This window comes from Muscardinus avellanarius (genome assembly GCF_963383645.1).
Source record: "Muscardinus avellanarius genome assembly, chromosome: 4".
Taxonomy (NCBI): Eukaryota; Metazoa; Chordata; class Mammalia; order Rodentia; family Gliridae; genus Muscardinus; species Muscardinus avellanarius.
This window is the reverse complement of record NC_137789.1, coordinates 49,564,495-49,708,673: the sequence shown is the minus strand read 5'-3', so window position 1 is coordinate 49,708,673 and position 144,179 is coordinate 49,564,495. Positions and strand designations below refer to the sequence as shown.

The 144,179-nt window shown below is 38.3% G+C and overlaps 1 protein-coding gene and 1 pseudogene across 2 annotated transcripts; both read left to right on the top strand.

Moving 5' to 3' along the window:
• Positions 1 to 23,589: 23,589 nt before the first annotated feature.
• Positions 23,590 to 24,988, top strand: LOC308262297 (WD repeat-containing protein 46-like; annotated as a pseudogene). Its single transcript has one exon. The product of its transcript is annotated as a WD repeat-containing protein 46-like (transcript).
• A 63,736-nt stretch (positions 24,989 to 88,724) lies between these two features.
• RIPK2 (receptor interacting serine/threonine kinase 2) lies at positions 88,725 to 118,265 on the top strand (the record flags this gene model as incomplete). The annotated part of the gene is made up of 11 exons (XM_080695130.1): positions 88,725 to 88,897; positions 95,062 to 95,215; positions 98,465 to 98,620; positions 103,131 to 103,288; positions 106,547 to 106,596; positions 107,421 to 107,582; positions 109,638 to 109,723; positions 113,891 to 113,977; positions 114,818 to 114,908; positions 117,211 to 117,372; positions 117,928 to 118,265. The coding sequence occupies 11 exons, from the start codon at positions 88,725 to 88,727 to the stop codon at positions 118,263 to 118,265; spliced, it is 1,617 nt and encodes a 538-aa protein (XP_080551256.1).
• Between the last annotated feature and the right edge of the window lie 25,914 nt (positions 118,266 to 144,179).

Here is a 144,179-nt window from a genome sequence, read left to right as displayed (position 1 = left end):
CCCTCGGCAGGCTCTTGTCCTGGCCTCGGAGGCCCCAGTACCGGCCTTGCCTCACGGCAGGCTCCGATGCCGGCCTCGCTGGCCCCAGCACCGGCCTAAGCCCTCGGCAGGCTCCGATCCTGGCCTCGGAGCCACAGCACTGGTCATGTCTCACGGCAGGCTCCGATGCCGGCCTTGCTGGCCCCAGCACCGGCCTAACCCCTCGGCAGGCTCTTATCCTGGCCTCGAGGCCCCAGTACCGGCCTTGCCTCAAGGCAGGCTCCGATGCAGGCCTCGCTGGCCCAAGCACCGGCCTAACCCCTCGGCAGGCTCTTATCCTGGCCTCGGAGGCCCCAGTACCGGCCTTGCCTCACGGCAGGCTCCGATGCCGGCCTCGCTGGCCCCAGCACTGGCCTAACCCCTCGGCAGGCTCTTTTCCTGGCCTCGGAGGCCCCAGTACCGGCCTTGCCTCACGGCAGGCTCCGATGCCGGCCTCGCTGGCCCCAGCACCGGCCTAACCCCTCGGCATGCTCCAATCCCGGCCTCGGAGGCCCCAGCACTGGTCATGCCTCAAGGCAGGCTCCGATGCCGGCCTCGTTGGCCCCAGCACCGGCCTAACCCCTCGGCAGGCTCTTATCCTGGCCTCGGAGGCCCCAGTAACGGCCTTGCCTCAGGGCAGGCTCCGATGCCGGCCTCGCTGGCCCCAGCACCGGCCTAACCCCTCGGCAGGCTCTTATCCTGGCCTCGAGGCCCCAGTACCGGCCTTGCCTCACGGCAGGCTCCGATGCCGGCCTCGCTGGCCCCAGCACCGGCCTAAGCCCTCGGCAGGCTCCGATCCTGGCCTCGGAGGCCGCAGCACTGGTCATGCCTCACGGCAGGCTCCGATGCCGGCCTTGCTGGCCCCAGCACCGGCCTAACCCCTCGGCAGGCTCTTATCCTGGCCTCGAGGCCCCAGTACCGGCCTTGCCTCAAGGCAGGCTCCGATGCAGGCCTCACTGGCCCCTAGCACCGGCCTAACCCCTCGTCAGGCTCTTATCCTGGCCTCGGAGGCCCCAGTACCGGCCTTGCCTCAAGGCAGGCTCCGATGCCGGCCTCGCTGGCCCCAGCACCAGCCTAACCCCTCGGCAGGCTCTTGTCCTGGCCTCGGAGGCCCCAGTACCGGCCTTGCCTCACCGCAGGCTCCGATGCCGGCCTCGCTGGCCCCAGCACCGGCCTAACCCCTCAGCAGGCTCCAATCCCGGACTCGGAGGCCCCAGCACTGGTCATGCCTCAAGGCAGGCTCCGATGCTGGCCTCGTTGGCCCCAGCACCGGCCTAACCCCTTGGCAGGCTCTTATTCTGGCCTCGGAGGCCCCAGTACCGGCCTTGCCTCACGGCAGGCTCCGATGCCGGCCTCACTGGCCCCAACACAGGCCTAACCCCTCGGCAGGCTCCGATCCCGGCCTCCGAGGCCCCAGCACTGGTCATGCCTCAAGGCAGGCTCCGATGCCGGCCTCGCTGGCCCCAGCACCGGCCTAACCCCTCGGCAGGCTCTTATCCTGGCCTCGGAGGCCCCAGTACCGGCCTTGCCTCACGGCAGGCTCCGATGCCGGCCTCACTGGCCCCAGCACTAGCCTAAGCCCTCGGCAGGCTCCGATCCCGGCCTCGGAGGCCCCAGCACTGGTCATGACTCAAGGCAGGCTCCGATGCCGGCCTCACCAGCCCCAGCACCGGCCTAACCCCTCGGCAGGCTCTTATCCTGGCCTCGGAGGCCCAAGTACCGGCCTTGCCTCATGGCAGGCTCTGATGCCGGCCTCGCTGGCCCCAGCACCGGCCTAACCCCTCAGCAGGCTCCGGTCTCGTCCTCGGGGGCCCCAACACTGGCCTTGCCTCACGGCAGGCTCCAATGCCAGCCTCGCTGACCCCAGCACCGGCCTAACCCCTCAGCAAGTTCCGGACCCGTCCTCGGAGGCCCTAGCACAAGCCTTGTATCATGGCAGGCTCCAATGCCGGCCTCGCTGGCCCCAGCATCGGTCTAACCCCTCTGCAGGTTCCAATCCTGGCCACGGAGGCCTCAGTAGTGGCCTTGCCTCACAGCAAGCTCCGATGTCGGCCACTGGCCCCGGTGCCCGCCTGACCCCTCAGCAGGTTCCGATCACTGTCTCTGTGGTTATTATTTCAAAGGTTCCAGTTGTAATGTATCAGATCTCTGCCTCCCCCGAATATTGACCACTGGCATTGCCACTGCCTCCACCGTTTCAAATCCTTCCCAGGCTCTTTTTCCACTCTGAATGTTGTCCAGTGTTCCTAAGCATGCGTGATGGTAGCATTCGACATTTGGTGTAATTTCTCCAAAAAAATAAAGTTGGTAAGATCCGGTTTCTGCTTCTCCTGAATACAAGTCTCCACCACCATCGCAGAGAACTCTTTCAACACCGCATTTCTCCTTGGTCTCCGCTAAACTCTCTCCTTATATGTGATGTCTGAGATTCTTACCAATATAGAGAAATAGCAGTCCTCTTTCACGGCGAATTTTTCCATAAGTTCCAGTGCATTTAGATAAGTTTTGTCTGCATCTCCAGTGTCCTGGCATCCATAACGGCTTTCTTACCACCTCTCCGACATTTTTCTTTATCTTTTTCTGTTCTGGGCCCGGTTTCTCCAGGGGTCTGGCGTGCTACTCGCAGTTCGGCCCGGGGCACAGAGTCCCGCGACCCGGGCCCCAGCTGGCGTGCCCCACGCGCGACCCCTGCCCAGAACCCAGCATCTTACTGGGCCTGGTTTCTCCAGGGGTCTGGCGTGCTACTCGCAGTTCGGCCTGGGGCCCAGAGTCCCGCGACCGGGGCCCCATCTGGCGTGCCCAGCCCGCGACCCCCGCCCAGATCCCAGCGTCTTACTGGGCCTGGTTTCTCCAGGGGTCTGGCGTGCTACGCGCAGTTCGGCCGGGACCCAGAGTCCCGCGACCCGGGCCCCTGCTGGCGTGCCCTGTGCTCGGCCCCCGCCCAGAACCCAGCGTCTTACTGGGACTGGTTTCTCCAGGGGTCTGGCGTGCTACGCGCAGTTCGGCCTGGGGCCCAGAGTCCCGCGACCCGGACCCCATCTGGCGTGCCCAGCCCGCGACCCCCGCCCAGGTCCCAGCGTCTTACTGGGTCCGGTTTCTCCAGGGGTCTGGTGTCTGGACGTATTTTTTTAAAAATCAACCATGGAGTACTTTTGAAACGTTCTTTCCTAAGTGGAAATACTATGACTAGTAGAAATAAATCAGATATAAAAACCAAAGACAGAAGAATTATTTCAAGAAAGAAAAAATTAGAAAAGAATATTAGTAGGATTCAAAATAAGTGCTATGTTTTAATTAGTAGAAAAATCAAAATTATTAAAGAATAAAATTGAGAATAAAAGTTGACTGAAAATAATATTATAATAACAACTACAACAATATCAGCAGATCAGAATATTCCCAATAAACAGAACAAATAAAAGTTTTCAAAGGGTAGGAAGAGGAAAAGGAGTTTGCTGAGAAAGCAAATGAGATGTGTTAATTGTGTAATTGCCTGCTCTATACTATGCTTTGTAATAAGGGGTTTCATCTATTCTAATAATAACAATAAAATGATGAAATAATTATATCAATGATTCTAAGACCCCAAAGAGAAAAAAGCAAAATAATTATTAAAAAATTAGAAATACATATAATAATATCTAATAATAAAAATAATATCTAATAATAACTAATAATAAAATATCATTAGTTAACTCACTTCCTATAACATCAGAGCAAATAACTAAAAGAAAAGTCAGAAAACTTCCAAGAGAATTTTGTTTTTTTACAAAATATCTACATTATCACATTGCTACCATGATAGTCCAAAGGTACTCCATAAACAGCAGTAACATGTAGTTTATAAAATTTATCAATAGCTTCTCTTTTAAAACCGAACTACTCCCATTTTACAAAATAGTAGCTAAGAGTAGACCTGACTTGCATCGTTATTGTACATGATCTCTACATAAATGAAATTATTTTTTCCCATAATAGTTAAAATCAACAGAGGCCCTGGCACATTTCCTGAGATTAACAGCAATTGGCATCAAAACTGTGAAAAGCAAACTAGGTTTGAGAATTTGCCAAACTAAAGAAAATTGTGGGAAGCCTCTTGATACTCACCACAACAAAGAGTGCTAAGTACCCAAAACAGACTGGGTGGGGTGGAGGGTGTAACCAGAGTCACTGAGAAAAACATTAGCTTTCTCTGGGCCCCCAAAGAAAAATAAACTAAGTATAAAAGAGAATATTATTATAGTGAAACAGATCTATAAGAAATAGTCTTCAAGGAGAAACTCTCTCTTATAATTATTGGATGTTACTTATGTTGGGGCTAAGAAATCCATCTATCAAAGCATGTGACTTGTGTGTGCTGAGCATGAACTAGAGGAAACCAAAGGGATTCAGAAGTTGCCTCAAAACCAAAATCTTTCTGGAACATTCTCCAGGCTTCATGTCTTTCACCCTCTCCCCCAAATTCTTCTCTCTCTCTCTCTCAAGGTGGGTCATTAGAAATTGAAATCTCTCTCTCCCAAAGCAAGCCACAAAAATTAGAAAGATCACTCTCTCCTTCACCCTTCTCCCTTGAAGATCTCCATTCCAGGGGATTCCTACCCCACACCACATATTAGGGAAGAAGGAATGCTCCACAGAGCGCCCAAGGGGAACTGGACAGGCAGGCCTTGCTGAATTTCCACCCTCAGTCTGTTCCCACAGGATAATGTCCTTTTGTCCAATCATATTTCTTTCCGTTCTTCATCAAATCTAAGCAAAAAATAAACAGTTTTCCCTGGGTCTTTGGAACTCTGTTTCTGAAAGCTCCTGTCATGTACAATTTTGCTTAAAAAATTTTGTTGTTTTTCTCTTCTTAATATTTTGTTTAAGAATATCAGCTGTGACCTTTATAATAGATGAGAAAAAGTATTACACCTTTCTACTCTTGTATTTGATAACAATAACAACACACATAAAAAGATTTTATACCAAATCATAATCCAATAGAGAACTGAATTTGATTTTTAAAAATTGTTTCCATCAATATTTTTACTTGATCATGTAACTCAAATCGATGCTATAAGCTTGATGGCCAATCAATTAGAAACTTGAGGCTAGCTGGCAATGGCCAAAGTTCTAAAAAGCAAATGTGAAGCAGGGCATGGTGGCACACACTTGTAATTCCAGCATTTGGGAGGCTAAGACAGGAGGATTGTGATTCGAGGACAGCCCCAGCTACTTAGGCCCTTTGCAACTCAGTGAAACCCTGTTTCAAAATAAAGAATAAAACTAAGGCTGGGAGTGTAGCCCGGAGGTAGAATGCCCCTGGGATCCATCACCAGTACTGCAAAAAAAAAAAAAAAAAAAAAAAGAGTATGATTCCCCAAAATATCAAAGATTGATGAGCTGAAGGAAGACAGTTAAGAGAAGGTGCAGAAGAGCTCTCTGGTATACCCTATTTTCCAAAATGCCAAATATGGATTTACAAAGGTGAAAGGTATTCTGACCCTAACCTTCAGGGAGAAGGAAGATGAATATTGGAAGAAAACATCAGACCATTCTCTTCTGCAGATGGAACCAGAGAATGTACATGAACAAGCTTTCCTTGCTAGCCTTTCTCTGTCATTTGTGTTTACTAAAATTGCCACCTCTAGAGGATCATATTCCTTTGTCTTATCACTTTCCAGAAAAAAAAATCCCTTTTGTTGAAGATGCTATATAAACTAGAACTCAAAGTCATCTCCTTAAGAACTATTCATTCTTTGAGTGTGTCTCATATACATGTGAAATATACATGTTAATAAACTTCTACTTTTTTCTTGTTAATCTGACATTGGTTAGAGGAGTTGATTCGAAGTAAGGACTTAAGAGTGTTGATTTTAAAAAATGATAATCATTCCCCTACAAAAACATCCCTACAAAAAACAAGGCCTTCAGTTTCCTGAAGAGAAATAATGTATTTGATTTTCAAAGGAAATCAAACAAACTCAATCTTTAATCTCAACTATACGGCTTAACCCTCTGAGTTCCAGGTTCCTCTTTTAATAAAATGGGAATGGTGACAGTTGTCTTGCACAGTCATGTAAACTAAATGTTTTCTAACAAAACACCCTGTTTCAGTCCCTGGTTTAGAATAAGCAGCTAGCAATGAATGCATGCATTTACTCAGGCCATGTTCTTGAGATCCACCAGAGACCAGATCTTATTCTGTGTCAAGAATAGAGCAGAGAACAATTCAGAAAAATATGCTACCTTCATAGAATTTACATCCTATGTAAATGGAGAAAGACAATAAATAAGTAGATGCATACTATAAATTAAAATAATAAAAAGCAATTTAAAAAAATAAGTCAAGAGAAGACAAAAAAGACAAGGGAAGGACTGGAAAGCAAGATTCTTTCAGATGATGAAAGGTTTCTTCCAGGAGGTGACATTTGATCTGGTCCTGCATAATGAAAGAGACAGTCCTGGAAGAGCTGAGGATGGAGCATTCCAGAGAGGAGAGTAAATGTTAAGTCCCAGAATAAACTTGGCAAAAATGAAAAGAAAGCCTGTGTAGACAGAGCACAAAAAATGGGGGTAGTGGAAGGAGATGAGGTTGCTGCTGCAGCCCCGGCCAGGATATGAATGGCCATGTTAAAGCTCTTGGGGAATCTTCTAAGGATGATGTGAAGACTATTACAGGGTTATAAACAGAGGAATGACAGTTTGGGGGCAATGCTTCTTGAAATAAATCACTAAACCCAACTGTCTTGTTTATGTTTCTGCAATCTGGGAGAGATAGAATAAGTTTGAAAGTGGCATCCACTTACTGACATTGTTGTTTATTAAATAAAACACTCGTCAGTGTTGTACTTACATATACTATGTTATAGTTCTTAAGAAGATGACTTTGAGTTCTAGTTTATATAGCATCTTCAACAAAAGGGATTTTTTTTCTGGAAAGTGATAAGACAAAGGAATATGATCCTCTAGAGGTGGCAATTTTAGTAAACACAAATGGCAGAGAAAGGCTAGCAAGGAAAGCTTGTTCATGTACATTCTCTGGTTCCATCTGCAGAAGAGAACGGTCTGATGTTTTCTTCCAATATTCATCTTCCTTCTCCCTGAAGGTTAGGGTCAGAAATCTTCAACACTAGCAAACTCATGTACAATAGAGTTATATAGTTTTTTTAAAAGTGTGTTTGTCCCTTCAGAAATATATCTTTACTACCTGAGGAGAAGAAAAATGAAAGGCAAATGAAAGAAAAGTGTCATGCTGCATAATTTTGAATTCTTACATATTTAGAAGAAATTTATAAATCTTGATACACTTTTATTCATTTAACTAGAGAAAGAAAACCATAAGACCTTAATAACATGCACCAATGAATAGGAAACCAAATGCAAATTACCTAATTTGTTGGGTTTGAAAGTATGGAAATAAGCATAGTCTTAAGTCAAAACTACTATATTAATAGCACATCATCATACAATAAAAATGTTTAAAGGCTGCTTCTATTCCCGCTCTAGAATGTACCAGAAGCCATTGTCCAAAACAACACAGTCTGAAGTGTGAGCCTGAAATGTGCCTTTACCATTGCCCATTGGCAAAATGTCCTTAAATTATCTTCTTGGAAAGCTTCAGCACAGTTGGAAGCCCATAACTGCTAAGGCAGCCTGACACCTGCGAGGTGGATAAAAGTTAAGAAACTGATAGGGCCAGATCTGTGGCTGCACATTCACATGAAGAATCAAGATTTTGGGGCCCAGAGACAGGGCTACTTTTTAGCAGCATTAAAAATAGACCACAGTGGGATACTCTTGCCCACACATATCTTGGTAAATCCTTTATGGCTCTCCAATTTATAAAATAGGCTCTTATCTAATAATCTCACTAATCCTGGAATTTACTTATCTTCAGGTAAAGTTTTGGAAAAACTGTACTCTTAAAAACTGATGACAGAGCCAGGCATGATGGTACCCGCTTGTAATCCCAGCTCTTGAGAGGCTGAGACAGGAGAATCGCACAGGTTCAAAGCCACCTCAGCTACTTAGTGAGGCTCTCAACAACTTAGTGAGACCCTGTTTCCAAATAAAGTATAAAATAGGTCTGAGAGTATAGCCCAGAGGTAGAAAAGCCCCTACGTTCCACCCCGAGTACCACCAAAAAAAAAAAAAAAACCCTGATTACAGCTAGGTATGGTGGTGAACACTTATAATCCCAGTACTTGGGAGGCTGAGACAGAAGAATTGCAGGCTTGTGGCCAGCTTCAACTACTTAGTGAGACCCTCTGCAACTTAGTGAAACCCTGTTTCAAAATAAAAATAAAATAGCTCTGAGGGTGTAGTTTGGAGGTAGAAGGCCACTGGGCTCAGTCTCCAGTACAAAAAAAAAAAATGATGACAAACTGCAATTAACTATATTCCAATCATTTTAGAATATTAAGTATAAAGACTCTTTCAGTCAAAAAACTGAAGATCTACTGTAGCATTCTAGTCTTATAAGGAGATCAACTCCCTTCATAGTATGTAGTAAGTTTGAAACTACTGGTTCAATAATAAAAAACCACAATAATATTAGCTAATTTTATTGAACAGTTCATCCCATTCTCTGTTCTAAACATTCACATATGCTATCTCATTTGATTTTTAGCCTCTCCAGAATAGCACTGTGTAAAATCACATGGTAGGGTGGCTGTATTTTAGTGAAAAGGGCATCATCTAGACATTGTTTACAATTCTGGTAAAATACTGAAAATTATTAGCTCATCTCCACATTGCCTGAAATTAGGTACAACACTTCATACCATATATAAGAAAAATAGTTGTTATATATATTTATCATTTACCTATTCCTATTGGGAATTTAGTTGGAGTTTTTAGAAAATGACATTTATATCATTATGAATGAAGAATTTCATGCATGATCCATTAATGCATAGTTATACTCACAGTGATTACCACCATTAATCTCAGTGAGTTCAGAGCAGAAAAGGACAGAGATGCCACACCAAAGCACATTCTACTGGCCACTCATCCACTCACTCACTCACTCAGCCACTATGACTGGAGCTGTAAATTAAAAATAAGAGGAGAATATGTGTACTACCTTGTTGTTATGATAAGCTTAGTAGGAAAACACAATTGTACACTGGTCAATCATAACACTTTGAATTACCTTGAAAGGGCTGTGGGGGAAGTAATTTCCCTATTAGACAATCTGGCAGTATGATACATGGTGAAACTTAACATTTTGTTGGTTAATGTGTGATAGTGAAGTAGCATTTTCTTGGCCATCTCTGAGTAGGTGGTATAAAAAGGACAAATTAATGTGCTCTTTTTCCATTTTGTACTTGAACATATGTGATATATACTAGCCATTTAAGAACACTTTTTCAAGAATGTCTTTTTAATTCATTTAAAGATAAAAAATCTAAGAATTAATGATGTTATATGAGACTCAACTGAAAATATTCATTCAGTACCACATCCTGGTTCTAAAAGGAGGAACAAAAAATATTTTATGGGTGAGCATGGTAGTTACCCTACATGATATCAGCCTCAAAAGGCCCATTTATTGTCTCTGCCTGAATGACTTCTATAACTATACATTGTAAAAAGTAGCACTTGCTATTATTTATCCTAAAGTGAATCTCTTTCAAGTTTTAAGCTGTGTATACATCAGTATCTAAACTGTGGTGTGCTCATTTGCATGCAAATTACATATATTTGCTGTGCCGGTTTATATCCATTGTGGAGCGCATCAAGTGAGTATAGAGACTGCAATCATATTTCCTCCAAGTCATCATTTTTTTATTGTCCACTTGTAAAAATCATTCTAACCTTGATTGATTTGGTTCTTCTCTGAGCATTTCTTATATCAGTGTGTCTTTTAAAAGTGGTATCCACACTACACAAGTCCTTCCAAAGTCACATAGCTCTGAGGTTTTTTTGTTTCTTAAAGTAATCTTCAAATAACTTTAAAAGCCATACAGACAAGGGCCTAAGTAAGTAATTAAGATTGTTTACTACCACAGCAATAACTGTTCACATTCTCTTATTCTCAAATACTCAAACACAGACCTTCTTTGTGAGAAGCTAACTCTCCCCTCTATTATAAGTTCCTGGTATGATAAAAGAAGCTATGCATTCCTTTTTTGCCTACAGTGCATATCACAGGGCCTCAATAAATTTGTATCAAGTTGAATTTGTTTTAATTATACTATTTTAAAATAGAAAAGAATATACTCTACGAATAATCCAAAAGGGTATTTTTGCCTAAAATGTCAATGCAAAAGCTAACTATTTGAAATGTAATCCATTTCAAATGGATTTAAAAAATGGGACATGAATAAAATATCCAACAGTTAAAGAACAAAAAAGAAAGTCAATGAACTCTGTTTTCCAGTTAGTGTAGTCCCTGTCTTTTCCCATCTCCTCCCTTGTTCTTAGCTGGCTATGAAATTGTCCAACTATGGCCCATAAAAACAGCAATGTAACTGAAAATATGTAAATAGGCCTAACTTTGGTAAAGAAAATACTCCTTACAACATGGAATCCAGACTCACTTGATGAAATAATTAAGTAAAAACTAATGGAATTTTGTATTTAAATGAAAGCCAAGAGATTCTAAAAGTAACAATGGGATTAATGGAAAATAGTGTGACCTTCTCAAAGTCTACACTTAAGAGAAGCAATTAAAAGAGCTCACAAAATGTACACTACATAGCTCATACCACAGACTGCAAGCCTGAGGAACTTAGTGTAATTATAAAAAAAAGTTTCTAGTAAGTTGCTGTAATCAAAAAGGCAAAAAGACAATCAATGAGGTTAACTAGACTGCAGAGCATAAAATATTTGCTAAAATAAAGCCGATTAAGCCAATAAAGCTTTGAGAAAGGCAAGTCTGATTGGGATTAACCAAATATATAGGACCTCATATAGAATTTAAATTCTGTCAGGCCCACTTCTCTTCCATAGGAAAGGAGGGTACCCATCACAACAGATATCAGGGAAGGAAGAAGAACAGGAATATTTTCAAAAAAGACTTGTAAACTCTGCTTTCACTTCTTCTCCCTATATGGATCTGATGGGCATGTGCCCTGTCCCTTTTGCACCAGTATGGTTACAAGGAAAATTATCTGCTGTTTTGCTACTGAGTGATGAGGGACATGGTACTCTACCCCACAATTGCCATTGACAGAGATTAGAATGATAAAATCACATCTTTGTTTGCTACTGGACAATCCACGCATCAGGCAAATTAAAGAAGCTGGCACAGAAGCTCAGTTGTTGGACTGATCACTGTGCCAGATAAATCTGCACAAAACATCCTACTGCTAAGTTTTGCTGGGGGTAAGAAAAGATGTTTGCCCTCTGTTGTAGATTTGAGTGATGAATATTTCCACATGACTGTGACTTTTCTCATATGAAGGATTGTGGTCTAAATGGAATGAAGCAAAGGGGAAAAAGTACTGAGCTTGGAGACTCCAGTTCTTGATGGGCATCTTCCTTAGCATGCAGCAAAAGCCGCACAACTCTGCTAAAAGTAGGGAGATATATAGGGATGCGGTAAAGTTTGAGGCCCGGAAGGTACAAAAAAAAAATTTTTAAAAGCACAGAAAAAGCTTTTTCTTCTCTCAGGAATTCAAACTTCTCAGTATTGAGGAAAATTTGGAGGAGATATAATAATGTAACTAAAATGTAAAAATGAAATTGAAACAAGGCTATTTCAGTTAAGGAAAGCATTCTTCTGAAAAATGTAATATGGTTTTATTGCCAGGTAATATGCATTCTCTCTAGAAAATATGGCTTAGCAAAAGAAAAATGCAAAAACCATGACATATACTCAGGTGGATTTAAGCAGATATTCTTATATAAACTTTTAAACAAAAAAATTTTAACAAGATAGGAACAGACCAGGAATACTATTTTATAACTCTTTTTTTCTCCACAACAAACACCTTTGCTACCAAGCAATATACAGGTAACTTACTTTTCAAAGGTTACCTAGAACATAAATTTATGTTTAGATCTTAATTTGCATATTTCAGTATTCTTCAAAGTACCTTATGTGGAACACATGTTCTTCAGGATATAACCTAAGTGCATCAAGAGGTTTATGGCATGCTACATGTGTTATTCAGCTTTTCATCAGCGTAAAAAATACCTGAGATTAACAACTTAAAAGGGGAAAGATTTATTTTGCTCACAGTTTCAGAGGTTTCTGTCTATGGTCATTTAGCCGTGTAGCTTTTGGGCCTGTGTCAAGGCAAGACATTCAGGCAAAGCCTAAGGATGGAGCAAAGTTGCTTACCTCATGGAGGCTAGGAAGCAAAGAGAGAAGGTGTCCCAATATCCCCTTCAGGAGGACACCCCCAATGATCTTTCTTTCACTAGATCCTACCTCCCAGATATTTTGCCGCCTCCCAATAGCACCATCCTCTGAAACTAAGCCTCCAATACATGAGCCTTAGGGGTCATTTAAGATCAAATCATAATTCCGTATCTCCTAAACATGACAGTGTACAACCTGCTTATAGGGATAACTCTGAAATAGTGTTCTTCAGATCATATTTTGTAAAACAACCTCTAGGGTGAATTTAAGCACTGATCTGATTCAATATTAGAAAGATTGTGCCATGCAATTCGGAAAGAATTACCAATAGAAGGAATAATAAAGTCCAAAAGTCCCTGTCTCAATGTAGAAGAGTTCTATCAGGATCTACCACTAACTTGGCAAAACAATCCCTACAGCTCACAGTTGTCCAAAAAAGGTAATAGGTAAGAATTTGAGGCAAAGATTTTATAAGTAAGAAAGGTCACTTTGTCTCATCTTTCTTATACTTAAAACTTAAATAATCCTAAGAAATTCAATGGATATGTCTTCAGGCATAGTACAATGCCAACTTAGGAAATTAAAGCTCTAGCTAACCTCTTCCTCAGGTCCCTGTACTACAGAAGGCAGGACAGAATCTGTGATTCAGAGATTCAAGAACCCAACTGTCCTCTCCTCTTTGGAGATGACTAGCATCAAGTGTGTAACAAAAGAATATGGTGAGAATGTGTGCTAGGAAATATAGGCTAATGATGGGACCTTCAAACACAAACTGCCCTTTCTATGAGCAAAACCCAAACATGCATGGAAAAGCTCCTGCATTGGAGAGGGTTTTTATATCTGCCTATGGTCATCATCCAGAATTAAAAGGAAAGAAGATCCATCCTGAAAGTCAGAGCAGGTTCACCAGGGACACTAAACTAAGAGTGAAGATGGAGATCTTGATGGAAACACTTCATGTGCAGTAAGCAGAAATTGGTCCTAGCAATAAAGTGGACCTATTACTTTTAGGGCCATAGAAAGCTGGCCTTGGAGCAAGAAGAGTTAGTATGCAAAATTTTTTTGATTCGTTAGATAGTTTTCAGATTGAAATATTTCTTGCCTGACCCTTCTTTTTCTTTTCTGTTTGTTCTCTACTACAAAGCTGAGACACTAGCATATGAATTTTAGAGAAAAAAAAGAATCTTAGACAAAGTTTCTGGGGAAAGATATAGACATCAAAGTAGGAGGGATTACTCAAGACGCACGGAAAGCAGAAACTTTGAAAAGGCAAGATTTCAGAGGAGTGTCTGTGACAGAAACAATTTCTGTAAATTCATGAGCACCACTCACAGCAAAGCAATAAGTAAACTCTGAGGTCCTCAGAGAACTTAAAAATTACAGACAAAATTCAAGACAGTTATAATCACGCCATGTTGATCAAACAAAAGCTATAAACTTTAATAATTCATCATCCAGTTGAGAATCGAGGTATCATTAATGTGTAGGCAAAGGACAAATGAAAAGCAAAATCAAGTCACTCTACCTACATGATTTAGGCAGGAAAAATAATGAATACCAACAGCTTATATATATTGAGTACTTACAATGCATCAGGCACTATTCTAATTGCTTCACAGATAGAAGCTATTACTACCCCCATCTGCAGGTGAGGAGACTGACGCTGGAGTCATTAAGTAAATCGTTCCCCATTGTATCATTTCCACATGGCAGTACAGAGATTCCAGTTCTAGCTGCCTGGCTCCACCTGCTGAAGAGCAATAGAAAAGGCCTAAGAACTGGTGGTATTATCTCTGTGTATTTCTGTTTTGCAAGAAGATAGAAGAGTTTCAACTACCTGTGTAAGAGAAGAGATAGTTAACACAGGTGGCACAGGATTTCCTCACCCTTCCACCATACCCATGTGAGTGAGCTCTGTAAAAGCCACCTGTAAGCCAGGTGCTAGGAGGCGGCCACTTCTAAGGCATAGTGGAAACACCAGAAGCTCTCATGTCTGCATGTCATACAGGCTCTGCCTCCCTCATTGGATCATTTTTCATGGTGGTTACACTTAATGTGACCAACTCGTTCGAGCTTGTCTGGGATAAGTCTGGGACTTTTAGCAATAAAACTCCTGGGAAAACCAGATGGTTAGTCATACTAAATCTTATAAAATCATTATGGCAAAAGACACCTAAGTTTGTCTCTCCCTTGAGAATAGGGCTCAAGGGAATGTAAACACATCTTGTAAAGGGATTTCTTTTGTGATTCATCTCAACTCATAAGACAGGATATCAGACCCTTCTCATACAAAGGGGAGCAAGTGGGGAGTAGTCAGTATATGCTGACTGGGGACATGGATTTTTAGTTACTCTGTGGCTTGAGCATTTCAGAACCAAGCAGGATATATTGTAGTTCTTATGATAAAAAGGTAATGCAACATAAATGTTTTCTAAACAATGACAACAGGAGCCAAGCTTGGTGGCTCACACCTGTAACCACAGTACTTGGGAGGCTGAGAAAGGAGGCTAGCAGGTTCCAGGACAGGCTCAGCAACTTAGGGAGACTTTCAACAACCTAGTGAGATACTGTTCCAAAAACAAATTTTAAAAGGGCTGGGGATATAGCTCAGAAATAGAATGCCCCCTGGGCTAAGTCCTCAAAAAAGAATGAGATAGAGATAGAGATAGAGATAGAAGAATTAGGAGGTCCATAAACTTGTCTTTCTGATGTTTACCTGGCAAGGGTATTTCTCCAGTTACACAAATGAACAGAGGGTCCATTGGTAGCATTGTTATTGGTAGAAAAAGATACATCTAGTTCCAAGCTGCCTGTGGGACCCCGAGTAGAGCTTTACACATGCATCAACTTTCTGGTGGGCAAAATGGAGATATTCTCCAGGCTTTGCAGGCATGTCTTGTCCAAGAAGGACAAACTTCAAGACAAGAGGAAGAAACTGCAGCAATACTGGGAGGAAGAGGACTCTCTCAATGCTACCAGCACCTCTCCTGGCCCCATAGAAACTGCCAAGATCCTCAACTGAGAGCCAACAGAATGGGAAAAGATTTTTGCCACCTATTCCTCAGATAGAGGAATAATATCTAGAATATACAGAGAGCTCAAGAAACTCAACACCAAAAAAATAATAATACAATTAAAAAATGGGCAAGTAAACTTAATAGACACTTCACAAAAGAAGAAATTCAAATAGCTAATAAATGCATGAAAAAATGTTCAACATCATTGGCAATCAGAGAGATGTAAATCAAAACCACTTTGAGATTTTACCTAATTCCAACTAGAATGGTAATCATTCAAAACACAAACAACAACAAATGCTGGTGAGGATGTGGAGAAGTGGGAACACTAAAACATTGTTGGTGGGATTGCAACTTATTGCAACCACTTTGGAAATCTGTATGGAGGATCCTCAGAAGAATGGGAACAAATTTACCATTTGACCCAGTAATACCACTTCTGGGTATCAATCCAAAAGAAAGCAAACCAAATTATCAAAATAATCCATGCATATCTATGTTCACAGGTGTGCAATTCACCATTGCCAAACTATGGAACCCACCAAGATGTCCATCAATGGATGAATGGATTACAAAACTATGGGATATGTACACAATGGAATTTTACTCAGCCATAAAAAATATATACAATTACATCATTTTCAGGGAAATGGATGGAACTGGAGGACATTATGCTAAGAAAGATTAGTCAGTCGCAAAAAGTAAGAAATCGGAGAGGATGGAAGATGGCGACTGAGAGTAGCAGCACGTAAGAATCTGCTGACTTGATCCCCATTGTCCCCAAAACTGAATGCTACAATGTAAGATAAAATAAGCAGCAGAGAGGTAAGAATATTAAACACAGGTGACAAAGAGGAAAAGACTGGAAGACCGTCCAGAGAAGGGGGGAAAAAAGCCCCACCCGCAGTGGTGGGCAGGACTCAGGTGCAGGCTTCCCTCACAGTACTGTGGACAAATGATGAAAGGAAAACAAAGGATCTGAAGGGAGAAGCAGCAGACCCACGGTGTGTAAGTCAGCCGGCCTGAAGACCTGCTACAGCAAACGGGAGCTAATCATGCCACACCAGAATAGAAACTTGCCCCGCTCACAGGTACCTCTGTGACATCTTCAATGCAACATCTCAGAGAGTCCCAGCAAGCCATGGAAGTGTGAATAAAGCTGCAGCCTAAAGGGGTGACATGCCCTTGGAGACTGGTGTAGCCAGGATAAACTCCCTGGGCCTGACATCTAGTGGTCAAACTCAGTAAAGGTGGAGTACAGACACAGAGTACCACACTCTCTAGAGGCTCAGAGCTGGCCTCAATAATACTACCTCCCATTTGTGGAGAACATAGGGAAATCAGACCTAATGATCCCTAACTGTGAAGAATAGAGGCTACCACATTAACGGTGGCAGAGAGAGATCAAGATTCCATACCGGCAGAAAACGGGAGGGTAGCCTGTGTAATACCTAACACAACCAGACCAGTAGTGGCCACTTATAGACTGAGAAAATCTTAGAGATCCAAACTCACAGCAGAAAGGGTACCGGTGGGAATCAGTATATGCACAGAAAAAGACTGCTGCAGACCTATAGGCTGGATCGTCATCTAGTTGCAGAATTGCATTAACTCATGGTTGAGGTTGTGTTTGGTTTTATGTGTTCCCTTTTCTGTGTGTGAGTGTATATACCTAGTTGGTATCTTGTTGTTGTCATTTTTTGTTTTGTTTCTTACTTTTAATCTGTCCCCAATGCTGCTCCCAAGCCTCTTCCTCTGGACATAACAACTCTCTTGTTACTATCCCTTTACTTTCTTTCTTCTGCTTTTTTAGCTTTCTCTTTTGTCTTGTATCAAACCTACTTCATATAATTATACCACAAATTCTACATTGTTTACTAGAACACTATTTTTTTCTTACTCTCTCTAACCTCTAGTATATACTAAAAATACCAAACTCATACTTTCTCTCCATTCGACTCTACTTGAGATTTTACCCTATTCTTCCATTTACTCCTGCACTTCCCTCTTCCCTCAACCTTCACTATTTAATACAATAAAAACTGTCCTTAGATTTACCAGCTGACACCTAGAAACTGAGAGAAGTACATCAAAAGCAACAGAGACAAACATCTGAAGCCATGAAAAGGAGGAATAACAAAGGAGCAATGAGCACCCACAACCCCACAACTACAGAATCTGATAACACAGAACTGCAGAGGTCTCCAGAAAGTCAAGTCAGAAATGTAATTGTAGAATTAATACAGGAATTCCAAAAAGAATTTAGAGAGAGTATGAAAGAAATAAAGGATGCAATCATTGAAGTAAAGGCATCTATTCAAACTATAAACAATCGCATATGGAGAGTAGAATCTCACTCCTAGAAGATGATCACTCCAAAAATGAACACATAGTTTATAATGTATAAAAAACAATTCAATAGCAGGAACTAGACATTGAGGAAATATGGGCCCATCTCAAAAGAGCTAATTTAAGAATAATAGGTATAGAGGAGGGAAAAGAAGGTAAAACCAAGGGGCTAAAAATCTCTTCAAAGAAGTAATAGCAGAAAACTTTCCAAGCATAGAGCAAGAGATTGATACACAGGTACAGGAAACTTATAGAATCCCCTTTAGACGGGATCAGAGAAAAGTTTCCCCATGCCACATAATAGTCAAAATGAGCAATGTGGAAGCCAAAGAGAGAATCTTAAAGGCAGCAAAAACAAAACACAAAGTGATATTCAGAGGGAAACCAATTAGAATCACTCCAGACTTCCCAAACCAGGTCATGAAAGCCAGAAGGGCTTAGAGTAATATATTCCAAACTCTGAAAGAAAAAAACTTGCAGCCAAAATTTGTTACCCAGAAAAACTATCTCTCAAATTAGATGGGGAAATAAAATTCTTCCATGACAAACAGAAGCTGAAGGAATTTATGTCTTCAAAACCAGCACTAGAGAAAATACTCAAAAAGATCAACTACAAAGAGGAAACAAGAAATTCATTCCAGAACCAAAGAAACAAGAATTTCCATCCAGCAGACAACTAAGAAGAGAAGAACAAACAATATTTCATACAGAAGTAAAAATCTCAACATGTTGGGAATTTAAAATCATCTTACAGTAATCACACTGAATGTAAATGGACTCAACTCCCTACTTAAAAGACATAAAGTGGCAAAATAGATTAAACACCAGAATCCATCTATATGCTGCTTGCAAGAAACACACCTTACAAGTAAAGGTAGCAACAAACTCAAGGTAAAGGGTTGGAGCAAGGTAATCCATGCTAATGGAACACAAAGATAGGCAGGAGTAGTAACTATGATTTCAGATAAGTTAGACTTCTAACCCAAGCTTATTAGAAGGAACAAAGATTGTCATTTTTTACTGGTGAAAGAAAAAATCTACCATAAGGAAATAATGATAATCAACTTTTATGCTCCATACTTAGGTGCAGCTACTTTCATAAAACAAACTCTGGGTGATATTAAGTCACATATAAATCCCAATACAATAATACTGGGAGACTTCAATGCACCTCTTACACCATCAGATAGGTCTTCTGGACAAAAGGTCAGTAAAGACACCTCAGACTTAAAGAATACTATTAATCAAATGGACCTGTTAGACATATATAGAATCTTCCAGTATGTACAGCAGAGTTCACATTTTTCTCAGCAGCTCATGGAACCTTCTCCAAGATAGATCACATCCTGGGCCACAAAATGAGCACTAGCAAATTCAAAAATTGTGACATAATTCCCTGTCTCTTTTCAGACCATAATGCTATAAAACTAGAAATCAACTATAAGAAGACTAAGAGAAACCACATAAACATGTGGAAACTGAACACCACACTTCTAAATGAAGAATGGGTCATAGAAGAAATAAAGGGTAAAATCAAGAAATTTATAAAAACAAACAAAAATAGAGATACAACATATCAAAACCTCTGGGACAATTTGAAGGCAGTATTAAGAGGAAAATTTATAGCACTGAGTGCCCACATAAGAAAAACAGAAAATCATCAAATAAACAACTTAATGACACACCTCAAAGCCCTTAAAAAACAGGAACAATCTGAACACAAAGCCAGTAGAAGACATGAAATTGTCAAAATCAGAGTGGAAATAAATGAAGTAGAGAACAAAAAAACAATACAGAAAATTAACAAAACCAAAAGCTGGTTCCTCAAAAAAATTAATAAGATAGATAAACCACAAGCCAATTTAACTTAAAAAAAAAAAGAGAGAACCCAAATCTTGAAGATAAAGATGAAAAATGGGATATCACAACTGAAAGTGCAGAAATCCAGAGGATTATCAGAAATTACTTTGATAAACTATACTCCAACAAAATGGAAAATCGGGAGGAAATGGACAACTTTGTAGATTAATACAACCTTCTTAAACTAAGTCAAAAAGACATAGAAAAATTAAACCTACCAATAGCAACCAAAGATTGAAACAGCAATAAAGACATTACCATCAAAGAAAAGCCCAGGACCAGATGGCTTCCCAGGTGAATTTTATAAAACTTTCATAGAAGACCTGATCCTGATACTCATCAATCTATTTTGCAAAACAGAGAGAAATGGGACTCTCCCAAATACATTCTATGAAGCCAACATCACATTTATACCAAAACAAAATAAAGACAGTTGAAGGAAGGAAAACTGCAGGCTTATATCTTTGATGAACTTGGATGCAAAATGGCTAAACAAAATACTAGCAATACACATTCAAAACCACATCAAGAAAATCATATACCATGACCACGTAGGCTTCATACCAGGGCTGCAAGGCTGGCTCAACATACAAAAATCAATCCATGTAAAACATCACATAAACAGATACAAAGACAAAAATAACATGATCCTTTCAATAGATGCTGAAAAAGCCTTTGATAAACTCCAACATCCATTTATGATAAAAGCACTGCAGAGAATTGGAATTGAACTTCAACATCATAAAGGCAACCTACAATAAGCCCACAGCCAACCTCATATTAAATGGGGAAAAACTTTGAGAATTCCCCCTAAAAACAGGAACAAAACAAGGATGTCCATTATCACTTCTCTTCAATATTGTACTTGAGACTCTAGCCAGAGCAGTAAGACAAGAAAAAGAAATCAAAGGAGTACAAATAGGAAAAGAAGAACTCAAACTTTCACTATTTGCAGATGACATGTTACTATACCTAGAAGACCCAACAAACTCAACCAAAAGACTTATAGACCTGATCAACAATTTCAGCAAAGTATCTGGATACAAAATCAATCTCAGCAAATCAGAAGCTTTTCTGTACACCAACCATAAATCCACTGGAAAAAAATCAGGAAAACATTTCCACTCAGGATTTCCCACAAAAAAATAAAATACTTGGGAATAAACTTAACCAAGGAGGTGAAAGATGTCTACAAAGAAAATTATAAAACATTGAAAAAGAAATCAAGGAAGACCTTAGAAGATGTAAAGATATTCCCTGTTCATGGATAGGCAGAATAAATATTATCAAAATGGCCATACTCCCAAAAGTGATCTACAGATTCAATGCAAAACCCATTAAGTTACCAAGATCATTCCTTACAGATATAGAAAAATCAGTTCTTAAGTCAGGCGTGGTGGCGCACACTTGTAATCCCCGCGCTTTGGAGGCAGAGACAGGAGGATTGCGCAGGTTCGAAGCCAGCCACGCATGTTAGCTTAGGAGACCCTGTTTCCAAATTTTAAAAAAAGCATAAAATATGTCTGGGAGTATAGTCCAGAGGTAGAAGGGCTTCCAGGAACTCCAGTACCACCAAAAAAAAAAAAAAAAAGAAAAAGAAAAAGAAAGAAAGAAAAAGAAAAATCAGTCCTTAAATTCATTTGGAACAACAAAAAACCCAGAATAGCCAAGGTAGTTCTCAGCAACAACAACAACAAAAATGCAGGAGGAATCACAATACCTGACTTTAAACTATACTACAAAGCCACTGTAATAAAAAAAAAAACAACTGCATGGTATTGCCACAAAAACAGACATATAGACCAATGGAGCAGGATAGAAGACTCAAACAAATCCACACACTTTCAGTCACTTGATATTTGACAAAGGGGCCAAAAACATACACAGAAAGAAAGATAGTCTGTTCAACAAATTGTGTTGGCAAAACTGTTTAACCATATGCAGAAAAATGGAAATTAATCCCACTTTCTCACCCTGCATTCAATTCAATTCAATTCAATTCAATTCAATTCAATTCAAGATGGATCAAAGACTTGGAAATTAGACCAGAGACCTTGAGGCTCCTTGAAGAGGGCATAGTTTTAACACTGTACACAGACACTGATAAAAACTTTCTCAAGAAGACCACAAAGGCACAACAAACTAAAAGGCATATCAATACATGGGACTGCATGAAACTGAAGAGCTTCTGTTCAGCAAGAGAAGCTGTCAGGATCCTCAACCGAGAGCCAACAGAATGGGAGATTTTTACCACCTATGCCTCAGATAGAGGACTAATATCTAGAATATACAAAGAGCTTAAGAAACTCAACACTTAAAAAACACATAATGCAATCAAAAAATGGGCAAATGAACTAAATAGACACTTCACAAAAGAAGAAATTCAAATGGCCAATAGATGCATGAAAAAATGTGCAACATCATTGGCAATCAGAGAGATGCAAATCAAAACTACTCTGAGATTTCACCTAACTCCAACTAGAATGGCAATCATTCAAAACACAAACAACAACAAATGCTGGCGAGGATGTGGAGAAGTGGGAACCCTAAAGCATTGTTGGTGGGATTGCAAACTATTGCAACCACTTTGGAGAACAGTATGGAGAATCCTCAGAATAGGAACAAATCTACCATTTGACCCAGCAATACCACTTCTGGGTATCTACCCAAAAGATAGGAAACCAAACTACCAAACTAATGCGTGTGTATCTATGTTCATAGCTGCACAATTCACCATAGCCAAACTATGTAACCAGCCAAGATGCCCATCAACAGATGAATGGATTACAAAACTATGGGATATGTACACAATGGAATTTTACTCAGCCATAAAAAAAGCAAAATTAGATCATTTTTAGGGAAATGGGTGGAACTGGAGGACATTATGCTAAGCAAAGCTAATCAGACACAAAAAGTAAGAAAATGGATGCTTTTACTAATATGTGAAAGCTAAGGTGAAATGGGTCATAGGAGGAACTCCAGGTGAAAAGGGAGATCCTATGGAGGAGCAAACAAAGCAACCTAACTGAGGGAATGGGAGGGGGAAAAAAGGAAAGTCTCTAAATCACATAATGTACATAAAAATACAAATTGATTTTAATCACTAAGCCATGCATGGAGAGAGGGAAGGGGAGAGAATGGGATGCAGAGGGGTAGGATTTAACGGGGTGATGTGTACATGTATATCTACACAAGGTTTTTATCTCATTAAGATGTATGAAGTCAATGCACCAATAAAAAATACGTAAGAAATCAGATGCTTTCACTAATATGTGAAAGCTAAAGTGAAATGGGTCATAGGAGGAGCTCCAGGTTGAGAAGGAGATCCTATAGAAGTGCAAATAAGGCAACCTGAGAGGATGGGAGGTGGGGAAAAAAACTCTCTAAGGCACATGATGTATTTAGACAAATGTATTGATATCAATCATTAAGCCAAACATGGGAGGGAGGGTTGGGGAGGGAAAGGGGTGGGGATTAAATGGGGGCTGACTGGGTGATGTGTGCATGTATGTCTACACAAGTTTATTTTTTTAATCCCACTATGATGGGTATGAATACAATGCACCAATAAAATAAAATTTAAAAAAGAATGTTCATAGGTTCAATCTCCAGTACTGAAAGGGAAAAAAAAAAAAAAGAGGAATCAGGAGCTTCGTCCCCAGAAATCAAAGGCCACTTGCCTCTCAAAGAAGTCACATATTTCCAAGAAGCACCATGTTCCAAGAAACCCTGAGAATAGAAGAAGCCAGAGCCCTAGTGGAGCTTGATTAGGGCTCAGGACAGGCCCTGCCACTTGTTCCTGTGGAGGTATCTAAAAAACTACCATACTCTAAGTCTAAAACCCAAACCAGCCGGGTGCAGTGGTGCATGCTTGTAATCCCACGCTTGGAAGGCAGAGACAGGAGGAATGTGCAGGTTGGAAGCCAGCCTCGCTCGTTTAAGAGACCTTGTTTCCAAATAAAAATATAAATATATGTGTCTGGGAGTGTAGCCCAGAGGTAGAAGAGTTTCCAGGAACCCAGTGCCACACACACATACAAAAAAAAAATCCGAACTAAACTTGAAGTAGCTGAAGCAGAAGAAAAAGAGATAAGTGTCAAAGATGCTCATTCTGAGCTGCCGCTTGCTGAGAAACCAGGATTTCTGGAAAGAGAGAAAAGAGACAGCAAAGATCTGCCAGGCTGACATCATGGAGGTTCCAGACATTGCAAGTGCCACCAAGCACTTTGACATGGATCTGCAAAATTTTAAATCCTATAGACAGAACTACTCTCTAAGAGAAACTTGGCTTTTGGAGGGCACCGGAGTCACATGCCTGCCCTTGATTGGATGACCAAAAAGCTCATGTGTGATATCAGTCATGGAAGCAGTGTGGGACACCCAGTTCCTCCATTTCCAGGCCCTGCTTACTGTTGCTCAGACCTGCTGGCTTCAGTGAAGTCTCTGAACCAGGGCATCAAGCTTCACTATATAAGCTGCTGTGACCAAGTGACATGGATGGAGTTCTTGCCCTTCCACTTCCTCCCAGCCACAGCTTCAGAGGCAGGGTTTCTGACCTATTTGGATGTGTCAGTAGTGACGATCATGGCAGCTCTGAACACTAAGGCCGATGGCTCAGTGTCATGGCTAGAACCCATCCTATACCTTTATGGAGTCCAGCTATGAAGGAGCTACTGACAAAGATTCTCTGTCACTGTGACAGGGTCCAGGCCGTAGCAGTGGATTCTGCAGGCACATACATGGTCACCTCTGGCCTGGATCACCAGATGAAGATCTTTACCTTGCAAAGAACATTCCAGCCTGTAAGCACCCAAACCCTGCCCCAGGGAGCAGGGCACCTGGCCTTTTCCAAGTGGTGACTGTTGGCTACAGGGATGGACAACATCTCAATATATGGGCAGAGCAGGGCATGACCAGCACACCCTCCCTGGAACAGCCCTACCTCACCCACCAGCTCTCTGGACACATGCAGGGTTTGTACTTCTGCCCCTTTGAAGACATTGCAGGTTGGGTACAGCAGGAGCATCACCAGCTTGCTAGTCCCTGGGGCTGCTGAGCCCAACTTTGATGGCCTGGAGAGTAACCTATACAGGGTCAAAAGCAGTGTCAGGAGTAGGAGATGAACGCCCCATTGGAGAATGTAACTGCAGAGCTCATCTGGACCTGAGATCCCTGGCCCAGGTTGACGTCATCTCTTTGGAGCAGGAAAAAAAGGAGCAGATAGAGAGGATGGACTACAACAAGGAGGCAAAGGCTTCCTTCCAAGCAATGCCAAAGCAGAAGGAAGGACCACAGCTCCACAGCAAGCCTGATGAAAAGGAAGTGGAAGGTGCTAGACAAGGAGCACAGGGACAAAGTCCAGCAGAGCCTGGAACAGCAGCAGAAGCAGGAGAAAGCCAAGCCCACAGGGGACCGACCATCTGCCCTGGATGGATTTGTGTGCTGAAACAGACTCAGTGTGGCTTGAAAATAATGCTTCCTAAGATAACTTGTGGGGAAATGAGTCTGTTCCCTGAAGGGGACAGTGTTCTCCCTTTTCCTACTGGGGATGGACAGCTGACTCCTGTGGCAGGTATATATTTAAGAAGAAGGCAAGGATATGGTGGCACATCCCAGTCCTTGGAATCTGAGATTGGAGGATCCCAGGTTTGAGACCAAGCTTGGCAACTTAGCCAAGATCCTGTTTCAAAATAAACAATAAAATTGTATAGTTAAAGGCAAATGCTCCTGGGTTCAATCCCTAGTAACACGGGGAGGGGGAGAGAAAAAGAAAAGGCAAAGAAATGAAGGAACATGTTCAGAATCCCAGAATCCCTATTTGGATGGCTGAGACAGGAAGAATGTAGGGTTGAGGCCAGCCTCAGCAATTAGTGAGACCCTGTTTCAAAATAAAAAGAATCATAATTTATTGAAAACAGATGCAGGCGTTAAGCTTTGAAGTTAAGGCTGCTGATTATTGACCATTTTCTCTTACTGTATCATACTAAAAAAAGAGAGAGAGAAAGAAAAACAGCTAACTGCATGCTCAAATTTGGATGGAGGTGTATTTCAGGAGGGTCTGCTATACCACATCCCACAAACTCACCTGGTGTGTGAGTAGGGTCAGGGACACCATAAAAGCAGCAGGCATTTATCAAGAGCTAAAGAAAGGAAATACTGTGGCAAGTCCATGTAATTGATATTCAAGGTAATATATAGTGGACACACACATGCAAAAAAAAAAAGTGTTCCAAAAACATGAACCTAAACAAAAAACAAACCAAGGCTCTCCAAACAGTGCACAGTGATTTAATGGTAAGTTGCTTCCCCTGTGAGTAATTCTACATCACACACTCCAGAGTATCAGGATTTATTCACCTGTGCCCAGACATTAGAACTAAAAAGAGGACAGAGAAAAACCTTTGTTTTAGACCTAAATTGATTACTATGATGAAATAAAGTCACTTTAAGCCTTCGTTATTTTAATTAAACTTTATTTAATGTTGGCATTATTCTTGTGTGTAGAGCATCCAGCAATGGAGCCATTGATAAATAAACCCAAGAGATGGCTATTTGAGAAGTCAAGAAAAATAAATAAAATTTTAATAAGCTAAACATTAAAAAGTCCCCAAAATAAGAATTTAAAAAACTGAAGCCGGGCGTGGTGGTGCACGCTTGTAATCCCCATGCTTGGGAGGCAGAGACAGGAGGATCTCGCAGGTTTGAAGCCAGCCGCACTGGTGTAAGTGACCCTGTTTCAAAAATATAAATAGGTCTGGGAGTGTAGACTGGAGGTAGAAGGGCTTCCAGGAACCCCAGTACCACCAAAAAATAAAAAATAAAAAAATAAAAAAATAAAAAATAAAAATATAGAAGAGATTTACATCATTTTTAAATCATAAGGTAATATAAAATTTAATCTATTAGGTTTAAAGATCTAGAACTTTAATCTATATTCACAATCACCAACAGAGCTCATTCAAATAAGAGTCACTGACTCGGCAGATCTATGGAGGTACACCTTCTAACAGTTCTAACAAGTTTCCAGGTTGCGCTTATGCTGTTGGAAACTCTATTTTGAAAACCAGTGATTTACGTAAAGTTCAGCTATTTCTGGGAAAATATGAATAACTAAATGACTTAAGAAGTGAAGAAGGTTTTAAAAATTGGGATGATTGCTTTTTTAAATGTATTCTAAACTAGAGAATTTGCCCGTTGAATTATTTAAAACCACCAAGAAACAGATAATCCTCATGTCAAGGCAACAACAAATTTTGAGTATTAAAAAATATGGAAAAGAATCCAGTTCATTTGAAAACCAGTAGAGCCCCAAATATATAACCCAAAAGAGAAAAAATAAAAGTCTATATTTATGGTTCAGCCATTTATATAGTCATGTAATCTTGCACTGGGCTTTATCCTAAATCTACTATCTGATAAAAACAGGACTGTTCTCAGCTCTGACATAGTGGCCACATCATGGTCAGCAATTACTCTAAGTCTAACTCCTACTCCAAACTAGGAATATGGATATCAAAATCCTAAGATAAATACTAGTAAGTCTATGAATAAAAATAACCAAGTAAGTAATATCACAAAAATTCAGGTGTATTTTAATAAAGGCATATGTATCAATATAAATCAAATCAATGGGTTCAACCAAAAAAATTTGGTAAAAAATTATTGCCATTCAAAATATCTCTATAAACTATAAATAAAAGGGAGTTTATCAAATATAATCATGAATATCAGTCTCATATCTATCATCATTAATATCTATTGTAGAAAAGCTTTGAAGTTTTAAGTAGTTTCTCAAGATCTTAAGACTTTCTTGACATCCAGATGTGTTCAGAAAGGCTAATGGCCAATTCTACTAAGGGTAGATAATAACAAGAATGAACTTTGAGTGGAGCAGCATCTCTCAAAGACTGCTCTAGACTGATAAATACAGTTTGATAGATACAGTTTTACTGGGGTTTGGAAAATTTGAAAGACCTCATGTTATTTGAAGTCAAACTTTTTGTTGTTGTTTTGATGCATTGCAGTAGGCACATGTTCAACCAGATTGACTGCATATGACATTCCATTTGGGAAACAACTTATAGGGCACTTTGAGGAAATTCGGATAGAGAATCTGATACATTTTTCTACAGTAAACATGGGGCAGATGCAATTCTCTCCACTTTATGCTGAACACTGGTTGTTTTGAGAGTGCTCACTAGCAGTGAAACCCAGAAGCCCCTGGCAAAGATGCTGTTAGCAACACAGAGCAGCAAAATGGCCTAAGGTTGTGTTTTTATATGACTTTTCAGGGATGTTGTAGATGATGTCATACTTGAAATCTTCTAGCATTTTCTTGACATTACAGATGTTAAATAAAAGCTTTGTTGACTTGTAAAAAGTTTTCTTATATCTACTTGAAAAGGTTTTCAGGTAAGTCACACAATAGAAGAATCTGCTTGAGCACAATTCAAGAGAGCAATTTCCTCCTCCTGCATTATTAGTTTTCCTTCAACAGTTTAAACAAATTGAATACCTACTGATAAGACAGTGAAGGTCAGGACCTAGAAGATGACCAAGATGACTGACACATCTTACATCACCTTGTGACTACTGGACTGGGATCATCCTCACATAACTCCTCCTGACCACCTCTCATAAAAGTCCCCTACACATAAGAGCCCCAAACTCCCAAAAGTGTTTCTCTCACTTTAGGCATGGCCCATATTCATATTCTCTCCCTCTCCTCCCCTCCCCTCCCCTCCCCTTCCCTCCCCTCCCCTCCTCTCTTCTCTTTCTCTCTCTCTCTCTCTCTCTCTCTCTCTCTCTCTCTCTCTCTCTCTCTCTTTCTGGTGTTGGGGATTAAACCCAGGGGCATTCTACCTCCAAGCTATACCCCCAGCCTGATTTTTTATTCTTTATTTAGAAACAGGGTCTCACTGAGTAAGGGCCTCACTAAAGTAGCTGAGTCTGGCTGCGAACCCAGAACCTCCTGTCTCAGCCTCCCAAGTACTGGGATTACAAGTGTGTGCCACCACACCCAGCTCACACATTCTCTCTTAAATATGTATTTTTTTTTTACTTTCCTAAATAAATTTCTACCTATGTCTCTGGAATAAAAAAAAGATTTTGAGGTAATATATTGGGACTTGTTTTATACCTCATGTGGTTACTGACATTATTTTTAAATAAATTTGATGTACACGTCATTTCATTTTCACAGTTTGGGAGTATGAACTCTGAGATGCTGTGAAGTATATTATGAAAGCATTAAAAAATTAAATATCTACTATGAATTCTTTTCCAAATAATGATGAGGATTAAATTTTCATATGTGTAATAGTCACTTTCAAGCTGTGTTAGGGAAATAACGTTTCTAATTTTTCCCCAATGCATAGAAACATATGAACATTACTTCCCATATGCTTTGTCCATCCTTGTGACACTTGGCAAGAAATGCTGACAATTCTGCATGTCTACCGAGGGTATTCAGTACAAGTTGTGTGCTCTTTCTTTAATTTACACATATTGCCTCCTTCAATCACTCCTCCTGATAGTCTATTCCCTCCTCTAATTACTCTCAGAGAAAAGGAATGCCTTGATATTAATTTTAAACTTCCTCTTAAGCAAAATCAGAACACAGTAAATAATTTGTAATTCCCTTTTGGAATCTAAACAGACTTTTCCCGGTATATTGCTGACCCTTTTATATGCTTTCATGTTATAGTCTAATTTTTTTTTTGGTCAAGGTTATATTGAAGGAAATTTTCCAACATGCAAACCACTCTTTGAAAGAAAATGGAATATTTAAGGAAGAAGTATGGATTCTTAATGGCTAATGTTATAGCATTTAATAATGCAATAAATGATACTCCATTAGTCTAAAATGTTTAGTTCACCTTTCAGATATGACTTTCTCCTAAAAAGTATATTAACTTCTAGAGAAATCTGCTTTCTTTGGGTGCTAAATATATCTCTGTATACCAACAATGGCTTAATATATAAAAGTTTTTCAAGGGGTTTATTGGCTTATTTTTGTTTTCAAATATATATTCAGGCAAAATCTATTGTATTAACCATCCCAAAAATCCTAGAATGAAGAAAGTAATCATTTTTTTCTTACTATCTTAGAGGAAAAAGGTAGTAAGTTCAAAAGAAAACTATTAACAAGGTATGAAACACTATGCTTAGTAACAAGGAAGATACAAATAAAGTACAGAATACATCACCTGCCCTCTGCAGAAAACTTGCGATTTACTCAGAGATGAAACACTTAGAAGACTTAGAAAACAGTGAGACAATATAAAGGAAAAAGTTCAGAGACCATAATCCATCTGGTTATGTCAGAGAACAGTGTCACATTTTAACACAAAGCAAATTTAAGTAGAAATTAAAAATTTTCCATTCACTTATCAAGAAATATACTAACAAAAAAATCAGTAGATTTCATTTTGAAACAACCAAGAGAATGTAAATTTTGCTCTAGGCTGGACTTGCAAGAGCTTCCCCTTTTCCAGTCAGCTCATAGCCACAATCTAGGCCCTGCACAACCCCATAGAACAGCAGGTACAGAGAGCATCATGCAGTACCATTGGGAACTGTACAATCAGCACATTCCTAACTGCAGTAATGTAGAACTCATGGCCTTACAAAGAGCTGGGGTGAAGCAAAGGTCTGGAGAAGAATTTTCTCTCTCATATGATACAGGAATGGAGGAGTTTATTTCCTTTGCCAAGACGCCTAGAGCTACTGTAGCTATCTTGCCTCTATGAAAAGAAAAACACATAAACACAGATGGAGTCAACACCCAGACATTGTTAAGCCACCAGCCACTGCCAGGAATGACCCTAGTACTCCTAGGATCCTGATTTTGCATAACATAAGTAATTGTCTTTTCTGATTTTAACTAAGGTCATGTAGAGTACTACTGCACTTTCCTGTTCTCAGCATATATTTACTGAACCTAGGTTTTAAACAAACCAACATAGAGAGAAACCCTCAAAAAAGTGACAGCTTTTGAAAAAAAAATAACATAAGAAAAAATAACGTAAGAAAGCAAAGTTCTGCAAACAGTGAGTAGTGACTGCAAGCCCAAGACCACCTAGTTTTGCACACAATGGGAAGAGAAACATCAGTTAACTATGTGCAGCCTCATATCAACAGAAGCAGTTAATCACCACCACAGGCATCCTTCTCAACACAAAGAACTCACCTAGTGCTCATCCTAAGACATGTTCAGAAACAGAGTGCATTTGAGAACTTACTAGAAATTAGCCAAATGATCTGCAGCTTCTGCAAGTTTTATGCCTACTTGCTATTATTTTTAAATTTTTTAAAATGTGGCCAGGCATGATGGCACATGCTTTCAATACCAGTACTTAGGAGACTGAGACAGGAGAATCACAGGTTCAAGACAAGCCTCAGCTACTTAGGCCCTCCACAATTTAGTGAGACCCTGTTTCAAAATAAAGAATAAAAAATAGGGCTGGTGATGTAGCACAGAGGTAGAATGCCCCTCGGTTCAATCCCCATTAAAAATAAATCTTTAAATGTGAATAAAACATGTCATACCAAAAGCTGCAAAGCTGCAATAAATCACTCAGAAAGCACAACTCATAAAAATATGCTTACATGAGCATTATGTCAGTAATTTTCTGTGGATATTCTTGACAGGTACACACTATTGAGTGCATGCATGGAAGAAGAAAAATAAAGACTTACTCTGAGGCTAACCCAGTCTATTCAGCATTAAACAGAAAGCAAGATGCACTGGCAGCACAGGCATCACCAGGGAACCAACTACTTTGATGCTTATTAATATAAATTGAATCATGAGCCATGAGAACAGTGGTTTCCATTGAGCAGACTCTTCTGTTCTAAGAAAACATAAATAAAAATTGCTATGTATGCAGAGTTCGTCTTACTGATGCAAAACTCTATCATGAAATGAAAGTTTTCAAAAGGTGAACTCTCAAGACTTGGTTCTTCCATTTCCTATTGTGTGACATCGTAAGAGTCAGTTCTCTACTCTGAGTTTCCATTCCTGTCACCATCCATTATCCTGCACCATTGAATCAGGATCTGCAGTTATTTAATTTATTGTGTTTGATGCATCTCCCTTAATAGAATATAAACCACACAATAGGAAGGATCTTGTCTTTATCAGTCTTTATGCCATGATTCCCCTTAGCTTTACACAGAGTCTGGCCTATTGTAGGAGCTCAATAGAAATATTGAAAAAAATATTTAAATTTTATAAGCAAAGGCTAGCTCATCAGAACTAAATAAGAGATTTATTACCAGCTATTTTATAAATTGTTAAGTACTATGAAAAGTAATATTGTTATTAACCAGTCACATGTTTCAGTCACATCTTCCTAAATTTAAAAAACATAAAGTGAGGGCTTACTAGCTCTGCACTAGTGTTACTAGTAACACTGCCACTTAGTCACTTAACCTCTTTATCCCACAGGTGTACATCCCAAAAGGAGGCAGCCTACCCTCATTCCAAGATGAGAATCAAATATAATAATGTATGTATGTATGTATAGGCTGTATAATAATCTCTTGTGTCTCAATTCCTAGAACCTGTGAATTTTGTCTAGTAAGAGGGATTTTGCAGATGTGATAATGTTAAGAATCTGGAAAATGGAAATTACATTATAATATGCAGGTGGGCTACACATTATGTAGACAAAAGTCCTTATAAGAGGAGAGATCCAAGTCAGAGAAGGAGATGTGATGATGGGAGCAAAAGATGCACTTTGGAGAAATGCACTTTGAGGATGTAGAAAGGGTCACAAGCCAAGGAATACAGGCAGCTACAAAAGCTGAAGAAGGATAGGGAATGTTTTCTCCCTTCAGAGAGAGAAGGTTCCATAAGAGGGTACCATCCTTCTGACACTTTGTGAAACTGACTTCAGATTCTTGAGCTCCAGAACCATAAGAGAATAAATGTGCATTGTTTTTGCCTCACCATGTTTGTGGTAATAACAACAATGAGAAACTAATACAGTGCATCAAGTTGGTTTGGGAGAATAAATGTGTATTGTTTTTGCCTCACCGTGTTTGTGGTAATAACAACAATGAGAAACTAATACAGTGCATTAAGTTGGTTTGGCTATGGAGCAGCATTAGGGTTTTGTGTCTGAAGAAACCAGGTGAGGGGTTCCCATGTCCAGAAGAGTAGGAATCCAGACACTGAGGTCAATAATTGAAAAAAGGCTGACTACTTAGAACATTGATAGTTAGAAGATCACTAAAGGACAAATACTAATCCTTTCCCTTCTGATAAAGACATTGTGGGATTATAATTAAGGCCTCCATGTGTTGCTTACATGTTTTTTGTAGATTGTCTCATTTATTTCTTGCAATATCCTTATGTGGTTATTATCATAGTCCCTATTTTTGTGTAAGAAAACTGTTGTTCAGAGAATTCAAGTAACTTGCCCAAAGTAAAACACATGTCTAAAGTAGTAGAGCTATCACTGGAGACCAGGTTTTGGGTAGAAGTTTGGCTATGAAATCATGAAGGCTCCTGCATATCAAACTGAGAGCAATAAGGAAAAATTGCTTTGCCCTGCCTTCTGCTAAATCATTGGTTGCCTGGGGACTGTCTCTTCATGTCCTCTATTTCTATAGTACCTATAAAGAACAAAATGAAATAGGACTTCTTCCTATGATTGCAGAGTTTCATTCCAAAGTATCAAAAGATTGAAGATTTCTTTATCTACATTAACTTACCAGACATTTAATTAGATGGAGAGTTCTTTACACCATTTCAAAGTTGAACTTTTTTAAAAGACAAATAAATACTCACCAGAATAGATTCCTTCTGTATGGATTTTTCTAGGGTCTGACTAAATGTGACAAATCATTATATATTTTACCAATTTTTTGTTTCATTTTTAGTCTTTTGACAGTGTATGTGGAAAAATGTAGTTAACCTGAAGTTCATCTGTGACAGTTCTATGCTTATTTCTAAGGACCTTGAAAAGCATAGATTTTACCTCTGATCAAGATGGGAAATTTACATTAATTGATGCTTATGATGTGCTCTTTAAAGTTCAAAAGTCCACTGGAATCACTTTATACCAGCTTGTCCAGACTGTTTACTGAACATTTGTAGACTGGTATACACTTGGTTTACTTGGTAACATGGCCTCATTTCAGCTATGCCACCAGTGGAATATAAAAGATCTTTCAGTCAACATTTCTCTTGTGTGTTAGTCAGCTTTCTGTCACTGTCTTAAAAGTAGTTCGGGAGTTTCATCTTTCTGTCATTATGACAGACACCTGAGAAAATCAACTCATAATGAAAAAAATAGTATTTTGGCTCATAGGTTTGAAGCCTTCAGTTTATGATCCAACTGTTTTTCTGGGGACCTGTGATGAGGAGGCACATGGTAGCAGAAGGACAAAGTAGAACATAATCGCTCACCTCATGTCCAGGAAGCAAACCAGAGGGAGAGGAAGAATCTGGGGTCCAGTAATAGGATAGCCCCAATGACATAAAGACCTTCCACTAGATCCCACCTCTTAAAGACTCTGCCACCTCCCCAAAGCATCAAGCCAGGGACAAAGCCACTGAGGAACACTTGCAGATTCAAACCTTAACACTAAAAATTTTGTATTGGTCAGTATTATCACTGTGATAATCCAAATAAACTGACCACACAACTGAGGGGGAGGAATATTTACTTGCTCAAAGATATTTTGGAGACTTTGGGTTCCATTCATGTGAGGTTGGGTCTGTGTATCTCAGGGCATGGCACTGGGAAGCAAAGAGAGGGAGAGCAAGCACTCTGCTCTCATATCATACAAGTGGGAAAAAAGAGAGCCAGCCAGCAAGCAAGGTGACTAAAAGACACAAGCACAGTCCCTACAGCCACACCTCAAGAAACCCATGTTTTTCAGCCATACCCCACTGGCCTAGGTTACCAAATACATTACAGTAGATTTATCTACCGATGAAATTACAACCTTTATAACTTAATTACATCAACTCTAAACATTAATCCATGAATTCCTCAAGGGACATTTTACATCTAACCATCACATATCTTAGTGGATTTTATTAACCCAGAAAATGAAAGAGAACCTGGAAATCTGCACCTGGATCCTCAGATCTCCCTGGTGTTTGCCTGTCCTTTCTTTCTCTTTTGGCTGTTTTGTGTTCTTTATCTCTGTTAAAGCCTTACAAAAGTATATGTTGTGCAGTCTTATGAGTCTTTTCAATTATACAACCCTGTGAATTGCTGCAGTATATATTCTGGACCACTATAACAAAGCCCAGAAAAGCAGTAGATTTTGTCATGTTTAAGAAAATGAAGAGTGTATTTCAAGTCAACACAGCATTTGAAACCTACTCCCCTGTCCTAGGATTTCCAAGTTATTCTCCTTTAATTTATTGATTCCTTTTCAACATCTTGTAAACACTTGCTATGCAAAAATATGCTCCAAAAATCCAAAGGTACATGCTGCTTCCCTTTTATCTAAAAATTTCTCATTTACTTTAATGCATACAGAGTATTTGGGCTAAAATGCTATTTGATTAACCTCACTTACATTTGACTCCTACCCCAGGAATAAATGGTAGATTAACTTTCACCTATTGGGTTTTAGTCTATTCAGAGAAAAAGTTCTATTACATTTTGAGATTTCAAACCTTCTCCATTGTGTTCTGGGTCTTAAATGTGTTGCCTAATCATCTCTTAGTATTTTTCATCCTCATCTCTTCACTGGAGATAATACCCACACTTCGGTGCAAGAATATTTTAGTAATAGTGCTAAAAAAACCAAAAAGCCATAGAAAATAGCTTACCCATGTATTTATATGCATAAGCACTATTAGAAAGGCAGCATAAATAGCTCTCTTCTTTGATAAGTGATAATGGCTGACCCTTGAAAAAACTGTAAGGTCTAAGTAACTCATTCCCACTCTCTAATGCCGCCTTTTAACACTCATTATCCCCAACCAGTGGTGAGGTCTAGCCTCATCTTACTCTTCAATGAAGAATTTTCATTTCTTTGGTGTCTAGTACCATCACTTCAGTGCCTTAGAAAATAAAATGAGTGTTTATACATTTAGTGGTGCATTAATAGCTCGTTTGTTCTCTCATATTTGAACCAATTTGCCCAGCTTTATGAATTTAAAAATAATTGCTCAAGGGAATTCATTCTCTATTATAAAGCTATATATAACAAAAATCTGGCCCATGATTATAATGCTTTATGATGACAACTCCTTTAAGCTATATTTAGGATCACTAATGTTGACTCAGTACTTACTATTGGCCAGTCTCTGCATTAGACATCAAGCATGAATTATCTCATGTAAACCTCATGTAAAAGCTATGAGATAGTATCACTCTCCTCCTAATTTTAAAGATTAGAAATTTGAGCTCAAGAATGAGTAAGGGGACTTCCAGGAAGATAGCAATCAAGGGAAACAGCACATACCAGTCCTGCTGACACCCAATTTCCATTGCCTTACAAACAGCATTCTATAAAGCCAGAAAATATTACCAACAGAGAAATATCATGATAGGTACAAGGTGGCGGGGGGGGGGGGAGTTAAAAGACTGATCAGAAAGCATAAAAGAAACCCATTCACCTTGCAGCAGCAGGTGCCACAGCACCACCATCTTACCTCACTGACTCCAGAGACAAACAGGAAAACAACCAAGGACCTGAAGGGAGCAGCTGCAGATCATCAGAGTTGTAAGACATCAGTTCTTCCTGTGCATACACCATCTACAACTTACAGCAGTAGCAGCTGGGCTTACCAAGCCCTCCAGAGATCCAAAGCAGGGCTCGACAACCCCAGAAAAGAAACTCGCCTGCCTTCTAGCCACAGGCACCATGGCAGCCCCATCTTGCCTCACTGCACCTGACTCCAAAGACAAACAGTAAAACAACCAAGGACCTGAAGTAAGCAGCTGCAGATCATCAGAATTGTAAGTCATCAGTTCCTCCTGCACAAACACTGGCTACAAATTGCAGCAGTGGCAGCAGAGCCAATCATGCCCTCCAGAGATCCAGACCGACTCTCAACAACACATGCCAACAGAACTTGAAGACAAGCAGGAGTAGCAACTATGATATCTGACAAGTTAGACTTCAAGCCCAAGCTTATAAAAAGAAGCAAAGTAGATCATTTTTTACTGGTAAAAGGAAACATTCAGCAAAAGGAAATAACAATAGTCGACATTTATGCCCCAAATATAGGTACAGCTACTTTCATAAAACAAATTCTTTGTGACAGTAAATCACACATAAGTCCCAATTCAATAATACTGGGAGACTTCAACACCCATCTCACACTATTAGACTGATCCTCTAGACAAAATGTCAGAAAAGATGCTTCAGACCTAAATGAACACCATCAACCAAATGAACCTATTAGACACACAAATAATATTCCACCCAACTACATCAGAGTTAATATTTTTCTCAGCTGCCCACAGAACCTTTTCAAAAATAGATCACATCCTGGGCCACAAAATGAGCACTAGCAAAATTTAAAAATGTGACATACTTCTTTGTGTCTATTCTTACCATAATGGAATGAAACTAGAAATCAACTATATGAAGACCCAGAGAAACCACATAAACATATGAAGACTGAACACCACACTACTGAATGAAGAATGGGTCATAAAAAAAAATTAAGGGTGAAATTAAGAAATTTCTAGAAACAAAGGAAAATAGAGATACAACATACCAAAACCTCTGGGAAAAGGAAAAGGAGGAAGTATCTTAGAATTGGTCTCTTTACCCTTTATATATGAACACACACACACACACACACACACACACACACACTTTACTTTCACTTAGATAGAATATAATCACCCTTCAGTCCTAAGCACAGCTCTTATCACTAGCTAGGAAACTGCCTGACTATTTCCACTCTCAAGACCATCATCCATAAACTCTATGTTACATGGCCCTTTCCAGCCCTTCCTTGCCCCACATCAATCATAATACTCAACAGCAACTATCACACAAAATTCTTCCCTTTTTCTTACCTATATTCCTTAGACTATAATCTCTCTGAAAGTATGTTTTCCATCTTTGTACTTCTAGTGTCTAATAGGGTGTCTGGAATTTAGAAGGTGCCTAAGTATTTGCTGAATGGATGAATAACAACAGATAAGTAAGTACTGTTTATGTTATTTTTTTAGCCTGATACTTATATATTCTGTAAAAATGTTATAGTGATGCCAGCATTTTATCTCCAGGTCTCTTCCTTTCATTCACAGGTTCAGTTGTCACAACTGTGGCTCTGATAGGACAATTTCCAAATCCATATGACTGTCTTCCATTTAAGCTCTAGATAGACATTTTCTACTGTTACTGAATATTGTCACTTTTTTTGGATTTTTATTCTAAAGCCACTCTTTACTTTCCCCTCCAGTCCTTTTCTTGCTCCTATTTTAGTTTCCAACACTCTCAATTACCTGCATTTTCATGTTAGAGATCTTGGAAACTTTCTTGACACCACTCCTGCCAACAGTAACCTCATCAAATCAGATGCCCATTCCTGTCAATCAAATTTCCTTCATTTCAACTGCTTGGTTTTGAATGTGTCCCCCAAATTCACACATTGAAATTCTAATCCACAAGATGCTGATTTCAGGAGATTGGGTCTTTTGAGAGATAAATAACTTATGTGGGAAGAGCCTTAATAAATGGCATTAGTGGCCTATAAAAATATTTAACAAAGATTGTTTGCCTTTTACTTCATGTGAGTATACAGCTAAAAGGTGCCAACTATGAGGAAGAGGTCTTCACCAGACCCAAAAACTGCTAGTTCCTTGATTTCAGGAACTATGAGCAATAGATTTCTCATATAACCTCAGCCAACAGTACTTTGTTAAAGCAGCCCAAATAGACCAAGAAACTAATCATTAATTCTTTGACTCAGACCCTTAACCTATTAAATAGGCTAGTCTGAAAACTTTTTATTTTCTTTAACTCTAATAAAATGACCTCGTGGGACTTTTTTTATCAGAGTAATATGTCATCATTTGAGTATCATTCCAACCTTGTGGATATAATGTTGAATTACTCAAAACACTTGCTTCCATGTAGCTATATCAGGACTAAGCTCTGTAGAATCATATTCAGGGCACTCAGATCTTGGTGGTTTGATGACATCTTTTTGTGAGCCCTATCTCACTCCATTCCTCAACTCACATCGCTTGCTCTCACACTCAAGTTTTTGTTCTTTTTCAGAGACTTTTGCCTTTGCTGGTACTATTTTCTCTGCCTAAGATTATCCCTTATATCCATCCCTCTTTACCAAGAGGTAACTTTCTATACAATCTTAAAGAAATAATTTCAATGGCATCTCTTCAGTGAAGTTCTCCAAGTAGTTCAACTCTCTTCTTCCATGTTTTTGTAGGACTCTAGACCCGCTTTTATTATCATATTGGTTGCCCAGTTACTGTCCTATAATTGTGAATATACAAATACCTGGCTTAGAACATTTGACATTAGTTTTTTCAGGAGAGACCTAATGTTCCTCTTATCTGCATAGAATTTAGCACACAATTACATGATAGGCAATCAAAACTTGTAAATGGTAACAATTAATTAATAAAAGGGTAAACAAAAGTATTTATTCCATCTTACTCTCTTACACATAACTTAGAAGCAAAAGAAAGAAGGTATAAACACTGGGTCTTTTTATTCTTTATCCTGTAATTTCTGTTTATTTTTATTTAAGGCTAATGTGACAACTGAATATTAATGATTTATTCAATGTTTTATTTGTATTTCTTTACATGATGTATCATAAAGCAATACATAGCAGAGGGAAGACAAAAACTGTCTTTCAGAACAATGAATGACAGTAGTGTGGTGAAATATGTGCTGGCCTTCCTTAATCCTTCTCTGCCCTAGCAAGCTGGAAATAATGGAGATAACATTTTTCCTTTCTGGGACTCAGATATATCATCTGTAACTGAGCAGGACAGACCCTGGTCCCTTCCACTCTGATGATCAATAACATTATAATATTCCATGGAATTGCCAAAAATGTCATTAATGTATAAAATTAATGCAAAATCTACAGTCAAGAGGATCTTGCTGAGTGGCATCCTTGATGAAGCAAATACAACTACATAGAAGCAAAAAGACTGGTGAGGGAAATCTGAATTATGCTAAGGGATTCTGGCTGAAATCCCAGTGAATAAATACAACTGCTCTAAGTGTGCACAGGAGAAAAGAACAGAATGAGACTGTTGAAGCTGAAAACATCTGAAGGAATGAGGATCTCATAGGACTCAATCAAATGACAGTGTAAAGCAAAACACTTAATGACTTAGAGGCAAGGGATTAAAGGGGCCTAATTATACTTTTCCCCCATCCTTTCAATTTGACCTAGTGGATAAATACAAAATATTGTAATTACAAATCATCTCCAAGTCTTGTCTAAAGCATTTCTTTTCCCAAAGCCAAGACCCTTTTTCATCACTAATGTCCATGAAGGTGAGTGGGGAAGAGAAGAAAGTCAGAGCTGGAATCTATCCAGACTAAACAGACTTGTCAGTCTCAAGAATTAGCAGCATGCCTAACCATTTCTAGGCCAAACGTTCTCACCTACAGAGACACATCAGCTGGTTTATTTGAGTTTCCGTCTTTGTCTCCCCAGTGCCGAGCCCCGCTCCCCTGACAGCTGCTCTGTTTTGCCACTCTGTTGGTTTCTAAGCTGCTCTGCCTGTGACTGGCTGTGATCTGAGAGGGAGAAGGATAGAAGATGAAGAAGGCAGTAGAGCAGAGCAAAACAGCTGCCAGAGGAAGATGTGTTGCTGCAAAGTACAGAGAAGCAGACACCAGAAACAGAAAAGTTTTAAAAGAGACTTCTGTTAGAATGAAAATAAGGTACCTGTGGAAGGGAGGAGCAGAGGGGAACTGGGCAAAAATGAAAGTCCATTGTTACAAATTCTGAGTTCTGGTCACATTTGAACAGGCAATTCAGTTCCAATTTAGTCAAAAGAGGAATAATTTCTTAAAAGCAGCAAAAGTAAAAACAATGCTTTTTTAAACATTCCTGTATTTATTCCTGTAAAAGACAGGAAATCTTTAGTGTCTCTCCAACACAATTAATAAAATTTAACTAATAAATTAAGTCAGAAACAAAAATAATGTGTAACTAATGTGTTTTATGCTTGGCTAAAAGGGCTTTAAAAAGTATTTGGCCCTCTGTTTCCATGAGGTCAACATGCAAGCAAAATTCTTACCTTTGAAAGGCGTAATAATTTAGAGTAAAATGAAAATAGCTGATTGAGGTGATGAATTTTTCATATCAAATATTTTCAGAGCAGTGAGAAAATCATCTTTTCATATGATAGGCAAAATTGAAAAGAAAGAGGGTGGGTATTTAAAAAAAAAAAACAAATCTCAGTGCCAGAGGTGGTGGCATACGCTTGTAATCCCCATGCTTGGGAGGCGGAGACACATTTTTTATTTCTCTGCTGATAGTGTTTTCTGGCTATGAAAAGCGCTGATTTTGTGGCAATAGAGATCGAGTTTTAGCAGGGCTTGTAAATGCTGCTTTTCTCAGTTGCCATCTTCCCGGAAGTCTGCAATATTTATTTTTTAAAGATTACAAAGATCACTTTCCTCAAAACAAATTTTTAACTTTCTTTAACATATTTGAGAGAATTTTTCAGACAACAAAAATAATATGCATTTTTAAACCATTTCCCTAATTTTTTATCAAGCTGTTTGATGAGAAACCCAATTTCATAAGCACACCCAGTGTGTAGTAGATCTCAATGACTCCCTAATGGGGTAATCTTGCTTTCCCTCTTCCCTCCAATCTTTAGTGTAATATTTGGCTCAGTTCATGGGCACCCTTGTTCTTTTCTTCCTCTTCTAACATATAATTAGTCAGCTAACTAATGGAATTTTACCTGGAGTTCTTTCTCATTTGCCTACAGTTCTGAGAGTAAGATCCTGCTCCCGCGTCCATGTCGTCTGCCAGCATAAAAACCATGAATGTTCATACCAGACTTCACACTAGCACTCAGAACCTCACCTGCCAAACACTTTCATGCAATGACTCTCACCCAATAAGCTCCCTGACAAGGCTGCCAGTTTAAGCTGTATTGGTTTATACTATTATAGTCAGTTTTTGAGAATTATCCAATCTCAGCTCTATACCCATCTCTCTGTTCCCTGAATGCTTCTTCCTATCCAATAATATCTCCAGTATGAGAGACATGCACTGCAATTAAAATTAAATTTATGCTTTCCTTGGCTCATTCGCTATTCCTGTCTTCTACCTCCATTATTCCAACTCTCTCTCTCCTGCAGAAGAAGGACTCCACTCATTAAAACTTGAACACATTTCTAGGTGGAGAAAAGAGGCATTCTGAATTCAGACTGTGTTAACTAGGGCACTTTCAAGGCCACTCATGAAACCACTCCAGTCTCCCCCACAGAAGTGATCCACAGGACAGTAACTGAACCAGATCAGCCCACTGAGGCAATCTACTCAGGTAGCCAGCCACAAGTGGCACAATAAGCTTCTCTCTTGTTAAATTGTTAGTTGTTCCAATCTCTTCCTGTTATGAGACAGAGGCCAAGTTCAAGCATAAGCTGACCCGACCAGCAGAGACTCTGCTTTTTCCATCACTTCCAGGTTTAGAGGAGCCATCACCATGGGACAGGAGATCTAACCTTTCCAGAGGCTGTTCGCACATGGTTGGTGCTATGGTTTGGATGCTGAACATTCCCCAAAAGTCCACATGTAAATATTCGGTCCCAGGGCAGCAACATTGGGAGAGGCTGTGGACCTTTTTTTTTTTTTTTTTTTGGTGGTACTGGGGTTCCTGGAAGCCCTTCTACCTCCAGGCTACACTCCCAGACCTATTTTTACATTTTTATTTGGAAACAGGGTCTCCTAAGCCAGTGCACGTGGCTGGCTTCGAACCTGTGTGATCCTCCTGTCTCTGCCTCCCAAGCGGGGGATTACAAGCGTGCGCCACCACGCCCGGCGAGGCTGTGGACCTGTAAGAGACCAGGATTAATGGGAGGTCCTTAAGTCATCGGGGACATGTCCTCAAAGGCATTGTGGGGCCCCTGTCTCTCTCCCTCTGCTTTAGTTGGAGATATGACACTTTGCTCCTTCACATACTCCTGCCAGAGTTTGCCACCATCTCCTGCTGCCACCAGAGACCAAGGAAACAGAGACTTCTACTCAATCTTGGACTTTGAACCACTAAATCTGTGCACTAAATTAGACTTTTCTCTTAAGGTATACATTAGCTGTTGCAGATATTCTGTAGTAATACAAAGCAGACTAATATAGCTGGCCTGGTCAATGCCCTGCAAGAAAAATATTAACCCTTGACGAGCAGGAGATGATAATGAGATGTCAAATTTCTTTCCCAGCCTATCCTACAAACTCAATAGATTATTTTAAGATAAAGAGATTCTAAACAGGGTGTGGTGGCCCAGGCTTGTAATTCCAGTACTTGGGAGGCTGAGACAGGAGGATCTCATTCTCCTCTCATAAGCCAATAAAAGATCTGTCAATGCAAGAAAAGGTACAATCAGATACTTGGTGAGAAGAGAAAACTTTTTTAAATTTTTTATTGGTGCATTATATTCATACATCATATTGGGGCAAAAAACTTGTGTGGACATACATGTACACATCACCGATTTAACCCCTACCCATTTCCCACCCCATTCCCTCCCCATCCCTCCTTCCCTTGCTTGGCTTAGTGGTTGACTTCAATATGTTTAAGTACATTGTGTATTTTAGAGAATTTCCTTCTTCCCCCCTCCCATCCCCTTATTTAGGTTGTCTTGTTTGCTCCTCTATAGGATTTCCTTTTTCATCTAGAGTTCCTCCTATGACCCATTTCTCCTTAGCCTTCACATATTAGGGAAAGTATCTGATTTCTTATTTTTTTGTGACTGACTAATCTCACTTAGCATAATGTCCTCCAGTTCCATCCATTTCCCTAAAAATGATGTAATTGAGTTTTTTTAATTGCTGAGTAAAATTCCATTGTGTACATATCACAGTTTTATAATTCATTCATCTGTTGATGGACATCTTGGTTGGTTCCATAGTTTGGCTATGGTGAATTGTGCAGCTATGAACATAGATATGCATGCATTAGTTTGGTAGTTTGGTTTACTTTCTTTTGGGGAGAAAACTTTTTAAAATTAAACCAAAACATATGAATGATGAGATTGAATAGCTAAATAGTAAAATCCAATAAAAATATTCTCACCAAACTATAATAAAGAAAGCTAAAATTTAAATTGTAGAATTTTTTCATGAAAGTCACCATTAATATGCCCATTTGTCTGAAAAAATGTGTAAAGGAAATTGTGAGAAAAAGAATTTCCAAAATTCTTTTAATCATACATGGCATCTATTCTAAATCTGATTATAACTTTTAAGACATAATGTGTTCTTGTAAAAAAGACAAGCCCTTCTTTTTAAATGTACTATTTTTATTTGTTTTAACTGCAGGTTATTCTCTTTCCAGAGATTCAAACAGTCCATCTCCCAAGTCACCATGGGTTTATAAATCCCATTGATTAATACAAAAAGTCAAGTGTGCTTAATTTTTGTAAGTTCACTGCTTAGTAAACATATCCACTTGGGTTTAAAATAACCACCAAATACACATTTGTAATGGCACTATCAATGAAATAGAATTAAGTTGATAAATTAGAAATGGAAGAGAAGAATTAATTGGTATTGGGCATGAAAGGGGAATTTTAGTTCCTAAACATTTGTGCTATAATCTCCTCTAAACTTTAATTAAACTCTCTCAAGGTTTATAATCTTAGAATATATTTTAAATGTACCCACTTGCCAAAAAGATTTACTCAAGCTGTCAGTTTTCTACTCTCAAGAATTTAATTTAGAAGTGACTGATTCCAATCATCGCCCCTCTGATGAAGTAAGGTCTTTTAAAGCTGACTCTTGGAAAGTGTGGCCTATAAAAAGAAACAACCTCTTCCACTGCAGGTGTGAGAGAAAACCAGTGCAACCAATTTTATAACATCTAGGCATTATCAGGTTAAGTTGAACATGCATGTACCCTATAATCCAATCATTCCACTCTTTCTTGCCAGAGAGAAACCATAGAGCACGTATAACTATAGATAACAACAGAGAATCTCATGACATTGTTAAACATGAAAGCAAAAAAAAAAAAAATGCTAACACCCCAAATCCATCAACAGTAGTAGTATGGATACATAAATTGTAATACAGTCAAACATTGGGTATTATTATAGTATACAGTGAATACAAAGACAGTCATATATCAATATACAGGAATACTAAATTGTAATATTGAGTAAAAGAAAGGCATCACATTAGGTACAAAATTCCAAAAGAGTTAAAATATGCAATTTTTAGGTTAGGTATAAAAAAATCCCCTGGTAAAACACTAAAGAGCCACAAAGTAATGATTAGAAGAAAATTCAGAGTGATAACCTCTGAGAGAAAAGAGGAAAGGAAATATCAGAGAGGGGAACTCACAGGATCTCCAAGGAACTGGCCAAGCAATGTTCTTAACTTGGTGGTACATATGGGGGTATTTATTTTATTACCATTATTAAACTATGTGTCTGTTCATACATCTTTGCATGTATATTTCAGAATAAAAATTTTAATTACAAAAAATATTGACTCAACTCTATGGAGAACAATATCTTGTTTATAAAAATAATATCATTATATTGCAATTAATCCAGGCTACTTATAACCAATCTATAACTTCAGAAGGCTTATATTTTAGTTTGATGACAATGTACTGACCAGTTTCATTCCATTTTAATGGCAGTGAGAATAAGAAAGACAGATGAATAATACCTCTGATATGGACAATCACAAGGTGGCAACCATGGTTCTCACCTGCTGGTATCCATGCCATGTGTAACACCCTGATATCTGAACTATGTCTTCATCCCTAACCCAAATGGAGTTGAAGGTTCACTGGACTCATTTTACTACTACAGGGAATAAACTGGAAAGACTGGGATTGACAATAAGAATTTTGCATTGAGATAATGGTGAGATTAAGAAAAAAAATTATTGACAAAGCCTGGGATATGACCAAGGGGTGAGTGGCTACAGGAGACTGAGAGCATTTCAGTATCCCATAACATTTAAAAGCTTGTCTCTGTTAGTTGTGGTGTTGCACGCTTGTAATCCCAGCATTTGAGAAACTGAGACAGGAGGATGGTGGTAAAGGACAGCCTCAGCTACTTGATGAGGCCATTTGCAACTCAGTGAGATCCTGTTCTTACTGAGTTCCAAAATAAAGAATAAAAAAAATATGGCTGGGGTTGTCGCTCAGAGGTAGAATGTCCGTGGGTTCCATCCCCAGTACTGAAAAAAAATAAAAAAAGCTTGTCTCTGAAAGTAGTGAGATAATGAAGAATGATGATGATGATAGTATAAGAATGCCAGAGGGCAAAGAGATTGCATCTTTAAGTAATGAGGAGATGCAAGCCAGAGGTAGAATCCTGCAATAGAGAAATTTTGGGCATTATAATCTGGTGCACAAAATTCAGAGCTACAGGGGGTTCAGGGAAGAAGAATAGCAACTGGAAGAATGGTCTAGAAGCAGAAATGATGACCAATAATGTCATCCCCCAAACCATCAACAGGCCCAGGGATATGAGGTGGTGTGAAAGAGACACTGACCAGTTAAGAAGGCCACAGGACCACCAGAAACCTCAGGGAAAAGCCACATTTCTATGACATAATACTCCCTCAGAACTAGACTACAGAGCATGAAAATGTCTTTGTGATAAAGATAAGCCAAGAAAAAATTATTTTTCCTTCTGCTTTAAACCTTGAATTTTTTGGATTAAAGCAGAAAAGCAAACTGACAAACTGAAAAAATGATGAACTCTACACATTTATAGAACCTACTAACATTGACCTGTAATCTGATTTAACTCCTATTCTGGTTTCAATCTTTGTCAGTAGTCATTTCGAGGAAGCAGACTGCCTTGAATCCAAAATGGAATTATATTAAACATTTTCTTAAATGTTTCCTTTCTTCTTAGGCCCAGTTCTAGAGAAAGTTTTCTCAAATTAGATAACTATGGCAAAACTAGAGTCCTTGAAGATATTGGGCAAAGCAATAACAACAGAAATCATTTGACATGTACCTTACAGGGAATATGATTTCAAAATGCTAAGATCTGTATTCATAATATGACTCCAAACTAACATCATAAAAAGTACTAATTTGTGCTAAGTAGAACACTGAATAACTGACCTAATTGTGTGTGCACGTGCGTGCGTGCATGTGTGCATGCATGTGTGTGTGTGGTGTATTACTAGAGATTGAATCCAAAGGCACTCTACCTCCAAGCTACACACCATCCCCTTTTTGTTTTGTATTCAGACTTGGTCTCCCTGGGTTGCTGAGAGTCTTCCTTCATTGCTGAGATTGGCCTCAAACCCACAATCCTCCCATCTTAGACTCCCAAGTATTGGGATTCTGGATGTGTGCCACCAGCCAGGCTGACCTAGCCAATCTTAAGTGTCAATAGCAATAAAAACAAATGCATGTACTCTCACGTTTAAAAAAATTATGTAAAACTTTGTCCTTGATACTATTAGGAAGTGAAAAATCTTCATTTGTAAAAATGAAACTAGCTCAACCATTCATCACTAATGGAATGGACAAATCAAAAAACATCCATACAATTAAATATATAGTAATACAGCTATGGGAAGAATGAGGTAAATGTCCATCAGTGTTTCTCACACTGTGATTCAGTGACCATGTTATGGTTAGATACAGAATGTCCACTGAAGAGATCAGAGTTGCTATAGTTAAGTCATGAGTGTGATAATCTCATGAGGAGATGATGAAGGTGGTAACCTACATCAGTGAGGGAGGGCCTGCTGGAGAGGCGGATTCCTGGAGGTGTGGCCTTAGAGATCATCTATCCTTCCTCCTCCCCTTGCTTGCTCTATCTGCTTCCCACCTCCAAGATGTGAGAGTGGAGCCTTGCATGTGCTCTCTCTTCACTTCCCACTGCCATGCCCTGAGTTTCAGACCCTGGTCTCACGTGTACTGAATCCAAAATCTCCCCAAAACTGCAACCAAATAAATCTGCCTTAGTCTAAGTTGTGCAGTCAGTTATTTTGGATTATAGTGGTGAGAACACTGACTGATGCAGATGACTTGCATCAAAATCACTGGGGTTTTGTTTAGCTAATTCCTGAGCCTCATTTCATATTTGATGAATTCACTGGAAATATATTTTTAATTAGAACCTCAGCTGATTTGTACCCATAAAAGTTTGAAAATCACTACTACATATTTTAACAGGGAAAGCTGTCGTACATAAAATGGTTGTTGCAAGAAATAGGAGATTCAGATAATACATATAATGGAAGCCTGTGCTTATAAAAACAAATGTGTGTTTAAGTGTGCTTATGTTTATATAAATGAATGTATATTTTAAGTACATATATGAATGCAAACAAATAATGAGAAAAAGTCTAGAAGCCAGCTCAACTAATGTTAGTAGTGATTATTGCTGAGGAAAATGTAAGTTAGGCAGTGTTAGAAGAGGAACAAATAGAGAAGTCACATTTTACTTAATATAATCCTTCATTTTTTAGATGGTTTGAAGTGAACATGAGCTATGGCTTGGACAAGTATTTCCCAAAGGTCCATGTGTTGAAGGCTTAGACTCCAGCTAGTATCACTATTGAGTGGTAACAAAACCTTTAAGAAGTAAAGTCTAGGGAGGTCCTCAGGTCCCCGGGTTGCATTTTCTGGAAGGAGATTGTGGGACCCCCACCTTCTTCCTCTTTCTTTTTGTATCCAGGGCTTGAAGTGAACATTTGAGCTCCACCCCATGATCCCACCACAATGTGCTACCTCACTACAAGCCCCAAAGCACTGTGGGGCCCAACTCATCATGGACTGAAACTTCCAAAACTGTGAGACACAATAGACCTTTGTTTAATAAAGTAATTATCGGAGGTATCAACAGAAAACTGATGAACACAGCATGTGTTCATATATTAACAATATTTCTTAAAAAGACTAGGAAGCTTGCAGATATTATCAGAGAACTATGAAAAACAGAGGATTAGTGTCTTATCAAAGTAAAACAAATAGGGCAAAATCCAAATTTTAAAAATGCTACTAATAACAATTTTTAAGCAAATATATATTGAGATCTAGTAGGCTTAAAATGCACCTGTCAAACATCCTATTATTGTCACTTAACAAATAAAGGCATCAGCAGCTTTGCTCTGATTCTACCACATGACTGCTAACACATCCCAGCAACTGCTCCAGCCGACTCATGAAACTAGGATATGGAGTAGGGGCCATTTCTTCAAGTGACATTGAATGAGCCATGTAAGCTTGAGGATTGGCCATAATTCTTGTATTGCAGTGTAAGAGACTCTCCTTACTAATCTCTCCTTCACAGGAATCATTCTAACTGTGATCTGGGAGCTCTCCCATCTCCACGAGCTCTTTTCTCAGTTTACCTCACAGGCATTTCTCTGAAAAAAAATATATATATATCTTGCAGTTCCAATCCCATATTGGTTTCTGCTTCTTATAAAGGATCCAAATTAAAACCCTGGCTGAAACCAAAACTCGAACTCTCAAAGGTTAGAGACACCAACAACCATATTGGTCCTAGAGAGCAGCAAGCATCTGAGAGAGGACCTCAAACCTCAGAAATGGGCAGAAAAGTGAGTGCCTTTCCCTTTCTGAGTTCTAGAGCATTAATGTCTGGAAAAGGAAGGAAGATGTCCACAAATGGTGGTCCCCAGAGAGCAGCAACAATGTCATCTGGGAACTCACTAGAAACACATATTCTACAGACCTGAGACAAAGACCCTGAGGTCAGGACCCAATAATTTTTTAGTTGTTATTGTTTAAAAAAAATAAACTCTTCTCAAGTTGTCTTTGATACATTCAAAATTTGAGAACCACCAAAGTAGTACTATGGGAATTTTAAAATACTAGAATGAGTTTTAATAACTACAAGTGACCTTAAAAATGGAGAATCTGTCTGAGGCATCATTAAAGATAGGAAAGAGAGCTTAGAATATAGTTGAAAGCAGAAACTTGGAAAAAAATTTCTTTCCTGTTTTACCCAAATGATTGATAAATACATCCAATTGGTTTATAGTTTTCATTAGTTCTGAAGAGTCTTTGCTCATCTTTTGCCTTGAAGGTCTATCCAGTGGTGTGAGAGGTGTATTGAAGTCTCCCACTATTATTGTATTTGGGTCTATTTAAGATCTGATGTCCCAAAGGGTTTGTTTCAACCAGAAACACCAGAATACATTTTCTTCTCAGCAGCCTATGGCACCTTCTCCAAAATAGATCACATTCTTTTGCCGGGCGTGGTGGCAAATGCTTGTAATCCCCATGCTTGGGAGGCGGAGACAGGAGGATCGCACTGGTTCAGAGCCAGCCTTGCTGGCTTAAGAGGCCCTGTTTCCACATAAAAAGTTAAAAAAAAAAAAAGGTCTGGGAGTGTAGCCCATGGGAGTGTATCCCGGAGGTAGAAGGGCTTCCAGGAACCCCAGTACCACCAAAAAAAAAAAAAAAAAAAAAAAAATAGATCACATTCTGGGACACAAAACAAGCACCAGTAAATTCAAAAGATGTAATATAATTCGAATGATACACTATTCAATGATGAGTGGGTAAGATCAGAAATTAGAGGATAAATAAAGAAATTTCTGGAATTAAATGAAAATAGAGAAACAACTTACCAAAATCTATGGGACACTTTGAAGGCAGTGTTGAGAGGAAAGTTCATAGTATTGAGTGTCCACATAAGAAGAACAGAAAGTCACTAAGCAAACAACCTAATGATACAACTCAAGGACTTAGAAAGACTACAACAGTCTAATCCTAAAGCCAGCAGAAAGCAGAAAATTATTAAAATCAGAGCAGAAATAAATGAAATAGAGAACAAAAAAAAAACAATTCAAAGAAACCACAAAATAAAAAGATGGTTCTTTGAGAAGATTAATAGGATTGAAAAACCCCTGGCCAACCTAATCAAAAGAAACAGAGAATCAACTCAAATTATTAAAATCAGAAATGAAAAAGAAGACATCACCACAGACAGAGGGGAAATTCAAAGGATTATCGGAAACTATTTTGAGAATTTATACTCCAACAGACTGGAAGAAATCGATAGATTTCTAAGCACATATAGCCTACCTAAACTGAACAAAGAGGACATAACAAGCCTAAACCAACCAAGAGCAAACAAAGAAATAGAAACAGCAATCAAAATTTGGCCAACAAAGAAAAGCCCAGGTCCTGATGGGTTTCCAGCTGAATTCTACAAAACCTTCAGTGAACAACTAATACCAATACTTCACAACTTATTTTGGGAAATTGAAAAAGATGGAATTCTCTCTAATTCCTTCTATGAGGCCAGTATCACATTAATCCCCAAACCAAATAAAGATACTTCAAGAAAGGAAAATTACAGACCAATATCCTTAATGAACATAGATGCAAAAATTCTAAGTAAAATACTAGCTATACGCATTCAAAACCATATCAAGAGAATTGTACACCATGACCGAGTTGGTTTCATCTCAGAAAAGCAAGGCTGATTCAACATACACAAATCAATACATGTTATTCACCACATAAATTGAACTAAGAACAAAATCCACATGAGCATATCAATAGATGCTGAAAAAGCATTCAACAAAATATAAAACCCATTTATGTTAAAAAACACTGCAGAAAATTGGAATAGAAGGAAGATATTTCAACATCATTATGGCTATATACAATAAACCCAAAGCCAACATCATGTTAAATGGAGAAAAACTGCAAGAATTTCCTTTAAAATCAAGAACAAGACAAGGATGCCCATTATCACCACTCCTTTTCAATATAGTCCTTGAGACTCTTGCCACAGCAATAAGACAAGAGAAGAAAATCAAAGGAATTCAAATAGGAAAAGAGGAGCTAAAACTATCCTTATTTGCAGATGATATGATTCTTTATCTAGAAGATCCAATGAACTAAAACCAAAAGACTTCTGGAGCTGATTAACCAATTCAGCAAAGTTGCAGAATATAAAATCTACCTAAAGGAATCAGTTGCTTTTCTTTATGCCAAGAATGAATCCACAACAAAAGAAATAAAGAAAACGATTCCATTTACTATAACCTCTAAACCAATAAAATACCTAGGAATAAACCTAACCAAAGATGTAAAAGACCTCTACAGAGAAAACTACAAAATATTAAAGAAAGAAATTGAAGAAGACCTTGGAAGATGGAAAGATCTCCCTTGCTCATGGATAGGCAGAATAAATATCATCAAAATGGCCATTTTGCCAAAAGTGATCTAAAAATTCAATGTCATTCCCATTAAAATCCCAACAACATTTCTCATAGACCTAGAAAAATCAGTTATGAATTTTGTATGGAGAAAGAAAAGACCCAGAAAAGCCAAAGCAATTCTCAACAACAAGAACCTGGCAGGAGGCATCACAATCCCGGACTCCAAATTATACTATAGAGCAATAGTAGTAAAAAAACAAAAAACAAAAAACAAAAAACCAGCATGGTATTGGCACAACAATAGGCAGACTGACCAGTGGAACAGAATAGAAGATACAGAAGCAAACCCACACATCTACAGTCAATTGATCTTTGACAAAGGGGTGAAACTCATACGCTGGAGAAAAGACAGCCTTTTCAACAAATGGTGCTGGGAGAACTGGCTATCCATTTGTAGATAGTTGGATCTGAATCCTTACTTCTCACCATGCACAGGAATCAACTCGAGATGGATCAAAGACTTAGAAATTATACCAGAGACTGTGAAGTTATTAGAGAAAGGCATAGGATCAACACTCCAACATATAGACACAATCAGTAACTTTCTCAATAAGACTTCCAAAGCTCAGGAAATTAAAGCAAGAATTAATAAGTGGGATCTCTTCAAACTAAAAAGTTTCTTCTCATCAAATGAAACCAGCAAGAACCCAAAGAGGAAGCCTACAGAATGGGAGAAGATCTTTACCAGCCACCACTCTGATAGGGGGCTAATATCCAGAATATACAAAAAGCTCAAAACACTACACTAGCAAAACAAACAAACCAATCAAGAAATGGGCAACTGAAATGAATAGACACTTCACAAAAGAAGAGATACAAAGGGCCAAGAGATACATGAAAAGATGTTCACCATCACTAGCTATCAGGGAGATACAAATCAAAACTACGCTGAGATTCCATCTAACCCCAATCAGAGTGGAAAGCATAAAGAAATCAAACAACAACAATTATTGGCGAGGATGTGGGGAAAGAGGAACACTTTTACACTGTTGATGGGAGTGCAAAGTAGTTCAGCCACTATGGAGATCAGTGTGGAGATTCCTTAGAAAACTGGGAATAGAACCACCATTTGATCCGGCTATACCATTCCTGGGTATCTTTCCAAAGGACTTGAAATCAGAGAACTACATTAACATATGCATACCCATGTTCATAGCAGCACAGTTTATAATAACCAAAATATGGAACCAACCTAGATCTCCATCAACAGATGAATGGATTGCAAAATTATGGGAAATACGCACAATGGAATTCTATTCAGCTATAAAGAAGAATAAAATAATAGCATGTGCAAGAAGATGGAAGGAACTGGAGAACATTATGTTAAGTGAGATTAGTCAAGCACAGAAAGAGAAGGGTAATATGTTTTCTCTAATATGCCCAAGCTAGGGAGTAGTTGTAATACCTGATGGACTCCAGATGATGGAGGGGAAATCTCAGCAAAACTAAAATGGAAGGATAAGAGAGGAAGAAAGCTGAGGTTGTTCAATGGAGGAGATACATATAAATATGTGTAATAGTATAAATATAACATGATTAACCTGGACACTCTTTATTGGGAGGGGGGAAGAGAAATGGGGGAGAGGATATGAAGCACAATCTAAATGTACACCATTTTCAATATGTTCCACTTATAAATAAAATAAAATATGGAAAAAATTAAAACCAGATTTCCTAATAATCACAGGAATTATTTTGAATATTTACAAAAATTTCAAACACTATTCCTGATACACCTGCTTTGTATATTTTCTAAAAATAGAAGCTGTCCCATCACTCTTCAGTTCTTTCTCAAAACTGTTCAAACTAAAGTCTTGGCATGTTTCAGGTAATATTAACAGATTTAATTAAGAATTAAAAGATATTTATACAATTAAAAGATACTTATATTTGCCAGGTATTTTCTATACCTTACTTTTGTAGTCTTCATGATGAATCCACCAGATGGGAATGATTAAACCCATTTTACACATGGGAAAGGCAGAGGCCAGAGCGATATATGACCTGCCAAAAGTCACATCAAGTGGCATACCCTAGCTGGGACCCAAGATCATCTGACTCCAGAGCTGAGTTCTTAAAAACTATGAGAGCCACACATGGTGTGCATAAACCATGTTTCACATGTGAAGCATGGTTTCACATATAGGTTTCATATACCTATAATCCCCCACTTGATTCAGAATTGCAGGATCTAGCCCAGCCTCACCAATTTAATGAGGCCCTCAGCAACTTCGTGAGATCCTTTGTTCAAGTAAAAAATAAAATAGAGCTGGGCGTGGTGGCTTACTCTTGTAATCCCAGCATTTGGGAGGCTGAGACCAGAGGATCGCGGTTCGTGGACAACCTCAGCTATATAGTGAGGCCTTCTGTCACTTAGTGAGACCCTGTTTCAAAACAAAGAATAAAAAACAGGGCAGGGGGTATAGCTTGGAGGTCGAATGCCCCTAGGTTCTATCCCCAGACCCGCAAAAAAAAATAAATAGTGCTGTAGGTGTAGCTCAGAGGTAAAATGCCCCAGGGCTCAATCCCCAATACACCCCCCCACACACACACAAAGACTGCAGAGACATCCCCTTGACCATGCAGGTTAGAAGACTGAGAAGTCAAAGGATATGGCATGCCCTCAGGAGAGTGTATAACCATGAGGAATGGATGCTACTTAAAAGGAACTGAGACTGAGCAGAAGAGGAGACACTGAGATTCAATGAAATGCAATATTTCCTCTTTGACCACACCAACCTACGAAGAAATCTCTCCCTCATGGTTCATGACCAGCCTGCATGTGATTGAGAAAGATAATGACTGTGACCTTGTTGCCCAGGCACCCCCACCTTTCCTTTGGTTAGATTAACTTGTCTAGTTTTTGAAATATACAGACTGCACCACCAACCCCCTCTTTTGTATATTTTATTTTATAAAGTCACAGTCTTTAGCATAATTTTTAAAATCTATGGAGGCACAAAACAGAGAAGTAGAAAACAATATGTTTCCTTTTAGGTATCAAAAATAGATGTAATAGCCAGGTGTGGCAGCACACGCTTGTAATCCCAGCATTCAGGAGGCTAAGACCGGAGGATCGTGGTTTGCAGACAGCTTCATCTACTTTGTGAGGCCCTCAACACCTTAGTGAGACTCTGTTTCAAAATGAAGAATAAAATATAGGGCAGGGGGTGTGGCTCAGAAGTCAAATGCCTCTGGGTTCCATCCCCAGGCTCACACACACAAAAAAAGATATAATAAAAGCCATAAAGGACAGTATTTGGGTTTTATAACCTAAATTCATAGAAAGATGGATGAGTAGTAATATGTTAACCCAAATAAGAAACCCTAAAATATATCTGCTTAATCCCAAGTTCCTTCAGGAAAAGATGAGCTATAATTGGTTTATATTTTTATTTGAGTTTAATTCTTGAACAGATGTGTGGCTACCAACCTGAAGATAACAAGTTCAACCTTCACTCAGAACTTCTAAAAGCAAGTATATTTGCTCCCTTCTGCATGCTGCACCAGTGACATCCAGTGGCTTCTTTGGTGAAGTGCATTTTCAGGTGGAAAACAATGTGCCTTACAAAAGCAATGAACATGTCTGTCACTAACATTTCCAAGATTCATACCTGTTATCTGAAATAGTATAAAGAGGGTGGAGAGGAGAAAAAATATATGCTTTAAAACAATTCAAATTTCAATTTATATATGATGAGGACTTGTCTGAAGCTAGAGAAATTCAACACATACACAAACCTGGAAATGAAACCATTTCCAAAAGGCAGTTACTAAAGTCACCATTTAAATTAAAACATCTAGATGTCCTAATAACTCACTTTTATATTATTATTACTTAGTGAAGGAAAGAAGAGTTTGATCATTTCTTTTTTGTTCTTGTTTCCTCTTAGTTTCATATTTCATCTAAACTTTAGATTCCACAACACTGTCGACCTGATTTACATTATGATGTGAGCCCATAATGCACCAATAAGAACATAATAAATAAATAAAATGAAGAATCGAAAACATTTAGTGGAGCTGGGTGTGGTGGCACACGCTTGTAATCCCAGGATTCAGGAGGCTGAGACAAGAGGATCACAGGTTCATGGCCAAACTCCGCTACTTAGTGAGGCCTTCTGCAACTTATTGAGACCCTGTTTCAAAATAAAGAATAAAAAAATAAGCCTGAAGGTGTAGCTCGAAGGTAGAATGCCCCTGGCTTCAATCCTTAGTACAAAAAAAATTTAGTGGAATACTTTGGCAATAAACAATGAAAATGGTTTTGTGGGGGCTATCAATAACCCCAGAACATAGTTCACATACTGGAAGAACCTACTCCACTGTTTTTTGCATTTTCGACTTTAAATAGGCTGGTGTAAACATTCACTCCAGGGAGAAATCTCACTATACCTTGTCTCTTACAATGTAAAGATCTTAAGTTCAAACCTTTAGGAAACAAGCAGTTATATTGGCCCATACAAAACATGGGTGTGTGTATGACGTAGGCAACTATTATCAACATCCTGTCCCATTTCTAAAGCATTAGTGTCAAAGTGGCATACATCAGGGTCAGCGTGATCCAAGGCAAGGGTGCCTCACTTCAGTCACACGTACATGTTACATATTATCATTAATGGTATCTTTCCAACATCAATTAAATCCAAATATTTCAGGATGTCCCATGCTATGCTATTTGGTGGGGGCAGAGAGGTGAATAAAAATAAAGATTCCAAAAAAAAATTTTTTCTTAGATTCCTGAGTGTAACCCACGATCAGCTGTCTCCAAGTTCTCTGTTCTGAAATCACATCTTCTTGTTTAAAACTAGGCCCAAGGACAGGCCATTTAGATGAGGAAATGCTCTATCCCACCTATCCCTCGTTCCTACCCATACTGCAAATGGTCCTTGCAGAACTTAAATCTATCTTGTTCATCTCTTGCAGTGATATCTTGTGATAGCTTGCCTCTGCTGAATTTTCTTCTCTGTACCTACAACTCTTCTTCGCTCTCTTTCTAACTAAACTAAAAATAAGCTACTTAAAAGCAGGAGCTCCTTCTCACCATCCTGCTCCCTTTATCCCCAGTGCCTGGAACAGCACTGGGTGTATAAGAGTCACACAACATTCCTGTTTTCACATTCAAAGCCATTCACTCACCCTTTCATCTACTCTCCCTCCCAGAGCAAACCCTGAGCTTCATTTTTTCACACCCAAGTAGCTCCTTAAAGTGGTGTACTGGATCAAGAGACATTCTTCCAGTGAGGAATTCTGTCACTAGAAAGTTCTCTCTGCTACGTACATATGACACATTTAAAACAAGTCATGTTAAAGCTGGATGTGGTGGTGCTTGCTTGTAATCCCAGTAGTTGGGAGGCTGAGACAGAAGGATCATAGGTTCGTGGCCAGCCTCAGTTACTTAGTAAGGCCCTCTGCAACTTAGTGAGACCCCATTTCAAAATTAAAAAAAAAAATAGAGCTGGGGGTGAAGCTTGGAGGTAGAATGTCCCTAAGTTCCATTCCCAGTACAGAAAAAAAAAAAAAAACATCATGTTATACATGATAAATATATATAACTTTTATTTGTCAAATAAGAAATAAACACACCTATATAAAGTGGACTGACCCACCAGAAACTAAATTATATCTACTCAACAGCAGAATCTGAAACATGCTTCATATAAATTTTTTTTTAAGTCACCTTGGAGCAAATCTTGCAAGTCCCATTTTAGAAAAAAGCATCCCACCTCTGCTTGGTAACCAGAGGCCTCGGCATAGGCTGGAGCAGAAGGCATGGTATTATTGGAGTAAGAGCTGAAGAGCACTAATATATCTGCAGCTTCAGCAGCCATGTCCCCGTCTTCTCAGCTTCTGTCACAGGCTCTCTAGAGAAGAATGATGGAAGGGACAGTGAGCCAGAGCCAGCCGTACCTCCAGGGACCCATTGCTGAAAGGGAGTCACTTTCTATCAATTCTGTGTAAAGGATGAGATTAGGTCTGTCCTTAAGCACTATTTTAAATTACATTTTGTTCATTTGTCACCATATTTTCTTCTTTTCTGAGGTCTGTGCCTAATTCCAAGTATATTCTTGTAATTTCTAGGTGAAGATTACATAGGGATATTCAAATATTGTGCTTTTTATATTTAATGTTTTAATATTTTGATAAGATAAAGTTATCAAATATTTGATAAACTGGCCTTTCTCTAAAGTTTCCATGGAACTTAAATGCTACATTTACAGGTTTAAGGTATGTATGTGGTTTTTTTTTACTCATAATTGCTTGCACTGATTTTTTTACAATGCATATTTATTGTAGAAAAATTAAAATACAGAAAACAAAAAGAAAGTTGAAATGACCACCACGCAGACAATCACCACAAAAAACGTGGGTATATCTATGGTCTTTTTTATGTGCCGATACATACAAAAAGGTATGTGTATATACATATGTATATATGCATTAGTCACCATGGATTCACTGTTCCCAATATTGCTGTTTTTATTTAACCATATATATTGAAAATGGTTCAATATTATTAAATGCTATTTTTGTTTTGTTTTTTGTTTTTTAGATACTAGGGATTGGATTGAACCCAGGGAAATCCTACTTCTGAGCTACACCCTCAGCCCTTTTATTAGTTTTTTTCTTTTGAAACAGTTTCTCACTAAGTTGCTGAGGCTGGCCTCAAACCTGTGACCCTCCTGTGTCTCAGCCTCCCAAGTACTGTGATTACAGACATGTGTTACTACACCTGGATCATTAAATATTCTTGTGTATGTATTGTAGGTGTGTGTGACCTTTTTAGTAACTATTTTTCTACAATATAATTCTCCTTGACTAATGTTTGATTTTACAGCTAAACCATTGCTCTATATATGTTTTTCAGGCTTAAACTATTACTCTGAGTATTGCAATAAAAATCCTAGGCATCTACTATGGTTTGTATGTTTGTGTCAGAAAGCTCGTTAATGGGATTATTGCTCTTATGAAAAGAGATCCTTTTTCTATTTGTTAGGACACAGAGAGAAGATGCTATTAACCAGGAAGTGGGCCCTCAGCAGACTGAGTCAGTCAGTAACTTGATCTTGGACTTAGCCAGACTCCAAAACTGCAACAAGTAAGTTTTTGCGGTTTACAAAACACTCAGCTTTAAGGTCATTTGTTACAGCAGCAGAAAGAGTGAGATAGACTCATTCAGTGACTATTTTTCTTAAGGTTTCTAAGTCAAAAACAAAGTATATCATCTCTTTTTATAAATTGACTTTTGTTATGAATTCTCACATTGTCTTCCCAAGCCATTACATTCTGATCATTGCAATAACATTTGAGGTGAAATTAAAGGAAGCTTAAATTTTTTTACTAATGCATTTTCCCTATTTTATACGATGAACCAAGTGAGAAAACACAGTATTTCAGAAGCACCTGCTTCTGAATAGATGGAGAAGGAATAACAGAAAAAGAGAAAGGTGGAGGAGGGAGAGAAAAAAGGAGGAAGGGAGAGGGAAAGAAATAAAAAGACTAACTGACCAAGTTACATATTTTGATAATTACAAAATATATACAAACTGAGGTTAAACTATCTTCTTTTAAAATATACTGCCACTTAAAAACAAATGGCTTGTCTGTGTACTTATTTTCAGTATTAGAATGATATGAGAGAATGTGTTTTCTTTAACATGTATGTTAGTGTCTTCAAAACAGAAGTCAATTTCCTTTCAACCAAAATGCAATTTTATGAATATATTCTCAAGTCTTCATGTCATATTTCATTACTAGCAGTAACAACCTATTTCTGCCAGCTTTCTAATGACAATTTTCATTATAGAGATAAGAAAAGGAATTCCATTTAGAAACTCAACATCTCAAGTGTAATTCCATGGTGAATATTTCCATCAGCTCCTCTTGAGTATTTCTATCAGTTCCTCTCATTTTCCTATTCAACATTAATCAACTCTTTCCTTAAAAATATGCTATGTGTCATTTAGAGATACTATTTTAAGTTAATCAACTGCCTACATCACTGGTTAGCTTTCAAGAACTATTTATTCATTAGAGCATATAAATACTAAATCTATAAACACATTTCTTGATTCATCTACAGTAACATTTCGCTGATTTACAGCCCTTTGATACAAATTAAGTATGGCAATATGAGGATACCTACATCTTATTAAGCATCTTGTGAAGGTAATTGCACCCAGAAAGAGATTATCTGGGTACAGTTTGAAGAAGTATGTAAGAAAGGTCATCTTGAGTGGGCTTAAGATATTTCACTGCCATCTCCAAGCTACACAGTATGGTTCCAATTTGATTATTTTCAGTAATATCCAGAATTTTCATAAAAAATTCAAAGCAACATGATTGATTTTCCTACTTAATAGTGGTTTCTGGCCTTAACCAGCCATTAGACCTGTCTCACAATTTCTATTAGTCAGATCAATGGAGTGTAGATGTCAGAATGATTCTTCAAGAAGTTCCCACAATGGAAAACATAAATTCACAAGAATGGAGTTGTGAATAATCAGTCTCCTCCACACATTCAACAAATATACCTCAAATCATTATTAACCAGACTATACCTCCAATAATATATCATTCTCTCCAATATTTCTAGTATCTTCTAAATATCTGTTTGAATAATGCTTTGTGTAACCCAGCATCTTTGTTTCTTAATCTACTTTTCTTAAAGCAAATTACAAGACAAATACTTGTGTTCAGGTACTTTATTTGAGAGGTGATCTCAGGATGTAACAGTGAAGGCAGAGGAAGAGAGAGATTAAAGTGTATGTCATTGCATTAGTTACCAGAATACACAATATCCACTCTCTCTGGTAGCTCTCCAAGGAAGGAACCATGATGACTAAACTTCCCTTTGAAAGGAAGAAAAGCGGGAGCATTTATCCGTTAACACCTGTTCCCAATGGTTTAGTCTTATTGCCAAAATTATAAATTCCTCCATTCCTCCAGGCAACCTTGCCTTAATTAAGGGAGTACTCCAGGCTTCCAAGAAAGCCCTAAGGAAAAAAACAAGGACTAACTAGGTGCTCAAGGTAGAAGGTAGCTGCAAGCACAGGACCTGTTCCCCACAGCTGCTGCTGGACTCAGAGGCAAAGGAAGGGATGTGACCCGGACATGAACACTGCCTGTTGCAACTTCTTGTCTTCCAGTGACCTTGTGCTCCACTTGTCTCTGATATTCACATTTATGTGCAAAACTCAGCCTGGTCATTTGCTCTTCTCCACTCACAATTTTGAGAAACCCCTACACCAACCATCGCCTCAAATTTCAAACTTACTCTCTTTAATATCCTGGTGTGTGTGTGTGTGTGTGTGTGTGTGTGTGTGTGTGTGTGTGTGTGTTACCAGAAATGGAACCCAGGGGCTCTCTACCTCTGGGCTACACTCCCAGACCTATTTTATATTTTGTTTGGAAACAGGTTCTCACTAAGTTCCTGAGAGCCTCACTAAGTAGCTGAGGCTGGCTTCGAACCTGTGCAATCCTCCTGTTTCATCCTCCCAAGTGCTGGGATTACAAGTGTGCGCCATCACACCTGGCTTAATATCCTGATTTTAACACTTCTTTCATGCAACTGGATCCTGCTGTTCATGGATCCTACCATCACGCCGCTAATCATCTGTCCCGTTGTGCCTTACCTCCTGTCACAGCAAAGGCTATTATTCATCTTTTAATCATCCTATTGCACATATTTCCTATTTATTTTCCTCCTTTTTCTCTCTCTCTCACTTTATATTCTCTCCTGGCAAAACTCTAATACTGGGGAAATTCATCTCTCCATCTGCTTTGTGTTTGCATCCTTATCGCTGAATGAAAAACACACTAGCATGTTGACTGGCCTCACTTTAGATTTATGGTCAAACATTAAGTGATATAAATATATATGGATCACTTTAAATTTCACTGTGATGTATAATTACAATGCACTAATCAAAGTATAAAAAGATGATCATAATAAGTTACAAACAAAAAATTCATAAATAGGCTATTAATGCTGCCCAACAACCAACCATATTACCTAGCTCATCCATATTCCGGAACTCAATATGACTATCTCCTTCTTTCTATCCTCACCTCCAATATTCAACAACTTCTTATTACTCCTGATTTTCAGATGATACTTTTGCTTCCTCTATCTCTGATAAAATAGATGGAATCAGAAAAGAACCCTCATACGCTCCTATCACAACATCTGCCCACCTCAACGTATGTGTGTCCACCCTCTCTGACCTCTTTCCTGAGTGATGAACTGCCAATACTCCTAGGCCAGTGCTTACACTTATCTATGTCCTATTCAAGGATGTCACTCCTTCTAATACTCATTTTTATGTCATAGATGTTTCCTCCTCTGATGAATCTTTGCCATAATAATAAAAACACATAAGATAGCTACCATCTTGAAAATAATAAGCCAGGTGTGATGGCACATGCCTGTAATACCAGTAATCAGGAGACTGAGACAGGAGCACTGCAGGTTCAAGGACAGCCTCAAGAAGTAGTGAGATTCTCATCAAACTAGAGAGACCTTGTTTCAAAATAAAAATAAAATAGGGCTGGGGTGTATATCTTGGAAATAGAATGTCCCTGGGTTCAATCCTCAGTACCACAAAAAAGTTAAAAATAATAATAAGCTCTCTCATTACTTCTCCTGCAACCTACACATCATTACAGTCCTTCCCTTTACACCAAAATTTCTAATTCAGAGTGTTCAGAGGTTCTAATTTAACTGCTTTCATTCTCTTCTGAATTACCTCCCAGCAGCCGCAGCCAAAATGCTCTTGTCAAGAGAATATATGAACATCCCTCATGTTTGGTTGCTAAGTTCAATAGGAAATATTCAGGCCTCGTATTTTTCTTTTTTTTTTTTTTTTTTTTTTTTTTTTGGTGGTGGTACTGCTGGGTTCTTGGAAGCCCTTCTAACTCCCGCTAAACTCCCAGACCTATTTTATACTTTTTTTCTTTTTTTTTTTGAAACAGGGTCTCTTAAGCCAGCGCGGCTGGCTTCGAATGTGCGCCATCCTCCTGTCTCCGCCTCCCAAGTGCAGGGATTACAAGCGTGTGCCACCACGCCCGGCACTCAGGCCTCGTATTTTTGATGCATCAAGAACATTTGACACATTCTCTCTTACTTGAAATACTTTTACCATTTGGCTCCCAGGACACTACACATTGCTGGGTTTCCTCACTAGTTACTTCTCAGTCATATTTGCAATCCCCTTATCATTTCTAAACATTGTTTCTAAACATCCATCTATACATAAACTCATTTTTCTCAATGACCATTCTGTTCCATAGTGTTAAATACTATTTGTATGCTCAGGAGCCCCAAATTTGCATTTCAATCCCAGACATCTCCTCTGAATATTTTTAAATTAGCTGTATTGAAGTATAACTTACATTCAATAAAATTTACAAATTTGAAGTATACAATCTTATGAGTATTGACAAATGAATACAGTCATGTAACCACAACCACAAACATAAAAACAGAACATTTCCATCACCTGAAAAGTTCTCTCATGTCCATTTGCAGTCAACTCCTGGTCTCTGGTAACCACAAAGCTGCTCTCTGTGGTTATAGCTTTGTCTTTTCTAGAAGCTCAGATAAATGCAATCAAATATTGTATTTTCAGAATGGTTTCTTTCACTTAGAGTAATGTTTTTGAGATGTATACACATCAGTACATTCACTATCAGTGGCTCTTTGCTTTTTGTTTACTGACTAGAGTTTCATGTATATATGTACAACAAGTTGTTCATTCATTCTAAATTGAAGAACATTTGGGATTTTTCCATGTTTTGCCTATTAAAAATATTTATACAACACTCTTCATGTGGCCATTTCATTGAAGTTTTGATTTTCATTGCCTCAATAAATAATTATGTTGAGCACTTCATTTATAGAACTCATGTGATGTAGTGTCTACAAATTTTTCAAAAGCTATTTTTGTTATCAGATGGATACAAATCTTTAATCAGATATATTTTGCTAATATTTTCTTCCTATATGTAGCTGGCCTTTCCTTTTCTTAATGCTATATTTTGAAGAGAAAGTATTTTTATCTCAAGACTTTTTAATCATCTTTTTCCCTGATTTATGCACTTTTTGTCCTAAGCAGTATTTGTATAAGTGAAGGCTACAGAGGTCTTCGTGTATATTTTTTCCATGACATATCTAACTAGGGATGGGAAAATTCTGGTCTCAAAGTGTATGCTACATTTCTAAGCCAATTGTTCTCCAACTTTAGAGGGCCAAGGAATTGCCTGGTTCTTGCTACAAACTCAGATTCCCTTCTCACCTTCAAAGATACCAATTACGTAAGTGTGGACTGGGGTCCAGGAATCTCCATTTAATAAGCACTATGGGAAGTTCTAAGGGTGTGGTTGGAGAATCAGCTTCAGGCAGCGTTGTTCCATATTCAAATTGCTCCCAATGATCTTCCTGTTTCCCAACTTGATAGCTGCTTTCTTAATAATGGCCAGAAGGTGGCATGCATAATACCCATCTCCAAAAATATATAACCAAATACAGTTGGCTCTCCATATTTACAAGATCCACATCTATGGACTCAACCCAACCACAGAATAAAATATATTTTGGGGGAAAAATATCTGATGTGAACATATACAACCTTTTTCTCCCTTCATTATTCCTCCAAAAAAGAGAGTCTAACAATTATTTACAAAGCATTTACATTATGTAAGGCATTTTAAGTAACCTAGAAATGATTCAAGATATATAGGAGGATATGTGTGGGTTATATGAAAACACTACAACATTTTATTTAAGGACCTTGAGTATCTACAGAATTACATATCTACAGAGTTCCTAGAATCATGGCTACCAAGGGACAACTGTATAGTCATATGAATTAAAGTAATATTATTCAGGACATGTTCTTTAGTTCACGAAAAATAATAGTTTCTCCCAAATAAAGGTTTGGGGAAATAGAGCAAAAGGTAGCTTACACCACAATTCCTCTTACCACCTGGACTACTGATACCACATGAGTTAATACAATTTCTGAGAGATCCTTTTCACTGTGAAAATTTAACATGTGAAAGCATAGCTGGAAAATCACTCTGGATTTTTCCAGGTGCTTATAGTTTTTTTTGATAGCTTGCTCCCTTCTTAAATATATGTAACCTTCTGAGCTTTCCTTCTGACAATGGCAGTAATAGCAGCACTATGAAGTCCCAAGGCATTTTATTTCAAGAGTTCACTTGATGTCTTCTTTATTATACTCCTACTCTCAGATTAGATAAGCCTCTGAGTTCAAAACAGGAATGAAGTGATTGGTCAATCCTCTGAGAGCCACCTTCTTTAAAGTGAGAGGAGGGACAAAACCAAAGAGGCAACTACATCCTGAGAACACTAAAACAGAGACCTCCCCAAACTCCCTCGTCTTCCCTGTACTCCTGTGAGGTGAGGATGGCTCTGTATACGATGAAAAGCAAGCCACATAATACTGTGTCTGCTGTTTTTATCCTAAGCATTCTGGTAATGCTTGTCAGTGGCTACAGTGGGGTCTCCAAAGTATTTGTGGGGAATTCAGGAGGGTCTGTTCATACTAGCTAGGTCTGGTGCTGAGAATGGAGATTTCAATATCTTCCCTGGCTACAGTTAGTGAAATCCTCAAACAGCAGGTGACAGCAGCCTTGGCACAAGGACCAGTGGCAGCTTCCTCCACAGAACTTTGCTGCTGCCCCCCATGGAAAACCAAAGTACTAGATGATAAGGAGATTCTGATTCTATTCAAAATTCTTAAAGGTTGAGGCAAACGTTTCTGCATCTTTAGCACCTTTTGTGTTTTCCACGGGATTATATTTTTGAACAATTTTCTCTTTTAAAAAAAAGTAGATCATTTCAACAATCATTCAAAACTATAAGCTTTCAGTCAAGTTACTTGAAAACAAAGCCTCAATTTCATGAATCATGACCTGAACTCACATTACTCACTGGTAGGGATGTGGTTGAGAAATACAAACAGGCACCTCACATTGTGCTTCATAATTACATAGCAGTATATTTAAAGAACTACATTTGATTTCTCATAAATAGTGCTCAAAACCTAAGCCAAAAATGAAATTAAAAACCGTGATGAAAGTATGTGTACCAGGAAAGTAAATCTTCATAATATATGGCAGCCTATAATTTAATGGGCTCAGAATTACTCTAATCTTTTCATCCCTAAATATCCCTCGATATTAAAAGCCTATGAAGATCCATGATGAATCAGGCAAAGTGATTCAAACTGGCACCCAGAGAATTTTGGACTTCTACCAGCTTCCGTAAGTCTGCAATATTATCCAAATCATAGAAACCCTGAGTAGACAAGAATCAGGCGGAAGTCTATGTATTATTTTTGGAACTTGGTTATTGAGTAAACTGGTTATACACGCCCAGCTTCTCCAACTGGTCAGACATTCAAATAAAAATTATGGAAATATACTATTTGTTTATGCATAAGGCTATAACAATTGTAGCCTATGCAGAGCTATAACAACTATTATATAAGCATAACAATTATTTAGCAAGAACAAAAAAGAATATTCACAACCCCTCACTGAAATAATCCCAAACACTTAACAAATTCTCTTCTTTCTGTGTCTAGGGGACTATCTTCGATTGTAGTTTGTACTACATGAGTTCATCTCTTTGAAGCCACCAAGACAACCTTTAGTTCTATTCTCTAATATACTAAGTTAAAGGTAGTTGGTGATGAAATTCTGGACACTGACAACACTTTCATAGAAAAGCCATAGGTTTCTATATGTCCTCTCACATAGCATTTCTCAGGCTTTATTGGATATGTAATTTCCCCTGTTAATCTGACTCAGTAAAATTCCATGGCTCTGACAAGCTCCCCTAGGTGAGGCCAATGCCTCTGGACCATACAACACATTTTCAGGAACACAATTAAAAAAAAAAAAAAGATTTTTAAGTGTCTGAATATACATTGTAGTCTGCGCAATAATGCTCTTCCTGGTATCCTCATGAGTTTCTAGTATACATAGAACTGGACACATGTAGCCAAAAAAAAGTAACTAAATATCTTGTTCTTACAAACACATATACATTTATAGTTTCTACCAAAAACTTAAAAGTAAGTAAGGCAATATTATACTATTTCGAAATCTTTTGTGTTGGAAGAGGGGTTAAACCGAGGATTTAACCTAAGGGTGCTCTACCTCTGAGCTATAGCTCAAACCCTTAAAAAAAACAATGATTTTCTAAACTAGGGATTGAACCCTGAGCTATTCTACCTTTAAGCTATATTACAAGTTCTTTATTTTATTTTATTTTTTAGTTTGAAACAGAGTCTTGAAAATCAGAGATGCTAAGAATCATCTGACCTCTTATTTTATTTCAACTTCTACTCAGTTCCAACAAGCTAAAAAAAACAAAAACAAAAAAAGCCCCATCTCGCTTTTTATGTAAAACTGAAAGTATTAACTTCTGCTAACTTATAATCCCTCCTCCAGTCCAGTGTTTATTAAATTTTTTTTTCCACTGGCTTTAGTTCTCACTATGATGAAATCCTTTCTGGTATGACATTCCGGTTTCTCACAGTAATTTTTTTTTTTTTTTTTTTTTTTTTTTTTTTTTGGTGGTACTGGGGGTGGAACCCAGAGGCTTTCTACCTCCAGGCTATGCTCCCAGACCTTTTTATGTTTTATTTGGAAACAGGGTCTCACTAAGCTGCTGAAAGCCTCACTAAGTAGCTGAGGCTGGCTTCGAACCTATGCAATCCTCCTGTCTCAGCCTCCCAAGTGCAGGGATTATAAGCATGAGCCACCACGCCTGGCTCTCACAGTAATTTTTAATTTGGGAGGAAAACTGAGTTTTCTTCTCAAAATGAAGCCTACATTTAGCATTGTAAAGAAAAGGACAAGATTTGAACACATTTTATTTTAACCATCTATTATAAAACCTTTATAAAAATAGTCTTTACAAAACAGTTTATGTCAAAAGTTGTGGTATTTTGAAACAGTTAAAGAGTAATTTTTTTGTCCTATATGCAATAACCTTTCACCTAACTCAAACAATCCAAAAATAAGCAGTAAACCAACACCATAATTCTAATATATAACTCTTTCCAAAGTCAGAGAAGGAAATAAAGGGACACTTTTTGTCACCATCCTTTTGTCTCAAGGGACCATGAGATATGAGTTATAGGAGACACCGCATGAGGTCTTCTGAGAAGAGCCATAAAGACCCCCTACTTTATGAGCTGATTGGTGGGATTGAGTAAGAGGAATATGTGAGAAAAAGGACTTCCTGTCAGAGCCCTCTAAAGAAAAGCTTGCTGAAGGGTTCTTAGCAGCCAGCCACAGGCCCCTCTTTTGAGAACACGGACAACTGAGTGTGAAATTTGAAAGCAAGCCAGCATTCACCATTCCTTCCATTTTTAGTAATTTACATAGTGTCTGGTGGATGTAATATACTCATTCAGGCAAAGACTCAAGACTTTTCATGGTCTAAGATTAATACATGCAAAAAATTAAAATGGTAAGAGCTTTTTTCACATTAACATTAGGGGGGAAATGAAAGTAAAGGATTTATTATTAACAGTTGTAATTAATTAGGATACCTACAGAGTCTGTATAGACCCTTATTCATATATTTTATCTTTTTTACCGTATATTCACATGTTTATATCTAGCAAATATTTAAATGGTTAAGAATGTATACTATATGTTTTATGTTTATAGAAAAATATAAACAAGAAGATGGTAATAGTGATTGTCCTGTAGAGGGTGCACAGGGTGATACTGTAGGAGTTTGAGGAAAGGCTTATCTACATCTGTAGAATTTGCATGTATAGATATGACTTTTTATTAGATGAGAAACTATTTGCCTCTTAATGAGACAATAATAGTCCATCCCTCTCTCCCTCCTTTATAGGCTCTTCCCCAGGTATTATCTAACAGCTGAATTAGAACAAGAAATGGTGATGTCATATAGGCCCTTTATCAATCTTCTCAGAGTAGCCTGTCAACCTGAGGTGGGCATTCCTTCATTGGCTTTAATGTCTGTGACACCCCTCTTATCGCTCTCACCCCCAACACTCACTAACACATGAAACTAAAACCACACAAAAAGCCGAGCGTGGTGGCGCATGCTTGTAATCCCAGCATTTAGGAGGCTGAGACCAGAGGATCACGGTTCACGGACAGCCTCAGCTACTTAGTGAGGCCCTCTGCAACTCAGTGAGACCCGGTTTCAAAATAAAGAATAAAATATATGGCAGGGGGTGTAGCTCAGAGGTCAAATGTTCCTGGGTTCCACCCCAGACCCGCAAAAAGCAAGGACTTGTGTCTTTTGTCTACTGCTATATCTCTACAATGCCTAGCATATGATGAGTGCTCTAAAAATAGATAGTGAATAAATTAATAGGTAACCTCTACCCTCTACAATGTAGCAAGAAGCCTACCCCCTCCAAAAAGGCTAGCAGTTGTAGAGCTGTGCCCAGAGCTAAGCCCATTTATGCCATTCAAGGAGGTCTGTGAACAAGTCCACTGTAGCGGTGCTCTTGGGCCACATGCTCCAGTCTACTGCTCCTCAGCACTAGAGCTGACATTTGACCTCTATCTGTCAGTGACAGAATCTATCCCTCACCTGGCTCCAAGTTCAAAAGGAGAAGGAAGATATTACTGAGTACTACCAAATTATGAGATTTTTTGGGGGGTGATTCAGGGGTTCCTGGAAGCCCTTCTACCTCCGGGCTACACTCCCAGACCTATTTTTATATTTTTATTTGGAAACAGGGTCTCTTAAGCCAGCACTGCTGGCTTCGAACCAGCGCGATCCTCCTGTCTCCGCCTTCCAAGCGGGAAGATTACAAGCGTGCGCCACCACACCTGGCTGAGATTTTTATCATTAAGACAGATCATTGTGAATGGACTTATTTTGTTTGAGAACTTTTTTTTTTTTTTTTTGCATTACTAGACAGGGAACCCAGGGCATTCTACCTCTGACCCACACGCCCAGCCCTATTTTTTATTCTTTAGTTTGAGACAAGGTCTCACTGAGTTGTGGAGTGTTTGAGAACTATTTTTAAAAGCCATGTTGAGTGTATCATATGCTTCTACTGCTTTCTAGCACACATACATAAAGAACACCAGTCTGTAAGCAAATATACTCCTTACGAGCTACACCTTTTTCACGGTGCATTCCCATGGAAAACGTGGGCAATGGTGCATGCAAGCTCCACAGCCTTCTTACTCACTTCTTGCTATAGTCTTAATATTTGCCCCCCCCAAAAGAAAATTGCAACTTGAAACCTACCCACATACGAGGACACAACATTAAAAGGTGATGCTATTAAGAGGACATAACATTAAGAGGTGATTATGTCATGAGGACTCTCATGAATAAGTTTCTTATAAAAGAGCAGTAAGAGAGCCACTTTGCCTTAGAAATGGCATCTGTGAACCAAAAAGTGGGCCCTAACCAGACACTGAATTTGTTGGTGCCTCATTCTTGGACATGCCAGCCTCCAAATTTGTAAGAAACAAATTTCTGTTGTTTATGAACTACCTAATATATAGTATGTTAGTTACTACAGTGGCGCATATGAACTAAGGCACTTCTGCAGGCTCCTGACAGGATGTGTCCCCAAAGACCACCCAACATGGACTCTTTTAACTCTTTTTGCCTCAGAGTTTCTGTGATCCAATAAAATTTCCCTGCTCCAAAGCGAACGGTGTGAAACGTTACTGTGTTTGGCACTAATGAACAGTAAATTCCCACCAAAAGGCAAATATATTTTGCTTTCTCTTTGTTCTCACAAAGAAGATGGCCACCTAGTGTTCCATTTCTGGATGGATGATTTCATACCATGCCCTGGCCCAAAGCAGGAGGCACTTAAAGCATTAAAACAAACAACTTCTTATACAACTGCCACATGGATAACCCCTGAAAGGGGGGGGGGTCAGACTGGCCTGTCCTTGTGCAAAAAGAAAGCGAGGAAGTCATCCATTGCCCTGTCATTATGGGAACCTGATAAGAAACCCTATTTAAGACCTGAAGTCTGGGGGACATCAGCATCTCCCTTTAGCACTCTTTAGGTGCAGTGCTGTTCCTCCTCTACTTCTAATAATTCCTAGTTTTTGTTTTGTTTTGTTTTTGTGGTACTGGGGATAGAAGCCAGGGGCTTTCTGCCTCCAGGCTATAATCCCAGACCTATTTTATATTTTATTTGGAAATAGGGTCTCACTAAGTTGGTGAGAGCCTCACTAAGTAGCTGAGGCTGGAATCAAACATTCAAGATCCTCCTGTCTCAGCCCCCCAAGTACTGGGACTACAAGCGTGTGTCACCACGCCAGGCTAAATCCTACTTTAAACTTGGCACTTAAAGGTTGTCCCGGCTCATTATTTCTAAGCAGACAGAGGACAAGAACTCACCACAGCATGGCACTGAACCATAACACCTAATGTTCCCAAGCATCAGAAACCTCCACATGCATCCTGTAAGGCCACTTCCTTAACCTCATGTAATCCCCTTGTACCTTCCCACTAGAGACCAGGGAGACACACACTTTAGCTCCCATTGCACTTTCACAAATACCTCTTTGATGGGACTGTAGAGTCCTGAGTTCAGCTGTTGGAATCTTAGTCTAGAAGTTAATAACCAGCCCTGTGTTATGTCTTGTAAAACTATAGCCACTAGGTGACCACACATGACCTGCTTATTCATCTAGGCTACCACTGATCTCAAAGATTATTCATAGGCTTAAAAAGAGACAAAGCACATCTGTGTGCAGGAATTATGAGTAGTCTTTCCCCTTCCACTTAGAGCTCTAAGGCAGTAGGGCCACATTCATAAACAACATGCAAACTAAAACAGCAAATGAAAGGTTACTATTGTTACAACAAGGAAATGGATGTGTTGACATGAGGCTGGGGTGCTGAACATACTTTTCTTTCCCTGATTGTGCTAAACACTGCTATCTACTTGCTAGATCATGTTAGAAAGGTTGAATTCATACCCTTCTCAAATCTTAAAGCTTAAAAAATACATTTTTCTAGCAATATAGTAATCAGCAACAAAATTACTCTACAATCAAGCAATTTGGAAGTGGCATAGAAATTCATTTTAAATGTGATATTAACTAAATAATAAAATCAATAGTTTAAAGGCCCAGAATAATTTTCAGCTATATTTGCCTGTAATTTAAAAGATATTAGCTTCCTAATTTCTTAAATTTTCAGAGCTTATAAAAGCAATCTTGGCCTGGCTGTACATTTCAATCATCAGGTAGGGTCAAAATATGTTTAAAAAAATTGACAAAATGCCTAAGTTGCCCACTGGAGCAAAGGGAGGAAATAGAGCAGTAAAAAGCAAAATAAAAACACCATAACAAAACCAACACTCTGATCCCCTAATGAGATTCAGACAGCAGGCTTCCCCTAGACTCCTGCCGGATTTCTTCATTGGCAGATTCCCTTTAGATGTAATATATTTGCAGTGCCCTACTGTAAAGTGTTGAATGAGTCATCTGTGTGTTCTATATACATTCCAACCACCCAGTGCCTTCCACATATTCAGAGCAGAACAAGTCACGAAGCCTGTATTCTCTCAGAGACAAAGAATATGCCAACTAGGCCAAACCCCTGAGAAGACAAGGATTCCTGGTATTTTTAACTTGCTGGAAACTTATTGTAAAGGAAGACTTAGGCTTTTATTGTTTATTTGTTTTGAGAGAACATTTAAGGGAATATGAAATTGTGTTAGATGTCAAACTCAAGGCAGTGGCATGTAATAGCTAAGAAACTAGACAGTAGGAATCTGCTACTTCCTGACCCATGTGACATTAACAAAGTGAGCATTAATCACGAAGACACTGTTCAAGGTGTGTGTTTGGGTTAAGTCATTTATTCCTAAAGGGAAAAAAAAGTATAAATGAGGTAATGACATAGAAAAAGAAACACATTCAAGATCACAGAGCTGGTAAGATAAAGTCAGGATTAAACCAGGTAGCCTATTTTTGTTTTTGATTTTGTATTGTGGTAATGGGTATTGAACCCGAGGCATTTTAAGATATACCCTCAGTCCCCCTTTTTTTGAAATAAGATCTCACTAAATTGTTGAGACTATCCTCAGATCTGAAAATCTGATCCTCCTGTCTCAGTCTCCCAAGTACTGGGATGACAGGCATGTGCTACCACACCCACCTGAGCCTTTATTTTTAACCACTTCATTTATGGTTTTTAAGTGTTTTAATGTGACCCAACATAAGAAACACACACACACACACACACACACACACACACACACACACACACACACACACAACTGTACATATATTGAACCCAGGGGCATTCTACCTCCAAGATATACCTCCAACCCTATTTTCTTTTCTTTTTATTTGAAAATAGGGCATCACTAGATGTGGAGGGCCTCACTAAGTAGCTGAGGCTAGCTGCAAACCTGTGATCCTCCTGTTTCAGCTTCCCAAGTACAAACATGTGCCACATGCCTAGCTAAAAAAGATTTTTACCATGATCCATAGCAAGAAATATGGTCTATAACACAACCCATTACACACACATCTTCGTGGTAACACTATATTCATATATATATGAACATATTATAGAGTCTATTATGCACATTTTACATATATTATACATATTATATATAATTGAAACAAACATATTATGAAACTGTACCTATTCTTAATGCAACACACTGATATGCTATAATTCTATGTTATTGTTTAGAAAGTTGGGATCCTTCCCCATAAAACTGTCCCCAAGATTCACTGAGTCATGACCTGAATTTTGACCTCTATGAGAATTGAGTTAAAAGTACATGCAGAGCACTTAGCACAACCTCCAACACATACTGTGTGCTTAATACATGATAGCTATTATTTATCTTGAAAACCAGTTGTAATTCTAGGAAGTAGGGACTCTAAGGGGAAAACCCTGACTGAGCTGTAGACAAATTTGTTGTCAATTAGGAACTGTCCCTGGCATTGCAATGGGGAATTTCCCCAGTGTTTTTAACTTGGTCTGCAATGGAAACCTACATTCAGAAAGACAGGTGGCTTGCAGTTAACTCTGGTTTCCTCTTTTCCACCAAAAAAGGGAGGGGCAAGTTAAATTGTGTCCTTCTGCTAGAACTCTCAAGTATTTCCAATTTATTTAAATTTTTCCAGCACTTCAAATGTATATAAAGGTCTAGACAAAGTTGGTCCTCAAAAGGATATCTACTAAGGAGAAATAGTCTTTTTTATGGGCTATTCTCTGTCAAATTACCACAAACCCAATAGTTTAAAACAAAACAAAGCCTGGTGTGGTGGCCCACCCATAAGACTGGTACTCAGGAGGTTGAGACAGGAGGATCTAAGGTTCAAAGCCAACCTCAGCAACTTACTGAAGTTGTTCACAACCTAGCAACACCCTAATTCCAAATAAAGTAGTGCTGGGGATATAACTCAGAGGTAGAATGTCAGTGATTCAATTCCCAGCAACACACACACACACACACACACACACACACACACACACACACATACACACACACACTCAGATTCCAAGTCAGAATTCGAACTGCATCTCACTGAGTTAAAATCAAGGTATCAGCAAGGGGTTTCTTTTTAGAAATTCGGGGGGGAAATCCATTCCCTAATCTTTTTCCAGCTCCTTCTGGAAGCCGCCTGTACTCCTTGGATTATGGTTCCTCATTCTACCTTGAAAGCCAGCAGGGGCGGTGGCATACTCCTCACAAAGAAGCACTGTAACTTTACCCCTGGGGTCACATCTCCTTCTCTGCCTCTTCTGCCTGTGTCTCTAAAAGACCTTAGTTCCATGGGTTTCACCAGAATATCCAGAATAACCTTCCTTTTAAAAAATCCCTGATGTAATCACGTCTTCAAGGTTCCCTTTGCCATGTATGGTAACATTGGAGCTTCCAGGGGTTAGGAAGTGAACATTTGGCAGAATGGGTTAGGAAGGGGAGTGTGGTTAGGCAACTATTTTGAGATAAACCACACAAAATAGGAATCAAGATATAAAAACAATACATAACATTTATTAAATTTTTTACTATGTTTAGGTATTCTGTTCAATGCATTATCTGCTTTCAGTATTTTCTTAGTGAAAAAAAAATGGGACTAAAAATTTAATGAAAACTGCCCTGTTATACTCATAAAAAGTGGCAAAGCCAGGCCTGCTGGACTTCAAAAATCTTATTTTTAACCACTGCCTTACACATAACTAATTACTAAATATGTGCACATTTAATGGTTCAAGACTTTTCTCTAACACAAATTTCTTTTATTTAAAATTTTTTAACTAAATATTAGCTCTTTCCTAGTCTCTTTGCTTCTTTTTGGATTAGAGTTACAACCCAAAATGCAACTTACTATTTTATTTAACATAGCTTGCATCATTTTGAAATACTGAAAATAGAAATTAAAAGTAATCAGCTTTGTAGATGTCTAATGATTTGTCTTGGATCGACACAATCACCTACGAGTTCAGAGACGCACAGGGAATGCAGATGGACCCATCAGAGGAAAGGGGTTGTACCCAGTCTCAAAGAGCAGAAAGTTCATATAGGATAGAGAACAAAGAACAATAACAGTGCCAAGAAAGTAGAACAAGACAAAAAGGTACAATAAAATTATTAGGTAGATCTGGCAAAGGAGATTAATTAAAGAAGAATAAAGTATTGAAGCTTTGAGAGACAGTTAAGGTTCAAACACACACACAAAAATACTTAATCTGGAGAAGCCTGGTGTGGTGGCGCACGCTTGTAATCCCCGCCCTTGGGAGGCGGTGACAGGAGGATCATGCAGGTTCGAAGTCAGCTGTGCTGGCTTAAGAGACCCTGTTTCCAAATAAAAATATAAAATAGGTCTGGGAGTGTAGTCCAGAGGAAGAAGGGTTTCGAGGAACCCCAGTATCACAAAAAAAAAAAAAAAAACCAAAAAAAAACCTAATCTGGAAAGTTCTGGGCAGGAGATTTGAGGCTTGGAGAGGTTAATTAGCACTAGAATGAAGTTCAAAAAGAAAAGAGGAGGTTAGAAACTGGCCATTGCAGTCAGCAGGAGGGAAGCCCTGTGAATGTGAGACATGGAAGGAATGTAAACTAACTTTTCACTGTATACCTTTTGATTTTGCCAACCTTTATACAATGTACATGTATGAGCTAGATATAATAAATACTCATATATATAGGACTATGTTTACTGACTGAAAGTGTCATAGAGTACAAGCAGACATTTGCTCTTACTGTTCTTAAGAACTCAAGATGAACCATAACCCATACTATCAATAGCTGCCTACAAAACTACTTCAGTTATTTTCTCATTGGTGTAAAAACTTGTCCCTTCATATGTTTTCTCTAATATGTCCAAGCTAGGGAGTAGTGGTAATACCAGAGGGACTCCAGATGATGGAGGGGAAATCTCAGCAAAGCTTCAATGGAAGGACAGGAGAGGAAAAAAGCTGAGGTTGTTCAATGGAGGAGCTACATACGAATATGTGTAATAGCATAAATACAACATGATTAGCCTAGACACTCTCTATTGGGGGAGGGGAAGGAAAATGGAGGGGGCAGGACATGAAGCACAATGTAAATGTACACCCCTCTCAATATGTTCCACTTATAAAAAATAAAAATAAAAATTAATTAATTAATTAATTAAAAAAAAAAACTTGTCCCTTCTGCTTCTGTCTACCTAGCTTATCCTAAGCATCAACCCCAGGTTGGAACAGGGCCCAGGCATTTTAAAGTACTTTTATTTGTTTAATTAATAATTTGTTTTGTTTTTATTTGATTTGCTTTTTTAAAACAGGGTCTTATTGCTGGGCCTGGTGGTGCAAGCTTATAATCCCCGCGCTTGGGAGCAGGGACAGGAGGATCGCGCAAGTTCGAAGCCAACCTCGCTGGCTTAAGAGACCCTGTTTCCAAATAAAAAATATAAAATAGGTTTGGGAGTGTAGCCGGAGGAAGAAGGGTTCCATCCCCAGTACCACAAAAAGGAAGGGGGGGGGGGTCTTACTAAGTTGCTGAGGCTAGATTCAGATTTCCTGTCTCAGCCTCCCAAGTACCGGGTTTACAAGTGTGTACCACCACGCCCGGCTGACAGTGCATTTATGTGGTTTATCTAACTTGGATGACAACCTATTTCATAACTGACTCCAAAATCCTTCAGAATGCAGTCATTTACCCCAGGAACCATTTATCAGGTTAATGATAAAGTCAAAAGACAAACACAACCCATCTCAGCCCAGGGTCCTGGCTCAGACAGTGCCTGCCAGCTGGTCTCATCCCACCTCCTGGCTCCCACTTCATTGAACTCCAGGAAACACACATCAATATTTATCTTTTCAAATGAGTACGTTAATGGGAAAGAATTTTTATCATGTGATCAACATTATCCTATTGTTACCTGAAATGACTTAAGCATTGTTTTTGTGGAACCATCTTGAACATCAGTACTTTCTGTATAATCTTAAGAGTCAAAGAAAATACTCCATAAAGCCAACCTGTTGCTTGAATGCTATGAGCCATAACTGAGGCTAATGGAGGGCTTCAGAATTCTTTGCATGTTTTGAGATTTAGGGAAAGAACTACATTACAAACGAATTCCCTATTCAGATTGTGGTATAACTGCATTTAGAGCCAGAGTGCTAAGCTCTTGCTAAAAGATTAGATTTTTTCTATATGATATTATATAAACAAGTTATAGCAGGCACAGGAGAGATAATAAAGCAAAATCAAACTGGCAAGGCTAGATCCTGAAGGGCAGCTTGATTACACATTTTACCAACCTCTCCATGTGCGAGATCACATGCCACGCTGCATGGATGAAAGTCTTACATCCAGTTACCTGATCTGCCTGTCATATATGAGTCAGTAAACAAATATTTATTGAGCTTCCCACAGATAAGTAACCTTAGGAACTATATTAGCAAGAAAACATTCGGGATAAAATAATTTCCAAGCCTCTAAAAAAAGAACTCTTCACTCTTCTCTTGGGACTCCTAGAAAGCAAGATGCTCCGTGTTTCCCTATGTGTGCCAGTGCAGGGTTCACCTTGAAAACAACAAAACCAAAACAAAGACAACTTCAGAGCAGGGACAGAACCCAAAATTTAAATTAATTAATGCATCATAGTTAATGAAGCACTTGCACCATCAAGGATAGGCGATGTGGGTGCCGACATACAAACTGGACTCGAAACCAAGTACAGTCCTGCTTAACATGTTTTATATGTGAGATTAAAACCAAGTACACATGCAAGCTTTTAGAGCCTTTTGCCCACATATTCATAAATTATAAAAAAGATTTTATAAAGTCATATTACATTACTCAACTCTCAATAAATTTTATTGCCCCAGCCTTGACTAATTATGACCATTGCTTCCTTGCAGCGAGCAGGTTCACTTGTGGAGCTGAATAACGTGTTATTCTTGGGCTCTATATTTCTCTCTAAAATGTACCATAAAGACACTGGGAGACCTTTTCTCTTGTCTGTGATCACAAAAATGGCTCTTTCGTTTAAACTGCACCTCAGATCATGTCATTCCCGAAGTTTGTCCCAGTCATCTATATCTGACAAAATACTATGAATTTAATTCCTTATTCACTACCTCCTTAATAACTATCTCATTTTAGAATGAATATTACTGAATCTCTTCACTATTTCTATTAAAAATTTATATGCATGTATATGTACACTCTAGTAAGTATCCAATGCAAACTGCTTAATGAGTGAGATGTCTCAGACATTTAATCTAATGTGCATGGTGGTGTGTGTGTGTGTGTGTGTGTGTGTGTGTGTGTGTGTGTGTGTGTGTGTGCGCCCGCTACAGAGGATTGAAACTCAGGACCTCCCAGATGCTAAGCATGTGCTCTACCACTGAGTTGCATTCCTAGCCCATTTGTAGTTTGTCTGTTTGTTGGTTGGTTGATTGGTTAGTTGGTTGTTTTTATTTTGAGACAGGTTCATGCTAAGTTGCCTAAACTAGTTTCAAACTTGCAATCTCCCTGCCTCAACCTCCCAAGGAGCTGAAACTACAAATTTCCACACATGATTTGAGTACTCACAAAATAGAAATGTTTTAACATCTTTATTATCATTAGTTTACCATCCAAAAAATAGCAAACAGAAAGGGGTAAATTTAAAATACTTGGCTGTAATATTTCCATGTCCTAGCTTAACTTTAGGAGATTATTTTATACTAACAAGGACTCTCTGATGAACTTCAAGTAGACTATTGGCTTCCTTCAAATCCTATCACTTCCAACGTGTAATAGTTGAGACTGATCACTCTATTTTAAGGCTCAGGTTTACCTTCTTTAACTTGTAAATTGTTTGAACACTCACCACCATCCCTCCCTTCATACTGAACATGTCCTTCTATAAGGAGGCTTTTTTTTGGAATAACACTAGCTTCTCTCTGTACCACCCATTCTCCACTCCTCCCAAGCCCCAGGCATCCTTCTAAATAGGAGAAATATCTTACCTGATTCCTGAGTTTGAGAACATGGTCGCTCATCCCCTTTCTATTTGAACTTTTCCTCCTTTGAGAGAAAATATGTTCTGTCCTGCTCCTCCATGCCACACACCTGACAGGGCAGGCCTCCAGAGGTGAGCGGGTTTGACCTTCCTGTGATTACATGGGAACAGGATTAGCAAGACCACTTGCCCAATACATGTACTCCAAATTTCAGTGACAAAATTGACATTGTGGTCTCCATTCACACTAATCTTTTGTTTACTGGATTGATTCTAAACTTTGGGTTACCAATATCATTTATTAGTTCTATCATATCACACTAAAGATAATTACAGTTTCAAAATTGTCTTAAAACATTGAACTTGTAAGAGTCTGAGACACCTTTTATATGTAAGGAGTTCATATTTCAATTTCATCATTTCTTTGTGTACCAATGTCATAATTAATTTTGATTATTTATTCAGTCATATGGCTGAATTTTGTAAATATATCAAGATTAATAAACTTAAATATAATATCTAAATATACTTGAAAAAAACTAGCTTTTATCCAAAGTTCTCAGTTGTATATGATTTATTTTAATATTTAATAAAATTTAATTTTCTAAATAGGTAATAGAAAATTTAATTAATTAAAAATAAACTTAATTATTTAAAAATAAATTTAATTTTCTAAATATGTAATAAAACATTGCATTTGGATGCATTATATATATAATATATACTATAATTTATATACATATATATAAGACACTTAGAGAACTATATGAATATTGGATGCAGAGATCTTTTTAAATCTGGTATTTTTTAATAACTTGACCCTGTAAATTATAATTACTTTAAACATGAATTTGTTAATTTAATTTGTAAAAAGATGCAGAGATCTTTTTAAATCTGGTATTTTTTAATAACTTGACCCTGTAAATTATAATTACTTTAAACATGAATTTGTTAATGCTGAGAAACAAATCTTGAAATAATCAGGCCAGTTAATCCTGCATATTTACAATCCAGGAACTGTGGTCTTCAAGTAGTCATAACAATAGCCTCCTGTAGCCTAAGGTGATATTAGGTGAATTGTTGTTCCTTTTATTTATGGTCCTGAGTACTGGTAAATACAGTAAGTATGGCCAGGTCTTTGTGGAGCTCACATTTGAGGCCAAAGCATGACATTTCATAAACCAGCTTTGATAATCATTTTATAAAGTTGATTATTCTCAAACTAAAATTGGTAAGGTCAAAATACCTTGGAAAGAGAATTAGTATTTATTGGGTATAATCGCACATAATCAGTCAACCTTGTTTAATTCTCATAATATCCTTAAGAAAGGTAATAGTATCACTGTTTAATAGACAGAGACATTAGGCTTATTGAGATTACATACTACCAACAAGATCATACTTATCAGATGAAAAAAGAAATTAACTCATCTCTATTCAATTCCAAAACCCTTAATTTCTGCTAAAATTAATCAGTTAACATCAGTTATATCTAAGTCAAAATTGGCATTGTAATAAGAAAGATTTTTAAAGAATAAAATTTATGTCTATGAATATTTAGTTACTGTGCTTTTGTATACTACAGGTAGAGAGCTCATTTATCCTTATGTGTCCCATATAATATACCAAAGGGCATTTCACAATTAAATAAATTAAATTAAAGTCATGGAATTTTCTCCATGAATTTTAAATTATTCCTAAGAATAAACTATGTTTAAAGAGATACACTAACACTTTAAAACTTTTAGACTGCACTTCTATAAAAGATATCCTTGCTCATAAATATTCTCCATATAAGCATGTGTTGAGCTACATCAAATCATTCACTCTCCATCTCTCAAGAGCTTAATACCATTTTGTCGTATGGTTCTGGGGCTTGAACCCAGGGGTGATCTACCTCTGAGCCATACCCCCAGCCCAAGTTTATTTTTTATTTTGGAACAGAGTCTCACTAATTGCCAAGGCTGTCTTCAAACCTGTGATCCCCATCTCAGTCTCCCAAATCCTGGAGTTAGACGTATGTGACACCACTCCTGGCTGCCTAGTATCATTTGATTAGAACAGTTAAACATATTCAGAATGCAACCATATGATTCCCTTAGTTTAAATCCAGGCTTTCTTACTTAATAATTGTGTGAACTCACATAAATAATTAACATTTCTGTGCCTTGGTTTCTTATTTAAAATGGGAATGCTAATAGCTTTATTATATTGTGGTGTATATTACATGAGTTATCACAAGTAACATGTTTAGAAGAGAGCTTGACTCATAGTTAACATCGTATAAGTAATAATTATTATTGTTATTGTTGTTTTTTAAAAAACTTAGTACCTTAGTCCCTGTAATCCACCAAAAACATGAAGAATGAGCTTATGGCTAGCCGGACACTTTTCGTCACAAGGACTAGGCTCTGAAATAGAACCAGTACCACAGACAAATCCCTACAAAAATCAGATGAGCAGGTTCTCTGCCTGAGATACAGACAATGAGGGCTTTTGGCTGGGTAATAACTATATGAATGCAACAATAGCTTATCATCAAAGACCAAGAGCCCATCCATCTCAGTGAGCATTATCACTGCTGTCCAAACACTGATCACCATGACTTAGAGGAAGGGAGATTCAATTGCTCATTGTTCTAGAAATTTCAGGGGTTTGGTCCATGTCAGGCTGGCCAAACAAAAGTTGGAATAATCATGCCAGATAGGCCCAAGGCATGGCAGAAGGAGGCAGAGATAGGAAGAGAACGAGGGCTCTGTTTTCTTATAATGGAAGCCAGAAAAAGGAGACAGCAAGCAAGCAAGTGGATTCAAAGATACAAGGACAGCCCGCATGGCCACACCCTCAGGGACCTACCTCATCCAACCACACCCCACCTGCCTAGGTTAGCACCCAATTAATCTGTTCTAATAAATTTGTCCAATGATGAAATCATAACTCTCGTTACATTAACTCTGAACATCAATACATGAGCTCTTTCAAGGAACATTCTATATCTAAATCATCTGTAGTTGTACAAAGCTAAGTGTATTGATTCATTGCAAGGAGGAGACACAAATACTGTAGGCAACCATGGGGCATCTCTATAAGACAATGTTAGAAAGAACTTACTATTAGATCTGGGGTTGAGGAGCATTCAAGTGAATGGAGGCCTTCCTGAACTGTGTGCTGTCTAGAAGCAGGGGTAATTTTCTGGCTATCTTAAATAAATATCAAAAGACACAAAATAAGGCTAATGTTACAACTGGGGGGAAAACAGTAGTCACTTGTTATTAGCCATAAAAGGGAAGCATTTGCTCATTTTCATGGTTTAGATGGTTTTCTTATTTTTTTTCTGTACAGACATAATTATGAAGGTCTTATTTTTGTTCTGTTCCACTATAGTCACAAAGTGGTCTTGTGTAAAGTTGGTGTTCTATGAAAGTTCTTGTATTCAACAGGAGAACAATATGATATGATTGGCAACACCAGGCTACCTCCTAGCTAGTAGAGGCTATCTATCTCAAACTAGATAAGAAAATTTTGCTCTAAGGACAAAACTAGCCAGAAAAATAATAACAATTATTATGATTATCTACATATATATTATTAGATTTACAGTTTAGAGTCTTCTTATATTCGCTGCATAACTTGAACCTCTCAGAACAGTCCTGGAAGGAAAATAAGTAGGTCAGAGGTCTTCTACATTACACAACTCTAAGGACCCTACTCAGTGTATTTCACATGAATGACACTCCTTAAATGTGAATAACGGCCCCTGGACTTGTGCAACAATTATAAAATATTGGGTCACAGAAGCTTCCAGAGTGGTTATTTCCCAAGAAAACTTAGAGCTTCCCCTAGCAATCTGTTCAGCTGCTGACGTTGAATCTCTGATGCACTGATAATTTCCTCTTCCAGACCGTTTTACCAGGCTGCCTTGTAATGAACTAAAGTGCACGACTACTGCAATGAGAATGGTTCCTCCTTTCTCCATAGCTCTGTCTCTGCCCGCCCAAAACAGGATGCTGAAAACGGTACTGACATTGTATAACCTCCTTCACGTAGTAACTTCCTAAAGCAAAAACTAGTGTGTGTGTGCTGCCTAAGAAGTTAATATACTTTAGTATATTTTGTTTAGAATCTGAGAGTGACAAATGGAGAAAACTATTTTGGCTCTTGAAAAAAAATTAAGAAACAAAACACTCAGATAAACTCAAGGGCTGAGATGTTTGAATGCAGACTGAGCTACTAGTTACATATTTATCCACGTTATATTTGGAAACCTGCCAGATATCAAAGGAAAATGGAATTTCCCATGAAATTTTCATAAAAGTAAGCCTTTGTCCAGCACCATCTTTATAAAGCTGGGGAATTCTTCCTTTTTATTGTCTTTTTCTCCTTAGACATTCTATAAAGTGAAACTGAAAATGAAACACACCAGTGATTATTATTAAGCTGAAGCAATTCCCAGAAAGAATATGAACTTTGGTTCAAAAAGATTTGTTAGAGAATCATCAGTTTGTTAACTTAACAAACTAACTTTCAGCAATTCACCTAACCTCCATGAACCTCACTTTGATTAAATCACCACACACTATTGGGGAATACCCTGTACTTCCCCATTAGACCCTGAATTTCCTTATCAGAACACTTATAACATGGCCATCATATATATTTTTTTGTCTGTGCTCCTTAGAATACTCAAAGCATTTTGAGGACAGAGACCACATGTAGTTTGTTATCCCTGAAATTCCAGCACTTAGCATAATGGCATATAAAATGTCTGTTAAATTCATTTAATGCCTTAGGGTAGGTAGTTGGAGATCTGGACTATTAGGAAAATTCAAGTTTCACTTATATGCTTTTTTAAATGTTTGAGTGTCCATTTAATACATGTGTCTCTCTTCAATTAAGAATCATATTACCTAAAAAGAAAATGTTTCTTGCACATATAGAGGCAAATACTGGAATAGTAGGCACTGAATATTCACTTCCTATCTGCTTTAAGCGTATGATAAACAGATGATTTTAAAACAAATTATTTCTCCATCTTCTACATAATAAGCCATATGTATAATTTAAAGGTAATTTTTCCTCCATTATGAAGAAGTGCTTAAAAAGGGTTAATCCAATCAGTTCTGACCTTAAACCCAAGACTTTCTAGTTTAAAGATAGATGAAGAATGGCGGATAGGAGGAAGGTTCCTTGGTCCTTTTCTTAACGCTCTAACCAGCTAATCAGAACTTTTAAAAATCTAATTATGGAAACAACTAAAATGTCTCTCAATGAGCAAATGGTTAAGTAACTATGGGCATCTCTCTCACAAAATATCATTCATCAATTAAAAAAAACACGCTTGTAATCCCAGTACTTGGGAGTTTGAGACAGGAGGATCAAGAGTTCAAAGCCAGCCTCAGCTACTTAATGAGGGTCTCGGCAACTTAGTGAGACCCTGTTTTCAAATAAAATCTAAAATAGTTTGGTGGTACTGCCCAAAGGGTAAAAGGCCCCTGGGTTCCATCTCCAATACCACACACACACAAAAAAAGACTATTGATACAAGCAAAAAGTCTGAAACCCAAATGGATCTTAAGACATTATGTTGAGTGCACAAAACTGATCTCAAATTATCACATACTTGGTGATTCGATTAAGATACTATTTCTGAAATTACAGAATTATACAGTAGAAAAAGCAGTTGCCAGGAGTTAGTGATGGTGGCCGTTAAGAGAGTGTGTGACTATAAAAGGATAATATGAAATGAAATATTTGTGGCAATGGAAAGGCTATATATCTGGACCAAGGTGTTTGTTTATACAGGGATCTATACACTGAGAAAATGACAGAACAATATATACCTACTACATGAAAGAAAATTATTCGTTCTGATATTATAATTACATAAGATATAAACATTGGGTAAACTGGGTGATGGGTACATGGTACCTCTTTATACTATTTTTAACTGCCTATGAATTTATAATTATCTTTAAAAGCTTTTACTTTTTGCCTCTGGGTGTACTCATTTCCTAGAGTTACCACAACCAAACAATCACAATCTGGAGGCTTAAACAGGTATTTACTGTCTCACCATTCTGTACGTAGAAGCCCCAAAGCAAAGTATTGGCAGAGTTGGTTTTCTTCTGACATCAATGAGAATCTGTTCCATTCCTCTTGCCTAGCTTCTGTGCTTAGTGACTTACCTTTACCCTATCGTAAACTGTGATTCGAATAAATGGCAAAGCTTGATTGGGAAAAGCTTTAGACTTACTTAATATAGCACAAACAGGTAAGAATAAGACCAGGAAAATTTTCTAACATTTGAAATGCTGGAGAACTTTAACAATAAAAAGTCTAATCTATAGAAAGGGCTTGCTCAAAAAGTAGTGACTTGCCAGGGGTGGTGGCGCATGCTTGTAATCCCCGCGCTTGGAAGGCAGAGACAGGAGGATTGCGCAGGTTCATTAGGAGATCCTGTTTCCAAATAAAAATGTAAAAATAGGTCTGGGGGTGTAGCCCGGATGTAGAAGGGCTTCCAGGAACCCCAGTACCACCAAAATAAAAAGTAGTGACTTTTCCATTTGCCAAAAACTGTTCAAAAGAAGCTGGGCAAGCCTTTTGCTAGGAGTTCTAGCATTAGGTTGGAAACTAACTTTGTGACTCCAAGATTTTTCTACACGTCAGCATTTTTACAGAAAGACATACAGATAAACTTCTTAGAATTTTTTAAAGTAATTTCACTTTTTTCAAAATAATAAATGATAAAGATGTAACCGAAAATGTTTGAGATAGGCATTATTAGTAAAAACCACATTAAAAGACTGATTTTTGATGTAATCTTAATAATCTTTTTTTTTTTTTGGTACTGAGGATAAAACCCAGGGGTATTATACCTCTCATTTACACCCACAGCCCTATATTTTTAATTTTTATTTCCAAACAGGTTGATGGAAGTCTCACTACTTGCTGAAGCTGTCCTGGAACCTTTGATCCTCCCATCACAGCCTCCCAAGTACTAGGATTACAGGCCTGTACCACCACACACAGCTCTATAATTCTAATATGAGGAGTGTTTACTTATTTCCAATTGATATATGAAACATTTTAAAATTGGTTTAAGTATTGTAGGGAAAAAAGCATTTTAAAATAACAGTATTGGATACAAAATGGCCAAATGAGAAACACGATTCTACTCCTTAAAAAACAGGTACTTTTCTAACTTATAATAATAGATTCCAATAGATATAACAAGAATTTTTTTTTCTGTTGTTGCCTTTTTCGGAGGTAACGAAAGAGAAAATATCAAATGTATTCCCAGTCATTAGTTTTCCCAGGAAGAACATTTATAAAAATATACAATTATAGGAACTTTCCCAGCATTTGTGTTTTTATACTTTAGACAGAAAAAAATAGAAAACTTTTGAATATGAGATGATTGAAATCTTGAATTTGTACTTCTTAAGCTTAAGCGACTTAATCTTCAAATTCTTTCTGGGGTGTGTGTGTGTGTGTGTGTGTGTGTGTGTGTGTTGCTAGGGATTGAACTCAAGGGGATTCTACCTGTTAGCTACACCCCGCAGCCCTATTTTTTTTTTTAATGCTAATAGGGTCTCAGTAAATTGCTGAAAGTCTTGCTAAATTGCTGAGGCTAAGGCTGGCTTTGAACTTACTATCTTCCTTTCTCAGTCCCCCAAGTACTGGGATTACAGATATGCACCACACCACACCTCTTTTTGCCTTGTTTCTAACTGAAGAGTTATGAGAGATTTGAAACTATTTCCTAAAATAACATATACACATACAAATAACCTTTATTTAAAGTAAATAGAAAAGAAATTTTGATGTAATTTCATTTAATTTTGAAAAATGAATCCAACCTGTAGAATTCATCTACAGGCTATCTTTAACCCCAATTTGCAAAATATTTAATTTTTGTTTCTTTTTTGGCCACTGCACTTCAGCATCAGTATTCCTAAAGCTTTCTGCCTAGTGAATTCATTGTGGAATTAAACTATCTACGTGTGTGTGTGTGTGTGTGTGTGTGTGTGTGTGTGTGTGTGTGCGTGAACACACAGTCATACGTATATACTCCCATCAACATAAAAGTCTTTCTACATATAAAATATGTATTCTTAGTTGGGACTATATAGTTTAATTCAGTCCTATATATAAAACTAAAAATACATATTTTTAAATTGTATACTCTACTTTAAAAACGTTCACCGAAATTATCAAGATTTAAAGTAGGGAGAGAGGGCAGCTGGTGGATTAGCTCAGTGGTAGAGTGCTTGCTTGGCCTATACAAAGTCCTAGGTTCAATTCTCAGTAACATGCACACACACAGAAAAGCATAGAAGAGGCTATGTCTATGTAATATACTAGACTATTTCATATGAGGGACTTAGACATAGGCAGATTTTATTATCCTGGTGGACCAAGGGTCCTGGAATCAAATCTCCTACAAGTATGAGCTCTAAAAAGACAACTGTATTTAAACCATCACTCGACAAAATAGTTATCTAAGTAGAACTGTGCTTAAGTTAGAAAAATGAACAGAGTTGCAGTCTTGCCTGGCATTAAACACCTATTGCATCCCTCCCACATCTTTGCTGTCTTACTTGGAGTGAGAGGGAGGGATTCTCATAGGGTCAGTTTTCATTCTCTGCTTAGGCTTACAGGAGATTAGAAGAGGGGGAGGGGTGCAGTTCCCTAGATGAGACAGAAGTTAAAGTCACAGGAGCTAAACACCTAACTTGTTCCACTCTGACGACAGGATTTGCCACCTGTCAGCCTCACTCCTTAAGTGATAAGTCAGGAAGGGCTGGAGTCCAGGTAAGCAGGTACCTTGGCGCTCTCCTTCAACCCGGGGACCCTGGAAGTCCCCCAGCTCCCTCAAAGCGCTTGGGAGATGAGTAGGGTCCTCACCCCCAACCTTCCACTGCCCACCCGCCACCTCTAGTATTTGGGACGGCCCCAAGGAAATTTCTCTGGCTTCTGGGGACCAGCTGACCAACTGGACACGGCCAGCAGCCTCTCGGAGGAGGGACTTTCCCCACAGGAAAACTTTTCCAGATTTGGGGGAGCGAGCGAGAACCGACGAGGCGGGCCCCGGGCTCCGGGCCAGCCCGACCCTGGGCGCGGGGCGGGGGCGGGCGGCGCGCAGGGCGGACCCGGGACGCAGGGAGCCGCCCGGCCGCGAGTGGGCGGCCCCGCAGCCGGGCCGGGAAGTCCGCGAGGGAGGAGCCGGCGCCGCGGGGTCTCGCAGAGCAGCGTCCGCCCGGGCCGGGCCGGGGCATGGGCGGCCCCGCCACCTGAGCGCCCGCAGGGACGGCCCCGCGCCCTGAGCGCGCCCCGCGCCGCCATGAACGGCGAGGCCATCTGCAGCGCCCTGCCCACCATCCCCTACCAAAAGCTGGCCGACCTGCGCTACCTGAGCCGCGGCGCCTCGGGCACCGTGTCCGCGGCCCGCCACGCCGACTGGCGCGTCCAGGTGGCCGTGAAGCACCTGCACATCCACACGCCGCTGCTGCACAGGTAGGCGCTGCCGACCCCCGCCCGCCCCGCCCCGGCCAGGTGGGGGTCCCGCGGCCCCGGGAGCCCCCGGCGCTCCTCCCGGCCGCCCTCCTCGCGGTACCCCCCTGGGTGTCTTCAATCCCAGACTCCCAGATTCATTCTCACAGCCCAACTCCAAAAGCCCCTTTTAGCATTCGGGAGGCTGAGACCTGGAGGATCGCGGTTCGCGGACAGCCCCAGCTACTTAGCGAGGCCCTCTGCAACTCAGTGACACTCTCTTTCAAAATAAAGAATAAAAAAAAGGGCTGGGGGTGTAGCTCGGAAGTAGAATGTCCCGGGGTTCCATCCCCAGTACCGCAATAAATAAATAAATAAATAGGCCCTGTTTATTGAGATTGATGTTTATGTAGTGGATATGGGCCTTGTTGTCCTTTTTATTCTTTAAATTGGACTCTAGATTTTACCTCGCTGAGCAGGGAGCTCTTAGCAACCAGAGGTGTTGACCTTCTGGAATGTGGTCTTCTGGGTTGAAATAGGCAGTAAACGTCAAAGACAGGCTGGATTTTGAACATTTATCATTAGCCAGGCGTGGTGGCATGTGAGTACTGTAATCTCAGTACTCCAGAGGCGAGACATGACGATTGCAGGTTCAAGACTAGCCCTAATAACTAAGGGAGCCCCTAAGCAAACTAGTGAGAAACTGCTTGAAAATAAAAATAAAAGAGGGCTGGTGGTATAGTTCAGAGGTAGAATGCCACTAAGTTCAATCCCCAGTACCATAAAAACAAAGAGTTTATACCACCTCGAATTTTTATGCTAATTAAATGCCAAAATGATAATATTTTATATATTAGGTTAAGTATAAGATGCTATCACTAGAAAATCTGGAATTGTGTATATAGTTCTCACCATATTTTCCTCAGACAAGTGCTGCTCTAGAGTCTGGGATGTTTTGGTTTGGGTTCTTGCTGTTTTCGTTTTGTTAGTGGTTCATGACCGGTCATCATGACAGTCTTTTAAATGCCAAACTCTAGTAGTTTCTCCTGCTTTCACAGACAAGACTGTCCTCAGGGGAAATGTGTATTATTTTTGCTAACAATAAATTGAATCAGAAAAGTGTTAAATGGCCAAAATTGTGAATATCTTTCACACCATGGAGAGAAAAAATTTAGTTCTGTGTCCACATTCTAAGAAAAATCCAGCATTAGTTTCTGTTCCCAGGAACACAGTACAACCATGTATCACAGCCCTGTGACTGTATGCATTAGTCAGTGGGTCTAGTCACTAGTGCTGCGGATTTTCCTTCCAACAGGAATGTAAGTAGACCCTGATTTCAGTTCTTAGTGAGTTCACCTCCATAGTTGCAATATCTTATTCTCCTCCTATGTCTAAGCTGAAAATATAACATGGTAGATGCCCATTTGACCAGAGTCTGTTAACGTCTAGCATCAGATAAATCGCTTCACTTTAGCCCTGCCAAAATTGCTGCATTTTTTTTTCTTCTGCCTGTGGCTTTTCTTTCCCAATGGGTTATGTTGCATATGAGGTTTGGGACACCACTGGAGATACTTTCCACCTTTTCTACACTATAGTCCAGGTTCAGTGATCCACACAGAATATAGTGTCTATTTACCCTGGACCTCATTCTATAGCACAGGTACTGGGCAAGTGTGTGTATGTAGTCAACTTTAAAGGGTAGTGGTGGCACACTCTTGTAATCTCCACGCTTGGGAGGCGGAGACATCACGCCAGCCGCTGGCTTAAGAGATCTGTTTCTAAATAAAAATATAAAAAATAGGTGTCTGGGAGTGTAGCCCGGAGGTAGAAGGGTTTCCAAAAACTCCAGTACCACCAAAAATAAATAAATAAATAAATAAATAAATTAATTAATTAAATAATTGGGAGTGGTGGCTTAGCATAAGTGCTAATATGTTTTTTATGTTTTTACCAATATAATTTTTATTTTTTATTGGTGCATTATATTCATACATCATATTGGGGTAAAAATGTGTGTGTACGTACATGTACACAAACTGATTTAAGAGCACATTATGCTAAGTGAGATTAGTCAGTCACAAAAAATAAGAAATCAGATGCTTTCCTTAATATGTAAAAGCTAATGAGTGGATATGTTTTAAAACCAACTACATTTATTAAAAAAATGTAGACTGATGAACCGTCAAGTACACTAAAGCCAATTGATCCTCCCATTTTGTACACTGCTTCTCAAGCTTTTAATTTATCTAAGTTTTGTGCCATTTGAGGCTCAAGGGGTAAAGACAGAGTTTCCTTCATGTACTTACCACCAACTTTCATAGTAGTATAAATTTCTTTATTAAATTGGGTAAAAGAAAATTAATTCTGTCCTCAAAGAAGCCGTAAGACCAGTAAAATATGCTGGCATTGCCATACTGTATTCTTTTCTCCCACTTGTTGCCCAAGTCTTAACATTAGCATTTATATAGTCTGAGCATAGGACTAGTCTTATGCAATTGACTTGCAAGGTGTCTATTTCTTAATTTATAAAATGTAAATAATGCTGTTCATTTACTTCTTGGACTCTAGTGCATATAATGTTTGCATTGTTCTTTGGGATCAGTGGAAAGACAAATAAGTTTATGTGATATTTCATGTTTTTTTAGTGATTGGTGAGTCATTCTACATAACCTGACTTCTATCCGATGAGTAGAAATTCCATAATAATTTCTCCACCCCTTACAAATAGATGAATCTTATTAGTTTTTCAATTACCTTATAGGTAGCAGAATAATTTTTTCAGTTGAATTTTGAGTTGAGTAGTTTTAGTGATATGTCCATAGAAGTTACATTTTACAATTTTTTTAGCTTTTAAAATCTTTTGAATTTTTATTTTCCCACTCAATCAATCTTGCTGAAAATTGACTGCAAAAAAATAAAAAAAAATTCTACTTGTTTCTCTAATTAAGCAATGGAATAGAAAGAACACAGGCTTTAGAATACCATGATTATATTGGAATCTGACTCCATCCCTGCCATTTGGAATGGTGTGGCCATTAGAAAATTATTCACATTTCTAATGCTCAGTACCCTTACACATAAAGTGGAGATAGTGAAACCCACTTAGAGGATTGGCCTTATAGTGATAGTGCATATGAGTTGCTGGCATATAATGGAGCCATAATAGAAAAAATAATCCTTTTTATTCTTCATGGAAGAAGGAAAAATGTATTAAATATCACTTGGACTTCCACAGAATGCCCTCTATAGTTCTTTTGCAGTATTCACTAATTTTCAGGCTCATCCTGTGTCTCCCTAGGAGGGTGCTATACTATCTTGATGGCCCATGTTTCTCAGGGCAAATGCAGAACTGTCTAACCTTAGGGTATGTAAGTTTACCTAAACAGTTCTTGCAGACTGATGTAATTCCTTTCCTCACAGTGGGGTAGTAAGTGATTGAGAGGCAGGGAGGAGAGAAGCTTTGAACTTTATATCCTCTTGCTACTCTTGAATTTTGAAATGTGTAAAATATATTATCTACTCAGAAAATAAAGTGAGTTTTTTTGCACTGTTCTGTTTTTCATTTGTTTTTAAAGCAGGCCTTATCGTCTGGTCAGGAATATCTGTTGCTATTCTGATTTCAACAGCCATTCATCCAGTTCTTGGGTGGTTTAAGAGCCAACTAATCATCATCACTTACCTAATAGGCTCCTCCTAGAAACATTTCTACTTCTATTATTGCTGCCAACACCCATTCATCCTGGGTAAAAATGATGGCGTCTTCAATTCTCTTTCATTTTTTTTTTAATCCCCCATAATCGGTCACCATGGCTGGGGCATTCTGTCTAGCTAGTGTTTTCTTTTTTTTTTTTTTTTTTTTTTTTTTTTGGTGGTGGTACTGGGGTTCCTGGAAACCCTTTTACCCTTTTACCTCCAGGCTACACTCCCAGATCTATTTTACACTTTTTATTTAGAAACAGGGTATCTTAAGCCAGCATGGCTGGCTTCAAACCTGCGTGATCCTCCTGTCTCCACTCCTGGCTAGTGTTTTCATTTCTGATGCTACCTTTCTGGTTTAAGGTTCTTCTTTGCTTCACATCTCCTAACACCTGACTTTCAAAATCTTACTTTTTCTGTTGATTCTGTATTCTGCTGGGAAGTTAATCATCATAAAATTGTGTTTTTCTGATGTCATTCTCCTGATCAAAGTCTTCAATCATAGCTATCAAAGTATAATCACCAAACCTGATTTTAGATTCTGAGATGTGGCCCTGGCCTGTCTTACCTGCCTTATTTCCTTTAACAGTCGCTATTGCATATCCTCATCTATATTAAACAGTTCAGAAATCCCCAAACAAAGCCTACATTTTCACTTCCTTTTTTTGTAGTACTGGGGATGGAACCCAGGGCCATTCTACCTCCGAGAAACACTCACGGCCCTATTTTTTATTATTTTTATTTTGAAATAGGGTCTCCCTGTGTTGCAAAGAACCTCACTAAGAAGCTGAGGCTGGTTGGGAACTGCAATCCTCCTGTCTCAGCCTCCTGAATGCTGGGATGACAAGCTTGAGCCACCAAGCTCGGGTTCACTTCCTTAAATTCATTTGAGGCATTCTCTACTAAAGACCATCATAAGCCCTGGGGATACACATGTGAAAAAGAAAACCAAGGTCTTTCCTCTGCAGGAGCCCTTGTCCATCTTACATGCCTTCTTCCCAGTGTTGAAGTGCTCTCCCTCCAAAGGGACACCTGAAATCCTACTTCCCTGAGCATAGTTAGCAACACATTTACTCTCTTCTTGGAGCTCTCCATAGTTTGCTTTCTTTTTTCAGTATATATATAATTTTACTGTTCTTACATATATTTTATTTTTCTTATATGTAATTTTATTTTTTTACATGTGTAATGATATAATTTTATTTGTACATATATTTAAAATTAAATACAAATATTTATTTCTTATGTACCATACATTGTTTTATTCTTTTTTCCTTTCTTTCTTTTTGATGGCTTTTATCAAATTTTGCCTTTCATTTTCACTTTTCTTAAAAGATTTCTGGGAAGCTTGAAGGCAAAGGCAGTACCTTTTTTATCTTTAACGTCTCTCTAATGCTGAGCATAATTAGTACTCAGACTAAAAGTTACATATTTATTTGTTTTGTTTATTAATAAGCAAATGGAACCCAGGATCCAGAGTTATACCAGGGATCTGTTATGAAAATGTGCCTATTCTTGGTCTTCCTTTCCCAAGTTCTTGTGTATTAACAACTTTTTTTATTTTTTTTTTTTGCGGTGCTGGGGATGGAACTCAGGGGCATTGTACCTCCAAGCTACACCCCAGCCCTATTTTTTTGACTTTTTTAATTTTTGTAACAGAATTTCACTGAGTTGTGAAATGCTTCGCTAAGTAGCTGAAGCTGTCCATGAACCGCTATCCTCTGGTCTCATCCTCCCCAGTGCTGGGATTAAAAGTTTGCACCATCACACCTGGCCTCTGTGTATTAACTTCTAAGAATCATTGGCCGTTATGCAGGCATTAACCTCTACTCGCTTAAATGTACAACATGTCAGTGTTTTAAAATTAAGAATATCTGTCCGGGTAGCCATGGCACATGCTTGTGATCCCCGCGCTTGGGAGGCAGAGACAGGAGGATCGCTCAGGTTCGAAGCCAGCTTCGCTGCTATAAGAGACCCTGTTTCCAAATAAAAATACAAAAAATAGGCCTGGGAGTGTAGCCCTGGAAGGAACCCCAGTACCACCAAAAAAAAAAAAAAAAAAAAAATTAAGAATATCTGAAAAAATTTGCAGGGTATGCAACCATAAAATTTAATATAATATTCTAATCGAATCTATTCATTTTTATATTCAATATCCACTCCAGTACAAGCCACTCTAATATAAAATTTATTAATTTACTCAACACTGTGTTCTTTTTCTTAGGAAATAAAGTACAATAATAACCTGTGTATAGCACTTTAACCCGTTAGTGGTTTATAGAAGCTATTTTGGTCGCTAAACAGATCTGTGGACTATATAGGGTAGGTATTTTCTCTGTTTAGAATATGATGAAATTAAGGGACAGAGAAGCTACAAAATTTAGATTAGGTCACATAACTATTTAATAAAAAAACAGGATAAATTAATCATATGGACATGATAATTGTACATTTTTCATTACCTGAACTAATTATGCTTTCTCTTTTTTTAGTGAAAGAAATGATGTGTTAAGAGAAGCTGAAATTTTGCACAAAGCTAGATTTAGTTACATTCTTCCAATTTTGGGAATTTGCAATGAACCTGAATTTCTGGGAATAGTAACTGAATATATGCCAAATGGATCATTAAATGAACTCCTACATAGGGTAAGTACTGTGCATTTTCATTAATTACCATTTCTGCTATTCAGACTACATTATACTTTGTTTTTACATTCTCTCTGGTTATGTGGGGGTATATTAAAGAATGAAAATAAGAATAAGAAAAAATAAAACACGTGCACTGATAAAGTTTCACTTTTTTGTGGCATTGTGTTATTAAAAAATATTGTGGAGCCAACTTTTATACTGAAGTCTAATATCAATATACATGCACACACAGGTAGGAATGGGAAAGAAAAAATAAGCTTTGTACCCTATGCGACCTACTAGTGAGCCTCATTGGATATTAAGGAATTTAGAATTCAAATTAAGTATTACTGATATGAATTCATAAGCTTTTGAATTAACAAGCAAAATAAATGATGTGTGAATACTAGATATGTTAACTTTTCCAATAGACAGCGGCGAGAACCACTTAACTTTTAACTCAAGGTACCAGTTCTTCTGGCTTTGATTGTAAATTCTATCAGTAAATGAATGTGGGGAGAGGTCCTATTAAAAAAAATGCATGTACTCAATTATTTTCTTGAGCAGGCATTATAATTTTTTCCAATCTGCATTTTCTCTTGAGAAATCTTTTTAAACTATGTGTCCCATTTTGTGAGGGGTGGTTTAGTTACAACTGTGTAATATAAATTATAAAATCCAATTAGTGGCACTCCTAAATTGTAAGACATTGCAATGCTCTGTAAGCAGCCAAGGGAAAGTGGGAGCCATTGCCTGCCACTCATGGAGTAACTTCCTCTGTTTCAGAATTTATGGCATTCTGCTCATGACTTGTGACCATCTGAAACAAAGATGAAGTGAAGTAACTGGTGTCAGTCTGTAAGGTTTGTGTGACCCCCCCACAGCAATCAAGATACAAATATCAGTAAAGCAAAATTTATTTTTTTCTTGAGAAATTAATATAAGTAGAAATTCTAATATTTTCTTTCCATACCCCTATACATACTCTGACACCCTAATTTGGAGTCCACTGGGAATTCTGAAACCTCCTTCATGGGTACTGCTAACTCCTGGAAAAGCACAAATTTAGAGTTGAGGAGTTGAGTGTCCTCCACTCCTGGCTTCATGATCAAAAGCCTCAGTATAACACTATGTCGTAGAGAGGCCTGGTTATTGCTTTAAAATACACAGTTTTCAGAAAGAGTTGCCTATTTACAGATTAAAAGTTTCAGTTACTCCTGGAAGCAGGGCTGTATAAATACCAGAGGAAATAACATTGCACATGTGTATTTTACATGTCTATTGGTTTCCTGAATCATATTACTGTTTTTTGTGGGTTTTTTTGTTTTTTGTTTTTTGGTTTTTTTTTTAGGTACTGGGGATTAAACCCAGGGACAGTCCACCTCTGAGCTACACCCTCAGCCCCTATTTTTTTTATTCCTTATTTTGAAACAGGGTCTCACTAAGTTTAAGGAGGGCCTCACAAAGTAGCTGAGGTTGGCGGCGAACCTGTGATCTTTGTCTCAGCCTCCCAAGTACTGGGATAACAAGCTTACACCACCATGCCCCGCTTGAATCATATTATTTAAGGCAGTATTTTTTGTGATGTACCCTCTCTAACATTACAAAATATTATTGAAGAAAAAAATGCAAATCCACTGTTGTAAGCAATCTAAGATATTTGGAGCCACCCTCCCTACCAGACTGATCACTGAATTTTAAGCAGACCTATTCACAGAAAAAAATTCTCAGGAACACTTTTGAGCTTTCAGTAGAAATAGAATTTTCATAGCTTTTAGGAAAATGTACCTAGGAGTATGGTGCTGATGATTTATTGTCAATCTTCCTAAATTGTCAAACTTTTCTGAGTATGTCCATTATTCTGAGAGCTGTGCTAACTTGAAAGTTCAGAAAACATTTATTTTAAGGAAACTTAGATGAGTATCAGCTCTAAGTACCAGGAAATATAACATATTATATGACAAATGTGTTTATTAAATGAGTTTATAAACAAAAATGATCTTTGTCTCTGTAAAAGAACTCTCAAAGGTTAATTTTTCAAGAAGAAATATAGATTAATTTTATGATTCAAAAATGAGATATCAATGCTTACTATCCAAATAAATTTAATATGTAATATGTAATTTTAATTGGTACAGAGATTTTTAATTTTTTGTTCTGGAGACTGAACCTAGGGGAAATCTACCTCAGAGCTACACCTTAGCCTTTTTTTTTTTTTTTTTTTCTTCAGTACTGGGGATGAAACCTAGGGGCATCCTACCTCCAAGCTATACCCATAGCCCTATTTTTTTATTCTTTATTTTGAAACAAGATCTCACTGAGTTGCAAAGGGCTTCTCTAAGAGTCCCTTAATATATATATATATATATATATATATATATATATATATATATATATATATATATATATATATATTGGAATCAGGGTCTTGATATGTTGCTAAGAATCTCACTTTGTTGCTGAGATTGATCTCCAACCTGTGAGCTTCCTGTCTCAGCCTCCCTGGTATCAGGATTGTAAGCATGCTCTACCATCACCATGCCTGGCTGAGATTATTATAATGAAATACAATGTATATTAATAGAAAATTTTTAAATGCAAATTTTGATTAAGTTGGTTTGGTATGTCTCAGAAACAAATTGTGTGTAATTTTCTGGGTGTGTTTGAACACAAGTGCACGATTTACTTGATTAAGCCATAGAACAGAGCATTGAATATGATTATAGGTAGGGGGTCTGGTTATAAACAAGTACAAAATGAGAGCTCTGTCAGTTGAAGAAAGAAGAATCCAGACCATGTGATTATATGACCAATATAAAATCAAAGAAAATGTTAATACCATAAAGTTATCATTGTTTTCTCTAAAAAGTAAGGAAAGTCAGAATGTTAAACAGAATGAAATTGATGCTATATTATAAAAATGAGAAGTTTTTGTTTATTTTTTGTTTTGTGGTGCTGCGGATTGAGCCCTGGAGCATTCTACCTGCATGCTACACCCTCAGCCATATTTTATTTTTATTTTGAAACACAGTCTCACTAAGTTGCTGACAGCCTCACTGAGTTACTGAGGTTGGCTTTGAACCTGTAATCCTTCTGTCTCAGCCTCCTAAGTACTGAGATCACAGACATGGGCCACCATGCCCAGCTGAGCATGTTTTGATCATAGTTTACATTATATTTCCTCATGGAAGCTTTCATTTTCTGAGTATAAAATGTAGTGAAACTTGGACACTAACAGTTATGTGGTTTCTTTTCATATATATAAAGAAAACTGAATACCCTGATATTCCTTGGCCATTAAGATTTCGCATCCTGCACGAAATTGCACTTGGTGTAAATTACCTGCACAATATGAATCCTCCTCTACTTCATCATGACTTGAAGACTCAAAATATCTTGTTGGACAATGAATTTCATGTGAAGGTAATTATATATTTTAAAGGTTTACCTGTATTTTTGTACTTAATAGTTTTTAAATTATTTTTATTCTACCTAACTAAAATTTAATGCCTTTCTCTTTTCCCTATCCCCTAATTCCCTTCTTCTTGCTGCAGTGGCTTAGTTCCTAAATGTCAGAGATAGGTAGAATTATAGCTCAAAATGTGAAGTCATTATGCTTCTTAATTGAAATTGTCAAGAATTCCTTTAATTTTTTACTTTTTATTTTGAAATTATTACAGATTCATGATAGATTGCAAAGATGATACAAAGACATCCCTACCTTTCATTCAGTTTTCCTAATGTTGCATAACATGTAATTGTAGTGTTATAGTGATAGACCGAGAACTTTACAGGAATTGGTACAGTATGTGTATGAAGTTCTGTGTCACATTATCACGTGTATATGTTTGTGTAATCATCCTAGAATCAAGGTGCAGCACGATTCCATCACCACAAAAGCATTTCTCAAGCCACCTCTTTATAAACATACTTACTTCCTCCCTCTCTCCAACTCTTCCCTCTGATCTCTCCACCCCTTCTCCTTGACACTCACTAATCTGTTTTCTTTCTCTTTGACTTTATCATTTTGAGAATGTTTTATAAATGAAATCATAAAATATGTGATATTTTTAGATTGGCTTTGTTCACTGAGAAAAATACTGTTGATATCATTGTACCAAGAGTTGATCTCTATTGATAAATGGGATATTCTGGTGTGGACATCCCATGGTTATTTAACCATTCACCTCATGAGGGACTTTTTGGTTTTACCATGTTTTTGCCAGTTGTAATAAAGCTGATATGTACAATCCTGTAAGGTTTATGAGTGAGTATAAGTCTACATTCCTCAGGAATAAATACCTAAGAGTCCATCGGCTGGGCTGTATGGTAAGGGAGTATTTAGTATTTTAAGAAACTATCCAGCTGTTTTCTAGAATGGCTGGACTATTTTACATTTCACCATCAATATGTGAAAGACCCACATCTTTCACATCCTCACCAGCATTTGGTATTATCACAGTTTTTTTTTTTACTTAGCTATTCAAAGGTATCTAAAGATATCTCATAGTGATCTTAAATTGCATTTTCCAAATAGCTAATGATATTTATGAATCTATCATGTCAATCATTGGATCATCTAGTAGAAGTAGCTCAGTGATCACGTAGTCTTCTGATTGCTTATCCCTGCTTCCCAAGACAGTTAGCCTATGACAGGGGAGTCTTCACATCCTTACTTTAGTGACTTTGACATTGTCTTACCTGGTTAGACACAGTTCCTTATCTGTTGTTTTTACCCATTAGTCCCACTTCACCTTTTGGTGGTGAACAGAATAAATCCAACCTACTTCCACACAACACCCTTCCCAGTACTTGAGACAGCTGTGACCCTCTGCCAATCCCATGCACTTGCATTTTTGTCCTTCATCCTGTTAAACACTTGTATTTCCTTCTACCATCCTCCTCCTCCTCCTCCTCCTCCTCCTCCTCCCCCTCCTCTTCCTCCTCCTCCTCCTCCTCCTCCTCCTCCTCCTCCTCCTCCTTCTTCTTCTTCTTCTTCTTCTTCTTCTTCTTCTTCTTCTTCTTTTGCAGTACTGGAGAGGCATTCTACCTCTAAACTATATTCCCAGCCATATTTTTTTATTCTTTATTCTGAAACGGGGTCTCACTGAGTTGCAAAGGGCCTCATTATATAGCTTAGGCTGTCCATGAACCAGAACCCTCCTGTCTCAGCCTCCCAAATGCTGGGATTACAAGCGTGCACCACCATGCTTGGCTCAACTTTCTTCTCTTGATACCTAGTGCTATTTTGATGCATCTGTTTGCTTGAATCTCAAATTTTGATATGTAGAACTAATTGAATACTCTTGATGTGCTTTAGTAAATGTAAAATTGAATGAAAGCGTGATATTTCTGATACTAAATACTTATTTAATAATTAACTTTGGAGGGTGATCACATCACAATATTCAAGTTGGGCCCCAAGTCAACCCAAAGCCCTGAGGGATTCTTCTTCCCACCTTCGCCCATGTATCCATGCTTAAGCCACCTGTCCTTGGCATGCCCTTTACAGAATACTATTTGAAAATCATCATGTCTTGCTAGATTGGAGTGATTGCTTCAGCCTCTTAGACTTTCTTATGTTATTCGTATGGTCCAGTGGTTTTACATTTCTCTCTGTTTTGTGTCATTCTCAAATGTAATTACCTACACCTTTGTATTAAGTTATGATTATGAGTTATGAGTGCAGAGCTCAGATTTAATTACATAACATTGTCCAAAAAAACCATCTTGCTGCCGGGCATGGTGGCGCACAGTTGTAATCCCCGTGCTTGGGAGGTGGAGACAGGAGGATCACGCAGGTTTGAAGACAGCCTTGCTGGCTTAAGAGACTCTGTTTCCAAATAGAAATATAAAATAGGTCTGGGAGTGTAGCCCAGAGGTAGAAGGTTTTCCAGGAACCCTAGTAATACACACACACACACACACACACACACACACACACACACACACACACCATCTTCATAGCTGTATCAATCCTTTAGTCAATCAACACTTTTTTTTTTTTTTGGTGGTGGTACTGGGGTTCCTGGAAGCCCTTCTACCTCCGGGCTACACTCCCAGACCTATTTTATATTTTTATTTGGAAACAGGGTCTCTTAAGCCAGCGCATCTGGCTTTGAACCTGCATGATCCTCCTGTCTCTGCCTCCCAAGCACTGGGATTACAAGCACACCACCATGCCTAGCTGTTAATCAACACATTTAGAAAGCAATTACTTTGTTTATTTGGAATACTTTTTAAAATACTGTTATATGGCCCATATATCTCCATTTGTCCATGAAAATACTGCGAAAGACCTTGCTGACTGCTTTTCCCAAATATCCTTATGACTTATTCGTCACGTACTTCACCATTATTAGCAAAGTGGATTTCTGAGTTCCTGTCTATACTTGTGCATCTATGCTAGTTTTACTGTTACCCCCAAATCTGACATTTTTAGGAGTGAGCAATAATCATATAATGATGACCTTTACTGTTATTGGAATTAAACTTATTTCAATACTTAAGGACTTTTAGGATTTTATGAATAAAAGCATACAAACCTGAGTTGTAAACAGTGCCCCATGAGTTGTATGCATGTTGAATAGACTTGGCAGTTCTGAGATGTAGGTGAGTTTGAATAGCAATGCTATGTAAAGCTACTGTCATAAAAGTAGAGTGTTCAATGTATATACTCATTCAAAAGATAAGACTGAACCTTTAATCCTTCTGTCTCATCCCCCTCAAATACTGGGATTACAGGTGTGTACTACCATACTAGGCTCTCTTTAAAAATCTGTGATGCTATAAATGCTGGTGAGGATATAGGAAAAAGAAAATAGCCTATACAAAGATTTTGTAGAAGAGTAATAGTGAAACCGTATGACCCCGTATCTTTCCAAAAGAATTAAAATTGAAATTCTACAGTGATACATGCATGCCCATGTTTATAGCATCAGAATTCACCATATCCAAGTTATGAAACAAAACCAGGTATCTGTCAACAGATGATGGATAAATAAAATGTGATATATATATATATTTATATTTATATATATACACATTTATATGGCATGTACACACAATAAAGTTTTATTCTGCCATGAAGAACAAAATTATGTCATTTTCAGAAAAAAACAATGAGTGAAGCTAGAGAATATGATGCTAAGTTAAGAACAACCACACTCAGAAAATCAAAGGGCTGTCTGTCTTCTTTTATATGTGGAAGCCAGAAAGAAAACAGGAAAAACAAGAAACTTTAAGAAAATGAGGAAAGAAACCATTTAGTGTAGAAGGAGACTGGTGACTGGTAGAGAGAGGAAGAAAGGGGAAGGGAATACTTGGGGAAGAAACAATACAAATAATGCTGTATGAGTATTGATAGGTCAGGTCCCTCCTTCCCCCATAGGACCCCGCAGCAGGGATGGGAAACAGAACCCCCTCTCTGCCTGCCATGACTCTGCTGACCTTGCAGCTCTGCTGACCACGTGACTCTGCTGCTTGGCCATTGGTCCCTTCCCCTCCCATCCCCATTGGCAGACCTCACCAGAAAGTGCGGGTTGATTAAAGAGTCCTTTAATAGCTTGGCTGGTGTTTGCCTCCTTCACAACCCCCAACTCAATTTCAATGTTACCAATAACATCAGTGTATCACTACAAATCTCATCATGATGTATAATTATGATGCAGCAATTAAAACTTAATAAAAAGAAAAAATTGTGATTTATACTAAATCTAAAATCAGTATGTACTTCTTCAGAATTATTAGGTACAGCACTATGGAATTTAATTTGATAAGAAACTGGTGGAATATATAGGAATAAAATAATAGCAAATATATAACATTTCTGTGTTGTGATAGCTAAATACAGTGTCCAATCACATTCCATCAATTCTTGAACTATTTGAAGAGAAAGTTTTGAATTTCAGCTATCTACCCTTGGACTTTACAGATTGCAGATTTTGGTTTATCAAAATGGCGTATGATGTCTCTCTCACAATCACGAAGTAGCAAATCTGCCCCAGAAGGGGGGACAATTATCTATATGCCACCTGAAAACTATGAACCTGGACAGAAATCAAGGGCCAGTGTCAAGCATGATATATACAGGTACGGCATGTTGTTTTTTGATCAGAGTTAACCTTATTTAAAACACAAGGTTAATCAACCAGAATTTTGAAATTTGTGTGTGTAGAACTGGGGATTGAACCCAAAGGTATTCTACATTTGAGCTACACCCCTAGCCCTATATTTTGTTTTTAAGTGTTGAAACAGGGTCTTGCTAGGTTGCTGGGGTCCTCAGTAAGTTGCAGAGGCTGGCCTCAAACCTATGATTCTCCTGTCTCAGCCTTCCAAGTACTGGGATTATAGACATGTGCCACCACACTCAGCTTGAAACTATATTTTAAAGTGTGATTTTTTTTTTTTAAACTGGGCGTGGTGGTGCATGCTTGTAATCCCATAGCTTGGGAGTCTGAGACAGGAGTATCGCCCAGGTTCAGAGCCAGCCTCAGTTACTTAGTGAAGCTCTCAGCATCTTAGTGAGACCATTTCCAAATAAAGTATAAAATAGGTCTGGGAGTATAACCCGAAGGTAGAAAAGCCCCTGGGTTCCACCCCCAGTACCACCAAAAAAAATATATGTAGATATAATTTTTTATTCTTCTCTCATAAATGTTGTAAAAATAAGTTAGAAACCACATTTGTTAATATTTTTCAAATTAAAGGTTCCTTCCTTTAAGTATCTTTTGTACCCTTCAAAAAATATGAAAAGATGTTCTATTAATCTGTACTACAGTGCTCAGGAGTTTGGGTCATATGTGAATCAAGGAAGCAGAGAGGAACAGTGATTCCTAACATTTTAGTTTTAAGTTTCTCATCCTACTTAATGACTTGTCAGCCTCAGTTACTTACACAAGTTTTTAGAAAAATAAACAAGCTTTAAACCTACTGAGGATATTTCTATGTAAAGAATCCCTGCCAGGCATGGTGGCTCATGTTTATAATCCCAGAATTGAGAGGCTGAGACAGGAGGATTGTAGTTCACAGACAACCTCAACCACTTAGTAATGCCCTGTGCAACTCAGTGAGACCCTTTTTCAAAATAAGTAATAAAAAAAATAGGGCTGAGGGTGTAGCTGGGAGGTATGATGCCCCTGGGTTCCATCTTCAGTACTGCAAGAAAAAAAGTATCCCTAATGTTTGTGTATGTGTGACTCTTTTACACAACAAATCAGTATGTTGGGTAAAATTGTGTTTTCATGTTTCAGTGCAGATTGCTTATAATCTCATAACACAACAGTAAACATAATATTTTGTTCCTGACACTGGTTATTTAAATGGAAGAAAGGAAGATGATGATTTGTAACACATCGAATTAGGAAGAAGGGTCATTCATTTCATGTATAACTTAGACTTGTCTCTTCTAACATGAGAATGCAAAATCAGACTTAATAACATTTACCACAAACACAGTCTATAGCCCTTTAAAATACCACTTATCTATATTTAATAAATAATGCACCTGGTAAAAATGAAGGTGCTTTTAGCAATTAATGTTATATCTCTCCAAAAAATATATAATTGATTAGATTATGTATCCCTTTCTCCAAAGGGGAAATTGAAAAAAGGATTTTAATATTTGTTACTTTCTTTTAATTTTTTTATTGGTGCATTGCAGTCATATATCTTAATGGAATACAAGATGGTAGAGGCATACATACACACGTCACCCAATTAGTCCTTCCCCAGTTCCCACCCCTTCCCGCCTTCTCATGTTTGGCTTAATGATTCACTTTGATATGTTTGTGAATGTAAATCATGTAGATTAGGGAATTTCCCTCTTCCTCCCTCCCATCACCCTCATTAGGTCGCCTTATTTGCTCATCTATAGTTTCTCCTTTATCTCTAAAGATAAAGTATCTCTTTATCTCCTTTTTCCTCCTATGACCCATTTTTTCCCTAGCTTCCGCATATTAGGGAGAGCATCCGATTTTTTATTTTTTATGACTGAATAATCTCACTTAGCATAATGTTCTCCAGTTCCATCCATTTCCGTGAAAATGACAGAATGGAACTCAGGGGCATTGTACCTCCAAGCTATACCCCCAGCCCTATTTTTTATTCTTTTATTTTGAAACAAGGTTTCGCTAAGTTGCAGAGAGCCTCACTAAGTAAGTAGCTGAGGCTGGCCACAAACCTGCAATCCTACTGTCTCTGCCTCTCAAATAATGGGATTACAAGTGGGCACCACCATGCTTGCTTGTTCCTTCTAATTAAAAATATAATTCCAGCCAATTCATTTTAGTATCTGCACTAAAACACCCAGTACAAGTACTTTTTATATTCACATTATTGTATAAATGTTTCTTTATTTATTCTGTTCCCCTAATGTATTTATTTTAAATAGTATCCTGAGGGAAGGGATAAAAAAATATTTATATTTTCTAAGGTAAAGACCATGTTCTAGTCAATAATTCTTCAAAGCTGGTTTGATTTTATAAAGAGACAAATTTAAATCTACTTTTCATTCATTTTGCAAATTACCCTTATATATTCAATTTTTATATTCCCTGGTAGGGAAAATGAAATATTTTTTATTTGAGTGAGAATTTCTTCTGTAATACTCTGACCCTCTGAGACAATGGGTAAATACCTGATGAATTTCATGTGCCCAGTTTAGATGCATAGCTAACTTGGTGGTATGATAAAATTTCTATATCTTATTTAATCACTTATCTCAAATATGAACCCTGTGCACCTTAACCAGTTGATTTACCCAAAAAATGCAATTATAAGCAGAATATTTTCACTATGAAAGAAGACAACTGAGACCAGAAAAACAGTCAGTAGAATGGAGCTATATCATCTTTTTATGCTCTTTATTTTGTGTGAAAAATAGTTTATATGAGTGTTTGAAAATGACTATTAATCATACTCAAAAAGTTATCCTTGCATGTAGCTCTAAACTTTTATGATAGTAATTTTCTAATTTCTCACATTAAGATCAATTTCTTTGTACAGTATATCAACACCTTTGCTTTTAGAAATGGTATCTCGCCGGGCGTGGTGGCGCACGCTTGTAATCCCCGCGCTTAGGAGGCAGAGACAGGAGGATCGCGCAGGTTCAAAGCCAGCCGCGTGCACGCTGGCTTAGGAGACCCTGTTTCCAAATAAAAATGTAAAAATAGGTCTGGGAGTGTAGCCCGGAGGTAGAAGGGCTTCCAGGAACCCCAGTACCACCAAAAAAAAAAAAAAAAAAAAAAAAGAAATGGTATCTCCACGGTCTGCTTTTGAATTAATGCGATTTTAGTTTATTATATGCCCAGCTTATTTATAATGCATATTATAATTTTTTAACTTAAACAGCTATGCAGTTATCACATGGGAAGTATTATCCAGAAAACAGCCTTTTGAAGGTAAGTATACGTGGACTTCCTTATTTTTGGTAACATCATGCCGTTAGGCCACACTCAAAACTATCTAAAGCTCATCTTACCTTAAATCTTCCTATCATTCACTTTGCACAAAAAGCATTATAAAAGTATAACAATTTATCATTTAGGAATCCACTATATACTATTAAGTATACTGGGTTAATGATCTGCTGTGAATCTACTGTGTACTGGAGAGTATACTGATAAAGGCCAGAAAAACTTAGATTCTAATTTTTGTTCTGACAATAATTACTTTAGGGTCAAGCCTGCTGATTCTTCATTTTTATTATCTACCAAATGAGAGTTATGAATTACCTTATGTAAGACTCATTCCAGATGTAACATGCCTTAAAAATTAATTAGTATTCCTTCTATAAAGACCAACAAATATTAAAGAATCATCTCTTTTTCATTCACTGATAACATTATTTTGAGATTTACACAGGTCAGCTTACTATGTAACAAACAACCTCCAAAATCTCAGTAATTTACAAAACTAACATGCATTTCTCATGCACGTTATGAGAACATTATGAATGGTAGCACTCCTTCTTGACTCTGCTGGGCTCTGCTCTGCTCATGTCCCATTGACAAATCAAGTCACAGAGCTAATCCCAGAATTAATGAAGTGAAGATGAAAATTCCTTTTATAGGAGGTAGACAAGGCTGAGTGGCTGGGAGAGAGGTATATTCTTTTAATAATCCTAAAATTTTAATATTCCCTCATTTTCATTTGGTTAGTTTGCCTATTTAATATGCTGGGTTATAATATATTTCTACTTAATGAAATGTATTTGTTTTGACAGAAGTCACCAATCCTTTGCAGATTATGTACAGTGTATCACAGGGACATCGGCCTGATACTAAGGAAGAAAGCTTGCCATTTGATATACCTCATCGAGCACTCATGGTCTCTCTCATAGAAAGTGGATGGGCACAAAATCCAGATGAAAGGCCATCTTTCTTAAGTGAGTATACAGTTTTAATCTGCATACAGGTTAACAGAAATAACTAGTACAGCATGAATAAAATATTTCTTTAAAAATTGTGCAAATTAAAGCCGGGCGTGGTGGCACACGCTTGTAATCCCCGCGCTTGGGAGGCTGAGACAGGAGGATTGCACGGGTTTGAAGCCAGCCTCAGCTACTTAGTGAGGCTTTCAGCAACTTAGTGAGACCCTGTTTCCAAATAAAATATAAAAAAGGTTTGGGAATATAGCCCGGAGGTAGAAAGCCTCTGGGTTCCACCCCCAGTACCACCAAAAAAAAAAAAAAAAAAATTATGCAAATTAGATGACCAGCTTAAAATTGTATAAATTCTTTTCACCCTTGTTATTCGTGGCATTTTGTATATAGGAACTGTTCCCAAAGAAAAACTCAGAATTCTTAAAAAAAAAATGCAGTAACAATTCGATTCATGCATTCAACAAGTGTTCATTGAATATCTACCGGAGTAAGCTCTGCAAATAGATTGATAAATAAAGCATCTAAGTTACTAACTTCCCTTCTACAAAGCTCACATTCTAGTTGAAAGGGAAGAGAGAAAACAAATAAAAAAGATACATTTTGGAAAAACCAGTAAGGAAATATGCATGGCAATAGATAAGTATCAAGAGAGGGAAAGGCTTTTTTAGGAGCAAATATTTGAGCTACAATTTAAAGTTTGAAAAGAAACTAGTCACTCAAAAGAAGAGTACTGAAGGCAAAGAAAGCAAAATTCTAAACCTAGAAGAGGAAGAGCTTTGTATTTGCAGAGAACAAAGAGAAAGTCTGTATAGCTGGAATATAGTAACAGGGAAGGGAATGATAAAAAATTAGAGAGGAAATAAAGAAGCTGTTGGTCATCATAAAAGGTTAGTTTTTGTTTCAAATGTAATGAAAGGCCATTAAAGTTGGTTTTGCAGGAAAGTAACATGATGAATTTACGTTTAGGTGACTCCACTCTTGCTTCTGAGTGGAAAACTGGAGGGAGGCAAGCAAGGAAGCAAAGACAAGTTAGAAAACTCTCAATAATTGTCTAATTTCGGTGATAATTCTGAAGATAGAAAAATATAGTTAAGATATAATTTTAGAGGTAGAATGAATCAGATTTTTAGTGAGATCTTCAGCAACTTAGCAAAACACTTTTCATAATAAAACATAAAATAGTGCCGTGGGTGTAACTCAGAGGTAGAACACCCCTGGGTTCGATCCTCATTAACACAAACACACACATGATTTTCCAACGTCATTTTGCTAACCCAAATATAATTTTAGTAGAGATATGAAAACAAAAGGCTGATATTTATTATAAAATTGAAAATAATTAGACAACTATAAAAATTATATAAGGCTTTTACTTACTTTTTAGTTTTTTTTGTCCTGTTATTGAGTTGCCAGAGTTCTTTACATATTCTAGATACAAGTTCTTTAACAGTTATATTACATGCAAATATATTCTCCTGTGGCTTATTTTTTTTATTTTTTAATGGTGTCTTTCTGAAGTACAGAAAGTTTTTTGAAGTTCAGTTATCAGTGTTTTACAACTCCTATTTTTTATGTCATATCTAAGAAATCTAATCCAAGGTCAAAGATTTTCTCCTTTTACATTCACATTACTTTTTATGTATGATGTGAGATAAGTGTCTAAATTATCTGTTTCCATGTGGTTACCCAACTGTCAGCATAATTTGTTAAAAAAAAAAAAAAAAGACTTCTTAAGGACTGGAGATAGAGCTTAGTGGTAAAGTGCTTACCTAGCAGATATAAGACCCTGGGTTCAATCCACAATCCAAGTCCATCCTTCCCTCGTTGAAATGGCTTAACCCACTATTGAAAATCAGTTGGATGTAATTGTAGGGTTGATTTGTAGATTCTCAAGTCTATTTAATTGATCGTTTTGTCTCACTTTATGCCAGTAATGAATAAGACAGTTGAATGACAGCAACTTCGGCTTACAACCTTATGAATTTTAAATGTTAGCATTTCGGTTTAACAGTAAAAAGCAATCTGAACTCAAATAGTTATTTCTTTTTTCCTATTTAGAATGTTTAATAGAACTTGAGCCAGTTCTGAGAACATTTGAAGATATAACTTTTCTTGAAGCTGTTATTCAGATAAAGAAAACAAAGGTAAATTGCCCAAAGAAATACAGAACTTTAAACACGTGTATATTACTCATCAATTTTGTGTGTGTGTGGGGGGGGTACTGGAGGTGGAACCCAGCAGCTTTTCGACCTCTGGGCTATACTCCCAGACTTTTTTATACTTTATTTGGAAACAGGGTCTGACTATGTTGCTGAGAGCCTCACTCAGGAGCTGAAGCTGGCCTTGGACCTGTGCGATCCTCCTGTCTCAGCCTCCCAAGTGCTGGGATTACAAGAGTGCGCCAGCACACCCAGCTACTCATCAAATTTTTAGTTTAGTTTATATCTATGTACTTTTCACATATGTAAATTGTAGTTTTAAGGAGGGAGAATTTACCAGACAGTATGAATACTACCTTTCCTTTGTCACCAAAGTTTAGTTTCATTCATTCAAATAACCATCTTCAGATTAACATTTACAGAACACTCCTGCATCAGATATCAGATATAAAGTTAAAATGTGTAATGAAGGACATGTGTGTACAGGAATGCTCTGAATAACTGTGTGTGTGTGTGTGTGTGTGTGTGTGTGTGTGTGTGTGTGTGTGTGTGTGTGAGAGAGAGAGAGAGAGAGAGAGAGAGAATGTGTTAATTTGCATTTTCCTCCCTTAAGTTTTAGTACCTACAGAGTTATTGATACCTGGCTTCTTATACTTCTTTTTATATTCATTCTACTTGGGTTTTTTTCTGAGATTTATTGCTAGGTTAAGCTGTAAATTTATAATATGATTGAAGATGCCCAATTCTTTATTCTTGTTGTTTTTTACTGCTTGTTTTTTCATGTTCTCACTCAAATACATTATGTTGCACAGACAAAAATAGCAATACGAAGTAATGTGAATTACCTAGGAGAGCTGTCTGCTCAATCTTATGGATCAGAACAACAGTTTAAGGGACATATTATAGAAGGTTTTCTTAATATTGTTTAAAATTGTTTGAAAATCAACTACAAAAAAAAAAGAAAATCAACTACAGTACTTTAAGGCAGAGTAAACATAGTTTAGCAGATATTAGATTTCTTTAAATTGCACTTAATATATATTGCCAAACTCGGGTAATGAACAACAGCACAATATAAAATTTATTTATTACCAAATAAGATCACTTGCCCCTTGTAGTTTTCTGGATCTATTGACACAAACTTTAAAGAGAAGTGTATAAAGGAAACAACTACCCATAATCAAACTAAAAATCTGTGGCAGCAATAATAATACCCAAGTTTTGTCAGGAATTAAATGGAACTTGGTTCTTTAGATAAACTTTTTACTAACTCCCCCACTTCTGAGTAGACATAGTATTTTCCACAGCTTATCAGTTTCTCCATGAAGTAGACATAAACTTCTGAAGCATCTTTTCTGCTTTGTCTTTTTAGTCCCTTGTTTTCTCCTCACGCTTTCTTTGTTTTTTTAAGGGACTTTCTTTTTCCTTTCTCTTCTTCCACACTGAGCTAGATAGAGGGCTTGCTGTCCTGCTCATTAAAAGGAAGGAACCATTCTAGTTCCTTTTTTCTCCCCAGACAACTTACACACTAGGATACTATATATAAGGCATTTAGAGGAAGTTAAAGCTTTTCAAATAAAGTATGCATTTGTCAGATCTTTTGACACCATTTAATAATACCATTACTTTCTTCAGTGTTTTTAAGTTACAGTGTTGTTTTAACTTAAAGTTACTGTCTTTATTTTTTCTTGTATCAATTCTGTGAAACTACTAAGTCAAGAATATCATCTAATTTTTATTAATAAGACAACTCAGATATAGTGAAGTTGGTCACTTACATGACACCATACACATCTAGCTAATGGCATGACCAACAGTAGAGTAATAATTTATTGAGATTTTTCACAAAGAAATTTCTGAGAACAAAGATCACTATTAAAGTGGGTTTTTTGCTTTTTTTATACTGGGGATAAGACCCAGGGGCATTCTACTCCCAAGCTACACTCTCAGCCCTTCTTATTTTTTATTTTGAAACAAGATATCACTAAGTTGCTGAGGCTGGCCTCAAACCTATGATCCTCCTATCTCAACCTCCCAGGTATAGGGATTATAGGCATGTGCCACCATGCCCAGCTTAGAGTTACTTATTTTGTTTGTGGTTACTTAGATTTTTTTATTCTTTGAAGTAGCTCCTACAATCCATTTGTCACAGGTAAAATGCTTCCTGTTTTTTTTTTTGTTTTTTTTTTTTTTTGTGTGTGTGTGTGTGTGTTACTGGGAATTGAACTCAGAGACATTCAACCTCTGAGCTATACTCCCAGCCCTATTTTACTTTTCATTTTGAAACAAGGCCTCACTGAGTTGATGAAATCAGCTACTAACCTGCTATCCTCCTGTCTAAGCCTCACAAGTACCAATATTACAGGCATGCAACACCATGCCCAGCTTCCCGTATCTTGTATAGCAAATACTGAACAAAAAATGTTTTTTCTGCGCCGGGCATGGTGGGAGGTGGAGACAGGAGGATTGCGCAGGTTCGAAGCCAGCTGCGCGTGCTGGCTTAGGAAACCCTGTTTCCAAATAAATAAAATAGGTCTGGGAGTGTAGCTCGGAGGTAGAAGGGCTTCCAGGAACCCCAGAACCACCAAAAAAAAAATGTTTTTGCTTTAATATTCCATTTTTTTCTTAGAGAGGGACTGATTTTGTAGTTCATATACAATTTTAATTATTATTCATAGTTCATATTATTTCTTCTAAGGGCAGATTAGTTCATAAACAATGTAATCATCATACCTCATCAGTTATAAAAAGTAGCATTATAAATGCTTTTATGCATTTATATTGTTACCAGAATGATGCTTTGATATCAGAATGATACTATGTTATCAGAAATGTTTCAGTAAAACACAGAAAACCCTTACAAAATAGACATAGCTAAAGAATAATTGTAAAGATTCATATGAAAATACAGTAACAAATGTGTATTCAGCTACTATGTACCAAACCTTATTGTAGTATACACACACACACACACACACACACACACACACACACACGCATGCGCACACACACACACACACACACACACACGGATAGGAGTCTTTTCTTCCAATGGATCAGGCAGTCATGACTGAATAAAGGACAGGTAGGTGTAGAACCCACCCATTGGTAAAGTTCTGAAAAGCAGTTGGCATTATACTGTCCTGGGGAGGAAAAACAGGCTTACAGGTTTGTTTTTAACTCACTCCGAAGTAATGGCAGCTTAATCCAAGATGAGTTTATATAGACAAAAGTAAATTACTTTTTAAAATTAATTTTAATTATTTTTAAAATTAATTTTAATACAAAATGATAGCATTTAAATAAACTGTTTAGTAACTACCATTCATTGAATGCCTACAAATAATCGTAGGGCCTTTTGTATACATTTCTTATAATTCTTGTTACAGTAATCATGCAAAATAGGTTTCCTTATCTCTAATTTATAAGTAAGTAAACTCGAAGTCTTATGCCTAAAATCAAACAGTTAGGAATTCTTGGATTCTAAACCTAATCTGATGGGCTATGTGACCTACACCTCCCTGTTACAACATACTACCTCCTTCACTTAAGACAAGTTTTAGTTTCTTATCAATAAGACAAAAATAATAATAGTACTTAAAAGCAAAGTGCTTGAAATATAGTAAATTCAGAATAATTATGGAGTGATAAATCTCATACACACCCCAAAATTTGTTAAGTACCTATATATTTATCATCTCAATCTTTAGAACAACCTTTTATGCAGGTATTATTTTAAAGATGAAGTCCAGATACTATGATATATTAATAATTTGCTCTAGGCAACCAATTAATATGAAGCTTGATTCAAAGTCTGTTTTAGTTGGAGGATTATAAGGTTTGACACCAGCCTCAGCAATTTAGTGAGACTGTTTCAAAATAAATGGTAAAATGAGGCATAGGGGGCATAGCTCAGAGGTAGAATGCCCCTTGGTTCAATCCTTAGTAAAACACACACACACACTGTTTCTCTGAAGATATTTCTCTCATTCTATACTGTCTTTACAATTTAGGTTATATATTATATCTCAACTGATATCAATTTTGTTTTCATTGACTTTGAATAAACATACAAATATTGAGTAGACTGTATTTTATTTGTATAATTTCCTAATCACTTCCAGCTAACATGCATACATGTATTTATTTTAGTTACAGAGTGCTTTGAGTACTGTTCACTTATGTGACAAGAAGAAAGAGGTATCTATTAATATACCTGTAAATCATGGTCCACAGGAAGTAAGTGGCTTCTATCCAGGGTATGGTATATGGGAAAATCATTGACTACAATTTACCACTATATTTATGCTATCTCTCCTTACCTATTACAGTAATTTATATGAGGAAAAGGCCATTTTTGTTTCTCTCCAGTAGATTTCTTTAGTATCATTCATTCAGACTCATTTCATGAGTCATTTTTTCCAAGAATATATATGTTTACCTTAAGAATTTAAGAAAGTAATAATACCTTCAAAGGAACTCGAAATCAGAATACGTAGTTTTAAATCATCTTCATATATATTCTCTCATTTGATCCTGGAGCCCATGCATGCACATTTTAGACTGACTGTACAGACAAGGACCTTGAGAGTCAGAGTGCCTAATGCCCTGTCAGAGGTTAGTCAGTAATTCTATGACAGAGCCAGGAGGAAGTCAAGTTCTCCATTACATCTCCAGAGATTTCTACCCTTCAGGGTGATGGAATCTAAGTACAGGTATTTTGTTTTAATCAGGAGATAACCAGAGTTACAGATTTAGAATTTCTCATCTACCATTCAAGCCAGTGAACAAAGCTCTGGGATCGTATAAAATATATTGAAAATTTTGTTATATCTGGTATGTAATTATTGCTGTATCCAGTTTGAGTTGATAAAGAAATTTGGTTTATATTTGTTGGTTATTTTGTGTTTCTATAATTTTATAGGTTATAATTTATAGTAGTCCCAAGTGTTCATTTGTAGTAAGCCCAAAGCAAGACCTGTTTAGAAGCTAAAACTATTTAACTTGTCAACTACTTTTTTTTAAGTTATCCTTTAAGATAAAGGTCCCTGAAACATATTAATCATCTGTTTGCTTCAGGAATCATGTGGACCCTCTCAGCCCCTTAACAGTACTTCTCCTGGAACTTCACACTCCCTATCAGCTTCTCAAGGAAAAGGTTTCTTACTTGGTATGTTAATTTTCCAACCAGTATTGATTTGCAAGTTTTCAATTTCTTTCCTCAAAGTCGTATTTTTGACAAGGAATTGGGGCTTGTATGGAACATATTGTTCATTTGCATTCATGACTCATTTTTTAATAACAAGGTCTAAAGATACGAAGACAGCAATGACATGTCCAGCAAATAAATTTAAGTATCATGTGAGACACTGTAGAAAGATTATTTTAAATTTATTTTAGGAAGCCGGGCGTGGTGGCGCATGCTTGTAATCCCCGCGCTTGGGAAGCAGAGACAGGAGGATCATGCAGGTTCGAAGCCAGTTGCACTGGCTTAAGAGACCCTGTTTCCAAATAAAAATATAAAAATAGGTCTGGGAGTGTAGCCCAGAGGTAGAAGGGCTTCCAAGAACCCCAGTACCACCAAAAAAAAAAAAAAAATTCTTTTAGGAAAGAGGAGAAATATTTCCAGGTTACCATAATATGAGATAGAAAATGAAATATTTTTTATAAGAGTGAGATGGATCCAGAGCTATGGTGGTATAGTTGAAAGAGTACCACTCTTTACAAAGTACTTTCACGAACAGCTTTACAAGGCAGGTATTCTGGTTTGCCAGATAAAGAACCTCTTGGTCACATAGCTAGTAGCTGACAAATCCAAGACTTAACTGAAGCCAGGTGTTTTAATAACTACTTTCAAGTCTCTCACGGCACCATGTAGTCAGCATGAAGACACTCTTTTTGGCTGAGGGCCGGACCTCTGGTTATAAAGAATAGGCATTCCAGACAAAGGAATCCACACAGGCCCAGAAGCAAGAAAGCACAGAGAACATTGAGTAGTTTGGTTTAGCTGGAGCAGAGGCTGAATAAAAGATCAAAGATAAAGTTGGGAGGAATCATATCAAGAATTCTAACACTCAGCTCAGCAATTTGAGTATTTTTAACTTGAATAGGAAATAACACTTGAAAAAGTTTTAGTAGGGATGTGATATGATAATTTTTTTTGCTTTTATAAGATTTTTCTTTCTGGCTAGGATATGAAAGATGTGGTATATTTCACAAAGAAAAGGAGACTTAAGTGGGGGAGACCATGTAGTTACTATTACATAGTCCTGGCAAGAAATTATGAAACTGATTCAGAGTAAAAATAGGAAAAGGTGGTGTGAGAAATATTACACAGGACTAACTCATTGATAGGACTTTTATAACTTTTCACTCAAAGGAGTAAAGAAAAAAGAGATAAGGTAGAACATGTTTTTAATCCTGGTCGCTGGGAGATCATAGCTGCTGTAAACAAAAATAAGAGTTGAAACAGGTTTTAGAGTTAAGATGAATGATGATTAAGTTTTCAGTGTAGTTTTTTAACTTGAGGTGTTAGTAGCATACATGATGGGAGGGCAGATGTCTGGTTGGCTGTTGATAATGTAAAACAATACTCAACAATGATAAAAAATTAATTACACAAATTTAAGAGTAAAATGAACAGTTAAGACACTAAAATTGAATAGAATTGAAAAAGAAGAAAGTAGAAGACATATATCAAGTCTGGAATGGTTGTGCATGCCTGTAATGCCAGTAGTTGGGAGGCTAAGACAGAGGATGACAGGTTTGAGGCCAGCCTCAGCAATATAGCAAGGCTTTGATCAACTGAGTGAGATCCTGTTTCAAAATAAAAGATAAGCAGATCTGGGGGTGTAACTAAAAGGTACAATGATTCTAGATTCAATCCCTAGTACAAAAAAATATAATATAGATTGATAAATTAAAAAATTTATATATGGCCGGGTATAGTGATGCACTCTTGTAATCCCAGCATTAGGGAAGCTGAAACAGGAGGATCACAATTCACAGACAGCCTCAGCTACTTAGTGAGGTGCTTTGCAACTCAGTGAGACCCTGTTTCAAAATAAAGAATAAAAAAAAATAGGGCTGGGGTTGTAGCTCAGAGGTAAAATGCCCCTTGATTCCATCCCCAGTATCGCAAAAAAAGTGTATATATTAACTATATATTGACACACAGAGGGCTCACAGTTAAAGTACAAAAAGAAGAAGACACAGAACAAATATGGTACTATAAGTGAAATTTTATGATATATAATATACACATGACAGATAAGTAAACATTCAGTTGTAAACCCTTATTTGCTCTAAGAACTATTTATTGACAGAATTCGTTTTCTAAAGCAACTTTGAAAGCAGTGAAAAACTAAAGACATTGGAGCATACCTTCTGCCTGCCCACATGTTAATAATTGAGCTAATAGAAACATCTAAGGAACATTCTGTTCGTATTGAAGATTTTTTTTTTTAATACAGGACAAAACCCAGACCACTCGTCTATGAAGCTACATCACTGTGCAGTAAATCACAGTTGGGATAGTACCAATTCTGCATCTCAAAAGACTACATTCTGTGATTACAAGACTATTCCATGCTGCTCAGCAGTAATAAGTCCACTCTTAGCTGAAGGAAATTCAGGTAAACAGTTACAATATAACACATTGTGAGCAGTGTCATCACAAATATATACCCAGCAGACAAGATTTGTCTTTATCTCAATATGTGAAATACACACCCTTTTAAATAGGAAAACACTTCCAAACCTAGTACTGACATGTAATAATAGACCCAAGTGGTATTCTGTGGCCATCTAGCTAAAGAGGAAGTATTGCTTATTCTGTTACTAAAGGTAAAGCTATACTTCTGTTTGTTTAAAAAAAATACACAGGTATCCTTTATATTCGAAACAAACCCCCGAAAAAAAAACAAAAAATAAAATCTGAAAAATGAAGTAGTATCTACCCCATGATTCACAGTATCTAAAAAGGAAGTGGTTTTTTTTTTCAGAGAAGGAGGAGAGGATAACCCAAAAGCTCAATGTTTCCTGAAAAATATCACCATCTTCAAAACTGCCACTGTTCTAACACAATCATATGAATTTTAGGCTTTGTGCCTATTTCTTTGTTATGTAATTTCACTCATTGCTAAATATCAGGCTTCATCTTTTAAGCTATTCATCCTTTGCTCTTACAGAGCGTCTGCAGCCTGGGATAGCCCAACAGTGGATCCAGAGTAAAAGGGAAGACGTAGTGAGCCAGATGACTGAGGCCTGCCTCAACCAATCTCTGGACGCCCTCCTATCCAGGGACTTGATCATGAAAGAGGACTATGAACTTATCAGTACCAAACCCACAAGGACTTCAAAGGTCAGGCAGCTGCTGGACACCAGTGACATCCAAGGAGAGGAATTTGCCAGAGTTATTGTGCAGAAGTTGAAAGATAACAAGCAAATGGGTCTTCAGCCTTACCCGGAAGTCCTGATGACATCCAGATCACCATCTTTAAATTTCTCTAAAAATAAAAGTCTCTAAGTGAGGCTTTTTCAAGAGTAAAAGTCAGTGTATAGAATTTATTTATATCTCTTTTATTTTGATGTTGTTTTAACAAAATCTGTGAGTATTAAAAGCTTTACTTTTGGGGGGTAGGGTAAATATTAGTCTCCTATGATATTTCAGTATTTTTTTAAAGTAATATAAGTAAAAAGATTGCATTTTGCTACATGGTTCAGTTTTTCATGTCTCCTTCACTTATTGAACTTTTTAAATAATTTTATTATTGTACATAATAATGTTGAAGGCATCATCTGTTTCATGTGTTTCTAAAAGAAGCCATTTTCATTTGTTGATTATTTATTACTTGTCTAATATGCAACTTTTATGAACTACATGCCCTTGATAAACAAATCAGAGAGAGTGCAGCATTCTTACTCTATTCCTGGGTTCAAATCTGCTCTAAAAGGTAACTCATTTTAAACTTCATTACCCATGTTACATTTCAAAGTTTTATTTATAAATTTTTAAATGTTATTTCAAACCAGGTACAGTACCACACACCTATAATCCCAGTGCTTGGGAGGCAGAGATAGGAAGATCAGTATGGTAACTTGGCAAGACATTGCTGCAAAATGAAAAATAAAAACAGAGGTATAGCTCAGTGGTAGATGTTCCTGGATTCAATCCCTAGGAAACACACACACACACACACACACACACACACACAAGTTGTTTCAGAGAATACAAATCAAACACAGAAAGACTGTAATCTTATAACACTGGTTATCTGCCCCACTTTTTTTTTTTTTTTTTTGGTGGTACTGGGGTTCCTGGAAGCCCTTCTACCTCCAGGCTACACTCCCAGACCTATTTTATATTTTTATTTGGAAACAGGGTCTCCCAAGCCAGCGCGCGGGACTGGCTTCGAACCTGCACAATCCTCCCGTCTCTGCCTCCCAAGCCCGGGGATTACAAGTGTGCGCCACCACGCCCGGCTCTGCCCCATTTTTCATCTCAGTACTCCCTACAATCCAGCTAACAACCAAGCTAACTAAAGTTAGCAGCTTCCTGCGCTCTTTTTCCTTCTAGTATTTAATAAATATATGCTGCCAGGCATGGTGGCGCACACTTGTAATCCCCGCGCTTAGGAAGCTGAGACAGGAGGATCGCACAGGTTCAAAGCCAGCCTCAGCTATTTAGTGAGACCCTGTTTTCAAATAAAATATAAAATAGGTCTGGGAGTATAGCCCGGAGGTAGTGGGTTCCACCCCCAGTACCATAAAAAAAAATAAACACACACACACACACACACACACACACACTAATTTGGGAGAAAGCCTTATCTTAATACTACTATTGTCATTGTAACATTACTCCACAGCCTATTTTTTGTATTTAAGAGTACAGCAGGTACCACCTTCCAGATCAGATACAGATCTAAACATTCTTTTTCATTGTTGCACTATGTCCAGACTTGTTTTGTTTTCTTAATTTGTTCCCACCAATTTTGGTTCAGAAAATAAGGGTATAGTGTGTACTCTTTTTCTGGATAACAGGTTATATCATTTAATGAAAACCCTCAGGTTTTTTTTCTCAAAAGTGTTTCACAAAGTCATCAAAAGGTGAAATATAGGATAAATTTTAAAGTAAAATCTTTCAAGAAGCACCATACTCATAACCTAAAAATAAAGTTGAATAATAATAAAAGAAATTAGATGGCATTGAGGCAATTAATTTAAAATAAGTCGTTTAGTCATGCATAATGGTACCTGCCAGTAATCCCAGTCCTTGGGAAGTTGAAACAAGAGGATCATAGATGGGAGACCACCAGCTCATAATTCAACAAGACCCTGTTTTAAAAGAAAATTTTAAAAATTAAAGGGCTGGGGAGGATAGCTACGTGATTGAATACACCTGGGTTCAGTCTCCAGTACCACAAAAATTAACTGAGTCTACTCAACTCTTGTTTTGAAGTTTGACATTAACCTATGGTACTTCTTACTGTGACTTTAAGAAGTATGGAAATTAATAGAAAAAAATGAAAACTAACCATATGAGTTAACTATTAAACTCTAAAAATGCCAAAGAAAAAACTGGGGGAGTGACCTTTCTGTTTTTTTTTATATTCTTTTTTTTGTTGTTGTTGTTTTAATTTTTTATTGGTGCACTGTATTCATACATCATAGTGGGATACAAACTTTTGTAGACATACATGCACACATCGCCCAGTCAGCCCCCACCCGATCCTCACCCCATTCTCTCCCCATCCCTCCCTCCCATGCTTGGCTTAGTGGTTGACATCTAGTATTATAGCAATTTATCCAAACTTAAAAATGATAATCTCACATAACAGTTTCATTTGTCTGATACCAAGCTTTTGATGACTTAAAGATAACATTTCAATATTTCTTTTTACTTTCTTTCTTACCAGAGAATATTTTTTTCTATTTTTTTTGCTGAAACTATCATATATTTATATATTTATTTTTCAGAAAAAAACTCTATCCTAATATGGAATATGGACTCTAGATACCCAAAACGATCTTGACAAAGAACAAAGCTAGAAGATATATATTTTCTGATTTCAAACCATATAAAGCTACAATAATTGAAACAGTGTAGTACTGTTCTAAAGGCAGATATATAAACCATTGGAGTTAAATACAAGCCTAGAGCTAAACTCTTCCCTATATTGTCAAGTTATTTTTGACAAGGTTTCCATGAACATTTGGTGGTGGAAATAATAATCTTTTAACTAAATATTGTTGAAAAATAATAATTACATGGAAAAGAATAAAATTGGACCCTCACCTAATCCCATATACAAATATTAATTCAAAATAGATAAAAGACCTAAATATAAATCTTAAGACTATAAACTTTTAGGAGAAAATCTGGGTCATAAAACCTCACAACATTGAAATTGGCAGTGATTTCTTGGATATGATTTCAATGGCACAGGCAACAGAAGAGTATACAAACTCCCTAAAAAATAAAAAATATATTGTATATCCAAAGACAATGTAAACAGAGTTAAAATTTACTAATAGAATTGGATAAAATATTTCCAAATGCTATATCTGAAGGTATATTAATATTCCAACTAGAAATCCTAAAAATTAACAATAAAGGCAAACAATATAATTTAGAGATAGGTAAAAGACTAACATAAATAAGGAATCTCCACAGATAACCAATCTTAGTTGTCTGTTGGATAGAAAATCTTATTTCTCTGGTTCTGGTGTGTGTTACCTATTTCTTCTTTGTAGTTAATCTCTTTGAGTATTTTCTCTAGCGCTGGTTTTGAAGACATAAATTCCTTCAGTTTCTGTTTGTCATGGAAGCTTCTTATTTCTCCATCTAATTTGATAGAAAGTTTTGCTGGGTAGGAAATTTTTGGCTGGAAGTTGTTTTCTTTCAGAGTTTGGAATATGTTACTCCAAGCCCTTCTGGCTCTCATGACTTGGTTTGGGAAGTCTGGAGTGATTCTAATTGGTTTGCCTCTGAATGTCACTTGGCCCTTTGGTTTTGTTGCCTTTAAGATTCTCTGCGTGGGGATCCTCTTCTCCGATCCTGTCTAAAGGGAGTTCTATAAGTTTCCTGGACCTGTGTATCAACCTCTTGCTCTATGTCTGGAAAATTTTCTGCTATTACTTCCTTGAAGAGATTGTTGATCCCTTTGGTTTCACTTTCTTTTCCCTCCTCTATTCCAACTATTCTTAGGTTAGCTCTCTTAAAATGGGCCCATATTTCTTCAATATCAGATTCCTGCTGTCGGATATTTTTTCCTAGATTAGAAACTATGCGTTCATTTTTTGAATAATCATCTTCTAAGAGCGAGATTCTGTTCTCCATGTGGTCTAATCGGTTGTTTGTGCTTTGAATTGAGGCCTTTACTTCATTAATTGCATCCTTTATCTCTTTTTGGCTCTCTCTGAGTTCTTTTCGAAGCACCTCTATTATTTCTACAGTTATTTTCCTGATTTGATCTTCTAGAAATCTCTGATTTTCTGTTTTATTGGGTTCTGATGTTGTGGGGTTGTGGGCATTCATTGCTCTAGTATTATTCCTCTTTCCCATGATTTCGGAAGTTTGTGCCTTCTCTGGGTTCTTCCCTTGGGTCACTATGACTTCACTTAACGTGCTCTGGATCTCGAGTCAGTAGTATCTCAGACCCCACTACTCCTTTACTGGGTTGTATCACAGAGTCTCTGACCCAGAGAGTCGATAGAGGCTGCTTTAGACTGTGGGGGGTGCCAGGTTGCACGTTCTCCTATGGTGTGATATCTCTGCCACCGCCCCTCCCCCACTGGGTCAAGTCCCAGAGAGTACAGTACTGGAATTTCTCCTCTGTGGCCCGCAATTTGACTCACTGTTCTTGAGTACGCAGATGTAGCCATACTGGACTTGGTGAATTCGCTGCTGCTGCCGCCGGTGGCAATATGGCGCCACTGCCACGCCCTCAGCCGTGAGGCTGGTGTATTTCTTCTTGGTTTTGATTTCCACTCTGAATCCCTGCAGTGTGTGCTGAGCTCAGCCACTGGGAGCTTTAGATGTTCCTTCGTCGAGAAATCCCGCCTGGCTGTTCCGCAGCGGCTCACCTCAGCTTGCTGTAGCCGTCCGGTGAAATCGCCGCTGCCGCCAGCAGTATGGTGCTGCTGCCGCGTTCTCGGGCGTGAGGCCGGTGTATCTCCTCTGTGGCTCTGAGCTCTGTTCTCAGTCCGCTTTTTCTCTGGAGCCTGGTGATTTTTTTGTTTCTCTGGTGATGGTGTTTTCTGGCTATGAAAGGCGCTGATTTTGTGGTAATGGAGATTGGTTGTTAGCGGGGCTCTTAAGCTCCGCTTTTCTCAGTCGCCTTGTTCCCGGAAGTTATATTCTTGAGAAAACTAATTCTTTTTGAATATTGATGGATTTCTATATTCTTGAAAAATTAATTATTTTGAATATTGATGGCCTCAGAATGACTTTTACATTGATTTTTGTGGCATATGTGGACTGATAAAATGAACTTTGTCTGGTATTCTCGATTTAAAAGATCTAAAACCTCACTGTCTATATGGCATGGTTATGTGCTTACCACACACTTTCTTTCAGGATTTACTATAAGGAAGACACATGTGGTCATCCATCATCCCAGCTCTGCAAACTCTACATGAGTAATAACATATTGACAAATGAGAAGGTGTCAAGGAACAAGATCAGTCTGCATTGAGCTCTCTTCCTTTCCTAGAATTGTCAGTCTCATCAACCGATTTTCACTATGACCCAGAATTAGTGTGTGTGTGTGTGTGTGTGTGTGTGTGTGTTACTCAGGATTGAAACTGGAGGCATCCTACCTCTGAGTTACACCTCCAATCTTATTTTGTTTTTTATTTTGAAATATGGTCTTGCTAAGTTGCTGAGGCTGGTCTCGAACCTGTGTTCCTCCTTTCTTATCCTCCCCAGTCCTGGGATTAGAGGTTTGCACCACCACACCCAGTTTCATTATGACCCATATTTGATAACAGTGATGCTTTGAGAAAAGGGGAGTCAGTATGCTGTGTATGGCCAGGCAGTACAAAAGAAGGTCTGGCATAGAGTGGCCACTTCCTAAATTACTGTAATAAATAACTCATTTGAATAAAAACTGGAGAGAAGGAGAAGGTGTTTCCCCTAAATCACATTTCCCAAAACATAGTGCAAGTACAGCTATAGTAGGCGGGGTTAAGTAGTACACAGACTCAACACTAAAAAATATTTGAACCACAGTTAAGGAGTTTTCTTCAGTCTTTTTAGAGCCCTCTAATTAAATAATCTTAATATTTTAATGTTGTATCATCTTTTAATCCTCCTTAGTAACAAGAATAGGTTTCAGATGCAGAACTTCTGAAATAATATTTAATAAAAATGTTATAATTAGTTTTAATTGTATTTATTTTTAGAAAGACCCATACAAGATAGGTGATATTGGTTTGCTTCTTGTACTATAATTTATAAAGTTTTATAATATTCAAACATAAAAACAATTCATAGTATACATATAATAAAGGTGGTATACGATGTATTAAAAAATTCTTAGAAGAACAGGTTGATTTTCAGTCTCTGTTAAGGTAAGACCAGATAATCTGTCTTTTAACTTGATGGCAGTAGATAGTGCTAGAGATGGCGTTCTCTGCAGTACATTTTATAACTGTGATACCTAGAAGTATAGTTCACAGATCAGCTGTATTAACATTATCTGAACTTCAATTTAGACTCTCACCACTACCTAAATGAATTATGGCCAGATTTCTTGAGAGGACTCTATAGCAATTCTCATTTTTGTACCTCCCTAGACTGTCCTTATCATTCCTCAGCCATTTAATCTGGCTTCTGTCTGAAACACACCCCTAAAATTGCTCTTACCCAACCAATATGACTAACACATCCTCCTAATTGTGTGTGTGTGTGTGTGTGTGTGTGTGTGTGTGTGTGTGTGTGTGTGTGTTGTTTACTGGGGATTGAAATTGAAACCTGGGACATTCTACCTCCATGCAACATCTTCAGCCCTATATTTTTATAAATTCAGAAACAGGATCTCACTAGGTTGATAAGTCTCACTGCTTGCTGAGGCTGTCCTCAAACTGGTGATCCTTCTGTCTCAGCCTTCCAAATACCTGAAGGTGTGCACCACCATGCCCAGCAACAACACCCTCCTAGTTTCTAATCTCAGAGAAGCTTGTAGGTAGGCCTCTCTCTCTCTCTCTCTCTCTCTCTCTCTCTCTCTCTCTCTCTCTCTCTCTCTCTCTCTCTCTCTCTCTCTCTCTCTCTCCTCTCGTACTGGAGATGAAACCCAGGGTCATTCTACCTCTGAGCTACACTCCCAGCCCTATTTTTTTATCTTTTATTTTGAAAGAGGGTCTCACTGAGTTTCAAAGGGCCTCACCAAGTAGCTGAGGCTGTCCATGAACCCAATCCTCCTCAGCCTCTCAGATGCTGGGATGCTGGGAGTACAAGTGTGCGCCACCACGACTCGCTCTCCCTTCTCTTACTGGATGTGGCTGTTTACTCTCTCCTTTGCTGCTGGTTCTCTCCCCACATGCCAGCACATCTCCTTGTTTTTTCTCCTGCATGCTTTGATATTATTCTTACTCAAGGTGGGCCTTCTCGAGTTTTTGTTCTCCTCTCCTTACCATCCCCTGATCTCCTTCATCTTACTCCATGGTGTTAATTATCATCTAAATGTTCATGATTCCAAATCCAGCCCTTTCTTCTGAATTCCACATTCACTTCCTATGAGAGAGCCAGCCGTCTAGACTGCTCCACCGGAAACTCCACATTCCAAGACTGGCCTCCTCATTCCTTATTGCAACATACACCCCAAGCTCCATTTCCTCCTCACGTTTCTTTTCTCAGAAAATAATACTACCATCTGCTGAAAAGCTTGACTCTTCTGCGCCCTACTTCCTCTTCCCTCTTGTCTGAAGGCCCCCGCCATTCATAATCTCTTAATCATAGTCTCTGTCAATTATACTTTCATAATGTATCTTTAGCCTGACTTCTTCCATTCCCATCAAGCTGCACACTTCAGATCAACAGCATCTCTTCAGCAGATAATTCTGCTTCCACATTCATCTGCCATTTAGAGAGTGAACCCTCCTAAGACACCCCCTGTCTTAAAACACTGGCTTCCCATTATGCTTAGGGGGAAAAACTCTACAAGGTTTTAGCCTGCTGATCTTTCTGATCTCACCCCACCCCACCCTCCTGCTGGCTCCTCTGGGGCTCACTGCTGTCATTTCACTTTCTTTAGAAAATGGGATCTTTCTTCACAGGAATCCTCCCCTGGCTTTGTTTCACCCTTCAAATTTCAACTCAAATTCCATTTCCTCAGAAAGGCCTTTCCACATCTAATAGGATTCCCAGTTTCCCTCACTTCCATAGCCCTATGTGTGCCTTTTGTATCATATCTCAAAGGGTAAATGTTTTGTTTGATTATTTTTCATTTACTTTATCTGTGGTGTGTGTGTGTGTGTGTGTGTGTGTGTGTGTGCATTACTAGGAACTGGAGCAGCCAGGGGCTGTACCCATAAATTTCTCTTTTTGAAACCAGTTCTTGCTAGAGTGCTGAACTCTCAGTACATTGTTGAGGTTGTCCTCAAACCTGCTTCCCAAGTACTGAGATTACAGGCATGTGCTACCACACCTGACTTCTTCATCTTCAATAAATAAATTTCACAAGGGTAAGTAAAAACACATCTGTCAGAGATTCCTCCCTGGGACTTGGGAGGGAGAGACCTGAAATGAAGACACGGACAATTGCCTCTCATGCAACTGACAACTTTATTCTCTAGGACTAAGTTTTTATACTCTTTGTACAACTATGCTAAAAATCACAACTTCAAGAGAAAGAAAACATCAAAGTACAATAGAGAATGATTGATATAGAACATACGTCATATGCTTACAAAATGCAATTATCAAAGGGAAATTGCAGAAATGGAGGAACAAAGTGACCTGGTTAAAGATTACTAAAATGTGATTAAGGTCAGTTCTCATTCTCACCAGTGGGCCGAGGGAACGAATTCTGGAAAGACCAGGAGTTACCTGGAGTCTTGGAGAATTTAGCCTTTCACCAAACCACATTAACTCTTTCGGAACCTTTCGTTCCTCAGGCTTCGTTCATGTCCTCCATCATTTCCCCCCTTTTGTTAGTTGAATGGCGGCCACACTGAGAGCAAGGCTAGAGGATTTGATCCGGACAAGGCTCTCTGAATCTACCCAAATCCTGAAAGTATAAGTATAAAACATAGTCCAATAAGTAGCAATTGGAATATTGTAGCTGGTATTTTTACTAAATTTGACAAAAGGTTATTGTTTATAATATTGTTTAAAGCATTGAAAAGTTTATTATCATATTCTGAGGAGAGTGTATGAGCAAATGTTTATTTGATATCTCTTTTTAAGACATCAATACCCAATAAATTATTATTAGAAATGCTGGCTAAATGCTGACAAATAGGATCCCACTTATATTTAGTTTGATTATATTCTAAATTAGTAACATAAAATTGACTAATGTTCGAATGACATCTCAGAGATAATCGATATCGTGTTTCTACTAATTGATTTTCTATCTATTGTAGAGCTTTCCTAAACTCATTTACTTTATCTAACAACTGATGATCTACTTTAGCTTATTGTTCCCACAAAGTATGACATTGATTATGCCAATGAGTTATAAATTCCTCATTTTGGATAGAATTATGCGACCCCATACCTGCAACAGCGCCCACAAAGGCAACAGTTATAAATCCTACTATTCTTAAAATTATTCATTCTATAAAACTTTTCCCCTACTAAGGACATGTTTATGAAAAGCATGAACAAAAGATGATTCCTTCCAGGGGTAGTTTAAAGTAACAGATATCCAAATATGTGATCTCTGTTTGAAAATCATAAGACTTTCTTTAGACCTATTAAAGCTGACAGATGCATTAACACAGGTATATAATCTATAATTATAGCATGTTACATTGTTTTATTGTGCTATCAAAGTGCCTATGGCTAGCAGATAAGGGGGTTTTACACACACCTATATCCAGAATTCTGTAGTGTAATTTATAGAGTGATTTTGTGGAGTTACCGCAGAAGCATACACTCCAGCCAATTTTAATGAATGTAAAGCAGCTACAAGTTTCCATATATGCCACTGTTTTGGCCATAAAAAGCCAGCAGCCACAATGCTGATTAAGATCATTTCTCGCTCTCACCAGTGGGCCAAGGGCATGAATTCCGGAAAGACCAGGAGTCACCCAGAGTCTTGGAGAATTTAGCATTTCACCAAACCACCTTAACTCTTTCAGAACCTTTTGTTCCTCAGGCTTCGTTCATGCCCTCCTTCACACATCTATCTCATTCTAAGATTTTTATAACTTAGAATTTTCTAGTAGTTAAACATACAGTCGTTGACTTTGAGTGAATGAATGAATGGATGAATGAATGATGCTGTATTCCCCAATATATTTTCTACATTGGAACCAGAGATATTTTCCATACTGGATTCAGAGATAGCAGTAAGGTCTGTTTGATGGTTTTTACTGTCCTTCAATGGTTTTTTATTGTTCCAGGATAAGGCCTCCAAATTCAACCTTCTGCTTTCCTTTCCTTCTCCTTTCCCCAGATCCTTCCATTGAATTTGAGTCGCAAAGGCTGTAGGCATTTCCCATCAACCTCAGCTACTCTCTGGGCTCCAGTCTTCTCTGGATTTTACTATTTTAATACAACCACTCTTCCTTTTATCTTTTAGGCTATTCTAAATTTCTCTCAAAGATCTCACCTTAAAAAATCTACCACCGAGCCTTACCTCAACCCTGGGTTTTGGGTCTCTTCATAGACCTACTTCTTTCTCTTTACCCACTGCTGAGCAATTGACAACAACAAAGATATCCAAATCCCAACGTCTAGAACCTGTGAATGTTACTTTATATAACAAAAGGAGATTTTTTTCGCAGACATGATTAAATGGAAAATCTTGAGATAGAGAGATTATTCTGAATCTCAGGGGTGGACCTTCAATGTAATCACAAATGTCCTTCAACAGGGAGGGAGATTTAATTACAAAAGAAAGAAAGCGTATAATCAAGGAGCAGTGTTAAGATGTTATGTTGCAACCTTTAAGGTGGGAGAAGTGAACAGGAGCCAAGGAATGTACCTCTAGAAGCTGGAAAAGACAAACTTATTTGCCCTTCAGAGCCTCCAGAAGGAATCAGCACTGAAAACACCTTGACTTCAGCTCAGTGAAGTTGATTGTGTTTCTGGCCTCCAGAGCTAAAAGAGAGCAAATCTGTTGTTTTTGTTGTTTGAATCAGCTAAATTTGTGGTAATTTGTTATAGCACCAACAGAAAACAAATAAACCTGTCCCACCATACTTTGTAACTCCCTGTCTTACAATTACCTGTTACAATTGGAGAACAAGAATTAAGTCTTATTAGCATGGTGGTACATTCTCATAATCACAGTACTTGGGAGGCTGAGACAGGAAGATTGCAGCTTTGAAGCCAGTCTCAGCAATGTAGCAAAGACCTCAGCAACTTAACATTCCCTGTTTCAAAATAAAATAAAAATAGGGCTAAAAATGTAGCTCACAGGTACAATTTCCATGGATTCAATCTACAATATCCAAAAATATTATATTTTATTTACAGTGATTTTCAATAAGCCTAGCAGAGTACTTTGTCACAGATGTGATCAATTGATATTTCTTGGCTATGAATAAATTATGGCGTACTTTCATAACAGAAGATGTATATGTCATATTCAAACCCAAAATAGTATTGCTCTCAAGACAATACTGCTAGTTAAATGTCTACTTGTTTATTGAGCCTTTTTTTTTTTTTTTGGTGGTACTGGGGTTCCTCGAAGCCCTTCTACCTCTGGGCAACACTCCCAGACCTATTTTATACTTTTACTTTTATTCTTTATTTTGAAACCAGGTCTCACTGAGTTGCAGAGGGCCTCACTAAGTAGCTGAGGCTGTCCAGGAACAGCGATCCTCAGGTCTCAGGCTCCCGAATGCGGGGATTACAAACATGCGCCACCATGCCCGGCTTCTTTTATACTTTTATTTGGAAACAGGGTCTCCTAAGCCAGCGCACGCAGCTGGCTTAGAACCTGCGTGATCCTCCTGTCTCTGCCTCCCAAGCACAGGGATTACAAGTGTGCACCACCACACCTGGCTATTAAGCCTTTTTTAGATAATTTTACAAATTCTTTAGTTCCATAATCAAGCAATGGGGGTATGTATTGTATAACTACAGCTTGATCAAAATGTACTAATGTTGGAATTACTCTGCTGAAAAGTCAAATGATAAAAGATTTTGGTATGAAGAGAAGTTGCTAGTATCATTTATTAACAGATATTTATTGAGCACATTCTATTTATTACTAAGTTCTGTGGTTCAATGTAATAAGGAGAGGGAGCATCTCTGTTTTGGGAGCTTATATAATAGTGAAGCAAGCTAAAAATAAGCAGAATCAACATGAAATAATTGCAGATTGATGTTAGAATTTTGATGACCAAAGAGAGGTAATAATGACTAATGAGGAGAATTACATTAAATAATCAGGGAAGCAATATGACTAAAATTCAGTTCTAAGAGAGAGTCAGGATATGACCATTTAGTTAATAGGAGAAAACAACAAAAGTAAAATCAAAGATGGAAGAAAACATGTTGTTGTTGAGCTGTTTGTTCGTTTTTACTGAAAAATGGACCAAAGGTCATTGTAACTGAAACAGTCAATAGAAGGAGGGAAGAAAGAGCAAGATCACACAGGCCTTTCAGGGCGGGGAAGGAATTTTCCTATAATCCCAAGTGCAAAGGGAACTTCATGGAAGATTTTTAATAGTGTGTGATGATATAAATTTTAAAAAGCACAAAGGTTGCTTTGTGCACATATGAAATGAGGGAGGGAAGACGGGCTAGGGGCTATTACAGCACTGTAGTTAGGAGACTGGTGATTTGGAAAAGGGTCTTGACAGTAGTGATAGAGGAGACCGGTGGAGTTCAAGCATATTTTGAAGATAGAACAAGATTTTCCAATATATTGGCTATGAAAATATGGGAGTGGAAGGGGAAAATAAGTTAAGATAAGCCCAAAAGTTTTAGCTTTAAAATGTAAAATAGCCAGGCGTGGTGGCACACACTTATAATCCCCATGCTTGGGAGGCGGAGACAGGAGGATCTTGCTGGTTCGTTCAAAGGCAGCCTCGCTGGCTTAAGAGACCCTGTTTCCAAATAAAAAATATAAAATAGGTCTGGGAGTGTAGCCCAGAGGTAGAAGTACTACCAAAGAAAAAAGTAAAATAATAACAATATAGTTTTCTGATAAAATTATATTTCTCCTGATTTGGGGTAAAAATATACCAAGAATACTTATGTTTGAGATTTCAATGAAAAATCAAAAAATATAAAGCATAAGTCTATGATCAAAAAAGAATGAACCAGATAAATAAATTTGAGAGTCATAAATATGTAGAAGACATATATATATTTAATAACATGGAAATGAGTAAAATCATCAGGAATCAAATAGAAACGACTAGATAAATAAGTGCGTAATGAAATGGAATAATCCATGGTGACTATACAAAGGCTAATAAATGGAAGAATTAGAAATATTCCTTTTTTATTATCAACATGTACTTTAGATTTATTTAAAATTTTGTGGGTTACTCATGAATCTAGAACCAAATCAGTACATCTTAAAATAGCATGTAATAACATATTCTTAAAAGAATAATATAATAGCATATTCTTTAAAGAAAAAATCTGCATAAGAAAGAGACATAAATTTCCAGTGTGTGTGGGAGAGATAAATCTTGAAAAGCTTGAGATTTTTTTTGAATTTTTGAGATTTTTTTCAGTTGTCTTTTGAATACTTTTTATGGCCATAGGTAGAGAACTGAATACACTCCTACAAAATAAATTTCATAAACTGCAAATGAAAGATCAGGTAACATAGCAGTTTCATGATGAGAAATGATCAATACTTATTATTTCTAATCTTTGTGGGGAGGGTTCTAGATATTGAACCCAGGAGGGGTTCTGTCATGTTTTGTTTTACTTTGTTTTTTACTTGAAAACAGGGTCTTGCTGAGTTGCTAAATTGCTGAGGCTAGCCTGGAACCTGCAAACCTTCTATCTCATCCTCCCAAATACTGGGTTTACAGGCATGCACCACCACACATGCCTTTATTTCTAATCTCTTCAGATGAACTGCTTCAGAATTAGCCTCCATTTACCAGCAAGGGGAAAATATCCCCTTTGCTAATACAGTTTTCATCTTGTGCCTATGTAACATAAGTAGTCACGAGAAAAGAACACTCATATATTTCAGACTAAAATGTCCTTGAGCAATAATAGCCATATTTAGCATCTTCCAAAGGAATTAGTCCTCTAAGATCAAGGCAATAAGACTAAGAATGAGCTCATGAAGGTCCAAACAGAAAACAGAAGACCGGAAGCTTTAGATTCCCAAGGAAATAATTTGACTATTATTCTTCACACTGGCAAAATCCTTCACTAACCACAACCATTCTCCATATAGAAAAATCATGTCTTCTTCCCCTTCTTTTTTACTTTATGTCTTAACCCACCCTCTTTTTATCTCTTCTCCATAAATATAGGCACAACATTCTCTATGCCTTCTTCTATTTAAACAATACTGTGTGAGTAGACATAGGCTCTGGGCTTTCCAAACATATCATGGGCAGACCATGTGCTTTCCAGAGATTAAGCCTGAAAGGTCATCTCCACTTTGACTGATCAGAGAACTCCAGTGTAGACACAAGACTGCTCTCTGACTCAGCTCATGGGACCCTCAAATTAGATGAGGCAGAGGGTAGGGAGAATGACTGGGGTTTTCCCCAGGAGAAGGAAGTTTGACTGTTTCCATCCCTTACCAACCACAATAACATAACCCCTCAGTTGTCTGAACAAAGATAAAAGTACAAGAGGTACATTTTATGTTTCTGGGATTTCTAATAGCTTTTCTTTAAAGAAACAAATGGCATCCCCAATGTACTTATATTTGTGAAACTTTTGGTTATCTTTCAAAAATGCATAGTGCTTTAAGCCCGGCATGGTGGTGCATGCTTATAATTCCAGTACTTAGGAGGCTGAGACAGGAGGATCACCAGGTTTGAAGCCAGCCTCGGCTACTTAGTGAGGCTCTCAGCAACTTAGTGAGACCCTGTTTCCAAATAAAAATATAAAATAGGTCTGGGAATATAGCCCAGATGTAGAAAAGCCACTGGGTTCCACCCCAATTACCATAAAAGAAATGCATAGTGCTGTACTGCTTTATGATGTAGTTGGTGAAGGTGTGGCTTAAATGATCAGATGTTCTGAATCCTTTAAAAAGATATGAATGCATTGGTTGGGATACAGATTTATTTCCCTGCACTTTGGCCATCAGAAATGACATTCCATTTTGTGGTCGTTGTAATTTTATGTGATTTACTAAGATAAAACTGAGTAACCTCCTGTTCTGGATTTTTGGAAGGTATGGTTTTTTGTAGGCTGTCAAACTTTATTTTTGTCTCAATAAAATGGGATAAGAATAATAAAACTTTCAAGCTGAGATTGATGGCACATGCCTGTGATTCCCCTGACTCAAGAGACTAAGACAAAAGGATCACAAGTTCAATTCTAGTCATGGAAACTTAACAAGACCCTGTCTCAAAACAAGAAGTAAAAAGGGCTGAGGATGTAGCTCAGATATTCTATCTCTTAAACTGGGAAAGAAGAAGAAGAGGAGGAGGAGAAGGAGGAGGAGAAGGAGGAGAAGGAGGAGGAGGAGGAGGAGGAGAAGAAGAAGAAGAAGAAGAAGAAGAAGAAGAAGAAGAAGAAGAAGAAGAAGAAGAAGAAGAAGAAGAAGAAGAAGCAGCAGCAGCAAAGGAGGAGGAGGAGGAGGAGGAGGAGGAGGAGGAGGAGGAGGAGGAGGAGGAGATATCCCATACCACTTTCTGTCTCATTTATATACTGTTTCTATAGCTGTTTTGAAAGTTCTTTTTACTCCTGAAATGAATTTGTTGCTGTGATTCATATGGCATGTCTGGTCTAGATGGAAACTTAATTAATATACTTTTCAAGGATTCAGAAATCTTGTATATGTTTGCTTCCAGATAAACATAAACACTTGGCATAGTTATACTTCCATTGATGACAAGTAAACAAAATATTTCCTTAATTATTCTTGAACTTCAAAAATATTTAGCTGGACATGGTGATGCATGCTTGTAATCCCCGCATTCGGGAGGCTGAGACCGGAGGATCGTGGTTCGTGGACAGCCTCATCTACTTAGTGAGGCCCTGTTTCAAAATAAAGAATAAAAAATAGGGCATGGGGTGTAGCTCAGAGGTCGAATGCCCCTGGGTTCCATCCCCAGACTCGCAAAAAAGAAAAGAAAAAAAATTTACTGTGTTAATATAGAACAAACATAATGCCAATGAAGGAATTGTAATTAACTACTTAGTACCGTGTGCCTGTATGTGTCTCTCTGTGTGTGTATGTGTGTGTGCACCTGTATGTGTCTGTGTGTGTGTGTATGTGTGTGTGTCTTGCTGAAGATTAAAGCAGAGCCTCACACATGCTAAGCAAGCACTTCATCACTGAACTATTAACCTTAGCCCTGAATTTAGAACTTCTATGGAAAACTTTCTAGAGCCAAGGGATATACCCTGCAATTCTAATGAAAATAAATCTATTCTTTAAAATTATAAGTTTTTCAACTATAAAATTTTGCAGAAATTCCTAATGAAATAACAGAGGGAGAAGGATTTTAAAGTAGCTTAGCAAAAAATAAATAAATAAATAAATAAAATAAAATAAAATAAAATAAAATAAAATGGGACCTGTAAAGTAGCTTAGCAAATATACTGGACACATTTTGCTATGAAAAAAGAAAAAGTAGCCTTACACAGTGACACACACATGTAATCCTCGTACTTGGGGGAATGAGATGTGAAGGTCACAGGTTCAAGAACAAACAGCTTGGAGAGACCCTGTTTCATGATTTTAAAGAACCATAAAAAGGGTATTGGTGTAGCTCACAGGTAGAATATCCCTGAGTTCAATCCCTAGAACAGAGAGAGAGAAAGGGGGGGGGGGTGAAATTACCCACAGTTGCTTCAGATGGTATTATCTACATTGCTAGACATCTTGACTTCTTGCTGATGTACACTTTGCCCAAAAGGAATTTAATGATCAAATTTACAGTTCATTTATTCTAGAAATCACTAGTGTACATTGATCATGTATGAGGCTCCATTCTACAGAGTAGTGATAGGTCAGGTCCTTCCCTTCCCTCATGGGATCCTGAATTGGGGACAGGAGGCAGAACCTCGGAAGCCAGAAGCAGAGATGTCGTGAGACTCCAGGTGTCACAAGACTCCAGATATCGTGGGGCAGACTCCTAATGCCATGAGACTGCAGATGTAGCAAGAGAACTGGCCGCTAGCTCCACCCCAAGACCCCAGCTACATAAATACCATCACTTCTTCTCTGTGGTGTGACTCTGCTTACTGTGACTCTGCTGACCATGTGACTCTGCTGCTCGGTCATCACTCCTTCCCTCTTTCCCCCACGGTCAGCAGACCTCATCTGAAGGTGTCAGTTTAATTAAAGAGGCCTTTAATAACTTGGCTGGTGTTTGCCTCCTTTGCAACCCTCAACTCAACTTCAATGTTATACCTGGTGCTGAAACTCTCCAAACCCAAGAGGACTTTTTTTTTTCCCCTCTTCTTTTTTTACCCCTCCTGAGCCACCATGACTCCCTCGGGAGCTCTTCTATTTACTCCCAAGAACCTGGAATCTCCAAACTTTAATTGGCCCAACCCCTTCCACTTTCAAAGAGGTTAAGTTCCTTCCCTTCCTCTGATCAGTGTGTTCCAGCTTCTTGCCTTCCGGCTTCCTCTCCAGACTTGGGTCCTCCCTTTCTGCCAGTCCACTGGTATCTAAAATCCAAGTGCTTGGTGACCCATTGTCTTCCGGTCCACTGGAACCTCCCCCGGGATAACCAGGTCATCTTCTGCTCTTGAGAAGGGAGTAGATATGTCTCTCCTGCCCTCTTGACCCCTGTTTCTGAACATTGATTAGAATAATCATGGATGCCTCTTTCCTGTTTTTCATTCTCGCCCACAGACCAGATATGGGAAGCCAGAATTCCAAAATAATTGGTCACATTAGCCCAAAAAACAGAATTCCAAAATAATGGGTCACAGTAGCCTGGAAACAGAACTCTGGATTTTAATACCCTGACTGAGATTAGCAACTTTTGTAAGTAGTTTGGTAAATGGTCAGAAGTCCTTTATGTCCAGGTCTTCTTTTTCCTGTGTGCCCATCCCTCTGACCTCTCTCCCCTGTCAGCTGCCATTTTCTAATTCTGCTAGGTAACAGTCACAACCTTGTGATGTTACACGGTCGCCATCTTGGTCACCATCTTGTGACGTTGCAGTTGTTGTATTGTGACAATGCACAGTTGCCATCTTGTGACCTTGCTGGCTTAATTCGCTGCTTTCTGAGGACCCTGATCCCCAGGATCTCTCCTCACCCCCTGACCACAACCTACCCTTGGACAACTTCTCACTCTAACTTGCTCCTTTCCCTGCCTTTGCCTCCCCTGTAAGTTACTGTACCCTCTCCAAGGACCCCTCTTCTCAAGATGGCTGCAGAAGGTATAGTGCATGTACATTTCCCTTTCTCCCTCCCAGACCTTGCTCAAACTGAAATAAAACTCTGTTCTTTTTCTGCCAATCCATCTGGTTTTATTAAAAAGTTTCAATATATCATGAAAGCATATGATCTCACATGGCGGGATCTTCATGTTATTTTAACGTTTGCCTTAACTTCAGATGAATGGGATTGTATTGTAAAGGCTGCTTGATAACAGGCCAATCAGGCTCATTTAACAAAACCAGCCCTCCCTATGGGAGCAGCTGTGGTACCTTCTGAAGATCCCCACTGGTAGTATCAGCCAGCCCCAACTGGTGGGAGTAAGGGAATAAAAATGAGAGACCATATGATACTATGCCTTCTTGATGGCATGCAGGCTGCTTCCCATAAAGCAGTTAATAATGATATACTTAAGGAAATCACCCAAGGTCCAGATGAAAACCCAGTCATTTTCTTAATTGGCTTCAGGATGCTTTTACCCTATATACCCACTTAGATCCATCTACTGAGGCAGGAACTGTGGTGTCAGCAACTTATTTCATTGGGAAATCAGCCCCTGATGTTCAAAAAATTAAGAAAGGCTGTGGACATCCCTCAGAACCCTATCCGAGATTTAGTAATCATGGCTTAAAGTCTTTAATTCCCTAAAGGAACAGGCTGAAATGAAGCATATATTCAGATTTCGCCAAAAGGCAGATCTCTGGTAGCTGTCCTGTGGCCAGCAGTGGTGGCTCAGCCCTCTGGAGCATCACCTAGGGGTGGAGGACAGCAACAACAACAACCTCCAGGAGCCTACTTCAAGTGTGACAAGGCCCTGCGCACCAACAGATCGTGCCCTGCATACAGCCAGGAGGGACACTGGAACAGTGCCCTTGGAAAAACAGTGAACCCCAGGTGCCTCAAAACAAGAGGACCACCCCTTCCAGACCAAGCCCTGCCGCTGGTGATACTTGGCCTAGCTGAAGACCGAAAGCTTCTGGACCCCTCAACCTCATTCCAAGTCCAGAGTAACTCTCAAAGTAGCAGGTAAGCCAATCTCCGTTTTGGTTGCTTACTCAGTCTTTCCATCCTTTTTGGGTCCTAGTTTTCCTTTTCCAATGTCGGTAAAGGGAATTGATGGTAACCCTTTCTGTTTACCTGCCCATGCATCACAGGCCCTCTTTTACAGAACAAAATTGCCCTGCCTGAGGTTCAGGCCAAAGTGGTCATTAACCTAATATATAATTCCCTACACATGGGTCTTATGGTGCTTAAACATTTCCTAAACCCCTTGTTTTATTCTCCCCTCCTACAACAGATGATTAGTAACTCAGTGCCTCCTGTTTTACTTAAACAGCCATTTCTCCCCAAGGAGGTCTACATTTCTTTTTTCCTACCCACCAAATGAGAGGACATTTTTTTGGGACAGGACTGGTAAATTGATTTTACCCAAATGCCCTCTCACAATAAACTAAAATATCTTCTTACCATGGTCGACATCCTAACAGGTTGGGTAGAGGATTTTCACTGAAGGACGAGACAGCCAGCACAGTGGCCAATGTTCTATGCTCAGACATCATCCTTCTGTTTGGACTCCCTGATTCTTTACAGTCTGATAATGTACCAGCTTTTATTCCTAAGGTTACTCAACAGGTGGCACAAGCCCTTGGCATTTCTTGGAAGCTCCACATCCCATATCAACCACAGTCATCAGAAAAGGCACCTCCTTGGGGAACATGCTGACAGATATCTTCCCCAACCTGGGAGCAAAGAAGCAGCTCCACATCCAGCAGCCAAGGCCCCTCAAGTCACTTCAACCAAAACATTTCCAACCACGGTGGACTGGGCCTTTTACAGTGATCCTCACCACACCTACTACAGCCAAACTGATGGGGGACCCCAACTGACATCACCTTACTTGGCTACAAGTAAGGGCTACAGCACCATGATGAATTCTCCTATATAATGTCAGGGCCCACTAAGCTTTGTTTTTCTTGGCATAATTCCCTTTAATGCTTTTATTTCAACAGGCCTAGTTGTTTATGTTGGGAAATTCACTGTGCAAGCGACCTATTTGGTTTCCCTCCATAAAACGTTGGACCCAATCACAAGGTGGGATCAGTACAGTGCTCTCCCTCTCTGGATGTCAGACAACCATAAGTATTAAACTCTCTCAAATCTGTTACCAATGCTCCTGACCCAACAGAATGTTTTCCATTTGACCAGACTGACCCATACATTAATGAATCTGGTCTAATGAAGAAAACTGCTGAAAAGGATGGTGTATGTCTCTTTCTCAGGAAAAATGCTGCTAAAAACACGATATTGATAGTCTACCTCATATCTGAAAGGGCTGGTAGCTGCTAGGCTCTTCCCCCTCCTGGAACCCATTCTCATGATTTGCCTTTTCTTTTAATAGCCCCTTGTCTGCTTAAGTTCATTCAAACATGCATTACTGAGCTGTTTGGGGTAACCTCAAATCAACTCCCGCTGCAGCCATACTCCTACCTGCCCACTTCCGAATGACCAGACCTCTCCTGGCCAAGGGACCCCCTCTGATGCCCCCTGACAGCAGAAGTAGTTATTGACTCAATCGTCGCCCAATATCACCAAAAAGCCGGGATGATAGGTTGGGTCCCTCCCTTCCCCCATGGGACCCTGCAGTGGAGAAGGAAAGCGGAACCCCAGAAGCCAGAAGTGGAGATGTTGTGAAACTCCAGATGTTGTGAGACTCCAGATACTGTGGGGCAGACTCCTAATGCCACAAGACTGCAGATGTCATGAGAGGATGAGCCGCTAGCTCCACCCCAAGACCCCGGCTACATAAATACTATCACTTCCTCTCTGCAGCGTGACTATGGTGTCCATGACTCTGCTGACTGTGTGACTCTGCTGCTCAGTCATTGGTCCCTTCCGTCATGGTTGGCAGACCTCACCCAAAGGTGCTTGTTTAATTAAGCAGGTCTTTAATAACTTTGTAGTGTTTGCCTTCTTCATGACCCCCAACTCAATTTCAGTATTACAAGTAGCAAAACAATGAAAATGATGAAATTCCTGCCTCTAAGGGGTGTCTATGCTACTGGGAGAGGAATACAACAAACAAATAAGAACAGAATAGATAAATGTATTTGAAAGAATATGATCACATCAGACAGGATTAGGATTACAAAGAAACCAAAGCAAAATAATGAGATACAATAGCTATGGACTCTAGAAAGAAAAAGGAAAACAAGGACCTGAAGTGAGCAACTGCAGATCCATAGGTTGTAACTCATCAGTTCTTCCTGCACAAATACCAGCTACATCTTCCAGCAGATGAGCTAATCATGCCCTCCAGAGATCCAGAGCAGAAAAAAACCCGCAGCCTTTGCAGCCGAGGGCACCACAATGGCACCATCTTACTAGCAGCAACCGAGCTCACCACATCTGTCAGAGATCCAGACCAGTGCAAACCAAAATCATAAGTGAAACTGCAGACCCCACAGAACTCCCATTGCTGCACCCCCAGGAACTTGCACAACCACGATAAACTCCCTGGGTCTGAGATTTTGCAGTTCAACCCAGTGAAAGAGTAGTGACAGCTGAGATTACCACACCCTCTAAAGATCCAGAGCAGCTCTCAATAACACCATGAGTGAAGTCACGGTTCCTGTGAAAAACACCCAGCCTGGCACCCCCAGGGACTCGTGCAGCTGCAATAAACTCTCTGGGTCTGAGATTTTGTGGTTCAACCCAGTGAAGAATTAGTGGTAGCTGAGAATACCACACCCTTTAGAGATGCCTCAGCAAAGATGAAATAGAAGGGTAGGAGATAAAGAAGGCTGAGGTTGATTAATGGAGGAGCTACATTCAAATATGTTTAAAAGTATGAAAATAGTATGGTCAACCTGGACACTCATTTTTTGGGAGGGTAGGGAGTGGGAGTGGGAGAGGGCACCAAGCAAAGTCTGAACATATGCCATTTTCCATATAATCCACATAAAAATAAAAAATAAATTAAAAGAATAATGGGACAAAAAATAATTTGGTAAAGAAGGATCACCTTATATTAAATGTGGTTAAGGTACTTTTTTAAAAAAGCAAGCTCTGAGAGATTGCTGCACTGAGACAATGAGCATGGCAGGAAAAGGTTTAGAGGAAGAGCTCCTAGGGCAGAATAAGAGCCAAAGCTCAAAGAGGGAGATTAGTTTCCCAAGTATAAGGGCCCAGGAGCTCTTAACTAAAGCCACAGTAGCACAGAGACTAAAATCAACTAAAGCTTTTGGTAGAGAGTTCAGATTTCAGTTTATGGGTAACATAAGCTATTGGATAAATTTAAATAGATAAATGATAAAATTGTGTGATTTGTGTTTGATGATCATTAAAGCTGTGGTGTATGACAGGTGAGGGACCTAAGCAGAGAAAATGGCATTACATTCACTATTTGCACCACTGATACTCATCCCATTGCATGTGGTTAACTCTCCTACTTGTCTTTCAAGGTCTTGATTAACCATCCCTTCCAGCAAGCCTTTCCTGAGCACACGCCTCAGAACCATCCATGCTCCTCTGGGTATGACCTCTGTTGCTCTTTATTGTTGATATTCATTCACTTGTCTCCAGTATCATGTAACCTGAAAACCATGTGTCTCTTGTTCATTGTTACACTTCAGAATCCAAAGCAATGATGCCACATAGTTGTCACTCAAATGTTTTCTGAATAAATTCAAGAAAGGAGATGCTAGAAGAAAACTGAGAATCCTCAAAGTTAAAGTGAGAATTGATGCCTTTGCCAGAAAAAGATTAATGAAGGAGCCTAGAATCCATGGGCGAAGGTTGGCTTTTGTTACTGCTATTTTTCTTTTGCTGCTATAATGAATGATCAACACTTAGAAGCTTAAAATAACACATATTTGTTATTTCACATTTCTTTATTGGTTTTGTTTTGTTTTGTTTTGGGTAGAGGATTGAACCCTGAAAGGTTCTACCTCTCTGCTACACCTCCAGCCCTATTTTAATTTGAAACAGGGGCTCTCTAACTTGATGAGGGCCTTGATAAGTTTCTATAGCTGGCTTTGAACCTGTGATCTTTCTGTCTTGGCCTCCCAAATACTGGGATTAGAGGCATGTGCCACCACACCCAAATGTTATCTCATATTTTTGTAGGTCTGACATAAATCAGGGGGCTAAAACCTAAGGGTAGAAAGAAAGAATTCCTTTGAAAAGACCCAGGGTGAGGACCTTATTTCCTAGTTCATTTAGTTTATTGCCAGAATTCAGTTCTTTGCAGTCATAGGACTGAGGTTCCATTCTTGTGCTACTGGCAGCCATGGGTTGTTCCAAACTTCTGTGGTTATACCCACACTTGTTGGCTCCTGGCTTTCAACCTCCAGGTTTAAAGTCATCAGGAATTGATAGAATTCCTCTTTTGCTCTCCATCCTTCTTGCCTCTTCTTCAGGTAATCCAGGGTAATCATTTTATTTTAAAACTGAGCCAGGATTCCCATAACTCATGCCTGTAATCCCACTTTTTGGACGGCAGAGACAGGAGGAGCACAAGTTCCAGGCCAGGGCATAGTAACTCAGTAAGATCTTGGTTCCTAATAATAATAATAATAATAATAATAATAATAATAATAATAATAATAATCTGGGGGTATGACTCTGCTGTAGAATGCCTTTAGGTTCAATCCTCAGTACCACAAAAACTTTTTAAATAAAGTCAGCTATTTAGCAACCAAAATTCTATACACAATCTTAATTTCCTTAATTCAGCATACTCAATATAATGTGACATACTCATGAGCAAAACAGTAGGATGCAGATCATAAGGACCCAGATCCTGCCTGTCCGCTAATGCCTTGGAATTTTTTTTTTATCACCTAGCAAGAAAAAGAGAATGCATTTCCTATAATAGAAGCTTAATGACTTTTTTGTAACTATAAATATGCTTACAGAGAAAGTAAATAAAATTACTTTTTCAAACCAAAAATCATCAGTTGTTTTTATTTTAGAATAACAATTTCTTATTGAAGAAGAAAGTGAGACTAAAGAAATTTAAAGAAACGTCTCTAAACTCTAGGAGAATCACCACCTCTGCCCATAAGAAAAGTTTTTATTGGGATGAAACTGTGGCATTTGCAAGCAATTTTTCACATTTTTAATGGCACACTGTCCTACCACCTTCTTGTTCTTCTTCCTTTTTTTTTCTTTTTGAGGTGCTAGAGATAGAATCTAGGGCCTCATGCATTCCAGGCAAGTGCACATTTTTCTTCTTAGCAGCCTCCCATTGGTTATTTTGTTGTCCATATCCATTAAGAATGCCACATACTTTCTGACCATGTGGCTTATTATGCCATCCTAGACATGCCTTCTCTCCTGACAATTGATGCTATAGTGTGTTAAATTTGAAATAATCTATGGCTCATTTCCTCCACTACGAGTTTTTTTTTTTTTTTTTTTTTTTGAGGGGGAGATGGTGATGGAGGGAAGCAGCATATATCAGTTCTGCTGACACCTGATCCGCATTGCCACAAAAACAGTTTAGAAGACCGATCAGAGAGCAGAAAAGAAACCTGCCCACCTTGCAGCATCAGGCACCATGGTGGTGTCATTTTTCCTCACAGCACCTGACTCCAGAAATTAAAGGGAAAACAACCAAGGACCTGCAGTGAGCAGTTGCAGATCATCAGGGTTGTAAGCCATCACTTCTTCCTGCAAAACACCAGCTACAACTTACAGCAGTGGCGGCTGAGCTCACCATGGACTCCAGGGATCCACAGAGGAGCTCAACATGAGAAAAGAAACCCACCTGCCTCACAGACAAGGTCTCCACAGTGGTGCCATATTGCCTCACTGCACCTGACTCCAGGGATGATCAAGAAAACATCCAAGGACATAAAGTAAGCAACTATAGATCACTGGAATTGTAAGTCATCAGTTTCTCCTAAGCAAACACTGGCTATAGCTTGCAGCAGTGACAGCCAAGCCCACCATACCCTCCAGAGATTCAGACCAGTGCACATCAAAACCGTAAGTGAGGCTGTGGTCCCCACAGGAGAACACCCAGCACAGTGCCCCCAGGAACTTGTGCAGCTGCAATAAAAGCCCTGAGTCTGAGACTTTTCAGTTCAACCCAGCAAAGGAGGGAATGGAGTCTACAACTTGCAGCTGTGACAGCTGAGCTTATCACACCCTCCAGAGATCCAGACCTGTGCTCAATAACACCATAAATGTACTCATGGTTCCTGCAAGAGAACACTCAGCAAGGCACCCCCAAGAATTTGTACAGCCACAGTAAACTCACTAGACCTGAGACTTTATGGTTCAACCCAGAGGAGTTGGTGAGAGAGTCTGCTGTTGGACATAGTAGAGGCTCAGACATACTCAGGCTCTAATCAGTGGAAAGTGTGAGAGAGACCTACGCTTAACACTAGACCCAACTAGAATGATCTCTGGTATCACCACAGATCACCCAATTATGGTAAATGGGGAGAAGTCAGACCAGACCAGACCTAGTTTTGGAGAACAGAGACTCTTACATTTAGTTTGGTTTCAGAGGCATATACCACCTACTGAGGCAGAGAGAGACCGAGACTCTAAATCTGTGGAAAGTGTGGCAGGTGACCTGCACTTAACAATAAATCCAACCCACTGATACCAACCATCTGCATAGACTGAGAAAGACTCAGAAAACCAGGTTTACAGCAGGAAAAGTGACAGTGGCACACTTGGTATTCACACAGAAGGAGACTGCAGAAACCCTGTCTACTGAATAGTCATTTATTTGTAGAGTTGCA